This window comes from Anoplophora glabripennis, unplaced genomic scaffold, assembly GCF_000390285.2.
Source record: "Anoplophora glabripennis isolate ALB-LARVAE unplaced genomic scaffold, Agla_2.0 scaffold3, whole genome shotgun sequence".
Lineage (NCBI taxonomy): Eukaryota > Metazoa > Arthropoda > Insecta > Coleoptera > Cerambycidae > Anoplophora > Anoplophora glabripennis.
The window spans coordinates 2,133,476-2,263,719 of record NW_019416486.1 but is presented as its reverse complement, the minus strand read 5'-3'; the positions used below and the strand labels follow the sequence as shown (position 1 = coordinate 2,263,719).

General features: G+C 31.4%; 17 protein-coding genes across 24 annotated transcripts in view; 8 read left to right on the top strand and 9 right to left on the bottom strand.

Moving 5' to 3' along the window:
- Positions 1 to 9,124: 9,124 nt before the first annotated feature.
- On the bottom strand, positions 9,125 to 10,514 carry LOC108917143. Its single transcript, XM_018723614.1, has one exon. The coding sequence runs from the start codon at positions 10,374 to 10,376 to the stop codon at positions 9,978 to 9,980; it is 399 nt and encodes a 132-aa protein (XP_018579130.1). The 5' UTR covers positions 10,377 to 10,514; the 3' UTR covers positions 9,125 to 9,977.
- Positions 10,515 to 11,486: 972 nt separating this feature from the next.
- On the top strand, positions 11,487 to 12,665 carry LOC108917572 (26S proteasome non-ATPase regulatory subunit 8). The gene is made up of 4 exons (XM_018724257.1): positions 11,487 to 11,673; positions 11,725 to 12,093; positions 12,159 to 12,344; positions 12,465 to 12,665. Exons 1-4 carry the CDS (start codon positions 11,566 to 11,568, stop codon positions 12,600 to 12,602), a joined length of 801 nt encoding a protein of 266 aa, XP_018579773.1. The 5' UTR covers positions 11,487 to 11,565; the 3' UTR covers positions 12,603 to 12,665.
- A 97-nt stretch (positions 12,666 to 12,762) lies between these two features.
- LOC108917559 (CWF19-like protein 2 homolog) lies at positions 12,763 to 15,170 on the bottom strand. The gene is made up of 2 exons (XM_018724220.1): positions 15,082 to 15,170; positions 12,763 to 15,023 (listed from the first exon to the last, which is right to left on the bottom strand). The coding sequence occupies exons 1-2, from the start codon at positions 15,082 to 15,084 to the stop codon at positions 13,071 to 13,073; spliced, it is 1,956 nt and encodes a 651-aa protein (XP_018579736.1). The 5' UTR covers positions 15,085 to 15,170; the 3' UTR covers positions 12,763 to 13,070.
- Positions 15,171 to 15,287: 117 nt separating this feature from the next.
- Positions 15,288 to 19,632, top strand: LOC108917566 (Golgi resident protein GCP60). 2 transcript variants are annotated; one of them, XM_018724243.2, is made up of 6 exons: positions 15,288 to 15,453; positions 15,511 to 15,799; positions 15,900 to 16,078; positions 16,158 to 16,288; positions 16,362 to 16,605; positions 17,598 to 19,632. In XM_018724243.2, the coding sequence occupies exons 1-6, from the start codon at positions 15,288 to 15,290 to the stop codon at positions 17,939 to 17,941; spliced, it is 1,353 nt and encodes a 450-aa protein (XP_018579759.1). In that variant the 3' UTR covers positions 17,942 to 19,632. The 2 variants fall into 2 exon arrangements, with proteins under 2 accessions (XP_018579759.1, XP_018579748.1); XM_018724232.2 differs by having other exon boundaries at positions 16,158 to 16,300.
- Positions 19,633 to 25,704: 6,072 nt separating this feature from the next.
- On the bottom strand, positions 25,705 to 27,388 carry LOC108917200 (alpha- and gamma-adaptin-binding protein p34). The gene has a single exon (XM_018723688.1). It carries the CDS (start codon positions 27,295 to 27,297, stop codon positions 26,509 to 26,511), a length of 789 nt encoding a protein of 262 aa, XP_018579204.1. The 5' UTR covers positions 27,298 to 27,388; the 3' UTR covers positions 25,705 to 26,508.
- A 1,410-nt stretch (positions 27,389 to 28,798) lies between these two features.
- On the top strand, positions 28,799 to 41,703 carry LOC108917871 (ras association domain-containing protein 8). The gene is made up of 11 exons (XM_018724662.2): positions 28,799 to 28,971; positions 29,034 to 29,125; positions 29,179 to 29,289; positions 29,344 to 29,531; positions 30,028 to 30,298; positions 31,270 to 31,416; positions 31,470 to 31,586; positions 31,637 to 31,776; positions 35,107 to 35,281; positions 35,709 to 35,939; positions 41,380 to 41,703. The coding sequence occupies exons 2-10, from the start codon at positions 29,054 to 29,056 to the stop codon at positions 35,937 to 35,939; spliced, it is 1,452 nt and encodes a 483-aa protein (XP_018580178.1). The 5' UTR covers positions 28,799 to 28,971; positions 29,034 to 29,053; the 3' UTR covers positions 41,380 to 41,703.
- Positions 41,704 to 42,932: 1,229 nt separating this feature from the next.
- LOC108917455 (fatty acid hydroxylase domain-containing protein 2) lies at positions 42,933 to 56,466 on the top strand. 3 transcript variants are annotated; one of them, XM_018724080.1, is made up of 6 exons: positions 42,933 to 43,020; positions 49,836 to 50,031; positions 50,779 to 51,028; positions 51,140 to 51,321; positions 51,388 to 51,660; positions 55,291 to 56,466. In XM_018724080.1, exons 2-6 carry the CDS (start codon positions 49,844 to 49,846, stop codon positions 55,460 to 55,462), a joined length of 1,065 nt encoding a protein of 354 aa, XP_018579596.1. In that variant the 5' UTR covers positions 42,933 to 43,020; positions 49,836 to 49,843; the 3' UTR covers positions 55,463 to 56,466. The 3 variants fall into 3 exon arrangements, with proteins under 3 accessions (XP_018579596.1, XP_018579577.1, XP_018579587.1); XM_018724061.1 differs by lacking the exon at positions 42,933 to 43,020 and adding an exon at positions 46,598 to 46,804; XM_018724071.1 differs by lacking the exon at positions 42,933 to 43,020 and adding an exon at positions 49,398 to 49,508.
- A 3,904-nt stretch (positions 56,467 to 60,370) lies between these two features.
- On the bottom strand, positions 60,371 to 61,439 carry LOC108917487. Its single transcript, XM_018724117.1, has one exon. The coding sequence runs from the start codon at positions 61,283 to 61,285 to the stop codon at positions 60,515 to 60,517; it is 771 nt and encodes a 256-aa protein (XP_018579633.1). The 5' UTR covers positions 61,286 to 61,439; the 3' UTR covers positions 60,371 to 60,514.
- Positions 61,440 to 61,747: 308 nt separating this feature from the next.
- On the top strand, positions 61,748 to 63,862 carry LOC108917471 (glycerol-3-phosphate phosphatase). The gene is made up of 4 exons (XM_018724092.1): positions 61,748 to 62,244; positions 62,294 to 62,431; positions 62,912 to 63,261; positions 63,321 to 63,862. Exons 1-4 carry the CDS (start codon positions 61,987 to 61,989, stop codon positions 63,499 to 63,501), a joined length of 927 nt encoding a protein of 308 aa, XP_018579608.1. The 5' UTR covers positions 61,748 to 61,986; the 3' UTR covers positions 63,502 to 63,862.
- A 490-nt stretch (positions 63,863 to 64,352) lies between these two features.
- On the bottom strand, positions 64,353 to 68,482 carry LOC108917481 (polyprenol reductase). Its single transcript, XM_018724104.1, has 5 exons — positions 67,712 to 68,482; positions 67,353 to 67,544; positions 66,497 to 66,637; positions 66,253 to 66,416; positions 64,353 to 64,527 (listed from the first exon to the last, which is right to left on the bottom strand). Exons 1-5 carry the CDS (start codon positions 68,031 to 68,033, stop codon positions 64,435 to 64,437), a joined length of 912 nt encoding a protein of 303 aa, XP_018579620.1. The 5' UTR covers positions 68,034 to 68,482; the 3' UTR covers positions 64,353 to 64,434.
- A 1,423-nt stretch (positions 68,483 to 69,905) lies between these two features.
- LOC108917382 (transcription factor IIIA) lies at positions 69,906 to 72,115 on the bottom strand. Its single transcript, XM_018723943.2, has 5 exons — positions 71,945 to 72,115; positions 71,608 to 71,894; positions 71,384 to 71,538; positions 70,310 to 70,551; positions 69,906 to 70,251 (listed from the first exon to the last, which is right to left on the bottom strand). Exons 1-5 carry the CDS (start codon positions 72,056 to 72,058, stop codon positions 70,009 to 70,011), a joined length of 1,041 nt encoding a protein of 346 aa, XP_018579459.1. The 5' UTR covers positions 72,059 to 72,115; the 3' UTR covers positions 69,906 to 70,008.
- Positions 72,116 to 72,273: 158 nt separating this feature from the next.
- On the top strand, positions 72,274 to 74,668 carry LOC108917811 (coiled-coil domain-containing protein 22 homolog). Its single transcript, XM_018724574.1, has 6 exons — positions 72,274 to 72,563; positions 72,618 to 73,120; positions 73,175 to 73,521; positions 73,639 to 74,012; positions 74,078 to 74,243; positions 74,337 to 74,668. Exons 1-6 carry the CDS (start codon positions 72,514 to 72,516, stop codon positions 74,574 to 74,576), a joined length of 1,680 nt encoding a protein of 559 aa, XP_018580090.1. The 5' UTR covers positions 72,274 to 72,513; the 3' UTR covers positions 74,577 to 74,668.
- Positions 74,669 to 74,763: 95 nt separating this feature from the next.
- Positions 74,764 to 76,200, bottom strand: LOC108917821. Its single transcript, XM_018724586.1, has one exon. It carries the CDS (start codon positions 76,106 to 76,108, stop codon positions 74,807 to 74,809), a length of 1,302 nt encoding a protein of 433 aa, XP_018580102.1. The 5' UTR covers positions 76,109 to 76,200; the 3' UTR covers positions 74,764 to 74,806.
- A 101-nt stretch (positions 76,201 to 76,301) lies between these two features.
- LOC108917669 (ral GTPase-activating protein subunit beta) lies at positions 76,302 to 91,773 on the top strand. 4 transcript variants are annotated; one of them, XM_018724398.1, is made up of 25 exons: positions 76,302 to 76,446; positions 76,517 to 76,723; positions 76,780 to 76,999; positions 77,293 to 77,319; positions 77,967 to 78,181; positions 78,280 to 78,463; positions 78,515 to 78,621; positions 78,674 to 78,821; positions 79,124 to 79,276; positions 82,474 to 82,578; positions 82,648 to 82,776; positions 82,896 to 83,118; positions 83,199 to 83,497; positions 83,557 to 83,766; positions 85,177 to 85,275; positions 87,052 to 87,192; positions 88,617 to 88,798; positions 88,853 to 89,200; positions 89,822 to 90,036; positions 90,094 to 90,328; positions 90,380 to 90,623; positions 90,678 to 90,884; positions 91,121 to 91,303; positions 91,358 to 91,607; positions 91,662 to 91,773. In XM_018724398.1, exons 1-25 carry the CDS (start codon positions 76,411 to 76,413, stop codon positions 91,771 to 91,773), a joined length of 4,479 nt encoding a protein of 1,492 aa, XP_018579914.1. In that variant the 5' UTR covers positions 76,302 to 76,410. The 4 variants fall into 4 exon arrangements, with proteins under 4 accessions (XP_018579914.1, XP_018579922.1, XP_018579929.1 ...); XM_018724406.1 differs by lacking the exon at positions 77,293 to 77,319; XM_018724413.1 differs by lacking the exon at positions 79,124 to 79,276.
- A 22-nt stretch (positions 91,774 to 91,795) lies between these two features.
- LOC108917694 (39S ribosomal protein L22, mitochondrial) lies at positions 91,796 to 92,916 on the bottom strand. Its single transcript, XM_018724432.1, has 3 exons — positions 92,624 to 92,916; positions 92,357 to 92,570; positions 91,796 to 92,094 (listed from the first exon to the last, which is right to left on the bottom strand). The coding sequence occupies exons 1-3, from the start codon at positions 92,819 to 92,821 to the stop codon at positions 91,877 to 91,879; spliced, it is 630 nt and encodes a 209-aa protein (XP_018579948.1). The 5' UTR covers positions 92,822 to 92,916; the 3' UTR covers positions 91,796 to 91,876.
- Positions 92,917 to 93,491: 575 nt separating this feature from the next.
- Positions 93,492 to 98,139, bottom strand: LOC108917287 (gamma-aminobutyric acid receptor subunit alpha-2). Of its 2 annotated transcripts, none has more exons than XM_018723804.1 (8): positions 97,683 to 98,139; positions 97,340 to 97,407; positions 97,050 to 97,270; positions 96,913 to 96,995; positions 96,727 to 96,861; positions 95,913 to 96,391; positions 95,446 to 95,653; positions 93,492 to 94,135 (listed from the first exon to the last, which is right to left on the bottom strand). In XM_018723804.1, exons 2-8 carry the CDS (start codon positions 97,364 to 97,366, stop codon positions 93,966 to 93,968), a joined length of 1,323 nt encoding a protein of 440 aa, XP_018579320.1. In that variant the 5' UTR covers positions 97,367 to 97,407; positions 97,683 to 98,139; the 3' UTR covers positions 93,492 to 93,965. The 2 variants fall into 2 exon arrangements, with proteins under 2 accessions (XP_018579320.1, XP_018579329.1); XM_018723813.1 differs by having other exon boundaries at positions 95,452 to 95,653.
- A 28,694-nt stretch (positions 98,140 to 126,833) lies between these two features.
- The window catches only part of LOC108917028 (gamma-aminobutyric acid receptor subunit beta-like), a 44,112-nt gene continuing 40,701 nt past the window's right edge, over positions 126,834 to 130,244 (top strand). Inside the window, exon 1 of the mRNA XM_023454698.1 lies at positions 126,834 to 127,116. Within this exon, the coding sequence (XP_023310466.1) occupies positions 126,834 to 127,116 (283 nt within the window). The remainder of the gene's footprint in view (positions 127,117 to 130,244) is intronic.

Genomic DNA, 130,244 nt, shown 5'->3' with positions numbered 1-130,244 from the left:
AACCGATTCTTACAAAACTTTCCGCACATATTTTAGGTTTCCAAGAAAATATTATATTATCATATTTTATGTTTAACCCCACAGTATCAACCCCTGAGCGAGGGTGAGAGCTGCCCTTAAAAATTTTAAATTAAAAGGAGATCAAGTGATACCTCGTTTTAAAGGTCTTTTTATCATTTAATGTTTCAGTCGTAGAGTAGAGGTAGTTCTAGTCAAGTGAAAAACTAAAAACCAAAAAATAGAAAGTATAGGTAAAAATATTTCTGAGATATCCTGACCTCTGGAACATTTAACAATTAAAAATAAAAACGTGGGGGGCAAGTTCGCTAAAAAAATATTTTAACCTACATCCCACATTTTAAATTAATTGTTAATTTTTAAAGAGGTTAGAATCTTTAGAAAGTCTCATAATGTGTCCTAATAATTATTTTCCCGTTTTTAGTGCACCAGATTTTATTTAAAGTAGTAGTTTAACTTAAAAATATTATTTATGTATATTACATACAAATATTGATAAAATTATTAATTTCATCTCTAAGTGTTTAATAAAACCTTAAGTTAAAACTGTATGAAAATTTAATATGTCGTAGCACCAAAATAAATATTTCATATTTCTTACTTTGGGTCGGGTGAATAAAAACAATGAACTTGGCTTTTACCCGTCAATCCGAAAGTTAATACTTGTTAATCCTTAACAAACTAAATGTGGCCACTAAGTATTTGCTTGAAACTTGACAAGTAAAGGCATTTACTTATTTTTATTCACCCTGCGCATTATTTTTTTTTTAAATTTTTTTTGATATTTTTTTTTCTGGATTTTTAAAAATTCTTTTTTGTCAAACCTTCGGTTTGGCGCCCCTTTGAAGTGGCGCCCGCGTGCGTTGCACAACCGGTTACGGGGGGCCTGCCAAGGAACTCCTTGTACTCGTAGAAGTTTGACAGTCGAATAAGCACTCTGTATAAAAACTTAAACAGCAACTCTACCTTGATCATTGCAGGAGTTGACTATAGCATTTCTCTAACAGCCAGAGTTTTCTGGAGGTTACAGACAATATTCTAGATACATATGAGGATGACGATAATTCACATAATTTTCAAAACAAATTTTCTTTTTATGTACATATTAGTTAGTAGGATATTATTACAAAACTAATTGAACCTTTTAATTAGTATATTGACAATTTTAAGGTCTCGTTATAAATATTGGACAATGAATATGGCACGTTGCAACTATATTTTCCCGATGGACCAATCTTATTCTATAGAAGAAAACGAATGAAAATAAAACTGAATAAATCATAAGTTGGATAAGCCGTGTATATAACTGACAAATATGAGTGGTTGAATCGACACGAATTATTATCCTTGAATTGCTTGACAGGATGTGTGTATTACCGCACCAACTTCGAAACTTCCATTAACTGAAGATGACACTTCAAAGAGATTGGAATTAAATGAGTTCGCATGAAATTGCTCTCGTATGGACAATCCGTAATTTGCTCTGGAAATTGAATAGTCAGTTCATGTTGACTACCTTTGACAAAAAATTGGTACACAGCATCAATTATTGGAGGAAACCAATTAAAATCGAACATCCAGGAAACTAATAAAAGTCCGAAATTTATCGGTAGGTAACAAATTGTTTGTTCGTACACCTACGCTTGAAAGATTTTATCAATATTTTTCTGAAGTACTTAGTTTATCTGTTATTAATATATTCAGATAATCCCTGAACAAATAGTTTACGTACCTTTCTATAAGTTATGGTAATAATAATAACACGTATTAACTTTTTAATGAAAAAATTTTATAAACTATTTACTACTTAATACAACGGTCAGATTCTTGCAAACGATTTCGAAAATTCAGTGCTGTAAAAGGATATATTTTTTTATAATCGGTGACCTTATAGATAAACTTATTGAACTAATTTCGACGATTCAGTGGATAATCCAAGGCTTGTTGCGATTTCTTTTAAACAAATATTTCTGGAAATCTAAAAACTTTTTCCTTAATAGCAAATATTATACGTTTCTATTACAGAATATTTTTATTCTTTTTTTGTTTTATTTTTTCTTAATTTATTAAGTTTCAGTTTAAAAATCTAGCAGATATTGGAAACGCCAGGGAAAGGAAAATCAGCCACAGGCTAATGGAAACATTAGCGAAAATCTTTAGACATTTCCAATGATTCTTATAATTTTAGATTAAAACAGAAACTTAATTATTTATTATTATTATTCTGCTTTTTTAATTGATGAAATTTGTATATAAGAGATGAAATTTGAAATACTAGGATCATCATAATTGGTTCATGAAGTATATCTAGGAAGCCACTGTTTATAAAAAAAATCATTCCAATGATACTGCGAAAAAAAATTTTTTGAGTATCATTGAAATTACTAAGTATCTTAATGCACAGCCTTTACTTTTTCAAATATAAAACATCAATGGAGTGAATGAGAATGAGATCATCTAATGACAGTTTCCAAATAGAATTGACTGCCAAATCTTCAAAAGCGTCGCTGCAGTCATTATTTAAATAAAAAAAAATACTTTAAAAGGCGTCTAAAAAATGTATCCACGTAGATCTTACAGCGTCGCGGCCGTTAAATATAAACGTAAACAGCGGCGCCGTTTTTGCGCAAAATTTTGGCAAGCCGTCAATTATTTTTGGCCGTGCTTATTCTCTGCTAAATTTACTTGTCCCACGGTTGCGTAACGAAAGCGAAAAACAAGAACATTATTATCCTAACATTACAGTCGCTTCAAAACAAATAAAATTTTGACGTGTTTTCACTAAAAAAAATTGTTTATTGTTTCCTAGTTTCAACGAACCCACGTAGAAAAGTTAGAACTCGCATTCGGTATTGAAAAACACAAGCTTCGTAGGAATATTTATTTTCGAAATCTATATTCAGTCATTTTTGTACTCAAAACTTTATAATATTGGCAGGGCCGGCAGAAGGTGAAAAAATGAGGCGACATTATTTTAAGGACCGTAATTTAGCTCGTTATAATTTTTAGGTAGGTGTACGTATTAAAACTTAATTGTTGCTTATTATACAGTGTGTTACAAAATAGTAAACCAAGTTGCTGGATTATTTCAACCAAAATATTGGGACTTTATATAGGTATAATATACAGTGTATTAAAATTGTAATTAAAAAAGATTTATCGATAACTTTGTTATTCTTTAAATACTTTAAAACATTGAATTGAATTTTTGCAGGGACTTTTACCATCACGAACCAAAGGAAGACTGTAGTGCAGGGAGCGGTCCAGTCCAACAGTACACCAGGAAGATAGCCAAGTGATAAGTCCAGCTTGTGAAGACTGCGCAGCCGCCACCGTTCGCCACAGAAGTCTGGCAATTGAGCTGAATTGGGAATTCAGTTTCAGTCCTGAGACTCCTGAGCGACTAGCAGAAAGAGCAGTCCTATCCAGTAACCGTCTAGCCACCGAAGTAAGTAAATTCCGCACATATACAATGCGCGCACGTATCCCTAGTTGGCAGGTGACTTGTCAGGGTTATTCCATTTCAGAAATTCAGAATTCAGAATTAGTTTCGTTCCATCATTTCTGCAGAACAGACGTTCCAAGGAGAGGAAAAGAGTAAAAGCTTTAGTTAGGTTTTCGCTTAATACCGTAATCTCTTGTCATCGTCAAACGCTAGCTTTATAGTTGTTATAGTTTAGGACTGTATGTAAAATAACCATTAATAAATTTAAATATTTATGAAATGTAATTTTGATTCATTAGTTTTGCATTTAAAATTGTGATAATAAATAATACTTTTGAACCACAGGCTACTACTGAAGAACGTTTGAGGGGGGAAATAGGTTCTCTAACCCCCTTCCTCGTTTTTTTTTATTATAAACCCAGAAAAAGTGTGCTGTTATGAGATACAACTCTGTAAAATTTCAATTAGATATCTTAAAAAAATTAAATAGTTATTCATAAAAAAATTTTAATGAATGGACTATTTATATGAGATTTTTAATATACCAGTGCAAAGGTGAGTATACTCTCTGGGATTAGATACCGGTTCGGGTTGAATTGTCGCTCCGACCCGGGCTGTGGCACATCGGGCCTTTCCCGTTCTTCTCTGGATGATGTCGGATGGAACGGACTGGTCTGGGTCCTCTTTTGTCAACGGTGCTGGGAGGTTAATCGCCCGCTTGGCGATAAGAGGGTTCTCAGTAGGCTCGTGCGCATCCTCCGAGAGGTTTTCCAAAGGGGCCGCCAGGGGGTCTGAGGCCTGCGTTCTTCCTCCATGGTTGACGTATTGGTTGGCTGCCAAAGAAGAGTCCACAATATAATTTGTAATCCAAGACACAGATGTTGCACTTCACTTACTGTATAGTTCGAGTAGAGTTTCAACTACAGCTTCAGTTGAACTCGTACAGGAGTAGTAAGTTTTTGAGGGTTTCGACTGTCCGTGTATAATGTTTTGCATTGACTCTGTGAAATCTTAGGATTTTTTAACACTTCGAGTACTAGGACTTTATAGTTTTTTTTGTGTGGTGGCTATAGGCTCTTGTATTTTGGTTCTGAGGTCCCTAGTTGAAACCTAGGCTGTAGGAGCTTGGACACTGCGTCTCGTAGGAAGACAAGTGATTACAGCTAATGAGCTGGGTATTAGGAGTTTTCGTCGTAGACAAGGACTGAGACAGGAAGCTTGAAGAGCTTCGGCAGCTAAAGAGCCGCCCGTGGTGTGATTAGTTATACATACGCACTTTGGGGTCCGACCCTGCTTAAAGAAAATTCTGGAATTTCCAAATTCGGACCTAATTTTCGGTCTCGGCACGCAAATCGTGTTGTTGGGGACGAAGGTTACTGCTTCGGGTAGTTTGGGATGCGTGGAATGGTTTTTGGGCGCGTCGACGGGAGTCTTGGAAAATGAGACTTTTCCATTTCCCATGCCGCATCGTCCTATAGGGAGTTGTTGACGGCAACGGCCCTTATCAACTACTAATTACTAATTATCTTTGTAGAGACTGTTTTGTGGCTGCTTGGAGCGGTTTGGAGCGCGACAGTGAAATTTTCGAAAGTGAGGTGAAAATTCTAATTGCCTGGCCGCTCGCTCGGGATCGTCGCACTGTGGTTGTAGGTCCTTTGAGACGTCATCCTTGACTCCAGTGGAGACGGATTTTGTTTGAAGCAGTTTTTCCGCTTTTTCAATTACGAATGGAAAGTGTGGTGACTTGAAAATAAGACAGTTTTATTAGAATATTTGTTTCATTTTTTATAAAATGATTCTTATAACTTTTATTCATTATTCTCAGCTAGAATATTTTTTAATTTGCTATTTTTGTTTATTGGAATGCCTTTTATTTTTTTATACGTTATTGGTAACAAATTTGTTTAAAAAGTAGTAAGTAAATATTTTTTCTTAGCACAGCAAGCAAATATCCTGGCGCCGGACCGAGGACAAAAAAGGCTTGTAAACAAATACGTACCTGCAACAAAAACCACTGTAGATTTAGACAAGACCCAATTTTTTTATCTGAATCTGAGGATTACATTTTGTTTAAGATTTTCTATTTTATAATTCGTAATTGACAGCTTAGATTAAATAGTTTTATATTGTTTGTCATTAATTTTAATGACGACATCTCAAGGGTAAAGCTGTATTGCGTTTTTCTTAAATAAAGATGTAATCACTGGAAAGATGGAATTTAGGACAAAACAATATTGCGTTTTTTTAAAATGACAATGGAATCACTTGTATTTAGGTAGTTCCAATCAGTCACGTAACCAGATCTCTGAAATTGGATGGGCGCAAAGGAGCCCAAAAGAAATATATTACATTATTGTATTTACTATCCATACTCATTGAATAAGATCATTTATTTTATATTCTATACTTTGAAATAGGTATAAATAGGGTTAAGTAAAGTAATTTACTCGTATATTTAAATACATAATAAAAACCTTCATTAAGTGATTATATTTACCAGACCCTAAGTAAAATTTTTACACCCTACATTTGTCTCCTGTCTTTCTCACTCACTCCCACTGCGGACTCTCTTCTTGCTCCGCGCATCTTGTGAATAAGTGGTCAAGTTAAGTGAATATTTTTAAAAAGTTCTAGGCGTAGAAGTTACAATATATCAAAGAAACTGACCCCCTTATCTACGGCACTTACCTACAATTGAAAATGTAGGTTTACAATTTTGAGAATTAAAAAAAAATAAAGTAAAAATTATTTGTTCTAAAAAATTAGGGCCATATCTCCAAAAGAGTCTGCCATAGCTTCCAATGCGAATAGGTGTCCCAAAATTGACGCTAGAAGTAATTTTGATAGAAACCATAAGGTTTTTAATTAATATTATTTAATTTACATATTTTTAGTCATCTTGTACACACACACAGCTTATAGTGGAAAATATTTACTGAATATAAAATTACCTTTTGAAAACTTCCACTCCGTTATCGCCTTTATTATTCAATTTCATATCTGCACGTAAACGAAGAAAGAGCGGAAATTTCCATCACATAATTCGTTAGTAGACAGCTAGATAACTGCTGAATAATACAAGCTACTTGCGTGCCCACGTAGGTGGTAAAGCTTCCATTATCTGGGAAAAAATACCTATATTGTTAATCGATAATCACGTGCTGGTTATTAGCGCTAATAATAATAAGAAATTAATTAGTACTCTGGAATATGGAGGTTTTCCCATTGCCCTTGAAAGTTCAATAGCTCTACAGTTGTAATGTACGTTTACTTTGTATAAAAAAAACTCATAAGTCATATGTAGTAGTGATAAGTTTTTATTTCACATTATCCCTTACATTTTGATAAAAAACTTCACTTTTTACATATTTATTACTTTTTTTATTTGCAATAAATTTAAGGAGATGCATTTATCATCTGCCACTTAAAACTGAATATTTTATCAGTAAAAATTAAAATCGCATTAAGCTCTATTATCCAATAAATAATAAAAAAATATATAAATTGCATGTTCTATTCTATTGACGTATGCAATACAGTTATTAAAAAAGTTTAAGATTAACCATCTGCGCCAATTTATTTATAACAGGATTATAAATGTATACGGTTTATGGCTCCATTTAATAAATTATTATTGAATTTCACTTCTAAGTATTTTTTTTTTTCATTTATTGATTTAGTGTGTTTTTTATGTCATAATATATGTTTCATATTTCCATTTAAAATATTGTACTTACTTACCTTTTGTTAATTGGTGCTCAAGCTATTTTGAGATCCAAACTATAAAAGTTTTGTGAAAATAACATATTTTCTTATTAATTGAATTTAGTATTTAGTTCCAGGAAATTATATTTGGAAGTCTACTACTAGTATCTTAAATTTTTCCAACTTTTTTATTTTAGATTCTACACAATTTGATAATTAAATTGAATTTTATCTCATATTTATTTCGTATACTGTATAATTTTGTCCCCAGGAACCCTAAATACAGCTAGTCCTACATTGAAGGTAGAGCCGGATTAACCAGGGGGCTAGCGGGGGCTGTAGCCCCGGGCCCCACAGGCTCCGGGGCGCCACAGGCTCCGGGGCCCCACATGCTATTGGAAAAAATTAAAAAAAAACAGATTAATGAACGGTAATAAAAACACTTAATGACAATTTCTAATGCTATTTTTTACCTGAACAAATCATTTTCATTGGAAATGTAGGTATGTTGTATTACATATAAAATGTAATATTAAGAAAATAGCATACTAAATTAATTAATTTAAAAGGACTTTTGCTTCCTCATAAAGAAAGTTTAAGAGGACCCCTTCCCTTCAAGCCCCAGGCCCCACCGAGGCTTAATCCGGCGCTGGTTGAAGGATATCCGAAAGGTTAGAACGCCATTCAACCACAGACTCCTGGGATCAAAATGAAACTTACAAAAATTAACTATCTCTAAATCCTTAGCCACCTATTAACTTTTTTATGCATACGCCAATGACTAATCTAATTTTCATTTTCATTTTTTCATAAACACCCTATCCGAAGATTTCCCTATTTTTCTTGAAATCCACCTCAATATCAAGTTTGGACTAAAGACAAAATTTTTTTAGGAAATAATTTCGTATTAAAATAGTCATATAGGCGTAATCAAAGAGATATTATTAAGTTGGGGGAGATTTTTCCAGCTCAAAGTGAAATACACCGTAGCACGAAAAAGTTTTAGCAGTTTAAATGCGTTCTAATGGTCGCTTGTGGCGCCCTCTAGAAGATATAACGAAATCGTCGATAAATTCGAATTTCTCATCCCAAAAAACCCCCGGATACGAAATTACCTCAAAGTAGTTGAAAGATATTAAAGAAAATTTATTTTTTCAACTTTGACACCTTGTAGCTCCGATATTATCAATTGGTGGTGGTCTATGTCAATTCTTGGATTAGGGCAAATTTAGTTAAATCGACTTATTCGACTCTGTTGGAGTGTTGTACAGACCCTTTAGACACCCTGTAGTATACAGAAAACGTAGCTTCCAAAACATTATAGATTATTTTGAAAATATTTACTCAACCGAACATAGTTATTGTTTTGTAAGTGTCACTAACATACTACACTTATTCATTAAAACACATACAAACAAGATAACATTTTCATTATAAAGGAATAAATAGGTACCTAATACCTTATTGAAATATATTGCTTGTAAATTAGATATAAATAATTCTGTTTTCTTCTCTCTCGGCTATTGTTCTCTAATAATTTAATGAATAATTTATAAAATATTAGCGTACATCATTCGTGACGAATCCTAAGCAAGCAGTAAGGCAGTTGCAATGCGCCGTTCTATTTTTAGATCCAGTAGGTTAGTCGATATATTATCATCATGAACGTACTGATGTAGTGGAAATGGGTTTCTAGCCGGTAATTTTCCACTCAATCCTCCAACCGTCTGCGTATCACAGAGAGGCGGGTCGTGGTGATTCACGAACTCTTGCATTACTTTTAAATCAGAATTGTTAATTGATTTCAATATTAAAATATGACAAAGTGTAAATATTAATGATAAGATTAGCTCTAGTCTCAAAAATGATTTTACCTTGGGGCAGGTCATTGCACCTCGACAAGAAAGTTTACTTACACATCTACAGGCAATGGAAAAGAGCATTGAAACACAAATATTTTTCCAACTTATTTATTCAATCTCAATAAAAACAAATACAATGGTTTCACAATATTTAGCACACTTCCAATACATATTAGACATTGACAATGCAGAAATAAATCGAACAAGGTATATATCATGACCAAACAATTTATTTTGAAATATTATTGTACATGTAGGAAATTCGTTAGATGCGATATACAATATTAAAACTGGAATGTTTATATAAAACCGATGAGGGCAGTGTTTTTTAGTGGTAGATCGGTACATTTGGGCACCAGAATATTGGTCATCCTCACACTAAAAATATCCCCCTCTAGATACCAATTATTACATTTATATACTACAGCCTATCTGATATTAACAAGCAAATATTGTTTATATTATAAACTCCTTAAGTATGCCTCCTCTTTACAGTCTTTCGTTTAAGTCATTTTTAAGCTACCTTTATTAACTTCTAAACAGTCCCTCAACTACAGCAGGATGACAATTGACGATTTCTATTTAAACAACAAATTTTGTGCCTTGATGATCCACAGAATAGTAAATATCTTTCTTAGATTAATTTAGACATTTTGGAGATCAAAAATATTATTTGGTAAACAAAATATCATCCCACCATACAAATCTCACTAAGTCGACCGAGCTAGCCTTTGTAAATAAATTTAAAGCTAGATACAATAAGTATATACATTTTCTAAAATAATCTACATATCACAGGACAACATATCATTTGCTATACCTGAACATACGTAGCGCAGTCCGGTTAGCTTCGGCCGTTAATACAACGTAGTCATTGACCTAAAGTCTTCATTTCACTAGGAGGTGGAGTCCGAGTCCTTCTCTGTGGGAGAAACCTCATCCTTATCTCATGAACTAGTCCTCTCGTTATCCGAGTCTTTGGTTCTCAAAGACCTCTTCAGCTTGTCCAGCAGCCTGGTGTGAAACTTGTTGAGACTTGCTGTTGATCCACTTTTGGGAGGAGATGAGGATACACTTTTCACAGGACTTTGCAGACTGCCCTCGCTGGTTCTAGAACTTGCCCTGGAGTATTGTCTTGAAGACATGTTTGCCGGCACAGAGCGGTGAGTTGGAGACGTAATAAAGTCGGACCCAGGCGATGTTGATAAACTAGGCCCTTCAGATCTGCACTCGGATACTTTTCTTGACCGGCAAGAAGTTGCGTTCGAGCATTCCGAAACTCTTCTGGAACGATTGGATTTGTAAATATCCCAATCGTTTTTTACCACTGGCATCATAAAAGCCATTGTTGTTATCGTAAAAAATCACTAGGAAAAACGAAAACAAATATTGCACACTTATGTTGCGGATAATAATTCAAAATTTTAAACTGACAGGTAGGATCACATTCACACTATAATTCTCTTGCTGTAAATGAGGCTTTCCGTGTGTACAAAGCTGTTTTATGTCACGGAACAACGTACTAGGAGTACTCTGATTGGCTGGATTTTCGTTGGTGGGGAAGATGCATGTGACGGTGCTTTTAATGCGTTTACATATGAAAACAAATTTATTTACCGGAAAACTAAATAATTATTTTACGTATCATTAACAAAATGTAGAAAATATTGATTATGTGACGTATAATACATAAATTATAATATATGATATGGAATTATCAGTCTCATGTCAAGAGAAATTCTAGAACGTAGATTTGAGATTGCGCCGCAAGTCAAAAAATATTGATTATTGAGTCGGTAGATGTCACTACTAAAGGATTTAAATTAAAACTACTTAAATTAATTATCTAAAATATTTTAGATTTGCAAACTGGTGTGTTTGAATAATTAACTGTAGGTATATGATATAACATTCTCCCTTTAAAAATATCAAAAAAGATAATTTTTTAGTCTTCACCAAAGAGAAAATAGCAAATATAATAGCTATATTATAAGTATGTGCGCTAATTATAATATATTTTAAATTTCAGGCAAAGGTTCGTGGAACAACAACTGAACAACGGAACAACGAAAGTAAATAAATTATAGTTTTCTTCTTTCCCAAAATGAAAGCTATTTTAAGCAGTTACCATAATTATTTTCAGATGGCGCTATGTATTAGAGAATTTAGAATATTTTTAAGTTTCGCCAAAAAAATCTACAAAAATTGAGATCGTACTTAGTACTCATCTCTGTAAACATGGTTATTAAATTTGAACTTGATACATCAGATATTAGACTTTGATAAAAATGAACATGCCTAATATTTAGGGATAAATGTAATTGACGCATTGGTACCTCTGCTATTTGTTAGTGTCATTGAGTTTTTTAGTGCGGTACCACTGTTACCAGTGCTGCCACGATACTTGGTGTTACTGCTGCCAAATGTCAACATTGTCAACTTAACACAAACATTTGACCCTAGATTAGAGAAGTATACATTTGACAGTAAAAATAAAGATTCATCCTGGGTTTCAAATTTTTCAAATAAAAAAAAATGTCTAAAGTGAACGAAGTATCGGCTTTGTACAAGCAACTAAAAACGGAATGGAATACCACCAATCCAAATTTAAGCAAATGCGAAAAACTTCTGTCGGACTTAAAGGTAAAACATTTATTATAAAAGTCTAACCTTATTAACAACACTGATTTTTAGCTTGAACTTACAAATTTAATGTTTCTTCCAACATCAAATGCTACAGCTTCCAAACAGGAATTACTGTTAGCTAGAGATGTATTAGAAATTGGAGTACAGTGGAGCATTGCAGCAAATAATATTCCATCATTTGAGAGATACATCGCCCAGTTAAAATGTTACTATTTTGACTACAAAAATCAGTTACCTGAATCGTCGTTTAAATATCAATTGCTTGGTTTGAATTTGCTCTTTTTATTGTCACAAAACCGAGTTGCAGAATTTCACACAGAATTGGAACTTCTACCAGCTGACCATATACAGAATGATGTATACATTAGACATCCGTTATCCATTGAGCAATATTTAATGGAAGGAAGTTACAATAAGGTATAGTCTATTGAAATTGTCGTTTATAATTTCATATTTTTATTTTTGGATGTGATGACTTTTAGATTTTCTTAGCCAAGGGTAATGTACCAGCTAAAAGTTACAATTTCTTTATGGATATTTTGTTAGATACTATAAGAGGAGAAATAGCCGTGTGCTTAGAGAAAGCTTATGAAAAGATTTCACTTAAAGATGTCGCTAGGATGTTATATCTACCTAGTGAAGAGGCTGCCAAATCATTTGCAACAAAGGTAAAAAAATTTATGTTTTTCGTATCAGCCGTTTGTTGGGTATAGTTCAAAGGTTTAAAAGTATAAATATTTTTATTCTTAAATGAATAATTCACACAGTATTCTTAATTTCCCTTCTAGAACAAGAAGTGGAAATTGGGCAAGGACAACTTTTTTCACTTTACTCCGGAAATTAAGAAGACCCATGAACCAATTCCGTCAAATGAACTAGCTGTGCAAGCTATTGAATATGCTAAGGAGTTGGAAATGATTGTGTAAATTTTCCTTATGTTTTAATATTTCTTTTTTCATAAATTTAATAAACATCCTTTTTTACATTTTTTTAATGTTAACTCTTAAATATTTCCTTAAATGATAGTACGATTACCTAATGTAACGAATTTGGAATAAAAAAACTGACTCTATTAAGGAAGATAAGTTCACAGTTGTGACAAAATAATGGTAAAACTAGCTGCTATAACACTGAAAATATTGTTAAAACGGTAAGAATAAATAATTTAAGAGCCCTTTACTATTGATTTATCGAATGCAGCCCAAATTGTTTATGGGAATTTTTTGTTATCAAATGCATTTCATTAAACAAAAAAAAAACAACTATACCAGTAAAAAGAAATTACAAAGTTATTTGTGTACGTTTCACTATATTTTTTTGACACTAAAAAATATATAATTTTTTTTAAACTATGTACATACATTTTGAAATTATGTAATAAAAAACAAAGTTATTTAAGTTTGTTCAAATTCTTTCCAATCTTTTGAGAAGGCCAGAACTCTTTTACTCTGTTCATCGAAACTCTGCCTCTTAGGTTTCCTCCATTTACTGTGGTGAACGTCTAACATTCCGCCAATAATTTCTTGTGCAAAATTTCTAGGGAACATTTGCTCATCTTCAATGACATGTGCAAAACCCTGTTCCATACCAAAAGAAACTGAGAAGTAAGGTAAACCTTTTGGAATTGCTTTCCTAACATCTCTTCCTTTTAAAGAAACAAGCTTCTTATTAAGAGCCCATTCAGTTTCCGACTCATCGATAGCTTTTTTAAAGTAAATAGGGGCCATATCACCATCCTCTTTTGGCATTGGGATACACTCGATAAACATGTGAGGAAATTTATTAAGCGAAATGGCAGTTTCAAAAAATATTATTTCCTCATTTTTAGAATGGAATAATTTCACTAGGTCTCTTCTGATATCAAGGATTTCAGACCATTCATTCTCATCCAATTGAGTAGAGCACGGTACATGTCGAAATGGAATAATGAGGCAATGTCCTTCAGTTAAGGGTTCGTATGATGGAAGAGCCAGGTACGAAGTTTCTCTCATGAATACCATAAGATGCTTTAGCATCGTCTCTGATTGAATACATCTGTTACAATTATCTAAACTTTTAGCAATCCTCTGATGTTCGTTTACTGCCTTGTCCCTTTTTTTGGCGTCAATCTTTGAATCCGATTCTTGTTTACGAATGTTGTCTGCGAATATATCATCTAAATCATCATTTTTACGAATCTTCCCAGCCATTTTCACAAATTCACTGTTTTGGTCCTCCACAGAATTATACTTTTCACTTTCAAACATCTGCTTTAACGAATATTTATCATCATCGGCGAAATATCTAACCCTTTGTCCATCTCTATGTGTCTCGACTTTCTTTTTTCTCTTATGGGAACCTGAAGACTCTCCATATTCCGACTGCTGTTTTAAAGGTTGTGATCTGCCCTGAGAGTCAGTATGAGTTAATAATATTTCCTCTTCCTGTATCTTTGACGATTTAATGTCCTTTTGACAATTTCGTGCCTTATCTAATTTATCTTTTAATTCAGTTACAAGTTTTATGTTGCCCATTAGTTCAGCTTTAACCAGTTTAGCTGCCAGTAAATTTAATTCCTTTTCTGACAAGACGTTATCACTATTTGTACCACTCAGGTTTGCACCTGAATTTTCCAACTTACTTCCTGAATGCAGCTTTATAGAATCAGATAAACCAATTTCTTTTGCATCTTTTTTCTTCCTCCAATTAGAAGTCTCATTGTAGCATTGTGATTTTGTATTATGGTAATTAACGTGCTCATCGTCTATATTTGGTTTTTTAAATTTTGGCAAACCGTCACCACCATCCTTCCAATATGGATTTAATTCTCTTGAACAGAGTCTAGGATCATAATGTTGTTTCTCTCTTTTTAACCTCTTTACTTCATCTCTTTCCTTTTTTCGATCAGAATTCGAAGAAGTTAAAAAACAGGTTGGTAGACCCATCCAATCCTCCCTTTGATTTTTATCACTCTCATTATCAACTACTGAACCACCTAAATCACCAGTATGCTTTGGTTTTTCTTTCTTTTTCTTTGTTTCATCATCGCTTGAAGATGTGTTTCGATTATCTTCTTCAAAACTGTATTTTCTTTTGTGCGAACTAGATTTTTTATTATAATTTTCTTCAGATGACGAACTACTACTATTAACTTTTTTCTCAACCCATTCTTCTTCTGAACTCGAACAGTATTTTTGTTTGCGGGAACATGATTTTTTATTATATTCCTCTTCAGATGATGAACTACTAGTATTAACTTTTTTCTCAACCCATTCCTCTTCTGAACTTGAACTGTATTTCTTTGTTTGCTTTTTGACTATCTTCTTTTTGTTTTTCTTATGTTTCTTTGATTCCTCTTTGTGCTTTCCCTAGAAATTGTAGAACTCAAACATCGGAAAAAATAAACTAATTGAATTAAAAAATTACCATTTTCAGATTTAAAAGTACCTGCTATTAAGATTTTTGAGTAACTTGTTTATGTTTAGGTTAGAAAGTAGCTGTGCTGTTAATTATTTTAGGTTAGTTTAATAAACTACTACCAATCAAAAGTCAAGAAAAACGCTAGAAAATTGACCAAATTCTAGTAACTTTTTCCTCTTAATGTTTTTTATGCCACGAACATCATCATCGCGATGGCCACTGAGTGTGACGTTTCACAAGTTTCCGAAAAATTTGGAAACTTTACAATAGAACAAGGAAACGACAAAAAAGTCAATGAAAATTACGTAGTAAGTGAAAACCTAGAATATGGCTTGCCGCTAACAGAAGTGTATAAATTAGCATTTAATTTTTACAGGGGTAATTTATCACTTGATAGAACTATTTATTTACTTTTTTTATATATGATTTTTATAGAGAAAGAAGGCAAAGCAGTTCACTTTAGTTATGAGGACAAATTACAATTAGTAGCGTTTTCTCAACAAGTTCTTCATGGACCATATACAGAAGCAATACATAAATTACCTCCATTGGGAGCGTTCGATGTTGTAGGAAGAGATAGACGTTTGGCATGGCAAAAATTAGGTCAACTTTCCAGTGATCAGGCTCGAACAGGCTTTGTGGAATTACTTAGTAGACGCTGCCCTTTATTTTCCACCTACATAGAAGCACATAGAAGGGAGAAAAAAGAAAAAGAGAGAAAAGCGTAAGTTGTGAAGTCAGATATGTAATTGCCATATTACTTTATTTATATATAATGTGAAACTCCTTTTTGTTGCAATTGACGAACTGAGATTTTGCTTTAGAAAAGAGGAGGAATCTCGTAAACTTATCGAAGAAGAAGAGAAGTTAAAAAAGAGTGAGGAAGAAAAATTTATACAAGAACAATTATTGAAGGAAGAAGCTATTAAGCGGCAAATTCAACAGGCTTTAAATGAACAAACTTATGATCAGTTTAGGAAATATGCTGAGCAGCAATATCCAGGTAATTAATAATTATATGGGTAAAAAAAATCTTTACTATTATCAATCAGAAATTTATTGCAACTTAATTTTTGTATTAGGTGATCCCGAAAAACAAGGGAATTTAATAAGGCAATTACAAGATCAGCATTATATACAGTACATGCAACAGTTACAAGCTGCACAAAGAGATCCAGAAACCAATAAAAATGCAAATTGTGATAAGGAAAAAGTAAGTGAAGATGTGAGTACACTTAAACTATTTTAATTTAATTAGTAAATATATGTAACTAATTTATTTTTAGTCAAAACCTGCTGATAATTCTAATGATACGAATCAGGAAGCAGAAGAATCGGATGAACCGGGACTGGTGGCTGCTAGCATGTGGACTCGATCGGACATAGATGTTTTTAAACAAAGCGTTTCACAAGGGGAAGGAGATGGGGTGGTCAGGGTTGGCCATGGAGAAACCGTTACGGTCCGAGTTCCGACACATCCTCAGGGCTCACGTCTCTTTTGGGAATTTGCTACAGACCACTACGATATAGGTAACATAATAGTAATATAATTTAAAAAAAAATCAGTGTTGAACAGGGTACACAGAAATATATTTAGGATATTTTTTATTTAAATCAATGTGTTGAACAAAACTGGAATACTGGTAAATAACTGTTTAAATTTGCCATCAGATCTCTCGTCTATTCCGAAATCCGTATAAATGAAACAGTTAAAATTTTATATATTTGAAAAAATACACATATTAAAAAAAACATTTTTTATAAATAAGTGGAATTTAGCACCATTAATTTATTTTGAACGAATTTAGATTTCCATATTTGGCCAACAATGGGAATATTTTTTGAAAGCCTATCGGAGTAACTTCCAGCATCAATACTTCGTACTATTGGATTTAAAAAATTTCCATGAACCTGAGAAATTCCTTCATATTTTCAGATATATAAAATTCCTTGAAAAAGTTTTCCAAATAACAGTACGTCCTACCATGTTGCTCTGGATTGATAAGCATCAGACACCTTAAGATCTTTAAGTAAATTTTCAAAATAATAAGTATTTTTTTAAGTGTTTATTTCCTCATTTTTTCATTTTTTTGCCCCAGAAAAAAGTTATTTTCCAATTTCTTCAGTTTTTCTTTTACTCTTTCAAATTGTTGAATCTACTCGAAGCTTAACAGTTGCCAACAACTTTTGTAACAATTTAGATGTTTTGTTTCGTTTTCTTTTGTACTTCCACTGTTCTTATACATTTTTTGTTTGTATTGTTTCTTTTTTACTGCATTCTTTGATGTTTGTAACCACTAATTAATTAATGATAATTAAGTTAAGCAACAAATAGGTCTGACTCGTAGCAGTTATCTATTCAGCAAAATCTCAGTTTGGTCAAGCATGCAGATTTCAGGGTGATGCCAAAATGATCGGGGATATTTTCTAGAGTGGCAGCATAAAAATAAATTACCCATTTATTAAAGATGTCTAATTGTTTAATTTGAGTAAGTTGTAACACCCCTTTAACCATTTCCTAGGATTTGGAGTTTATTTTGAATTTGGTACTCCCACCAGCGAAGAAGTGTCTGTCCACGTGTCTGAAAGCGATGATGAGGACATGGAGGACTTAGATGAAGACGAAATATTCGATGATGAAACTATCCGCACAAACGACTTAGAGTCTGGATCTATATCGATTAATGGTATTTCCAAACCGTTACTCCATGAAATAGTTCCTGTTTACAGACGAGACTGTCAGAACGAGGTGTATGCCGGTTCGCATCCCTATCCAGGGAAAGGGGTGTATCTGCTTAAATTCGATAACTCTTATTCATTATGGAGGTCAAAGACGCTGTATTACAGGGTATATTACACCCATTAAAGATTGCGTAATTTATTTTTTTTTATGTGTTATGCTGTGCTATAACGGTGCAACTGTTAGCGTACTCTTCCGAATATACAAAAATTATTTATTGCGTCATAAAGAATTTAAAGGTTCATTTTTCGTATTTTTTACCATTGAATTTCTGCTAGATTTATAAACTTTGCCTTGCTTTACTTACATAAATTTTCAAAGAATTTCAAGACTTGTTTATTTAGACTTATGGTTATTATAAATAGCTTAGATCAATCCAATAAAATCAGCTCTTGTGGAGTTGGCAGACTACAGTTCAATCCTTTAATATACGAGGTGTTTTGAAAAAAGGTGCCATAAATTCAGAGACTGATAGAACATCGAAATGCCAGCTGATTTTTTACAGTGAAGCATAGTCATAGAATACCTACCTAACAGTTAAAATAATAATTTAATGTCAAAACTTCTGATTTAAAACTTACAGTTAGTTACAGAATTACTTTTCAATTTCTTAACCTTTGCTAGGAATCTTTGACTTGGCCTTGTTGTTCTCGGGCTAGACTCTGTGGGTGTAGACCCACTATTAGATTTCCTAGGCCTGGCCTTTGTAAATATTGGTTCTTCTAGGGTTTAAAGTCAGGCATAACAGCGCAAAAAGCCATCATACTTTAAATATTAGCAAGGATCTTGAAAGCCTTAAAATCTCTTTATTTTCTATTCCCAAATTGAAGTTATATAATAACTTTCCAGGAAACTTCGAGTTAGGTTTCTAATTTCGTTTGTTAGGAATTTTCAGCCGTGGTTCTATTGTCTTTTGTTTTTAAGATAGAGTTAAGTTTAAGTAAAAGGTGCCATTTTTTAAATTGCATATTTGTCATATCATTTACAAAACATGCCGTACATACATTAAAATTTTGTACATTCAAGGTTTTGAAAATGAAACGTTAATATTGTTAGTTTTCGGTTATCTTGTAGAGGTCGCTAGTTGCGATATTCTCATTGGCGTTTAGTAACTTTTGTTTTGAGGTTAGATCTTCTGGATTTTATTCACTTTCTATTTTTTGTTCTTGTTCAGTCTGTTAGAAAGTTACTGTTTTCTGGAAAACCATTGTCTTTTTCAAAGTCGATCGATTTCTGTCAAGTATGTTCTGTTAGGTATATCTGAAAAAGACTGGTTAACGCAATTGAAAACTAACATTGACATTTTTAGTATCCTGAAAAACATGCTTGTATCAAATTTCAATGCAATATATTGTTTTTCATAAAAGATAAAACCAAAATTTTATTTAAAAAAATGTTTTTTGAAGCTTAATTGTATCTGATCCATAAGAAAAAATTGTTTTATTTTTCGATTTTCTATCTGCACCTGAATTTATGGCACCTTTTATCAAAACATCCTGTTTTTACAAATTTAACCAATAACGAAGTTTAACATTGAATTTTAGTTATTGGCTTTTAGTTCTGGTATAAAATACCAGTGTCTTTTAAAGCGTGTAAGTTGGATGTACTGTACTCTGCTTTCATGGCATGGGGATTTACAGTTGCTGTGAACATTTTAGAGTATTAAAAGGCTTTTCCAAAAGACAGTTTTCACATAAAGTATAATTTGTAAGATTCACAACAATTGTAAACAATCCAAAAGTGTTATGTTACTTTTTTATTTCTTATTATTTGTAACTAAATTTGTAAAATATGTAATAAATTTTATGTTTACAATATTTTTTTTTTTACTTTTCCGAATCACATAAATTTAAATAAAGATAACGTTTAAGTACGTTCCAATAATAAACGGGTGATTTCGTAGGTTATTTAAAAAAATATCGGTTTTAACAATTTTAATAACAATCTTTGTTGCTAATAAATTTTGAATACAAAAAAAACTCATTGGTGTAGAACTTTTGCATATGAAGAATGGAAGAAATGTGCAAATGTAGTTTTTGGAATTTTATTCTTTAATTTGTATTTAAAACTATATTATAAACTTGCAAATGACTCAAAAAGGAGGAGGGCCCCTAAGGCCGGTTTTTGGCTGAAAAAATCTGAAAAAAATTTATTTAGTACCTACTAGCAATACTGAATCGTTTCCACCCTAAACGGACCAACCCCCTCACCCTCCTTTCCCCCTCCAGCCCCTTAAATGATGACACATTTACATTGAATAAAACAAAAAAGAAAAAATCAATAATTATATATACATGTTTGTGTATATTTGATTAGCCACTTTGAATTTCGTGATTCTGAATTCATAATTGTAAGAAAGTTTCTATAAACAAATATTTGAGAATTATGAAGATCTTTTTAATTTTTTTGTCCGGCATATGAAATACGTCAATTTGAATTTCGTAATTCTGCCTTCAGATTCGTAATCAGAGACCCAAAAAACCCCACTACACAAAAATTCATGCATTTTACAGACATTTTAATTATTTGTCCGCCATATTGAATCCACTATTTTGAATTTCGTGATTTAGAGTCCAGATTCGTAATCGCATAGACCCAAAAAACCCCATTACAAAAAAATTCATGCATTTTAAAGACATTTCAATTTTCTTGTCCACCATATTGGATCCGCCATATTGAGTTTCATAATTCTGAGACCAGATTCGTGATCAACGACCCAAAATACTCTTCATATGTAAGATTCATAGGAATTGAATATCTTTTCGCATCTCTAAGCTCTTTAAAGATTCCTCTAATAGGTGATGGTTTCCCCGGCATTTAAGGAGGTGGAGATGAGAGAAAGGAGGGTGAGGGGGTTGGTCTGTTTAGGGTGGAAACGATTTAGTATTGCTAGTAGTAGGTACTATAAAAAAAATTAGGCCAAAAACCGGTCTTAGGGGCTCTCCTCCTTTTTATTTGAAGTATTATGATTCAAATGTCCTGATCAAACATTCAGTGATGCCAAAATGTTGGTCTTAGTTATGGAGTGTCCCCCAGTGCCTCTACCTTTGGTTAACAATTGTATACAAATTCAGTGAATTTCTTTTGCTTAGTCTAAATTTCATTAATCTACATCAAATACGTTTCACGATTTTTATGCATATTTTTTTAAAATGTACTTCACAAATTATACATTGTGTTTCACTTAAAATCGGAACACCTCTGTATTAAAGATGGCATTGGCCAATTTCCAAAATTTTTTTTATGTGGTAGTACACTCAAAGAGGCCTACTTTTTGATAGTATATTTTTTGACATGTGATCTTTTCTACAGCCTACTATAATTAAGAAAAGACCCTCAACATTAATAAACATATTAGGCATTTTTCTAAGAAAGAAATGGATAGCATTTTTTATTTGATCACACCTCAAAACCCTAAAAACAAAGTTTCATTATTATAGCTTTGACAGGGTGTTCACAAAATAGGTGCAAACTTCGAAAAATTTCACTGAAATTGCAGTGTCCTGTGTATTAACAGTGGAAAATATTTTCAAGATATGTTTTCATAATTTTATTAACCGAAGGTATATCCATACAGTTTCATTGATTTCACTCATACAGGGTGCTCACAATAGGACAGCCAAATTATATATATTTTTTTATTATACCTACCAGAAATGAAATAATATTTGAATATTACTATTTTCTATTATTTCACCATCATTTGGCATGTACTGTTCAATTCGTCTCCTCTTAATTCTAATAACTCTCCTCAACTGATGTGTGTGAAGTTATTTGACGACATGCTCGTCTATTACATAAATCTTCTCTGTTCTGGGGCCTTTTTTTATACATTATCTTTTTCACAGTTCCCCTTAAAAAAATCAAGAGGCATCAAGTCTGGAGCTCTTGATGTCCACTCAACTAATGAAATGTTGCGACCCATCCACTTTCTCGGGAAATACTCATTCAACCAATGACGTACTATTTACCGCATTATAAATAGGTGCTCTATATAATTGAAGGTAGGGGTTCTGTCTTACATGAAGAGGAAATGCATGTACTGATTACTGAATCCCAGAAATCATTTAAAAAATTCATAAAAATCTCTACGTTTAGATTAACGTAAAAAAAAGAAAGGTCCGATTATTCGATCACATAAAAACCCACAAAACACAAATTTTTTTAATAAAGATTTATGTAATAGAATTAGACAAGCATGTTGACCAATAACACCACATCAGTTGAGGAGTTATTAAAAATCAGAGGAGACGAATTGAAGAGTGCATACCAAATGATGGTGGAATAATAGAAAATAGTAATATTTAAATATTATTTTGTTGTGAAACTCATTTCTGGTATAATAAAAAACATATTTAATTTGGCCGTCTTATTGTGAGCACCCTGTATGAGTGAAATCAATGAACATACCTTCAAAATATTTTCCAGTGTTAATACAGCACACTCTGCAATGAGTGAATTTTTTCGAAGTTTGCACCTATTTTGCGAACGCCCTGCAGAAGCTAAAATAATGAAACTTTGTATTTAGGGTTTCGAGATATAATCAAATCAAAAATGCTATCCGTTCGTTTCTTAAAAAAATGCTTAATATGTTTTTTAATATTTGGGTGTCTCTTCTTAATGATGGTAGGCCGTAGAAAAGATCATGTCAAAAAATATAATATCAAAAAGTAGGCCTTTTTGAGTACTACCACACATAAAAAAGAATTTTGGAAATCGGCAAACGCCATCCTGTCCCGACTCTAAGTGAAACACTGTATATGCCATTTAAAAATAAGTTCATATTTTACTTCAAATATCTTAAAACCTGCATGGCCAATTTTGATAAAACTTGGTTCGTTTTTAGTAATAAGGGGCCCAATTTGATGTAATTAGGTTTCATACAATTATTTCAGGAGGGGCACCGGTGTATCCCAACTAAATATTTTAAAGAAAAATTTGAGCAATCCTCTGCTTTTTTATGAGTTTGATATTAACGTTTAGATTAAGTGATTAAAAATACAATTTTTTTGTCTTATCTTGCTTACTTATTGAGAAAACAATACAATTTAATTTCATTAAAATGAAGTATTTTAAAACCTTTAAAATTTTGATAATCCCTAGTACACAATTTCATCTAAACAATTCCACAATCACAATGTTTAAAAATAAACAACAAATTTTATATAAGGTTTTTTTAACTTTAAAACTCTGTACTATGAAAACGAGCTTTAAAACATACAATTCATGTAATTTTTTTTTATTTTTGCTAGTTCTAAAAGCCTTATTAAATTTTCCAGATAAAAACCCGAAACATAAGTGTTTATAAAATTAAACGAAATATATATGTATTATTTATTTAGTAAAAAATTCTTAAAAATTTACAAAATAAGGCACATCATTATTAAATAATATTAAGGCAATCTTATTAATTACAATTTTCACAGTCTTCCAATTTCTCATTAAAACAATTTCAGAAGTAAAAGTGCAGTTGTTATTTTTAATTCTTCAAAATATCTAACATTAAACTTTATAGTATAATAGTTTTATTAAAAAATATTTTATTCATTTACCAAATCATAACAGAAATCTGAAGACTCAAGACTAATACATTTTCCAGAAAATTATTACCAACTATTCATAGTTGGCTTCAGCTAACTGCTTAGTTCAAATAGTGATTTTGAGTTTTCTTTGATGAAGAAAAAAAACTTACAAACAATATTAACTAACTGAACACTTCATTTATAATAAGCGTACATGAAAATACAAAATCACTTTCTAATCAAAACTTACAAAAATACCATATGAACTAAATTTTTAAAAGGTATAAATGATACTTGTTAACTTTTCAAAAATATGTTAAATACAATATAATCAGTTGATTTACTGGCCAAAAAACAAATGAAAATATATAAGAAATATATGAACATTAACTCGGAATTTAATGTTTTAATATTTCTCACATTCACTATTTTAACGTTATTTATACATACAGGTACTCTATCAAATAAATATCAAGCAAATAGGTATACTTATTGCTTAAAATTAATATATTACTCTATTACACTGGTATGTATATTTATCTATACATTTTGGTTCTGAAAAAATGGTTAAATATAAATAGTATATCATGTCATTCGAAATTGTATAGAAAAAATACTCTTACTTCTCTTTGGGTTCAAATAAACTATATGTGTGTTAATCAAGCTTAGCATTTTTGACTATTAGTACCATCTTCTGACTACTTGAATTATATTTAAAAAAATCACAATGTGAAATTTGTTGAATACAGTGGTTCTGAATAAAAATAAGGTACAGCTTATAAAGAGACAACTTACATTTACATTATCATAAATAACAAACTTAGAAAAACCTAACCTAGCCATAGACGTTAAGAAAAAAAGCTTAACTAATTTGAACAGCTGCTTCCAGAGCCTTCAATGATCTTAATTTCTTCGCAATAACCATTCCCAAGTCCTGAGAAGGATTTTTCCCTGGACTCATGATAAGCCTCCTCCGTAATTTGGGGTTTATTTCACACTTTTGAGGTACAGGTTCTGGTGTTCTTTCCCTTGGAGGGGCTAAAATTCTTGTTCTGTCGTAATCAACAGGTGACCAAGTTATCGGTTTTCTTCTTGGGCCTCTCTGGATAATAACCATTTCATCAGGGTTTGTTGACTTGTGAGGTGTATTATTTTGTGATCTAGCAATTTCGTTTATTTCAGAAAGGGCTAACCTTAACGACCTCCTTGGTAAATTGTTTTCCTCTTCGTTGGCGTCAACGTCCTCCATGTTCAACAAGGGTGGTTAAAACCGTTGCAACCCCTAGAAACTTTTTGAATGTAGATAAATATTACACAGCACACAACACCAACAGCAATCCTTATACTAAAAATGTCGATACAATCTTCATTCAACACACAAAACACTTTTTAATGCGCGAACTAACACTAATATTACCACCCGGGCACCCGCTTACGCGATTTCCCGCTAACGGAAAATGAGGGCAAAATATTTAAGACCCCCACCACGTCACAGTTTAAAAGTAGTGTTCCTTTCCTTTAACAGCTGATCAACAGGTGTTTCATGTTTATTTATGTTTTCTTGTTGCTTTAAATGTGCCGTCACTGCTGTCTTGTTTACTGTAATATTACTTTCGTATTTCCTTTGTAAATACTAAATATTTCAAAACACTTATTTTCTTGATTGGGCCGCGGCAAGACAATCTTCACAGTTACATACTGTGTATTATACTTCAGCATACCAAAAGTTGCCTTTGTGATCTATATTTATTTTGTAGTAATTTACTAACATTTATAAATCAGAGACCTTTATCAATTCTATCAACTGCATACAGTTGTAATATATACATGGGCGTAGGTAGGATTTTTCCTTGGGGTGAACCTTAATAAGATTCAAGCTGATGACCGGCTAGTCGGACCAGAAAGATTATATTATTGGATTTTTTTTCTGGGGTGGATACAACGATAAACGTTTTTGATTGATACTGTTTTCTTATAATTTTCATAGATCATTACAGACTCCTAACTTTTTAATTTTTTTGGGCAACTTTGTGCTATAATTAGAAACATTATTAATATATCTGTGGAAAAATTGTGTATATTCAAATCAGATTTATTAATTATTCTTACAAAATGATGTATGTTTATTATAACGAGATTGAAAATGACTATCTGAAACTGTGAAAAACTGAAAAATATGTCATCTATATGAAAAGATTATCAGATATCAAAATCGTAAAAGGTTTATAAAAAATCTGTCAGATGCAAGACACTAATTTATGTAATATGTACATAAAATATTTAGTTCAAATATTTAAACAAAAATGTTTACATAAAAATAAAATTATCTCCTTTTATTTGTAAAGTAACTTCATTAAAACAGCAGTCTGTGAAACCAACACACTTTAATCGTAAAAAATATTTTAAGGATGTTAGGTAATATTTTTCCATAAGCTCACAGTACAAAAAATATAAGCTTATAGGTACATCTTTCTAAAAAACACAAACAAAATGATACTTAAATTTAGATATTACATTATCTCTATACATTAAATTAAGAAAACATTAAAATCACACTGTCACTGGCTGCGAACATTCAAGACAAATCAACTTGGGTCAGTAAAATGGAAGAATTAAGATCCTACAAATGCAGAAGGATATAAAAGTGAAGACCTCTTCCTTTTTGATCAGTGTTTTGTGGCTCGCAATACTGCTCCATTTTCTTTTTTCTAATTAACCGTCAATTATTACAAATAGTGCATTTATTTTTAAATAGTGGACAGCAATGTAAATTTATTTTTATTTATATGTGCAATCCCACTAATCAATTACCATTTGCAAAATAAAGGATTGTTTTATACCAACATTACTTAAGTACAACTTTACTATTATTGTGATTTATATCTTTTATGACAACACTACTGAAAATATTTCTTCACTTTTACTGTTCAGAACTACAAAGTATAAAAATTATACAATTCTATTAACAGCTAAAACATGTGTGCTTCATTTTTTGAAGTTGAAGTTACATCATTTACTTTTCATATATTTACATATGTTACGAACATTACTTTTCTGTTCTTGCACCAGAGAAATCACTCCAAATAAATGTCATCGGAATGTAACTGCTATAACAATAATAACTGTCTTTTGAACGCAACCATTGAATTAATTTAAGTTACATATTTTAATTCATAAATCAAGAATTTCTTCCTCTTCTCCTCCAATTGCTTTCCAAAATGCAGTAACCATTTGCTCAGCACATTGAGTTCTTTGGCTCAGAGGCATGCTTTGAAGACTTTCCTTCATCATATGTAGTTGAGAAAATAATTCCGTAAAATCATCTGCAGCATCGGATGTTAGAAAATTATCAACATTTACTCCAATATTACTGCTACTTTGTTCCGTTTTATTGCTTAATTTGATAGGACAATCTCTGCTTCTATTTTTATTTTTCATCACCAAATTTGACCAGGTATGTGTATGTAAAGCTTCAATAATTCGGTCTACTCCAAATTTTTCTTTTATAATTTCCTCTTCTTGCTCGTGACTGTTTATTGTGGGATATAGTTCTACAAATTCAAAACCCCTCTTTAAGCACCATTCAGCAGCTTTACTTTTTGTTACTTTTGTATCTTCAGTACAGTAATTTGATACTAATAACTTTACTTCTAAATTGCAGTCTTTTTCCAAACTCTCCCACTTAATTATGTCATCAAGTCCTGATGATTTATTTGAATCCATGTGAATAATCAAAGCCTCCACATTTTTGTTAAATTCTTCCGTTCTAATATAATCTTTTTCCAATCCAACAATTTGTACTTCTGCAGTGTAATATTTTGTGTCGATTAACCAGGGTTGTAAAATTAAATTTTTATTTTCAGGATTCTCAGTTGTGTTACCTTTGGTTATTAATTTGATAAGTGATTTAGGTTTCGTGCTACTGCAACTAACAACTACTACACTAGGTACATTATTCATTTTAATATAGTTATAGTATTTTCACAACTTTTACTTAATTTTACTCAGATAAATATGTCTATAGACTAAAAATTAGTAAGACGACAAATAATGACAGATGACATGATGATAGAAGATAGACATAAAAAATTGAGAAATACCCTGGAAATACCTTAGAAAAAAAAATTATAGACTCTTGAGGCGTTTTCCCTCCCTCGTGATTAGAGGGAGCTTTCGATTTGGCAAAAATAGTACCTATTAGGCTATTAGCAACTAATATCAGTTCAGAGTAACTCTAATGTTTGCCAAATCGAACGGCCCTTTGTTTCATTATGCGTTGAGTATAAAAAATAAACTAAGGATTAATTTGTTATCTTAGGTTTAAACAAATTATTATACAGAATGACAGAAACTATTACTGGAATAAAAGAGCATGCAGTTTTGAGTGTGTTGAACATTTAACCTTCGAGCAGATACTATTGGAGGTAGCATCATTGCGAAAAGTGTTGCTGNTTGTGTTTTTGTGTTTTTAGCTTTGGGGTACTGAGGGCACCCCATATAGCTGGCGGGGTGTGGCCCGGCGCAATTTGCACACCTGGCGGGCGTGTCTTTGGCCTTTTTGCATACGTGACTATTGGAGGTAGCATCATTGCGAAAAGTGTTGCTGAGTGTGCGAGAGAGACAGTAAATGCTGCCTCATTCTTCGCTTCAACGACGGGAGCCAATGAGCGCGAACATTCATTTCCAACCAATCGCGTGCGTGCTATCTCCCTCGCACACGCAGCCACACTTTTCGCAATGATATGCTACCTCCAGTAGTATATGCTCGAAGGTTTGAACTAATAGCTGTTTTCCAATTCTACTCCAAACTTAAACAATTAGAACGCCTGGGCATTTAACACAAGCATGTAAATATTTTCCATGTACATATTTTTATTATTGTATGCTAAAATTGTCTCTATACAACATATTCAGATATCCTAACCTCACACTTTGAGGGAGCAAACTCTTGTGCGTGAGGAAGCTGGAGAAAACATGTATGAATAGTCTGGTAGTAAAATGTTCTACCTTATTGGAAGGCAAAGGGATAATTTGAGGGAGAGAATATTTCAAGCAACGTTTGAGGTATCTCAAAGTACCTATATGTTTGTCAATTGGAAAACAACTATTTAAAGTTAGCTGCATAAACGACGAGTTTTAAATTCAGCCATAGAAAATAAGCATCCATCAAATTATCCCTTTCCCTTTAGTAGGAGAGGAGTTTAAAATTTTACTGACGCACAATTTCCACTAATAAATTTAAAAACTCGCTTAAAGGCTCAAAGCAACTGATTATACCGAGAGATCCAGAATGATTGAAGCGTTTGGGGAACGCAGCCTGTTTCTAACAACATCTTTAGCACATAAAAATCTGTAGTAGAAGAAGAAGAAGATCTTGGTAAAAGTTCTTAATCTAGGGACTTTAGATTTTGCTATTGGCCACACTGTTGTTACTGTCACAGTTGTCGCTAGGAGGAGAACAACAAATTTTGACGTATGTAAAATAAATACCTTCTTTATTGGAGTTATTTTTATGACATGCAAATAAATTTGTACAATGCATTATTTGAAAGAATTTGAATGCTATTTAAATACTTAAATGCATGCATATTAGTCTATTTCGAAGAGACGTTTTACTCCAAAATGTTTGAAAAGGCAAGTTAAAGAAAGTTTCCTATATACCCAGGTATATTTTGTAATACTTTAATTTGTTTTAGATCTGAAATAAATTGCAACAATGGAATTAAAGGTTTGGGTGGAAGGAATACAACGAATAGTTTGTGGGGTAACAGAGGCAACAACTTGTCAAGTATTATTTTTACCATGTTCTCTTAACATTTTTTTTTATCAATTTCATTTTAGGATGTAGTTTTTGCTTTAGCCCATGCTACTGGGAAATCTGGGAGATTTACCCTTATAGAGCGGTGGAGAAATAACGAAAGACAACTTTCCCCTAATGAAAATCCAATGAAGGTTTGCTGAGGATTTTTATATAATTGATGCAATTACTAATAAATTACTTTTTAGATAATAATGAAATGGGGTGAATATTCCAGTGATGTCCAATTTATATTACAGTGGAATGAAAGTAATAAAGGTGGACAGAACCCAAAACCTAGATCGTCTAATTCTAACACCCCATCACATATGTCAAATAATTTTAATTCTGAATCTCCAGAGAGGCTTCGGGAGCTTCATAAATCATTAACATTTAGGTAAATTTCTATGTTTGATTAGTACTGAACAAGAAATATTTAAAAGGAACAAATATTGACTATAAAATATTGTCAAACAATAATTTTTTGAATGTAGGTCATAGCAAATATTTTATAATGTTAATGCATAACATTTTGAAAATTGATGGCAAATATCTGAATCTTTAAATTTATTAATGTCAAATGTAGGTGATACTAAATATTTTATACGGTTAACATAAGGTTTTGAAAATTGGTAGGAAATACTTAAATCTTAAAATCCATGATCATTATTTTTACCAAGGTAAAAGTAATGTTTAATCAAATTTATCTGATCTATTTTATCAGAAGAATTATCTGTCTTGAACAATGGTTGAACAAAAATTAGATATTTCGATTATTTTAAAAATGAAGATTCACCTTTCAGTAAAAACACTATTTTAAATTAAATATGTAAAATTTAATGAGTTTTAGTCCAAAAACAATGTCTTCGAATTAAAAATTTTGTCGTTTTCAGCGGCAGCCACGTTCCACCCCCTGAGAATATTGGTGTGGTGAAGGGGGTACAACAAATCAAACCCGTATCATTAGAAGTTAGAGAATCATATTCCAACTCACCACACAGTTCTCCCAAAAAGAGCAGTTGCTGTGGTTCAGATTTGTCTGATTCTCCTAGTCAGCGCATCGCTCCGCCATACAAGGATCCCCCTGCACCCCCTCCGTATCGCGATCCACCACCACCTACCTCATCTGTATACCACGACAAATATAAAAAAAATCTACTTCAGGTATATCTTTTACACAGGGCAGCAGTGATTTATTAAAATCCGGCAATATTTTAAAACTTATGTTTATCCAACCTTGTTAATTCTATATCTTCATATTCTATTTCCTGTTAGAATTTTCATGCTATACCTGTAAATTACCGTGGTCGCTGTTTAGGAAGGGCAGTTTCTCCCTCTATTGCCCATAACTTTTACAGTTCTTGGAAAATATCAAAATAACATTTACACATGATATTCTTCATATTCCAATTTTGGATAATTTTTTTTTTGGAAAAAATTGGTTTTTGTAAAAAAATTCATAACAGTTACATATTATATAAAATTATATTGACAAAACCTTTTTTTTTACTTTACCTTTAATCTGCGATTCCTGAATCATACTGTAGGCATTGGCAGCATTTTCTGAAGCGATCCATGAATATCTTCACTTAATTCTCCCTTCAAGGATCACGTTATGAATTTTGACTTCGGTGGCTCGTACGTGTTCCGTATCTTCGATCTCACAACGCTGAATAGCGTTTCTTCCTACTTTGGTGCCTAATGTGTTCTGGTAAATTGCCCATAACTTTCACAATTATTGGAATTTTAATATGAACCAAGGAGCGGCGTCAGTCCTTGCAGTCAGTGCAGTCATGTTATAATTAACGAAGTTCTACAATTAGTAGAAAAAAATCTTTTGTTGAGTATCCAAGAAATTATTCCTTTTTTTACAACGCAGGCTTTTAATAAATCCTTGGGCAGGGCTATACAATAACATTAATAGGATGATATCGTCTACCGTCATTTTATCGACTCTTCAATGTAATCGGCAAACCTTAATTAAACATTTTCTCATCTATTCATTTTATTTTTGCCCTATTTAAATAAATCACCCTGTATATTCAGTTAATAAGAAAATTATAGAAGACATTAAATAGTAGAATATATAAATTACCCTCAGAACTTTTTTTGTACATTATGTAAAATATTTTTAGGAATCTAATAAGGTGCATAAGGACAAAGAAGATAGTAGGAATAAACTACATGAAAGTGTTTTATATAATGCTCAGTACAGAGAACTCATCGCTTTGATCAATTATCAAAGAGAAAAATTGTCAAATCAGCAAACCGATCTTACAAAAGTAAGGAACTCATGAAAGCTCGTCATATTAATAATTAATATAATTTTTTCTAGGTTGACGCAGAAATTGTATTTCTTGAAGGAAAAGAAAGAGAAAAACAGCTGCAGTTAGACTTCATTGCTCAAGAACTTATAACGATTTCAAACGCGAGTAAAAATAACCTGGAACAAGTAAGATCTTTCGCTGCATCTGCCATAAGTTGTTAACTTTTTCATTTCAGATACAGGCGTTAAGCTACGTGGAAGAAGAAAGCGAGATAGTAAAGCAGCAGGAAAAAACCTTGCAGTCCGAAATAACTCTGCTTAGATCAAAATTAGCGAATTGCGAAACTGAACTGTTGCAATGCAAGAATAAGATAAGGTAATTACAACCGCACCACCGTGAAATATTCTTTTTTAATAGTGCTCTTACCGTCAATGTACACTCAACGCAAGATAAAGGTTCCCAACCTAAAAGGCATACTTCTTTTAAAGAGGCGAGCTGGTGCACTATTAATAGGAACATTGGGAGGCATCAATAATAAGAGGCGTGTCATATTTTTTTTTTGTGTACGCACGTGTGTAGCAACACATAACAAAAAATTGCAGGCCTGAAGTATATGCATTATAAAAAGAGAAGAGCATACAGGTTTTGAAAATATTTTGTCTTGCCACATTATTTTTCTTGTCCCTGAGAAAATTAATATTTTGAAAAAAGAATTTGTGTCATATTCTGCAGAAAGTAGTAGGTAGGTCGTGAAGGCAACAAAATAAAAAAATATTGTAAACTACAGTTTTATTATAACTTATACAGTTTCGGGAGAAAAGGGAAATATTTAAGGACGTGTTCTGGAAGTGAAAATAAGTAAATAAGTTCATGACATTATGGGTCCGGAAATGTTTAATTTCCGAAAGAAATTTAAAATCTTTTTTTTCTAAATATCTCGGAAACGATTTAAGATATTATAGTACCACTGTACTATACACCAAAGCTCAGTGTAATATCTTAAATCGCTTTCGTAATATTTAGAAAAACAGGTTTTTTTTAATTTTACATCTATCAGAAAGGAAGCATTTCCGGGCCCATAATGTTATGAACTTATTTACTTATTTTGACATCATTTTATAAACAATGAAAAAACAAAACAGTCTAATAATATGTCCAACCACCGAAATAACGGCCGAATCAATAACGGCTTGTAATCTGTTTGACATAGATGTAACATGGCGTCGTATATAATTCACATTCCAAATATTTTGTATACGTTCCCAGAGCGTATCTCTATTTGGTGGAATATCGTCATACTGTTCGTTCAACTGACGCATTACATAAGCCCATAAATGTTTTTTTTATAAGAAATAATTTCCATTTTGTTTCATTCCAAAATATTGATTAGAACCCGAGGTGTCACGGAAATATTATTTTTGGGGGGTGAACATGAGGGTTAGTTTGCATCCGTTTAAATCCGTTTTAAGAAAAAATATTAGTCCTTATTAATATGTATTTACCTTTTTGAGATTAACAATGGATATTGAGCATATAACAATTTAAAGAAACACACGTTTACTGACGCACGCGCATTGACAATAGTGAACGAAATAATCTATCTTTGTCATAAGCATACGAGTTATCCACAACTTCGGTACCATGAGTGGGACAAAGCGAACGTGATTTTTTTATCTTTGTCCTGGCAGTGTCGTAGGAGCTAAATAAAATTCAAAATATAAAAAGGTAAATAAAGAGTAACCGCAAAAAAAAACATTTTTTCGCCCGTTTTTGCATAGTGTGTAGCAAGAACGGGGAAGGTCGTCCAGAGGTCTCCCTGGGCTTAAATTGGTCATCATGAAAAATCTAGGTGAGCATAATTCGATTTTTCGAATATTTGTCCGACTTACCCCTACTTAAGGGGTGGAAACCACCCCTAAAACAAGAAACGTGAAAAAATGGTCAATCAATTCTTGATAAAAATTGGCGGGAGTTTGAATGGCAAGGAAGAGATCATGGATATTCTTCCAAATATGCTCAAGGTGAAAAACATCCCCCGCGTGGGGGTAAAACCACCCCTATTGCCAAAACCGGCGGCAAATGATGTTCCCTTCATGAATTGCCTTTTTTGTGCCACTCTTCCTTATAAATCCAAATGATATGAAATACATGCCCCCATAATTCGTTCTTCTGTTGGATTCTGATCAGTTACCCCTACTGAAGGGATGGAAACCACCCCTAAAACAAGAAAACAGAAAAAATGGTCACCAAAATCTGGGTAAAAATTGGCGGAATTCCACACGGCAAGGGTACCATCAAGAATGCCCTCCTAAAAATGCTCAAGGTGAAAAACACCCCCCGCGTGGGGGTAAAACCACCCCTATTGCCGATAGCAGACGGGGAATGATATCCACTTCATGAAGTACTTTGTTTCCCCCACTACCCGACAAATGATACGAAAGACGGGCCCCATAATTCGATCTTTTGTTTTACACCCACGCGGGGGGTTGGTTTATCATGAGCATTTTTAGAAGGACATTCTTGATCTTACCCTTGCCATGTGAAATTCCCCCAATTTTACCAAGAATTTATCGACTATTTTCTCATTTTTCTTGTTTTAGGGGTGGTTTCCACCCTTTAAGTAGGGGTAAGTCGGGCAAATATTGGAAAAATCGAATTATGCTCACCAAGATTTTTCATGACGATCAATTTAAGCCCACGGAGACCTCTGTACAACCTTCCCCGTTCTTGCTACACACTACGCAAAAACGGGCGGATTTTCGAATAGTATAGAAAAAAAATTGTTTTAATTTTGTTACATTTTTTTTATATCATTAAAATTAACAATTAAAAATTTGAAATTGTTATAACTTTCTTATTAAATATTAAAAATTATATCTATTTCTCTGAAAAGTTACATTTTTTAGAGTAGATTGAAAAAAAAATACAAAATTCATTAATTTTTCCGCTTGTTATGATTTTTTTAAATTTCTGAAATCTTCCCTTAACCTCCAGCCTCCCTAACTCTGTTAATTTTAATAGTACAAGAAAAAAAACATTTTTATGTAGAATTGTATGCTTTACAACTTTTATAAGAAACTTCAACTGATTTCATTGCAGGCACCTATACAGTGTTCATTAATGGCATACAGAAAAAAACAGAGGCCCATTATGTAGCTAAAATTAAGTAAATTTTGTTACATACACGTAGGCTCTTAAGGCCGCCCCTCGCCGTTTCCGAGCTGCAGGGTTTTCAAAATTAAAAAAAAAATTAAAATTTTTAATTTTCTTAAATCCATTCAATCTAACTATTCGTAAGTAGGTAGTAGACGTTTCGCAAGATTTATTAACTAGGATGAATTGATTTTTCTATTGTAATGTAAATGCAACTCTTTCAATAGAAACAAGATAATAAAAAATGCATACAGGGTCTGCTATAAGAGTTTGCCGATTAGTTCCATTTTGAAAATGCCAATCTACCAAGAAAGCATTTTTGTACAAAACTCGTAAAATGTCAGATGTGACGGTAAAATATTGCCACACGAACACCCCATATAGACAAGCGGTTAAGCCGTCATATTACAAACAAAATACGATTCAGATTGGAAACCTTTATCTTGCGTCGAGTGTACAACTCAAAGTCAAATTACTTGTGTGACCGCTGTAGTGATATCTAATTTCTGATACTACGAAATACCGAACAGTTTTATATTATTATTATTTTAGGTTACTCATGGACGAGTTGCATATAGAGCAAAGATCACAAAGTAGGAGGATGGAGTCCCGAAAACAGCTAGAAAGAAACTTGCTGGCTGAAGTTGAGAGACTTCAGAAAGATATAGAATTAGCTAAGCAAAGTACCGATTTGCATCATCTTACAGCTGAAACGCTTAAACGAGAGGTGCATATTTAAAATTTTATTTATTCATTTCTTTATTATTTGTACAGGGTGTAATTTTTTCCTTTTAGGGTATCTTATTTTTTTTCAGATCATGTTCAATTTCTGTTCTGTTGTTGAATAATGTGTTAAGAAAAAAACGCATTGATCACAGATTCTTTGGGTGAAAATAATACAACTTTCCATTTGCCATTCTTTATTTAGGCGCTGCTTTTCAAGACGCCATCTCTGAAAATTGTAATTAAAAAAAAACTAATTTACAAAATTTTGACTAAACCTTAACAAATCGTACCTATATCTTGATAAAATTGCCTTAATGCAAAAAAAGCATAAGTTCTACTATTTACACCCAAAAGAATTTGTAGTTAACAGCTCGACATACTTTTCTGTAATATCCCGTATAAATCGGTACTGATTTCGACGTTCATAGGTAGCCTCGTTGGAAACAGCCATAATGGAAAAGAAAAAGCAAGTGGAACACCTAGTTGCCGAGATGAAGGAGGCAAATCTTCAAAGTTTGAGCATAGTGCCCCCAGAAGACATAAGGCAAATCATAGAGGGTCCGACAAAAGCGGGAAGCACTAGAAAAATGATAGGGTCTCCGAGACAGCTCGAGAATGCCGTACCAACTAATAAAAACCCGCACGGTGTCTGGGTTTAGGTAATTTAGTCAATATTGCGTATATTTGGATAGACTGCGAACCAATTGCCCATATTTATGACGGTGTGTCGTAGAATACGTTTAACGTGTGACGTTGTTACAGTAGCTGCTAGATCAATATTAATAGTTAAGAATTTTACTCGAGTAAATGAACTTGTATCGTTAATGATGCAATTGTAGTGATGCGTGTGACTTGTAAAGGAGTTCTAAAAGTTCTCGATGCGACAGAAAGCTCAGTAGCTGTATAGAGTGGCCACTTTAATAATGATAAATCAAGTTAAGGGAGTCAAAAATTGATCCAGAGAATTTTAATAAAATAATTACATAATTTTTTAAATTTCTTCCACAGGGTGTCCCAATTTATACACGCCAATTATCAAAATAATGTAATTTTTTTTTCATATAAAAAATATAAAAAATTAAGCAACACTAACACAATTTCTTGAATCTAAAGTAATGAATCAATGACGATGCACTGATAGTGTCAGTTAATTATGTAAAATTTTAACACCGCATGAGGACTATTTAATCTTTACCTCATAAAATTTTTATAATTGCATCATAATCTTAAGTAATATCCAAGACTGATATATTTGGTGAGCAAATTGAATAGTGTACTTTAAAAATATTTTATTGAAATTTTGATGGAAATGTGTTTTTCATTGATGAATTTAAAAATTTGCTTTATATTACGTTCTGTACTATATGTTGGGATACCCTGTATATTGGGGTGGCCCAAAAAGAACGAATATATTTTTTTTCGTGTCTCTTGTGAAAATATGTTAGTTTATCATGTTTTAAGAGCCCCTCAAAAAATTTTTTTTAGAGGTCGCTCAAGATTTTTAAAAATTTCCAAAATCAAAAATTTTTTTTTTTTAATTTTTTTCTCGTTATTTTATCATATTCTAGGTTGAAAAAAATCTCGGTTCTGAAAATTTCAAATCGATATTTTAGTTCTAAATGTCACTCATAATTATTTTAACTTTAAAAGTACTGTACTTAAAATGTTTTCGAGCGACCTCTAAAAATAAATATCAACGAACTAATTATTTTTTTTATTGAATTTGATGAACAAAAGAATAGAAATAAATCAAGATACTTAAAAAATTTCTCGAGGCAAAATTTACTACCGCACTGAGTATCAAATATTTATCATTTTTTAAAATTTAAGTTTTTGAAAGTTAAAATAATTACGAGTGACCTTTAGAAGTTAAAATATCGATTTGAAATTTTCAGAATTGAGATTTTTTCAACCTAGAAAATGAAAAATAACAAGAAAAAAAATTTTAAAAAAATTCTATTTTTGGCAATTTTGGAAATTTTTGAAAATCTTAAACGACCTCTAAAAAAATTTTTTTGAGCTGATTTTTTAAGAGGGAGATCATAAAACATGATAAACTAATATATTTTCACAAGACATGAAAAAAAAGTTTTGGTTTTTTTTGGGCCACCTACTGTATACATTTCCATTTCCATCTGATACAGCGACTCAAAAGTGGCCATTTAAATGTACTCGTGTGATAGTAAATTTTAATAATTGAAAAANCGAGGCAAAATTTACTACCGCACTGAGTATCAAATATTTATCATTTTTTAAAATTTAAGTTTTTGAAAGTTAAAATAATTACAAGTGACCTTTACAAGTTAAAATATCGATTTGAAATTTTCAGAATCGAGATTTTTTCAACCTAGAAAATGAAAAATAACAGGAAAAAAAATTTTAAAAAAATTCAATTTTTGGCGATTTTGGAAATTTTTGAAAATCTTGAACGACTTCTAAAAAAATTTTTTTGAGCTGATTTTTTAAGAGGGCTCATAAAACATGATAAACTAACATATTTTCACAAGACACGAAAAAAAAGTTTTGGTTTTTTTTGGGTCACCCTACTGTATACATTTCCATTTCCATCTGATACAGCGACTCAAAAGTGGCCATTTAAATGTACTCGTGTGATAGTAAATTTCAATAATTGAAAAAGAAGAATAATTGTAGAAAAATATTCCTAACTGACGAATCGTGCTACATAAAACTTTTAATATTGTTTCTAAAATTTATTTGTAATTTGAACAATTATTTCTATTATAAGTTGAAATTAGTAGAATTAGTACATTGGATATGTTCTAAATTATGTACCAATTTACCTTTTATAATTTCAACTTTGCTCATATAATTTGCAGTTTGAATTTATGAGAAAAATAATTAAAATTGAAATATTTGCACTGTCAATTTTGACAATTGAATTACTCGATATCATCAGAAGTTAAAAAGTAGAGCATTGTGTTGAATAATAGTGTTTTTTTTTGTGTGAAAAGTAGGAGCCATAGAAAGTTAAAAACAAGTTATTTAATTGATTAGAAAAAATATTTGGTAAGTGAAAGTTTTATAATGATAATTGACGATAAACTAAAGGTTCTTGCAAAAGAGGGACAAAAAATTTAAATTCAATTGTGTCGCAGAACAAACAATACCATTTTTAGATTGTAGTTTTACTATGGGAAAGGCAAATGAAGATCTATTTTCCTTCTCGTAATTATAAACCTTGTTATAAGCAAGGGCAGAAAGGAATAAGAGAAATATTGACAGGCGTTATCAACGATTTTGTTCAAAATTTTGAGATGTACTGAATTCAATATTTGTTTATTCTATTTATAACAACAGTTATAATTTTACAGACGAGCGGAACATAGATTTTTACATAATTTAAAAATGAATTGATCGCCGCGTTAAGCGCAAATTATAAAAATTAAAACCTCATTAATTTATATTTCCTTTAATTTTTTATCATCATCTCAGATCTTTTTCTCTTCTTTCAATACCTATTTGTGGTTCAAAATTGTTTTCTTCATTTCACACTTTAAACAGTGATTTGACTACTTATTTTTATGAGGGGTCGTCTGCTAGCCAAAAATGTATGCCTGTCATGATTCAAACTCAATTAAATAATTAATAAATTCCAGTAATCTTTAGTTTAGTCCTTTTTTTTATAAAATTAGGGAAATCAAGAGTTTATTAATTACAATCTGTCTATTTATTTCGCTTTTGCTAATGTAGCAGATGTAACGACACTGTTAACATATTTGGCTAAGATTTAGAGTTTACCTTTATGTCCTTTTATTTTCTGATTTCCTGAAATTCTCTAATATCAGAGTTGAATGTTTCAGCTTTAAAATTCAATGATATAAAAAAATTAGGTTTCTGTCATTTAATATTTTCACTTTTTTACTTCGAAATTTGACTTAGTTCACCCTCTAAGCCTAAGGTCACAGTATTCCAAAATAAAAAGTGTTGAAGTTTGTGTTTCATCAGGACTTGAAAATATTGAATGATTTATATAAATTATTTAAAAACTTCGATAAACTCTGAAAAGTGATTTATACAGGGTGATTCACAAATGGTGACCAAAAATAAAACCGTGAATTCTTTGGTGAATTTTAAGGGGAGTCTCCATAAAGTTTTTATCTAGGACGCCTTATTAAAAAGATCTTATGTTTTTCGAAAAACACCTGATTTTCAAGTAAAACTTAAAAAACCTTTAATGATTTTATTAGAGTAAATGTTCAAAACTCCCTCCATTTCCACGAACACTGACCCGATATCTTTTTAATAACGAAAACATAATCTATTTGAAATTTATTATTGCTTGAATCTGATGAAAAGCATTATTTATTCAGAATGTCAAAGTTGCTATCGCAGCCCACTATGTAATTTTAAAAAGCATTATATTCGAATATCGAAGTGTGTTCTCAGTTCATTTTTTAAGTTTTACTCGAAGATCAGGCTTTTTCCGAAAAACATAACAGAGTAGTAATTTGTAGAAAATTGAAAGACGAAACCGAAAATATCATGGTTATTACAGTAAAGGAGTAGCATACTATTTTATTTAGAAAAATGTGCCACCCATATCCTGTATCTCTGCCACTGTAGTATGTAAATTTTAGGAAAAGCCCTCAGATTTTGAACAATGTTTACATAAATACATGTGCCCAATTTCAAATTATTTCACTTACTAGTTTTTAAATTATTTAAAAAAATTAAAAATATTTTTTGAAGTTTAACACCTTGTATCTTTTTAACGAAGCGTCCTAGATAAAAAATTTATAGGAAAGACTCCCCTTAAAGAATACGAGGTTGCATTTTTGGTTACCATTTGTGAATCACCGTGTATAGCGTGTCTGGTTTTTCGTGTCGACACTCCCTTAAATAGAAGTAGGTGGTGGAATCAAGTGGGACTATTTTTTAAAGGTTGGGCCCTGAAAGCTCTTCCTTTACCAACTATTGATTTCTCATTACCACAAATGCACAGCCTTGATTTTTTATGGGTGCATTTTTTCATAATACGTCTGGGATTTTTTTAACGCCGTTGGATTATTCTGCATCCCTCACAACAACGGTGTATCAAATTTGTAGGAAACATATCTATTGGTTATTTTTCTACATGCCGATAAACTTAAAAAAACGCAATATTAAATGTAGGACGCCATGAAATCAAAAACAGTTGACTGAAGTAACGAAAAAGTATTTAACTCAGTAGTTTAAAAGTACAACAAACAAGTTAGATATAAGAACTACAAATAATGATTCACAACATTAACAACATAACGTTTTTTTTTAATGATGTGTAACTATTTTTCATTTAATAACGCCATAGGGGGGACTCTGGTCTAAGGTGTTCTGTTGTTGATTTCAAGATGTGCACCACGAAGCTCTATTTCACTCAGCCCAATTTGGTACAAAACTATTTTAAGCGATATAGAATAGTCCTGTGGAGTTATCATTTTATAAAAATTACTGTCGTGTTTTTCTGAAAAATGTACCAATATAAAAAGCACATCACGCCCGGCATTCGTACAATTGAAATCTAATAGTCAAATGATGATCTTTCAGCGCCTTATCCATAAAAAAATAGTTCCACTTGATTCTGTCAGCCTACTTGTATTTAAGGAGATATTAACCTGAAAGCCAGACACACTGTATATATCTGGTTAGATAAATTCAATTTTATATAATTTATAGATGTGACATTTAACTTCTGAGTGCCAAACCACTGATTACTGACATTGTAAATATTTTATATTGTCATTTAATTCAAGGTAATGCATATTAAATGCAAGGTAGTATAGTATAATGCAAAGTAATGTAGCTCAATGCGATGTAGTGCAGACCGATATGTACCAGTAGTGTATTTAGCGGATGACCCTTTATATTTTCAAATATTTCTCCCTTTGAATATTTTCGTTTGAGTTATAAATATCTTTTGTAGTACAGGGACTTATATTTACCTGCACAATTTTCTCTGTAAACTCCAATATCAAAAAGCATGTTTAATATGTGGTGTTACTTGTTTAAGTGATCTTATTTGATAGTAATAAATATACATGAAAAATTAAAGTATATCTACCCTTAAATATGTTTTTTAAAATTTATTCTTCTTTGTTACAGATTTTTTTAGGAAACAATAATACTTTGCTAATGGTTTTACTAGTGTGTACATATTATATCACTTATCTTTATTTATATCCGTTTTTAAGTCTGATAGTTTATAATTACATATTATATATATATATGCGCCATGTTTCTAGGTTAAGTAAATTATAAAGATGTTATTTATTGTTAGGTGATTGGATGTTTTAATTTAGAATGTTTGTTATCTCTATCGTAAGATTATAATAGAAAAGATTTTATTTTCTTTCTTGATAACCTTATTTATGCACTTCTTTTCTTATTCTTTAAGTACACTGCCATATTTTTTTTGTATGACATATCTTGAAATTGTAAATTATACATCACTAAACCATCACACTTAACTATTGTTTTCTTTGAAACTCGACGAATCATATCGACCACTGGGAATTGGATTTAATTATATTTCCGTCTCCACAGGGTACCCAGTAAGTGTCTACTAATCTCTTGGGAGCATATAGGTGAGGTCAAAATGACACTAGGACGTCTATAATTTTTTTCTTAATATTCCTCCTAACGGAGATATCGGACTCTTTACTTTTTGGGTTCTGACTTTGAAATCACCTTGTATATTTCGATAAAGCTTTGCCCCATGATTTAATGTCAAAATTGGTCTTTTACTATTTTAAAGTGTCCAGAAACGAATACATATATTTTTCTGAAAATTTTGTCGTTATCAAATTGTAAATTCTAACCAGTGTTGCAAGAAACTACACCGTGGCTCATCATCAGTTTAACCCACCAGGCACAGACCGGTTTCGGACTTATTAGTCCTCATCAGTGTGCCATAGGTAGGACAACCGACGAACAATCCAGCTGCTATAATGTCGTATACTCCCGACAAGAGGTACATAGTTCGCGTACTCATATTGTAAATATTTTTAGATATTCTGAAGATTTTTATTTAAAAAACACTTGATTTATTTTGATAAAATAGAGTTTTCAACATAAATCAGTATTTGAAACGGGCGGGAACTAGAATTTATTTTTTTGTAAATCATTTTGAGCGCATAGTTAATTTAACTTTGCCAAGTCTAAAACATTTTGAAAGTGTTGGTTATAGCTTAACTTAACTAGAAATGAAAACTGTTTTATTTGTGAGTGAACAATTATTTGTCCACGAGGTAGGTGTGAAACCAGTTCACAAAGGCATTTATTCCATATCAAGCTGGGAATACTATTTCTTCTACTCGTATATATTTTTATGTTCTATTTAACTCAAAGTCAACTATAATACAACTATCATTTTGTTAGTTATTTCCACATAGTAACACATATATTTCATTCAAAATTGTCGCTGACAACTAGGTGACATTACATAATACTTAAAATGACAGTAATGACATCTGTCGAGTAAAACGTTTTTATTGGTTCAAATCCTTCGCGCTCATATACGAAATTACTGCCCTCTTTGGGCCTACAGCCTAAAGATGTTATATTAGTACAGAAATCTGTAACAGAGAATTGTGCAAGTTCCTCTCTCCTACAGTAGATGACACCGCCAAATTTGCAACATAAACACCTATGTTGAGAAATTGAGAAGTTTAGTATTGATATAATGATTAACTGAAAAATATTTTGCGTATTTAGCAGCAAATTTACTATTTACTTCTATACAAAGTAAGTAATTATTACAACTTGTAGTGTGCATGCTCACGTAAAGTATTAGTTTTTTCCTGAACTCAAAGGGGCCCAAAACAAAACGCAATTCTTTTGTGTTGATTATAAAGAGCAATTGAAATAAACAATGTTGTTTTTTTAAGTAGTACCGTTATATTAATGTTTTGTCGATGAATATGTTTAATTTAGTTGTGTAATATCATTGAATATTAATATGTACACTGAGAAAACATTAATATATTTAGCAGTGGCGTACTCTAAAATTTTCGTGGAATGAAAGGAAGGGAGTCACAACCATTTCTGGGGACCGCTTCTGAATCCTTGAGGTCAGAATTTTAAGGAAACTGTGATAGAGGAGGGTTGTAATATTCAAAACCTCCACCTGCATGCCGATTAAATACAAAAGTATAAACCATTTTGTCTTTCTCCTAAAAATGATACACTATACGTTTATTAATATAGGTAATACAGTTTTTTGTCCCTACAACACACTTTTCATTCAAACCAAAACACTTTCTGGTTTGTTCTAAAAAAAAAAAAATTTGCCAGATCTTGCCGAGGCCTCCCTATCTCGTGAGGCCCGGGGCTACAGCCCTCCTAGATCTGGTCCTGCTCTACGTACCTTTGTATCAATCCTTTTTTTTCAAGATATGTAATTATCTAGTAAGACTTAGTTCATGTTTAGAATATTTAAAAGAAACTGTTCTAATTGTTTATTATAAAGTCATATATCTTTTTTAAAAACATAGTATATACTCTTTTAGAGCACAAGAGGTTTATCACATTATTTTTATATAGAGAATTTGCCTATTTTTTCAACAAAATGAATTTTAAATATCTACCTATTTAATTTCTCTTATCATTGAAAAAAATCGTGTATAACTCTAATGAGTAGGTATTTTATCTAAATTACTGAAGAGTGAAAAAAAAGAGATTATAGTAATTAGTTCTTAACAATAAAAAAATATACATAATATATATTTAAAAGAAAACAAATTTTAATAAAACTTGTTCAAGTTTAAAAAAGTATCTGTCAATAAATCTTTTATCCGAGGATATACTTAATAAAGGTTTCTTAAAAAGGTTGAATTTTTAGTACTAATCTATATATAGGTATTTAAACTTCTATCCAACTCTAAATATTACGTTTCTGACTTTCATCAAGAATTAAATAAATACCTAGTTCCGAAAGTTTCTCCTCTTTTTAACTTATACTATACCTTTAATATTATTGTAAATACATACCTACATACTAAAGTAATAATGAATACAAAGTTGATACGTCAATATGCATGCCACCTGGGGAATATAGGTCAAAATTGTTATTTCAATTATTGCCATCAAAACAAATCAGTACAAACTCAAAGGGCACTGAACCTTTCACCTTTCAGGTAAACGCTCTTATTTGCTATGGCATTTTGGTTTTGTCATAAATTCGAAATCGATGAGATTGTAAATTTGTTCCGAATCTTCAAAACCTAATCCAAAATCTAGTTTTAGTCACGTTAGAATTTGGCAAAAAATAAATTACAGGAGATTGTTCTAGACTTTTTTTCTTCTTCTTAAAACAGAGTATCCTAAATTGTTTTATTTCCTTATGTGTAGAAATAAACGAACTGTCTTGTTTATTATTGTGGTGTAAGTGTCCAAAAATTTCCGAGGAATAATCGTCAACTAAGTATTTGCTGTAAGAAAAAGTAAAATACGTGATGTGCTTACTAAGTTTCAATAATCTCGATAATTTCTAACAAACCAAGTTTAGTTAACGAAGTATGCTTCCTTTTTCCTGAATAACATGATCATTTGATGGTTGTTTTTAAGACTAATTCATCTCTAACTATGTTATTTCGCTTCTACCGTCTATATTATTATAAACTAAACTTATTCTCGTATTAAATCGAAATACAAGACCGTTTACGTTATCGGAAAAACATTACGTTTTTTTGTACTAAAAGTGACTGCTCAATCGAATATAAGGTCGTCAATTTCTCTTCCTTTCTAGTCGCGAAATTTTGTTTTTGTTACGGATTTCGTTTAATTAATTTCAAAAGTTTCTGCGCATTTAAAATAACAAGAAATTCATTAAATTCGAACCAATTAATTATTTTGTTTCCAGTACATATTAATATACATTTTTTACGTTTGTTATTTTTAAGTTTATAATATACAGGGTGTTTCGGGATTAATTGACCATACTTAAAATTTGATTGCTTGTAGTTAATTTGGATAATTATTTATTACTCTCTGACTCTCTGTTTATTTTATTACTGATGTAAATCAGTGCTAGATGGCTGTTAAGTATAGACATTTTTAGTAGTGACGTAACACATGCCAAATAATAGACAACCCTATAGTACACATTGTCATGAAGAATTTCTTAATATTTTTACTAGATCAATTTTCGACCTTACGTATTTTGGACATAAGTGCCAGAAAAATGGCTTCTTTGTCGCGACCTTAAATATCGCGAAATTCTGGCAATATTAGAAATATTTAAGAAGTTTCAAACCCCAAGTGACAAACTAATAGAATTACAGAATTTATATTTTTAAATTTATAGAACAATATTGACTTTTATAGCAATTAATAAATTAAAATTATATCAATGTTAATGAGCATGCGTATTAAAGATAATTTCATGTAAGCGAAGTAGCCTCGCAACAGGATATCATTCAAGAAAAGTTTGGTTGTGGTTAAAGAGTACGTGTATAATAAACCACTTGAAGAAAAAAAAACACTCGATAAACATACTGACACAGTACAACACCAAGAAAAACAATAAAAATACTTCGTAGAACTAGAAAACGGCAAGATTAACATATTAACAAGATCTCACCTGCGTATGAGGCTATTCTTTCCGAGCATGAGCATTAGGAATAAATAACACGACTAATGTTAAATTTTTACTTTATTTAAATTTAAGAATGTTTTATATCGTTTTTTGTAAGATTTAAGCACATTAGTGTATCTATTTTACCGAACACGTGTTGTTTGTTCTTAAATACTTCTAAATCCTTGCAAAAATAAATATTTGAAGCTGTTCATTTTTATAGTATCTATGTAAATAGTGCACAAGAGTCAGATTCGGTCTGTAAAATTTCAACTACGAAAATTTGTTGCGGGTTGCCTAAATATGTGACGTCACACTAAAAGAGTCTTAGGAATTTTGTTTGTGGATCTCTTTGATATCTTTTGCATTTGCTTACCTAAGTAGGTTTTGGTATCAAAGAATATTGTTTGACTTTATTGGATTTTTATTTTTTTTTATAAAAGAATTTTCAATATCTTTAAACTGGTACCTACCTTTACAATACTATTTTAGTTTTTAATAAAAGAAAATATTTTTAGTAGGTACTTTAGTATGTTTTATTTCATTTTTATACTCTACAAATAATGCCATATTTGTATACCGACATGACATTAACGTCTGTATAGGCGTATAAGGCAATTTTGTACAACCAGACCTGGACAAGATCAATTTTCTCATTATAGTTAATTCGTTCGTTATATATTCAAAGCGTAACAATGCTAAATCCTACCTCGGCAATTGTCATGCGTTGTTTATGATTTTGTTATATTTTGCTATTCTCAGTACGCTCGTCGATCGCGCATTTGAAAGTGTACGCAACTTCCCGCTCCCGTATTTTGTAATTGAAACATTTATTGGAAAGTTGTATTATTCAACAAATAAACTTTGTGAAACATTCATTTGTTATCACCAGACAATAATTTAATATGTTAAAGAAGACGCAGAAGAAAATGAAGTTAAGGAAGCGCCTTAAAAGTATGTTGGATTTTTGTATTACCACAGCATGTATACTATTAATGCAGATTTAATTTTTGCTAAGTATGTCTTAATTCTTTGTACGTTCTTTTAATTACAAAATTGCACGTGTTTTTTACACAAAGGAGATACAAGTGATTACTGATTAGATTACTGGAATTGAGCAGCAAGTGAAATTATGTTTCCTTGTTTTCATTAGTACGTAGTATATAGTATACAAGATGATAATTTTACCGTTATTATTTTTTCAAAAAAATAGTAATTTTTAATTAATGCGGAATTAAGATTCGAAATCCGAAAGAAAAAAATTAGATGCCACACTAATAATAATGTAATATATAAGAAGTGGGTAATTTTTTCATCAAACTTATTTTAACTTCAAGGTGCAAGGTCCGCATGTAAATCGTACGTGATATAATAACGGGGGAGAATCCAGTACACTGGGCTAACATACATAAAGTTTGGCCCATTAATAAGATCCAGAACAACCCTCTATTACTTTTTACGAATGATTTTTCTTTACATATAGTATCTTTCTAGACGTTTTTGTTGAAACAACTACTATAATTCTGTTGGTATTTTTTTGTACTTGGATATTTTATTATCCATAAAAAAAATAGTTAAATAAATTCTTTGGCCAGAAAGACCAGTCAAAGGTTATTTTCATGAAAATATTTTGGTCTGACCAAAAATCTTACACTGAAGAAAGCAGGCAAGTAAAAATTCCCATAATTTTATCACGTAGGTACTAATTTAATTAAACGTCTCGAAAATCAAATTATTTTTGCTTTCAAAACTACGAATGGTTTGGTTTTAGAAAAATAAACGTAAAGCACTAGTCATTTTTAATCGATGAAAATTAGTAGCAATTGTTTAGATTTTTAGGGGCTGCTTATCGCTACATAATTTATATATATGAGGAAAATATATTTCTTACGTTTACGTTGTAATAAGAGCATATTGACTGTTTTAAATTACATATTTTTAATTTTCCGTAGCGTACCTGCCGGTGTTTTCTTAAAACAGGCTTAATTCTTTTGCTCGCGACATGTTCGTAATGGCGTTTCCGTAGTCTACGACAATTTACGACAATACGTTACAGCATAATTTCGTAATCAAAATCGAGTTTGGAAAAATAAAAAATTCATGACCCATCTTATTTTCCATTATTTTGTGTTTTGCTCTAGAGAAGCTCTAGATTAGGTTGATATAGGGAGCTGTATGAAAATAAAATACGAACCTGGAATGTACGATTGATTCACGGGTAAGATAAGATGTTTTTTGAAGATGGTCATTTGAAAACGATATAAAAAAATATAAAATTCTTACATGTATTTTTCAGTATATTTGTGACACATTTATTATAGGAAAACATTCAATTTACTAATTTCATAAAGTGTTGTAATTATGAGTACAATCTAAGGATATTTACGTACTAACTTTATGATAATGCAAAACTGATAAGACAGAAACTATGTGCAACTCGTTTTTAAAATTAATTGTAAAGTTGAACCGTGTCACAATAGAAAAAAAATCCATTCTACGCATTTTAACTAATAATATTTCGTTGATAAACAGTTTAGAAATTAAATACACTTGGAATATTTTTTTTACCCGTTCCGAAAAGTTAAAATTGAACGAACTGGATTTGATGGACCCTTTACATTTTTTTATTGTATATTACTGAAATGTCATAAACAAAAAAATGTCTTAAACTTTCCACCTACTACGTATTTATAGTGCTTCCTCTGCATAAGTTGTTTTGTCATTTAAAGTTATGAATATTTATTCGGTAATGAAAATGCTACTGGGTTCTTTAACCTTATATTCATTCAGAGCACAAATAAGAAATAAGACTGCTTATTCAAATAGGTAATTAACATGCTCTGTGAGAAGGCCAGTGTCACTAACAAATTAGCAGTCTAAAAGCTAAGGAAAGAACGAAAAACAAAATAAAAATTATTATTTTGATCTTTGCAATACTAATTAATTTACCTATCGGAAAATTCCATATAATGCAACATTTTTGTATTTTCATAAGGAAAAATAGTTTTTGTAAAAATAGTACCTAATCTATTTTATTTAGTTCTAAATATAAAGTCCATATGGTGAAATCACAAGATAAAATATGATGGTTTATTTCTTAGGATAAGTACCTATGTTTTAGTAAATTTATTGTACTGAACAATTGTTATTGATGATAAGAGTCATCTAAAATGCTTTGTTTACAATTTATAATTTGTTTATAATTTTTGTAATAGATTAGCATTCTTTGTACTTAGTTTATTCGCTTTCCCTCTCATATCATTAAAAAATGTGCAATATACGAGTACAGATATGTAGAAATATTTCGTTTTGATGTACACAGAATAATTTTACTTTAATTACGAAATTGCAGGAGTCGAAAAATAAATGTGGTTTGTTTTTAAACCTTTATCTCACAATCAGAAGGCGTTGTTGTTTCAAGAGGTTTTTAATATTTTGAAAATATGTATCTCGTTATGTCTTTATTATTAAACGAATTTGAACGAAGTTTGATACAACTTATAAATGAAGAGGTGTTTTAATTGATAGAATTTTAGTTTCATTACTTTAGTCAGTGGCGTGTGACTGGCTAAGGGGGGGCAGGGGTGTGCACGGCCCACCCCAGACAACCCGATGCCCACCCTAGAAAAATATCTATCATCTTATCTTTGTCATATCGGTAAGTCGGTGACTGCGCAGCCTTTTTTTTAGAATCACATCAAAACGTGTTAAAATTTGATTGGTAAGTCGCTGATCGCGAGCGGGGACTGTATGCCACTGTCAAAATTTTTTAATTTTAGTAAATAAAAGAACTAATGCCCTATATCTTTTAGAGCTAACCTGCTTAAGACAAATGTTTATTCATTGAAGTAGGTACACTTATTTTTCAATGAGAAATCCAAGTTCATCTATTTTACAAAATAATTATTAGGAAAGTATATAAGATATTGTCTGAACAAAATTATTTAATCGAAGAAATGAAAATTTATGTGAATTTTTCTTCTAGGACTTAGGATGTTAGGAGAATATGAGGATGAGTCTTCTTCATCGGGGGGAGAATTGACACCTACCAGAAAGAACAATTCCTCACATTCGCAGAATGTTCAACAGAATCCTTCGATTTTATCTTCCTTGAGAAGTGTTTTAATTGTACTAAGTACAGCTCTAATCTGTTTTGCTGCTGCCAGAAATTCTATCACATGGTACGTTGTCTGATATATGTATACATACATAGTACATAGGTACACTTTGCCCTTGAAATTGTTTTTCGTGCTCATCATCATTAAATAATTTAGGAAATACTAATGGTACTTATACATAATCTGCCAGGGAAATCATTAATTAAAAATTTGAGTTATTTTATTTTTGATCATAAAATAATATTTTAAATCAAGTTTAATAACTTCAGTTACAAAAGGGCAGGGATATCAGTTGAATATATTTTTAAAAGCAACTACATGTATATATTTAAAAACTTTTATAATAAATTCATTAACCTGTATTGATACATAGTAAAATAATTTTATCGACATTCACTATCTATTTTTTTGTGTCTTAGCGTTACATTCAATTATGTCGACAAATAATTATATGTGTATTGAAGACAACAAAAAAATTAACAATTTGTAAAGTCTAGACTAGTTTTACAAATTTTCTGCTGTTCATAGTGTATATGTGCCCTAACAACTAAATGTTTGGAAAAACAGTTAATATTGTCACACAACCAAATTCATATAAATGTTAATCTTTTTTAAAAATATTATTGGTGATTAAACCACATTCTTGTAAATAATAATTTTGTTTTCACATTTTTTTTTAATTGAATCAGTATTTAAATTTCACAGGTTATTTAAAAGAAATATAAAGTAGCGCAACTTTATTTCTCGTCTCAGAAATTTAAAAAAAACCATAGTTTTAAAATAGAAATCAAATTGCAAATATTTGTTTAGGCATTGTCAACGGTTCTGGGGTGCTTCTGGTGATTTCTGGCAGGCACAGTGGGACAAATTCTTAGATACGGTGGGAGAAGACCCATTTTACTTATGGGTATATGGCACATTTGTCCTTTCATTTGGGGTGTACTGGTTATTTGGTGGTATATACACAATCATGGATATGACTAACAAACCTGCTGCAATTAGGAGGTACAAGATACAACCTGGAACAAATGAACCCGTCGATAATAGAAAACTACTGAAAGTAATTATGATCAATTGATGTTTTTTAATGGAATATTAATTAGTTTGTTGTCGTGATTGTTCCTTTCTGATGTGTGTATTTTTCCATTACTTAATATTTTACTTCATACAGGTTATATGGTATGTACTTTTAAACCAAGTCGTGGTAGGAATACCATCGTCTATGTTAATGTACTGGGCGATGAAATGGAGAGGATTTCCGCTACTACGGGAGCTCCCAACTTTCCACTGGGTATTGTATGAGTTAGCTGTTCATATTTTGACCGAAGAAGCTGCATTCTATTACTCTCACAGGTAAAAAATACCAAGAGGTTACGACTTAAGTCAGAATAAAAAAGAAAAAAACTGTATATTTTTTAGATTTCTGCACAGTCGTTACTTGTATAAGTATATACACAAGCAGCATCACGAATGGACTGCACCAATCGCAGTTACAGCGATTTACTGCAATCCCATCGAACACATCTTTTCTAACCTCCTTCCCCCATTCCTGGGGGTTTTCATAATGGGATCACATGTAGCAACTGCTTGGCTATGGTTCACTCTCGCTATCCTGTCGACGTTGAACGCTCATTCTGGCTATCACCTGCCGTTTTTCCCTTCACCGGAGGCGCACGATTTTCATCATTTGAAGTAAGTGACTATACCATGTCCATATAAGAACGTTGAAAATTGTGTTCAAATTATAGAAAAGTTAAGTTTGTCATTGTCATAATTGAGCTGTATCTTAAACATTTTCAGTACCTCCGTGATATACATACATCCTTATTTTGAATGTATTGCTCACACATGTTTACATAAATGTTTTTAAAGACAAAATGTCAATATTTACTGCATATTTGCATTGTCTGTTTACTTAAAAAGTATAACCATAAACAAATGTAATAAATATTAAGTAAAATATTTGTTCAGTAAATTGACTGAACTACTTATACAAAATTTCGCATGCAGGATGTATTTCCTGCCACAAGTGGTATGGAAAATTTTATATCTGAAAAGTGGATTTGCCAAACCAGCATGTTTTTTTATTACTTTTTCTTGTCCACAATTTGCAATATTACCCTTGTTTCGAGTGGTGAAACTGTTTTCCTAACCATGTCACACTTAATTAGTTTTTCGTTAAATTTTCGTATTGTCTATTTGATATGATAAAAGAAAAAGCTGATTTTGTTGTACATGTACAAAAGGTAACATATTCATGGAGCAAATTATAGAAAATATTAAAATTTTCATGATTTATTTTTGTAAAAATAAATTCTGATGATCAAGCCATTTAAACATTTGGTATTTGGTAAAGAACAGTTTATTCTCAGTCTTCTATCGTCTTGGCTTTAAGTCTGCTTTTTTAATTGTTACCTGTGTTCTTGAACTAACGTTAATTTGTTTTCCATACATATGTAGTAGCTCATTTCTTAGTTACGTATATGTAAATGTGTGATTTTCTGTAGAACTTTTACGCACTTGACCGAGTCTACAGCAGTGGTGGCTCGTCAGGTGACGCAAGTGACGCACCGCTTCACCCAAAATTTTCGTTTGGTTGTGCAATTTAAAATTATTTTTAATTAATTAATTTAAAGTTTTATAATTTAGGTATAATTCTATATTGAAAATGTATTGTTTGTTTGTTTAATATGCAGCAATAAAGAGAATAGTTGTGCGGTGAACACCTTCTAAAAAAACATTACCTTCGTTATTTTATTGGAAATGCCATTTTCCAGATGGAAAATTGAGGACAAAAAGGATTTTTTAGACTTCGAAACACCTTTGCCTTATTCTCTCGATAGGGAAAAAAGGGGAAGTCTGGTTTCTCTGACAGTTCTGTGTGTGTGTGTAAATGGCTGATTCTTACAAACAACGTCCGGCTTATCAAGAACATGCTCTTTGTAAAACTCAAGTGTACAAATGGTTTTCGCTGTTTAGAAAGGGAGAAATGGCCATTGAAGATCAGCCCCATTCCGATCGCCCTTCAACTACTTGAAGCGAGGACAACATCCACAAAATCCGTAATTTGATCAATGAAGATCGACGCAGGACAATCGACCAACTCGAGGAGTTATCCGGGTTGTCCTGGAGCTCAATTCAGCGAATTTTGAATGTTGATTTGGGGATGCGAAGATTGGCAGCAAAGTTCGTGCTGAGACTTCTCACCGAAGAACAAAGGCATCGTCACGTTCAAGTGTGATGAAATGAAATTTTTTCAATAAAATCATCACAGGTGACGAATCATGGTGATATGGGTATGATCCAGAAAGTAAACAACAGTCAAGTCAATGGAAGTCAACTGGCTCACCTCGCCCAAAAAAAAGCTCATCAGGTGAAATCGAATGTGAAGACGATGTTGATCTGTTTTTTTGACATCAAAGGGATCATACACTCAGAATTTGTCCCTCAAAACCAGATAGTAAACCAGCAATTATTTTTGGAGGTTATGAAAAGGCAGTGCGGAGCTTTGGCGCGAAAACGTCTGACTTTGTGGATTTCCGGCAAGGGGTTCCTGCCTCAACGAAGATGACTACATTGACCCACGTACCCTATTCGCCAGATTTAGCACCCTCGGACTTCTTCCTCTTCCTGAGGATGAAAAGGGACTTGAAAGGAAAGCTTTTGCGGTGTCGAACACGTAAAACTCAATATCACAACGGTGCTAGCAGATATCAAAGAGGACGAATTTAAAAGGTGCTTTCAATATTGGAATGAACGTTTGGACAAGTGCATTAATGCTAATGGAGAGTACTATGAAGGAGACTGAGGTTGTATTTGAAAAACTATAAAGTAAATGCTCTCTACAAAGAAATTCCGGTTATTTTTGGGTTCCCCTCGTAAGTGGTTGTGTGGAAGTGTTTATTTAAAAAAACTTTTCTGTATGCCATGTTTAATTGTGGGTGTAAAGTCGGGTGTGTGAAATAAGGAGGGATTTAACAATTTTGGGAACGTCACGCGAGGCTGCTGTAACCACAAAGCTTCTTTGGAACANCAATCATCTACACATAATTTCACTACAAAGTGCCCCTTATGACGTCACAGCTGTTTTGAAATGTTATAAAAAAATCAGTGATAAATAATTATTTTAAAACTGTTCTGACGGATTTCTCAATCTCTAACTGTGCATACACACTAATTAGTACGTGTAGAATTATATTATCTACTTTTTGAAATTTGGTCAACAACCCTATTGTGGGTGTAAAGTCGGGTGTGTGAAATAAGGAGGGATTTAACAATTTTGGGAACGTCACGCGAGGCTGCTGTAACCACAAAGCTTCTTTGGAACATACATGAACAGGGTGCGTTAATGTTCGCAGAAGTTCACAAACCGAACTAATATTTCTATTTTTTATAAAATCTAAATGAAAATCCTTCTCACGAATGTCAGTTTTTCGGTAATATTGCAAATGCAACTAAAAATTTCCAGATTCAGTTAAAGCTTTGACCTTGAAAATTTGAAAATTTTCGCCTGCGTCGCTTTTTTTTTTCGTTTGAGTCAATTAATGAATATGCTTCACCTATTCTCAATATCACGAGCTGCATTGGCCTAAAGACATGTATGTATGTCGGGGGGTGGTGGAAAATTGGCACTTAGGCGTTATTAATAGGCCCCTTGTACACCCCCCTTTCATTACTTGAGTACTTTTCTACAAACCATCCTATTACTACACGGGTGGCTTGGTGGCAAAGTCTCGTACAATTTTTTATGTATGATAGCATAGTCTTGAGATACAGAGATTTATTGCTCTATTCTCATTACCATTTTATCGGGGATCACACGCAGGCGGAACGTGTTGAGCGACCCAGGTCTCTGGTAGGCTGCCACAGCCACATCTCGAGCCTACCTTAGGTCACCCATCCAAGTTCCAGGCTGCATCCGTGATGCTTACCTCGGCCAATCGAAATCCATCGGCCAAGACACCCGGCTAGGCGGTCCCCAGTCTACAAACATAATTTCCAGTCTCTTGAAACCCTTTCAAAGTATTGACTTCTCTTTAGATGTTTTGCAATATTTTTGTTGTTATGTCTAGATAAGTAACAATTTGTGGGACTTCAATCTATTTAATACACTTAAAATTGTTAGAATAATTAGACATTGTCAAAGTGTTATTTGCGAGTGAATACTTTTTTCAACTCTGACCGGTGCAAGCAGTAGCTAAAGAACTAAAATTATACATAATTTATACTAGATTCATTGGAACAAAAGTCAGGTATAACCAAAAATGTAAAAAATGATGCAGTAACACTGCCCTATGTATCTTATTAATGTGTACTTTGTAGGTTTAATAACTGTTTTGGAGTACTGGGTGTGTTAGACCGCCTGCACGGTACCGACACAAGCTTCCGGCAGACCCGAGCTTACGTCAGACATATAATGATGTTGAGTTTCATACCGCCGAGGGAGGCATTCCCAGAACCAAACATCTGCAAGCACAAACTGGGAAAGCAATAATCAAAACAGTTGTTTTTCACACCGATTATTTGTTGGCGCAGGTATTAGAATATAATTTTGAAATATTTTTCAGATACCTCCAAATACAACAATCAAAATTAAAATAGCAAATTTTGCAGATGTAATATATAATAAACCATTTTGGAAAATTGTATTTTGTTGATGGTGAACCAAACTCTAATATAATAAGCACTCACATTACTTCATGAATTTTTATGGTTTGTCTGCATAAAGCACACAAAGAATCAGGAGGTGATAACATACAGTGCCACAGTGGTCTTTAGTAAACTTACTGGGTTTAACGTTGCACAATGTAAAGACATGCTAAATATGTCTTAGTAAAATGCTGCTGTGAAAAAAGATATAGGGTGTCAAAATTGAATTGTTTTTTGTGATAACTCTAGTACCACTTAACCTATTATCACTAAATTTAGTAGAAACATTTTTTAATAAGAAATAATAATTTACGTATTAAATCAGCAGATATTGAAATAAGAGAGGAAGTCATCATCAGGTATTGCTAATGTGGCGTCCTCTCTATGCCCGAACCTGATTTAATATCTTATCCAAAAAAAAATTGCCTAATAAATTTTGTGGCGATGATTTGAGGTACTCTAGATAATTAAAAAAAAGAAAAAACAAAATTTGACAGCCTGTATCTTCTTCCATAATAACATTTTATTAACACAAATTAATGTTCATGTTTCGCCCTGCGTCTTGGTCCATTATTAATGCTCCACCCTGTATACTAATATTAAAAATACCTTTGCTGATATTATTGGTGGTAGTTTTGCTTTAATTTTTCCTTGACAAGAAATTGGATTTTCCTAAATGTACTGTCTCTAAAACCCATCAAAATTTGTCAGTTATTTTTTATAAATTCATGTAAGGACGTACTATTGATTCTTTGTGGTGGACCGTTTTAATCTTTTAAAAGTAATAAACTCATAATTTTTTAAAAGTAGTAGACTTATTATTAGAGAGCGGACAATGTGTGACTTTAACCCGAAGAATAGGTCAAATTTTGGTAGAGATGTGTACGCGTTCAAAAATGTATTGTGTATAAAGTATGCAAAATATAATTATTATGTATAGCAAATATATCGTATTATCCTCGCGAAGATTTGTACCCTTTATTTAAAGTCCATAAATCATGTGAACAGGTTAAATAACGAGAAAATAATTAAGTTAATTTAGTTCTAAAGAAATGAAATGACACTCGCGCCCGTCTCTAGTCCATCCATCGACATCGGTTGCGTTTATCGAATTCCTATTGGTCAGAATTCAAACTGCAGCCCTGTTATGAATGGAGCGTGAGTTGGGTGCGTCGCCTGAGGATATTCGTTACATTGACTCCTAATTTCCAAATAAAAGAACGACACTATTTTTAACCGAACTTTATTTAATAAATATGTAGTATACAATTTCAGATTTTCTAAATATTTTATAACGCCTAAAAATGTATGTACCGTGGAATTTTCGTGAATTATCACGTAAATTTCCGATGCATACCCGACACGCCACTGCGTCATGGGTAATGTATCTAGGTTTATGAATGACATATCTATGTTCAAGGTTAAAGTCACAAATTGTCCGCTCTCTGCTTATTATTAGAATTCAACTTTAGTTTGGCAAGTAATAAGCGAAACTAGACTAGACTGCTCCAGTACAGGGTGTATTACGTCAAATATTAAGAAGCATTTTCCTCATTCCTTAAGAATATTTTCTTTTACAAACATTTGCGCTTGAAGCTTTATTGTTTGAGGGTGTTAAAATTTTCAAAAATAAAATATCTCGTATCTCTAAATATAGATATTGAAACTAAATTTCGTGTACATAATAATAGAATAAAATAACATTCATTGTGAATAATTATATCTTGGCCAAACTAACGGCAGAAAGAAATCCGTTAGAAAAGGAGGATTACATGGATTACATAGTAGAGAAAGTAAACCAATTTTATCATTACAAAAGAAAAAAATAAGACAATGATGATTTTGTTGAATAATTTCTAAGAGTTTTTCAAAAATATCAGTTTCAATAAATAAGTTTATGTCGTTAGTTCAAGAGGGATCGCTCTTGAATTAATTGCAGCTGGTATTAAGCACAGAGGAGTTGGGGTAAAAGAATTATTATTTCTATGTACATTTATGAATAAACGTTAAATGACTATTTTTTATACCAACAATTAATTTCGCTAAATTATTAGCTTCACAGCTGTAATTTGGACAGGAAATTTCATTTTGATATTCAAACACTTGAGATAAGATTTAACAAAACGATTATCTATATCTTATGGAGTATTTTAAATACTTGAATAATTAAATAATTGTAACGTTTAAAAATTTTTGCGAATAAAATTCATATATTCGTTGTGTAGACCGAGCTACACAATATTATAGAGTGGCCTATTAAGAACTGTGGCACCCCTATAAAATTTTTTGGCATGCATAATTCTAATAATTTTTTTTTTCGTATACCTTCTAGATGTACATGTTAAACTAATTACGATAATCTAATCTGTTGCAAGTTTTTTTTCGGAAAATCATTTTAGAGATTTTTTTTAAACATTTTCACAATTTTAGACAAGACTAATATTTTTACAATTTTCGGAACATATGAAGACTCATTTATCAATTATCCGTTATCAATTTCTGACCTCAGTAATTGACTATTTTTTCAACTTCAGCATTTTTAACAGTTCCTAGATTATTAAACTGAACGGAACTTAGTAAATTTCAAATTACTATCCTGTAAAAACAATTTTTTGAAGTGATGCTGATTAAGCTACACAGTCAGATTTTTAAGTAAAATATATGTAGTGATTTTCCAAAATATCACAAAAGAATCACAACACGCTATGGATTATTATAATTTATTCAACAATTACATCTAGAAGGCCACAATATACAATAGATATGTATATACAGGGTGTTTCATTTCCGGTGTGCTAAACGAACACAGATGATAGTAATTTTGAGCAAAAAAAGTTCATATCGACATGTGTCCGAAAACGCCCCCCTGTGTGCTACACCCCTTTAAAGGGGGCCATTAAGACACAATTTTATTACAATATCTTGAAAATGCTTCGAAATAAATTAATAATATTTTATACAGAGGTACCATTTATTACGAGGAATTACTTTATCTAAATCAAATTGACCATTGATTTCAGAAGCGTCCCTACAGGGGCAAGCCAAGGTTCACAATCCGTAACTTTTTTTATTTGTCAAATTTGTAATTCTTTTTTCGAAAATCGAAATCCTTGACCATTTCTACATAAAAAAGATATACTTGTTTCATTTCGATATCTGCAACGGTTTTCCAGAAAAAGCCGATTTTAAATTCTTATGCTTCTACTGAAAATTAAACATTATAAAGAACATAGAATTCTATTTTCTCTACATGAAATAAGTTTACCATTTTTATCTAGAAATCGTCCAAGATTTTGATTTTCGAATTTGACAAATAAATAAGTTACAGATTTTGAACCTTGTTTTGCCCCCCATAGAGACATTTCTGAAAACAATGTGTCAAATAAAATATTTTATCAATTTATTTCGAAGCATTTTCGAGGTATTGTAATAAAATTACGTTTTCGGACATATGTCGATATGAACTGTTTTGCTCAAAATTACTTTCTCTATCATCTGTGTTCGTTTGGCACACTGGAAATGGAACACCCTGTATGCTGGAAATATATTTTTTTAATTTTTTTTGAAATATAAATTTTATTTTGCACGCAAATGGTACCTTGACGTTCTTGCATACTTAGTTTTCTCCGTTTTAGTGCAAATTAGGAATTTGTAATGATAATACGTTTAAATTAGTTTAGATTTAAATAATTTTACAAAAGAATACGCTTCTTCATTTTTGACACCGTTTGTATACATTTGCCCTCTCAGAAGACTAAAAAGTTTGAATTTGAAAGAAGCCTCACAAAATATACATTTAAAAAAAGTCGGAACTTCTCTATATTTCTTTTTTTGTATAAAGTTACAACATATTTTTTCAAGTAATTTTTAAAAATTACACTAAAGTTTTTTGTACTTTGTGGTTGAAAAATATAACGCATAATACATTATTTAGTTGTATTGCACATGCCAGTTGATGTCAAAATTGTTTAAAATACAGTGATTTTTAGTGAAGCATTCAGTTACTATTATGTATTACGCTAACCATACAAGTACATAAACCATTTCAAGAATTTCTGACCTCGTATCAACTTAAGCAACAAATTATTAAGCGAGAAGATAAAATGAGTGGAGAACGACAAATGCGACTCTGTTGTATGGATCACAATTTAGTTAAATGTCACTATATATTTTGTTAATATATTTTAATAGCATTTTATACACTTTCACCCATATTATAGGTATGTATAGTAGTGATGTTCGATTCGCAAACCCTGAATGTGACCAGGAAAAAAATAACTATATAAAACGCTGAAGTCTGTAATTTTTATAATCTTTAAGTATAGTGAAAGAAACATTAATTTATACAGAAATCAAGTCTTCGTTAAGAATTTTTTTTCATTAACTTTATTTTTTGTTGAACCATATTTAAAAATGTTGGGATATATTTAATGATTTTTAAATATATTTTATGTTAACATCTAAAACAATTCTTTCATTATACTATTTATAACTCGGTTATCTAAACTTATCTAGTGATTATTATTGTGATGTTAGATGTTTCTTTATATTTGTATACAAAAATATGTAAATTAAAAAGTTTAAGGTACCTCGATAATGTATTTTTTAGATCTACTATTTATAATTATTTAATATTGTAGCAATAAAATTTTATCATAAGCAATAAAATTTGTTTTATTAATTTCGTTACTTAATTACTTAATTGTTGGTAAATGGCTAATACAGAAATTTACGTTAAAAGTGAGAAAAGTAATCAAATTCCATTAGACAATTTATTGACTGTATAAAAATACATTTTATTATCAAGAATATCACAAATTATTGCATTCTGTATAAGGCACGGTACACTCAATAATATATAAGTAACAATAACGGATTTATAATATTTTAAGCCATTTTAATTGTTATACATCCCTTCAATTAAAAAATCCATCCTCCTGTAATTTCTGTGTTGCCACCAATCCTGCCCTCTTTTATAAAGGACAGACATAATTATTGCCACTAAGGGAACAGACAAAATAACAGCTACTATAGGAATCACATAATTAGCTCTGTTGCTCTTCTTCTCGAGAAGAGTGTCGATATTGGGAATTTTTGGATCTGGTTCTGGATTTTTAGTTTCTGCAGTTTTAGATGCAAGTTCATTGGGTTCAACAAATAGAGGTTTTTTTGGTATTGTGGCCTTTGTGGTTGGTTTTGTTGTGACAGAGACTGGTTTTGTTGTGCTATTCATCGCTGAAGTAGTTTCTTTTGAAGGTACATATTTGGAACTATCAGTATCATTGAAATTTACACCTTCCCCCTTTTTCACATTTTGTTTTACATCAATCTTCTTTGAGACACCTGCATCTAATTCTGGCTTTTCAAATACTGGTTTTCCTACCTCGTTATCCTTAGATCCTGTTTTGTTACTGGTTCCAACAGTAGACTGACCGTTTAAATCTTTCGCTGTTAATGTGTCATTCACTTTAGTTGCTGTAGTTTTCTCCAAGATTGTTACATGTTCTCGTCTTAAATGTGTTTTATCTTCTGAATGTTGTGGAAGCGCACCTCCTTCAGCTATTTGACTTGATGTATTTGAAGTAACATTACTGTGCAAATTCTCACGGGCTGATGAAAATGTTGCTAAGAGTAATATGTAACAAATTAAATTGCTTATATTATACATTTTCAATGTTACCCATTAATTATATTATATTTGAATATTATTTCATTTGTATTGTTTGGCCATTTGACGTACATTCACAAAACGTAACCTACACTTCTACATCAGCCAAAACTCAAAAAGAGTAAAATAAAAATATAAAATGAAGAAACTTTCCCAAAACAAAATTTTTGGTGAAAGACCAGTATGTTGGTAACACTTTATCAACAGATGAGTTCCTTTTACCTTAACTGAACTAAAATAATTCAAATTATAAGGCTACAGCTTTGATTTGAATGATTTGTTTTGCTCGTCAATATACAGTCCAATTTTTTGGAATGTAAATGTTTACAAGAAAGAAATTTTAATTAAAAAAAAAATGTTCTAATTAAAATTAATTAAATTTTTAGTTAACCGATATTTAAACCAACTTCAAACGTACTCGAATTAGTTCCTACTAATCTGAAGGTCAACATAGAACCTTTTGACTTTGACACTTTTGACATTGGACTATAACTAAATCCAAAATCTACTAAAAAGGTTTTTCAATCTTCAATCACTTCAATCAGTTCAATCAAAATCAAATCTAATCTCTGTTCTCCATTCCAATTTGTTTGCATTGCGAAATACCAGTCGATTTTTAAATAGTGGTGATATTTTTATATTGGAAAATTAAACCGTTTACCTTTCTAATAAAATTACTACCTTATAAAATAAATTCCAAAATGTATACTGCATCTCTTACGCATTTATCAAAATTAACCAAGGACGAAGTTACAAAATTTTTGAATTCATTCGATACAGTTTTACTAGATTGTGATGGAGTGTTATGGCTTGAAAATGAAGCAATTCCTGGTTCTGTGGGAGTTGTTAACAGACTTCGAGAAATGGGGAAGAAAATATTATTTGTGACTAATAACTCCACAAAAATTAGAGAAGAATTCGTTACAAAAGCTAAACGTATGGATTACATAGTGGAGAAGGTAAATCTATTTTATCATTACAGGAAAAAACGTAAGACGACTTTTCTAGGATGAAATAATAACAACGTCTTATTTAACAGTGAGTTTTTTGAAAAATATTGGTTTCAATAAAAAAGTTTACGTTGTTGGTTCAAGAGGGATAGCTCAAGAATTAAATGCCGCTGGTATTAAACACAGCGGAGTTGGGGTAAGAAATATATTTTTTTACGTATGTTTTTATGAACAAGCCCCAAGAATTTTTTTACTCAAGAGTTATAAATTTACTATCCTTTGGGCTATACTATTTTTAGATTTATCTAAATAAACAAAAATCAATAATTTTTAGGTAATTTGATGTTAAACATCAAATTATAATATATTTTTATTTTGGTATTAATTGTTTAAACACTTAAACACAATATAAACATATATCAAGTAAAAATCATGATTATGTACGGTTTGTTGTTTGTAATATCAAGGTGAAATTAACAATGAATGTTGACAACGTTAATGTTGTGTACTAATTTTTATCAGTAACATATTTTATTGTTTACTACCTTAAGTTATAGTTTTTTAAAGCAGTTGTTATCAACATTTATAGTAAACTTATTACTGTTAAGATTATTGAATCCCTTTTAACAATAGTAAAACAGAATTTTAAAATTGTAACAATTTAAACTTTTTGCAGCCAGATGTTCTCCAAAACAGTGTTGCACAGACGGTGGAAAATTTCCAACCGGATCCCGATGTGGGCGCAGTAATAGTGGGTTTCGATGAGCATTTCTCTTACAACAAAATGCTTAAGGCGGCTTCCTACCTCAACAAACCTAGCTGCCTGTTTATTGCAACAAACACAGACGAACGTTTTCCCATGAATTCTGATTTAGTAGTTCCGGGGACTGGTGCAATCGTTAAAGCTGTCGAAACATGTGCTCTAAGGGAGCCTCTGGTTGTAGGTAAACCGAATGCCTACATCGCAGAGGCACTCGTGAAGGAACATGGAGTTGATCCGAAAAGGACCATTATGGTTGGAGACAGGTAGTGCAGCAAAAATAAATTAATAAAATCAAGCGACTGCATATTATTTTTAATTTTAGGTGTAACACTGATATTTTATTGGGAACCCGATGTGGCTTCCAGACAATGCTAGTCTTAACTGGCGTGACGAGATTGGAAGAAGTGCTGCAGTGGAAGAAATCCTCTAAAAAGGAAGAGAAGGATCTTGTACCGGACGTATACTTGGAGAGATTAGGTGATCTATTAGAATTTCTTGATTGAGCAAAGTATTGCTCGATTTTAGCCTGATTTATTTATTTTGTATATTTAATACAATAAAACTGCAAGACAGTTAATAGCATGTATTATCTTGATAGGCATTTACGGTGTTCGTGTATGTAATAACTACATATTAAAAAATTTATTATTTTGTCATCATTTAGATCTCAAAATTTAAATTTTACTAAACTAGAAGTTAACTTTAAATCAATTGCAATCATTATTTAATATTTATTGATATATTTCTGTGCCAATTATATGGAATAAGGTTTAAGTTAAGTGACAATTTTTCGCACTAACTCTGTAAACATTATTATCAATTGTACGGTGTGCCAATCTTTATTAAATTCTCAGAATACATTAGTATAATGCATCTTTTTTATGTGGATACATCTATAAAACCGTTTGTGCAGGCAGACGTCATCTTAGAACAATTTCTGAATATATAAAAATATGTAACGTTCTTTGTGCTCATAACTTCTGAATGTATTGTTACGAATCAAGTACTGATTGAGAGCCACAGTGGACTGTTCTAACATTATATGAAAGAACTTGATTCTCCAACCAAGACTGGTGGCTTACATCTAATGAGCCCTCATCAAATTTTTCTCGAAGAGATGAATCAAGTCAAACTACATCACAGGTTTCAAAATAAGTAATATATAACGTATTTGTTATATTTCGGACCAGACTTGAACAGTTTACTCGATAACTAAGTACAAGTGTTGCGAGATGAACTAATCGCAAGTTCGCAAGTATCGAAATGTGCCCATAGTTTGTCCATCTCACAATCAACTGCTTGAAATAACTTTCCCAGTATAACTTGGAGTTGAATTAAAAATAATTTTCAAGTATCTCTTATAAAGAAATTATTTAATAAAAAATAAACATGTAGAAAATGTAACATATAGTTAAACGTAACAATAAATGAGAATTTTAATACACAAAAGGAATTAGTGCCTTTCTATTTTTAGGAAAGTCCTTGAATTCCTCTAGGTACCACCAATGGGTCAGTAAAATTGTCTCAATCTAAAAAAAATCTTGATCAATAATTTAAAATGGCATTAGCACTGTTGTGATGCGGCAGAATTTTATTAAACAAAAAAAAATATATGAAAAAACAAACTAAATTATATCCTCCTGGCCTATTTGTAACCATAAAATTGAAAGAGATAGTGATCGGAGCTGTAATTAGTATTTCCATATTTTTGAAGCCTCATTTAGATTTTTAAGAAAATATGGGGATTTATTGGTCAAATTCTGTATATAGTCGAAGAAATAAAGCATTAAAAACGGCCTTACCTCCGAAATCTGTGCAGTAAGATGAATCGTGATTCGTTAGAGCGTCTAGAAAGTTTGTGTCCCTGTGTGATCAATGAGAAATAAAAATTGCATTGGTGCATAAGAAAAAAGCATTAAAACTGCATCTCAAAGTTAAAATATGAAAAATGTATAACTCAGAAAATATTGACGGAAATTAGTTCAATTTTGCTACTCGGGGGTTTTTGGAGTCGTTCAACACGAATATCGCAACGGTAACATTCTCCGAGGTACCGATGTCATCTTCATAAGCTTTATCGAATATCTAAATAAAAAATTATCCGAAACATTTTTTTTTTAAAATTGGCGCTTTTAATACAGTTGGTAGTATTGATGAAATTTTAGGTAAGGACTACGATCACTGGCCGCTGCTTCCACATTTTACTCTTACATATATGCTAATATATACTCTTACACATACTAGTATATACGGATACGCTCCAAGTTATAGCACACACTCAAATAAGAAAAATTAAAATTGTAAAGATCTAAGTATAATATTTTTTTTTGAAAATATGTATTTTTTGTATTGAATAAATGTATTTTTATAATAAAAATTAATTAAGAATAAAATAGTTGTTACAGAAACAAGCCATCCTGGGTACTAGGTACCTCGAGGACCGTTGCCGTCGTGATATTCGTGTTGAGCGACCTCAAAAATATAATATTTCTTATGCACCAATGCAATTTTCATTTCTCATTGATCACATAGGGTCACAAACTACTTTCTGGACGCTCTAACGAATCGAATGCAAAAATCCGCATCACGATCCATCTTACTGCACAGATTTCGGAGGTTCAGTGTTTCATTTCCTCGACTAATAGAATTAATTAGGGCTATAAGAATTTAACTAAAAATTCCATATTTTTGTAAAACTTTTTTAAAATTTTAGGTGATTAATGTTATTTTCTTTTAAACCAAAAATCTTGTATATCTAGATTGTCCATATTTGGTAATCAGGACACGCAAAAATTATTTAGAAAACTTTTTTTCGAAATCATAAATAGTAAGTTCCCTATTTGCTATAAATTTTAGGGTAGCCACAAAGGTTTGAAATAATCATACATAAGTAAAAGCAATTAGGAAATATTGACAGAACAGATTTCTACTACGTAAATTGAAAAATTTTTGTCAAAATTTAGTATACACCCTGTTACATTTGAAGATGTATTACTAATACTACTGTTATTAAATCACCACAGCATTTTCAAATCTAAAATTTTTTACATGCACCTTAGTACTCACAATATCCACTTTAATGTTAAAATTAAAAATAAGATAAATATGCGTCTTTCGATTATGATTGTGTTTAATCTGAATTATATTCAAATATAATCCTGACGTACAAATTGATACTCTAGATAATGACGATAATGAATCAAATTATCTTTAAAAGAAATAATTGAAGTCAATTTAAGCAAGTAAATTTTTACCTGATTACTGAGAACCCAGATAAATACAAAAAACCATGTAAAATTTTTCCACAATAAAATTGTTAGAGCAAGGTACATCAAAATTTCTGCTGTTTGATGAGGAGCCGTAACGTAATTGAACCAATCACCGTGTGGTACTTTATGAGATTCACTTACTACATTACCTAAAATATAATGATTTGCATTATTAATTGGTTCAAATTTGTGGAATGTTAATGTGTTGTTTAACTGTTGTTTAATTTACCTTTTTTATCTTTTCTCAAATTGGCAAGAATTCTGGTAGCAAGATGTTGATGCCACCAAGCCCACATAAATACAATAATGACAGCAATATCTAATTTAGAAATATCGGCTACGTTGAAAGTTTCTGCCGAGAGAAATAAAACTAAAAAAAAGAAATGTTACATTTTTACATATTTTTTATGTTACTTTATCTTAAAGATATTAAGCAAATCAAATTGATTCTAAAATATTTAAATTAAATGCCCTTGATATGATGATATTTATCAGTTGCCTATTAATTATTAGTTAACAATGGAAAAAGTGACATAACGCATACAAAAATTATGAAGAAAAATCTACAAATTCTAATGTATTCAAAAGAAAAATCTCATCTCAGATGCAAAAACTGTTATGCAAAGACATTTTCAAGGCATCAATAAGAATTCAGCATCTAAAAAAATAAACCAGCAAATGTTTAGGTGCATAATCATTTTAGTAGTTTGTAACATTATTTCTGAATTTGTTCTTTTGGATTTCTTTGATTTTGAATCTAGGTAATTGATAATACTCTTTGATACCAAACATCTAAAGGAGTTTTTGGAAATTCATTGTCATATATGATCCGAGAAACTATTTGTATGAAATAAGAAAACCACCCTTGATACCTACCATTTTTTTTTAACAGATAGCACAATCGAGGTCTAATCAAGTTAAAATTTAACACGTTAAAAAAAATTTAATAACAATTTTTTTCAAGTCAATGAAATTATGCATAATGAACTTTTTAACCTTAACCTCTACCGTATTATCATAAAAAGTCAAAATGTTACTATAATGAAAACAAAGATAAAAGTATATGCAAAGAAAAAATTACTTACTGTTTGCAAATTTTGGAGCTTCACAAAGTATAGCCAGCACACAACCTGGGTAATGGTAAAGGCCCACCAGATAATGCGAAAGGCACATTTCACCATGTTTTCCAAATACAGATACATAATGGGTGTCATAAAATCTTCGAAACACTTGCAGCGTTAGTAAGGTTAATGCTATATATGTTTTTGTAGCGGAAGCTAAAATACAGGTCATAAATTAATATCAGAACTACAAAATATTTGTGTGGATTACTGTGAATGTAGATTGCAAGAGTTTTGATAAATTTTTCCTTTTATTATGCATTAATTATTAAATCGATTTTACCTATTCTTAATTATTTACTAAATAAAAATTAAGTACTTACTAGTTGCCACTCTATCTTCACCACACGTTATATTTAGAAGTTGTATGAACCACTTTGGTACATCACTGTTAAACATATAAGTACTCGTTACCAAATAGAATATGTATGGAAAAAAGTAAATGGCAAACATATAGAAATGTTTGAACCATGATTTAGGAACTTTAACTACGATCTTTGACACTTTGTTTTTCACGCCGAATTTTCCATATCTAAAGTTTTCCACAAAAAAAATGGGCAATTTACTTTCCAATGTATTTAGTAGGCTACTTCCTAGTATGATTGTTGAAGTCAAAAATGAAAAACCCAGTAAAATATAATTCATTGTTTCAAATGTTTGAAAATTAAACCAAATTTTAAACAATCTACGTGAACTCCGGTTTTATTTTTTCAGTACACAAACGCAGCCACATACACTCAAGCCAATTAAATGAACTTTTACCATCTTGACCTACAATTTTATTTTTCATATCGAAATTTTACTGGAGAGGGATTGTCCGTTAATCTACAAACAGATCATCCACAAACAAATCAAAATCATAATGTGACGTGAAGTTAAAAGTAGGGTTAAGATCAAGGATTTTAAGATCACATCACGTCACCCTACCGAAGGATAGAGGCAGATAGAGTGACAAAATATACTGTTAGAGATGTGTAAACTCATGAACGAATTATATGTAATTCAAATGATTATGAACAGGATAAGGATAAGCTAATTATCTTCTTTGCTATAACTATTATTCCGTGGTGAATTCGTTATTCGTTCATCAATTGATGCACATTCAACGTCTAGTCACATATTACTAACAAAATGTGGTCTAGTTCACTGACACTGAACTAAATGATTACCGTTTTACTTCTTGTTGCTGCACATAGAGAAAAGAGTGAATGAAATAGTCAAAGTGGTATCAGACATTTTAATACAATTAGGTAAAATCATAGATTATTTATCTTTTTCTATGGATAAAATACCTACATTATTCCAATCTCTTTTTCATTTATTAAAATGGAATGCTCCTATTTTTCATGCAGTGCCATCTATCGCTCAAAAACTACACGGAACTATTCGAGAATTGCTTAATAACTAGCCAACTGTAATATTTACATATTCGCTGACCCGTTAATTGAGCTACTTACAAATAGATGGCGCGGCATATTATTAAAATTGGAAAATTTTGTTCTGACACAAACATTAAACTAAGAAAAAGTTAGGAAAATTGAAATTCTAAATCAGTTTTTATCAAATTTTTACTAATTTTCTTCAATTTTCAAATAAACAGTTTGATTTCAGAAAAACCAAAGATATGAAGATTACATCGTTATCTGTGTTAAAAAAATTTGAATAATGACCATGTATTCATATCATTTCTTGAATATTTTTTTGACATAAATTTTAACTTAATAAAGATTGATCACTTCTAGGACAAGGTTAACCATATTTCAAGTGTCTAGTATTTTAAACTTATTTAATTTTACTTTGCACTTATAATAACGCATAAGTTATTTTAAATATGTTGCTTATAAATTTGCTGGACAGGATGACTAAATATTTTTAATAGTGATCGATCTATATAACAATGGACAGATATAAAATATTTTTTGTTAAAAGTTTAATGATTCTTATTTCGTTCTTCTATTCTTTAAATACTACAGACTTAAACAATTGGAACACCTATGACAGGAACACATAAGTATTTAACTGTTTTACAAGTCCTTTTTAATGTGAGCCAAATATAAATTTCACTTATTAAAGCGGTGGCACAAATAATGACCATAATGAAATAATCTATGACTGTAAATAATTTTATTTATGGAACATATTAAAAAAACTTAACATCGCATAATGTGGAAATAGTTTGCGAGTATAAAACTCTTCAAAAAAGGCTTATGTGGAACACGGAAAACAAACAAGAACACTTTAAGAAGGACAAAATGGTCCAACTTCCGACTTATATTTTATTGTCAATTGGAAAATAGTTAATTACATAATTGCGTCTTTCGCTATTAAGTGATGTCACCACATACACATAGGAAGACCATACTGATAGTTTTGTTTAACAGATTATAGTGTTTTGTTCCTAGAGCACTCTAAACCAGTTTAACAGTTAGACGCTTGCATATTTCAGTATAATGCTTATACGAGGTTCAAAATACGCTATTTACAAATAAATGCGATTTTTTATTAATAAAACCACTACTGCACAATGGAGATTTATTTTGCGAAATTTTTACAAACTTTTGTTTTAATTTTTCTTGTAGGTATAACTAAATATTGTCCATCAGTTGTACCAAATAAGTTGTTAGATTCTTCTACAGTTTCCATCTGAAACATCATTTGTTGGTATTTTTTCATGGTTATTATGTGAATCACTTGTTAAATTTGATTTATTTAGTATAGCCGAATGTTCTTTCATCGGTAAAGGAACACCTGACAAAATCGAAGCCATACATTTCTTTTTCTTGCCTTTATCTTTCCTTGGTTTGCGATCTTTCTTTTTTGTTGATCTATTATGGATGTTTAATATGTGCCGCCTTAAATATTTCTAAAACAAAAATTTATTATAATACATACTTAGTTTATACTTGAAGTTCTCAAATTACTTTTGACTTGAAAACTACATCACAACCTTCTTCAGTACATTTTATTCTAGGTTCATCATTTTTCTTTTCATGATAAACAGAAATATGAGACTTCAGGTTTTTCTTGTACTTGTAACTCCTATTGCAGTCTAGGTATGGACAACGGTAACTATTTCTCTGACTTTCTTCTATGTGAGACATTGAGTGAAATTTTAAATTTGATTTTGTTGTAAACACTTTATTACATATAACACATTTATGATCTGAAAAAAACTGTTAAATATACAACGTATAGGTATTATTAGTGATGGGACTACTCAAATGAAAATTATCGATTATATCGATTATGAAAATCTCTCGAGATATCTAGAGTGATCATATAAATTCATTCGATTATTCGGAGACGAATGACAGTGGCCACAGGTGGGCCACAGCATTACTTACGTCAATCGTCATTCGTCATCACCGAATAACACAAACGCACTGCTCGAGCGAGAGCGCAGGTATTTCGATTATTCCAGAGCTCTAACGAGCTACAAAATCTCGAGATAAGACGGCCGAGAGGATGGATGGGACAATCGAATATCACCACATAAAAAAGATATGCAGTAATTTTACGAGTGGCACCGCGCGGTTTTGAAGGGCGGTTTAGAAGGGAGCTTTATTTAGCGAGGATAGAAATTCATATGAATGAAAATAATACAAAAATTATGTTTTCTATATAATAATATTTTTTCAAAAACCCAAACAATGGATCTCTTTAGGCGGCGACTACTCATTTTAAACATAAGCTGATAAACCACTCAACTGACAACGAAGAAATGCCGCAATACGAGAAAGTCAATCCATTTACCTATATTATAGCGTCAACATGTTTCGCATATAATTTGGGATAGATCGGAAATTTTCGAAGTAGACTTTCGATTATATATCATTCGAATGATCATTCCATTATAAAATTAATTCGAACGGTAACCTCTCGATTATTTAATTCATTCGATTATTCTCATCACTACGTATTATAGAAAAATGTATATAGTTATTGAAACTATGAACGTCAGATTTGGTGGTAGTAATTAAAATGTACATCCCCACCTATTTTTTTTATGCTGCACGATTTTTTTCTATGTTGACAGAATAATGTCCATCTGTTAAAAACAGATCCACAGTCACATGTATAGGTTTTGTGGTTGCTTTTGTGCTTGTTATACAGATGGACTGTTTCAAAAGTAATATTGCAGATGGAGCACCTATTGAATTGAAAATAAACATCATGAAAACTAAATTATTTTTTGCATGTTAAGATTCCTTCAACTTACTTGAGTGGCTCCTCTCCTCCAGTATGTAAATATAAATGATTTTTCAATTGTCGTTTCTTTTTAAATTCTTGCAAGCAAAGTGCACATTTAAACAAACTGTTACTGATATTATGATGTTGATTTGTATGTTTCTTTAAACTATACTTATTATTAAAAACTAGTCCACAACCACTAACCGTGCACATAACTTCGGATGACTTGTCATGTACAAAAGATTTATGTCGTTTCAAATGAGCAATATTTGTATAAGCCCTTTCACAATTTTCAACGTCACAGAAAAATGGTCTCTAAAAATCTATATCAGATAATTTGTTCATTTTTATTATCGGAAACTTACTTCACCAGTGTGTTTCCTTTTATGTATTTCTAGTCTACTTAGTTTTGTATATTTAGCGTTACAACCATTTTCTGGGCACTTATATATGTTATTTTCACATGAATCCATTTTCATAAAAAAGAAAACTAAATTTGAACACAAAAATTGCACGTTTTAAAAATTTGATTACGTGCCAATAAATTTGAGGTTAATTATTCGTCTTCCTCTTCGGTACAGCGTCTACATGAGTAGTCATAATAGCTACTTACTATATGATAAAACTACTAAACATAGAGCTACTTACTATATGTTTTGTGGCTACCACCAGCCAGATTAGTAGTTGCTTTGCTTATATGTTTTGTGTTTGTGGTTTGGTTTTTACAATCTTTGTAAATGTAATTTGTAGTAATAATATATACATAAACAAACATAGGGGCTCTTAGTGGTAGTGAATTTTTAAGAAGTTAGTTTTAAATTGAAATAAATGATATAATCTGAGCCTGTGGAGAATAATGCATGTTTTTCGATAAATTATAGGATTACTTACCTAATTTTTTTCTTGGACTTGAACATATAGCTGTACCAGCATAATGGATGAAGTAGACAAAATAATAATAGATTCACTGAAGCATTTAGAATGGTACGAGATTTCCTGTTAACCAATATGTAAGGTGTTTAAGTTGTGTGATTTTAGTGATTTCTGCGATGATATTGAACATTTGAAACAATTTGATGCGGATATGGTGGTTTCAGCTATATCAACCTGTTTAGAAGCAGTTACGCCAGACTTACATTTACCAAAAAAACTACCCCCGTCAATGAGTGCCAGACTTAATATTGCGTCTGATTTAGCACAACATATAAAAAACTTAGGTTTTAGAGGTGATATGGGTTATCAGACCATTTTATACTGTAATGAAGTGGAAGTGCGTAGAGTTTTAATGTTTTTAATTGAACGATTACCTAGAGAAACTATCAAAACCATACCCATTGAACAAACTGGTTATGTCCCAAGAATAGTGAAGAAGATTGAAGAGAATGTAAAAAATTCTTTAAAGCAAATGTGGATTCCTTCATCACTTTTACATTTCGGCATAAGGGAATGTGATGGTGGATATTTAGTTAATAGTTTAGGAAACAGCTGTCCGCTTCAAACCACAAATTTAGTTATTCCTGATTCAAAAATTAATGATGAAGGTTAATATCAACCTCTGTTCATTTGATTTACATTATATTTTAAATTATTTTCAGCTTTAAAAGAATATTGGATTCATAACATTCCCGATGTTACTAAGCAATGCCCTGCAAGAAAGTTGATTCCTTCTTTGCTTTTCAAAGATAATGAATTTGTAGGAAATCCTGATTTGTTAATTGCTATTAAAAACCAACGTGAAATTGTCACAGTAGTGGAGGCGCCTACTAATATAAAAATAGATTTATCCTCTGACGAGGTTCAGAAAGAGATTACAGCAGAAATAAACATACAAAAACCATCAGAAAATAAAATGGACGGCCTCTTAAAAGAAGTGGAAGTAATTAAATCACAATTTCTCTCACTACAAGAAGTTATTAAAAGTAACGAACTTCAGCTCTCTCAGGTAATGTATCGACACTATTTTTTGTATAAATGTGTTGTATATAAACATATTTCACTTTGTCCAGCATTATGTAGCTTAAATTGCTATTAGATAAATAGGTATAATATTTCATTTTAGCTTAGAAATATGAAAAGTGAAGAACAAGAAGTTTTAAAGGACACATTGTCAAAGATAAAATTGAAAACGAAAACTTTGGCTGTAATTAACAAAGAAGAAAATATGGCAAAGTTGAAAAATATTGTTCAGAATGCGAGTGACCGCCTTGTAGAACTGGCTAATCAATGGAATGAAGTGCAGACTCCTCTTTTAGATGAGTATAGATCTCTACAGAACACTTTAACGACAGAAGAAATAAAACTGCAAGAAGAACAACTGAAATTGAATAATGCTAAAGAGACTCATCAAAAGCTTATAGAGGATTTAAAAGAAAAATCAATTTTGGAGCAAAGTTTAATGGAAAAATGTCAACAGATGAACAGAAATAACAATAGGTGAGTAATATATCTTAAATGTGTACTTTAAAGTATGATATAATTTTTATATGTATTGTTTATAGGTCAGCATATACGAGGAGGATTCTTGAAATAATCGGCAATATTAGAAAACAGAGTAGTGAAATTCAAAAAGTGTTGAAAGATACGAAAGAGACCCAAAAAGAAATAAATAGTCTAACTGGACAAGTTGATAGATCTTTTACGTTATCTGAAGAACTGATATTTGCAGTAAGTAAATTTACGTTTTCTTGGTGGAAAATGGAAGTAAATTTTAATTCAGTTTATGTTTAATATAAACAATTATATCTAGATTTGTTTTAGGATGCCAAGCACGATGAAACAGCTAGAAGAGCATACAAATTATTAGCTACATTAAGAGATGAATGTAGCAGTATATTAAAGGCCGTTTCTGATTTAGGACTGGCTGAAAGAGAGTCCAGAAATTTGCAAGAGCAAATCGAAACTGAAAAGTCGAAAGAAGTTGCTGCTAAACTCAATCGTGTCTATACCGATTTGGAACAAATCCAAAAAGAAACTCAAATTTTATTAAAGCAGACTTAATTTTATTTATTATTCATTGTTGGTGAAATGTACACCATAACAATACTGTATAACGATATTATCTGAAAAGTAAAATAAACACGTTCTTTATAGACCTTTGCATATTTGCAATATCTTTATTTATACAAAATTCTTTATGAGAGAATGTATTTGTTTTATATACATACTCTCAAAAAAAAAAAATAAATAAAATTTTCAATTAATTTATTTACACCACAATATATAACTCATTAAGCAAGATTTTGTTTTGACTGTACCTCAGGAGGCACATATCCTACATCAATTTTTTTAGGTTTCTTCTTGTTACCAAACCACCTCTTGGGATAAAACACTTTTTTTGCTTCAATATCGAGTTCAATTTGTTCTTCGTTACTGAAGAACCACAGTTTTGTTTCCTTTTCTTTCAGTACTTTCTGTAGATCTTCGATACTTGTTAAACGTTTAGCTGTAAGAATTCGTTTTTTCTGTTCCTCCAAGGCATTTGCTCTGTCGCTCTCCCATTTTAAGAACAGTTTACACTGATTTGCAATGTCATTTTCAGATGTTCTCTGAACAGTTTCCTCAATATTTGCTTTCAGTAAATCTTGCACATTTTTAGATTCTGTATTTAAACTTTGAAGATCTTTTTTAGATTCATTACCTTCTGGTACTAAGTCAATAATTTCTTTATATAAAACAATATTTTTACTTCTGCACTCATGGACAGCTTCTTCAAGTAATTCAGGTTTATTGTATAAAGCTAACCCGAGAACATACAAAGATTTATATAACGGATCAATCTCCCCTTTTGTAAACATAGCTAATGTTTTTCCAACAATTTTATGAGAATCTTTTAAATCAAAATGATTGTCATCATAAGGATTTCTTAAAAATTTAACTCTAATCTTTACTTCCTCTTCGGGTTCTTCGGGTTTTGACTGCACTGGCCAGCCTTCTGGGTGTAAAAGAAAATTGTAGCAGTGCAACAGTGAAAGATTTTTACTTAGTGGATGATTAAATTCTTCTTGAAACATTAACTGACTAGCTACTCTTGCACCTGATGTAAAATCCTTACTTTTCCAGTAGGTATCTAACACTACGTTTGCAGTGTAAAAATTTAAAAATATTCCATAATTCAGTCTATCGTCTAAAGCTTCCAAAAAATCATTCTTATTTCCGTGCTGTATTAAAGTCCTAACTACGGCATGTGGTGTTGACTCTAAAGTATTTCCTGTATCTGAGCTTAATCGTAATTTGTGAACTACATCAAGTATTTCATCATTGTAGGAATCATCCGTCACTGCATTAACAAATATGTCTACATCAACAGCACTAACCTGCCGTGTTTTTTGGAATCTCTGATCTAACTCATAGTATAATTCATCCAAGTTTTGTTTTTGAAGAATTGGATTGTTTAACCTATGATCCCAAACTTCCCGACAGTAATATGCTTGCGACAAAAATGTCCTTTTGTTTACTTTTGAATAGACATTGTTTAAAATAATTTTACCTAATGTACTACGATTTGATAAAGAATTTATTGCTTTAAACATGTTTAAATCAGAATTAAAATTTTCAATATAACCCTACTTTTAGTTTGTTTCCTTTTATTCTGTTCTTCTTCTTCTAAGCAGGGTCAAGTCACACCAACTTTGTGTTGTAATGATGAAATAGCTGTGACCAACTGTGATCACAAAATAACTAACAAAAGATTATTTAATATTTATTTTGTTTGACAGATTGAGTGACAGTGACAGTGACAGAGAGGTTGAGGTTTTTAGTTAAAAGATGCGATGAATTTGTAAATCATCAGTATTCTTTAATCGTATATAAGATTACTAAAAAAGGCTTGCATATGAATTTGGGGTTGTTCAATCGTATGAACTTAAAGGTAATTGTCCTTATCGTAGTTAACTTGCAATACGTGAATTATATGCATTAAAAATTAACATTTATGACAGGAAAGCAGTGAAAGCAAAGGGATGTATTCAGAATGGACATCCCTAAGTTTGGAGGTGCAACAAACGGGCGAGGAGGGTCAAAGTGTTTTGGAAAAATTTGGATTACCCGTTAGCAAAGAAGTTACTTTAGGTTTAGTACGTCAACTTGCCAGTAATCTTGGATTAACACAGCCTCCTGAACCAAGCTCTTTAACTACAGACAGAGATGTAAGTGAAGTTATTTATACTTCCTAATTGTTTTGTTTTATTAAATACACCTTTAGGTTCAATGGTGCATGGAAGTCTTATGCTTCGGTTTATCGTTGCCACTTTCAGAACACGAAGCTATTAAGGATTGTGTAAATGTATATTGTGAGTGGCTTACAGCGCTGCTACCAAATCCCAAAGTTTGTGTTCCACAACCAATAATTGATGATCCCAACATTTACTCCAGGAAAATTATTGCACATTTGCACTATCTCTTCGTGCCCCGCAAAGGAGAAGGTAGTTAGATTTCATTCAAATATAAGTCAACTTTTTATTACTAACAATTATCTGATCTTTTATAACTTCATAAGTAATAATTTAGTAGTTAGTTATCTGTTGTGACTAATATCTCATAAGTATAATCTAATTAGGTGCAAACTGAAATTATTTACAGTTTCCTACGAGTATAATAACAAATTAATATAGTAATAAAAAATTGACAATATAGGTTCCACAATTCTTCACATTATCGTTTGCATGATCTATAGAAGTGTTAAAATAATTAATGCAGCTGTTATATTTTCTCCAAGACTGGCCTTTCTTATATCAGGACCTAGGTAGGCATTTTAAAAATATTTTTAGTAGGTACATGTTTTAGATTATTAGTAGAGCTCGGGACAGGCGGCTCATAACAAAGTTGTACTTGGTTCACTGTCACAGTTTTCATTTCAGTTGTATAGTAGATGTTCATAGCAGTCAGTTGGCTGCATAAACTACTAAGTCGTAGTCGCCATGTGGATTATAATAATTATAAGCTTAATCTGCATTAACTATTAGTGCAACAAAGAAATTGTAATGTCCAGTCAGTATTGCGGTAGAAGAAAAATGCAAAGTGTGTTGGAGAGAATCATAGATATATTTTGGAAGACAGAAAATTCTAGCTGGTACATGCTAGACGTTACCACCAAATATGTAAACAACTTCCCATATTGTCCCTTGCCAATAGTAGATATTGAACAATCAATATTCTTGCACAAGTAACAAGTAACTATTAAGTGAGATGTCAAAATTTCATTCCAAAAAACTTAGAAAAGTAACACTGACTTTGAGCCGCATATCTCTGAACTCTAATGATTAGAATCTGTACTGTGTCATTTCATATCATAACTTTTCTGTATTTGTTTTTATTTTAATAAATTTTCTTATTCTTTTTTTAAATTATATTGGAATATCAAATATCCCTATTTTCACATATGTTTTCTAGGATTTGATACAATAAACAGGCAGGCAGTGCTGTGTCACCGTGTTTTAAGAACGTTACAACAAATTGCACATCACTCAAAAGTACTAGAGAGAGAAACTTGGGAGGCCCTCCTTCTATTTCTTCTCGCAATAAATGATACTCTGCTGTCACCTCCCACAGTAAAAGATGATGTGGCTGATCAGTTATGCGAAAGGGTTTTAAGCGTTCTTTTTGAGGTAAAATATCTAATATTTTTTATTTGTAATAGTTACAGTTAATTTGAAACAGAAAAAATTGTTTTGTCATGTAACTTTTTTTTAACATGTTTTAACAGATCTGGTTGGTGGCTTGTGCTCAATGCTTTCCTTCTCCACCGCTTTGGAAGACTCTAAGAGAGTCCTGCATGAATTGGAGGCATAGAGTTGCCCTTATAGAACAGTGGAATCGAGTAAATTTAGCATTAACCTCCAAAGTCCTAATTTTTATGTATGGACCATCATTCCCGGAACTGAAAATAGGTACATTAAACTGGCCTTTTTTTTAACATGTTCTTTAATTATTTTATTTAGGCGAAGATGACTTAATTCCGCAAGGAATGTCTAATGACTGCATAGCCCAGAGTTGGTACAGGTTTTTGAACACGATCGGTAATCCTGTTAGTCTAACTAAGCCTGAAGTAAGTAAAGCTGTGACGATGTGACATTTTGATTTTCTATTTTCTATTCTAGGTCATCAGTCAAACTCAAAAATTCTTGCAGTTTGCAATAAGTAACGATGAAGTGGTGGATCCGTGTCAACATCCTTGTTTGCAGGCGTTGCCTATAATTTTCTTGAAAGCAATAAAAGGCATTGCGGGACAAGTTGACGCATTCTTGGGTTTGTATAAAATGAATTTGTGTACAGTGAATAACCTTTGTTTTTTAAGGATATGTCACAAACGTATGCATTTTGAAAAATTGGGCCAAACTTTAACGTGAATGTTACTCATCTTTATATCTCTGGAGTTAAAAAAATATATTTGATTTATTTTGTAGTAGTCACATTTTTTAGAACTCAAAAATTTTTTTTGCATTATATGAAGTTTGTGACATATCTGATTATTTCCTGTGCTCATATTGTTTCGTCTGTCCTTCAGCAAGGGTCTTTTGGGTACTGAATATTCTCCTATGTTGGTTCAGGTATTGCACAGCCTATATGGTGGGATACTGTGGTGACAGGTGGCAACACTGATAAGAGCAAAGAGATTCCACCAATTACGCACTCCCCCACTCCTCCAACTCAACGCAGATTAGCGAAAAGTTTTAGTGTAGCACCATCTTCTGTTAATAAGGGTAGTTAGAATTTTACCTTCATAAATTATTCTCTTTCCTAACGTCCTATCAAATTGGTTACAAAAGTGCCGTTAACGTAAATATACCAGTTTACGTCTCTCGTTTCTATTTGTACTTTAAATATCCATTAAATAATAGTTTGTTTCCAAATGGAATAGGTCAAGAAAAGAAATCTTGCAATAGTGCATGTTGTACAGGAATTTTTACTTTCCCTATATTTCACATTTTTGTTATACACTAAATTTTTATCGTATATGATACACTTTTGTAAGAAAAAGAATGCAGATGTAAGTAAAAATTATAAGTTTAAGACGTTATAAGTTGCTTTTGAAAGAGTAAGTATATTCTCATATTTCGACCCCAGAAATTTTTATTTACAGTTTTAATTAGATATTAAATCAATCAATATATTTTTTTAAAGAAAAAATGTTATAGCTATGAAGTAGGTACTTAAAATTATACAGGGTGTAACTTTGCATGGGGGTCATACTTATATACCTTTAACCTTTAGAAGCATACATTTGTTTTTACAAATTGTGTTGTGAAAACTGATTTCTTTTGGTAATTTTCATATTCTGACGCTGAACAGCCTAATGTAACCACCTCAAACTGTGCATGTAAGCCATGAGTGCTTATCCAATTGAGAGCTACATCATCCATTTTCAAATGTAGCAAGTATCACTTTAAATTTTACTATAAAATTCAATTAATAAAACAAAATTGTGCTACACAAACTCTATTCCAACTTCAGTAAAAACTAAAACTTTACACTGAAAGTTGTGAAATTATCTATTTTATTACAAATGACTTCTCGTAAACCGATAAACTGAAAACAAATAAACATAATAAAATGAACCAGTGACATATTTGGGCATTCTTGTTTCACCAAAATAATATATATATTAGAACAAATGCTAACATATTTTTGTGAAAAACAAAGTATTATAGAAAAAGTCTAGCAAATTTGAACCAAATTTTATTCTTTGTATTATCACTATTATCCTGCACATAAATTACTTTAAATGTATTACAGTACAAGTACCATCTTTACATTTTGTTTTCAGTAATTTTTAAAGTTTATTTATCGATCTTAATTTAATTATTTTCTTCTTCAGGGAATGGTATGGCATATAATTCCACAGTTATCTATTTTAAGTTCTGGCACAAATCAACGAAATTCGTAAAAAAGTTGAAATTATTTGAACTTTTTTCAAAAGGAGGAGGGGCCCTAAGGCCGGTTTTTGGCTTAATTTATTTTTGGCGGATAAAATCGAAAAAGAAAATATCAATAATTATACATACATGTTTGTGCATATTTGATTAGCCACTTTGAATTTCGTGATTCTGAATTCATAATTGTAATCACTGATCCAATAAAGTTTCTATAAACAAATATTTGAGGATTATGAAGATCTCTTTAATTTTTTTTGTCCGCCATATGGAATACATCATTTTGAATTTCGTAATTCTGCCTTCAGATTCATAATCAGAGACCCAAAAAACCCAACTACACAAAAATTCATGCATTTTAAGGACATTTAAATTTTCTTGTCCACCATATTGGATCCGCTATTTTGAATTTTCGAATTCTGAGACCAGATTCGTGATCAGCAACCCAAAAAACTCTTCAGATGTAAGATTCATAGGAATTGAATGTCTTTCGCATCTCTAAGCTCTTTAAAGATTTGTCTTATAAGCCAAGGTACTTCGCTACCGCGTCCAATCCGGAATATTGCGGTAAATATCTATTAAGATATTCTCTTATTTTTGGGGTATAATGTACTGTCATTTTATTATGTCGATGCCTACTACTTTGGGAAAACTAATTTTTTAATTTAATTCCCGCCGAATCTCAAAAACATAAAACATATGTATCTCGAAAACGGTTGAGTTTATCGATTTGTAACAAGTATATCTTTTTTTATTTAGAATTGAATTTAGTTCAATCATTTCTAATTAAAAAATTCAAAATTGTAAAATACAAAATGTTAAACATATTTTTACAGTGATAGGACAGTATATCTAGCGCCCTCTAGATGTGACCCCAAACTGTTTGCATATTCGTATTTGCCACCTCAAAAAACGTAAAACTACAAATTTTCAAAACAATCGATCCATACATACTTAAAATATAGCAAGAAATCTAACACCCTGTAGAACGAAATGTAGCAACAATTCATTATGCAAGTTTGGCTCAATCACTATATTTTGACGTTAACAATCTGCCATTATAAATCCTATAATTCTATTAGTCTGTCACTTGTGGTCTGAAACTTCTTAAATATTTCTAATATTGCCAGAATATCGCGATATTTAAGGTCATGACAAAGAAGCCATTTTTTTGGCACTAATGTCCAAAGTACATAAGGTCGAAAATCTATTAGAAATATTGAGAAATTCTTCATGACAATGTGCACTATGGGGTTGCGTATTATTTGGCGTATGTGACGTCACTACTAAAAAGGTCTATTCCTAAGGTGATGTCTTGTAGTTATAATTTGCCGGAAAATTCAAAATATAGAAATATTTCCTGAACAGGATTCTTCCCTTCCCGGAGAGTTCCCATTTTGGAAATTTTCCAATATGGAAACTTATCAGTAGCCCATCTCTACTGAGCCCCCACATAAAGTTACACTCTGTATATTAAAGCTTTCTGTAAATAATATTTTTAACTATATCTGTTATCATGCTAAAAGCAATGTCTCATTACTCTTAATTTTAGTATTTCTACAGATAATGAATAAACTTTATGATTTTTGTAATAAATATTACAAAGCTAGGAAAATTTCATTAGTTATATGAAACGTATTATAACATTGTGTCAAGAATAACAGAGTACATTGCTTGTTTAATTCTAAAATCATTTTTTTATAACGTGATTCAAGCAATGTAAACAAATTCAGAGAAAGATAGTTCTTTAAAAATGTTGCAAGTTTGTCTGATAAATCTGGATTTATATATTACGTTTCACCCTATATGAAGATATTTAGAAATGTAACATTTTCTTTAAAAATTTTAACACCTGTATATCAAAAAGTTGAGTACGTTTAAATATGTATATGACAAAATATCTTTAATATTGGATGTTGAAAGAACTCCTTCATTTTTGACATGTTTTACAATATGTATCGACAAGTAATTTAAAGCTTTGTTTATTTTAAAAATATTATTGACAGTTTATTTCTTGTAAACGTTAGGTATCCCCAAAGCATCTTTAATAGGTCTAACCACTAGCAGAAGCTCAGCAGTTCCACAAACATCAGCTCCCAATTCTGGTCCTTCATCGACATCGAGTATATCATGTAAGTAAAATAAAAAATAAGTTTTTTAAGGTTTGTTAAGATTTGCCCATCCGAATTATAATTTTTTAGCTTTAGCATCGTTTGGTTCAGAACCAAGAACTCCCTTGGCACCTGGTAGAGCAAAATGCAACACGATTTTACATCTATTTGGAGAATGGCTGTTCGAAGCAGCATTTATTGGTTGCGAATTGCCACAAAGTAAGTCTCAATAAAATCAGTTTGTTACACAAGAATTTTAGTTGGAAGTTTTCTCTTCTACTAATTTGTGCTTTCTATATAAATATGAAGTATAAAGTAAGATTTCAATTTATTTTTAGGACAATTGAGCGAACAAAGTAAACGACCCAGTTCCATCGTAATGGATAGTAAGTCCTCCCTAAACTATTCCCAACCAGGATCAATGAGTGACTCAAGTGAGTTGCCACCAGGATTAACTATCGACAAATATGAGAGCGGCAGAGCAGAGGCGTTAGGAACACTATGTAGAATAATGTGTGCGAAGAAAACCGGTGAAGAAATTTTACCAGTGTATCTGGCAAGGTAACTGTAATATCCTGACAAAATTGATATTGACGTCTTTATAATTTATGTTGGGTAGGCAGTAATTAAAAACTTTATAGGTTTTATCTGGCGATTCTGCAAGGTCTGAAAGTGCCCCCGAACAAAGAATGTGGGGAATGTATGGCTGCGATTTTAATAAACTCGGCCGATCTGTTTCATTTAGATTTAGACGGTGTTAGAATACTAGTGCCCGCTTTTATTTCAGCCCTGGAAGTAGTGTTGCCTGATAAAGATTTAAAATTGAGTGGCAATGTAAATAAGGTAGAACTAAGAAAATCATCTATACAACTGTTGTTGTCCATGCTAGTGTTACCGTTACATTTCCAAAATATCATGATTAAGGAGCTTATAAATACCGGTAAGTATTTTATACTTATTTAAGAGTTGCATGTAGTTCATTTGTATTCTGTTCTGTAGGGTCAAATGAAAGGCCGATAACTTTTGGTCAGCTCAAGCCTAAGTTAATGAATCTTCTAATGAATGCGTTGCAAATCGAATCTGATCCACAGAATACTCACATGTTGTTGGGTGGATTGTTTTTGTGCGTGCAAGATTCTGCGATTTATGAAAAAGTGGAGCAAGTTACTCAGCCGTCTACTGAGACTTCCTCTAATTTACTCAGTTCGGGTGAGAGGAGTTTACATAAAATATTTTATATTATCCAGGGTGTTGTGATACTCGCACATATGAACAGTAGTTCATCAATATACATGTAAAAGGGTGCAAAGAGCTCTTATTTACCATTTATTTTATAATTTCTTTGGATTTTACATAATTTTCTTGATACAGTGTGTTGAATTTTAAGAAAATCACCTTTACTAAATCATCTCTAAAGACGTTTGATGCAGAATGATGAAATTTGAATGATTTGAAATTAAAGTAAATGATTGATTTAATTGATATTAATCAATCTACTGAATTTAAATGTAATTAGAGAAGACCAGTAGTCAATTTCCTTAAAAATCCCAGAAATTCAACTTCATTAAATATTTATGAAAAGTTTGATTACTACTTATATTTCCTTTTAGTGTTTGCAGAAAAATTATTTTTGGGGTTTTCAAGAGACTAACTGCCGGTATTTTGCCATAGTACATGTATTTATATCCAAATTCCAATTCCAAAGGAAACACCTTTTTTCTATTTTCTATTTCTAAATTTGTAAAATGCATGGAATGGATTTTTTCATGACTTAGTTCACAGGAAAGTAATATTTCTACAACTTATGACGTCTTGGCTTTAAATGTATTATTAGCCTAAGTTTCATCATTCTGCATCAAACATCTTCAGAAATACTTTTGAAATGGTAATTTTTTTAAAATTCAATATACTATATAACCTTTTTGGCTAAAAATTATTCAAAGAATAGCCCCTTTAAGTTTGTCAACATACGTAATTAATATACTGTCTATATGTGCGAATATAATATCGTGTGTTACTTGTATTAGTGAAATAGAGTCGGCAGCCTAAAGCAGTGTTTAATGAAAAATTTAATTATTTAGTTAATATTAACATAATATCCATAGCTTTTTGCAATTTCTAAAATATTTTAGTGTATCATTAAACATTTTGTTTGCTATTTATTTGCTTTAAAATTTTTAAAAAATGGTTTAATCCTGTGTTAATTAAACCGTTTTAACTAATTTTGGTAATCGATTATACTTGTATAAATAATTTTTGAAGATACAAATTTAATGAAGTTAATTTTAGAATACATTTCTATAAACTTTCTAATTAATTTTAACGGAAATGATCTTTCTTTGACATATTATGTGAATTCTGCTAATGACTCAGAACAGTAATTTCAGATTTGTTTCTATGTATATTTGATTGTAATAAAAGTGGCACTTAAAAAGCATGATATTTTGTGTTGATGTATCACCAAAAAGTAATTTTTGGAATTTCTAGTGGAAGTGATGCACTGACCAAAATTAAAGCACAGTAAATTGACTATTATTTACTCATATTCTTTTTTGTTTTCATGAATTTATTTGTTACTTTTGCAATTTTTTGTATTGCCTTGCATTATGGCTTGTATAGCTTCTGATTCGGCAAGTATGGCCAGCATGGCTAGCAGCGATCGTTCTACTCCTGATCAGTTTGGCCCTTCTGAATATGATCCACTGTTGTCGCCCATAGGTATGTTACACTTGTTTTTTTTTTTGGGCGTTTGCCTTTTAAGAACTTTCTTTTTTTGTAAATCGATCAAACATGTAATATTTTTGACAAAATGCATCCAGGTATACGAGGGGTACTAGCAAAAATATCTACCTAACAATGTTAGAAACAATTGACCAAATATTGCTTAGAATAGTGAATAGACATCACAGTGTCATCGAATTTTTAACAAATTGTTACAATAAGAATATCCTAAAAGTATTCTGTGAATGAAAGATTGGAGAATATGGAGATTAAGCTCTATCATATTTTAAAATAACATTTTTGACGAGGCAGTTTCGATGGTATTGTAATTCCATTGAGAATGATCCGGGAAGAGGAAGGCTTTTCGATATAACCAATCGTGATATTTGCAGGAAACTGAAAACAACGGTTTTGAGATCATCATGTGAAAGTGTTTATAATTGCTAGAGTTTAAATATATCCGAACCAAATGTTTCATATGTTAAACTAAGTGTGAGTAAAATTTCAGCAAGGCAGATTGCGAAATTATTGACGCCAAACAAAACTTCTTCATCTCTGGCTTCAAAAAGCCCAGACACAATTTTTGATTGGGTATTTCCCTGCAGTCTTTTGGAACCAAGCAGAAATTATTATCTTCAGATATATTCGAGGATATATTGCAGAAAGCACTATAACAATAGCAGGTGTATGTTGCAAAACATTAATAAAATTACAATAATGTTCCTCCTTCTTCACGACAACCCATCTTCCAAGACTGTAACTTCTCTGAACTGGTCCAACTACCGTATAGTCTGGATTTGGCTCTGACTTCTTTTTATTGAGAAATTTGCAGAATCACCTTAGGAGACATCATTTTGCAGACAATAACCATTTAAAGGCTTATATTGATGTCTGTTCTGCAGGCCAACAAGAACAATTTTGTTTTCTAATGGAAGAAAGTTTGAACTTATTTCATTCTTAGGGAGAAAACTTTTGTAGTACCTTTCGTAAATGACGAGAAAAAATAAAACCTCTAGTTGAATTTAACATTCAACTGGTGGTTTTAAGGCTTTCACAGCCTGTGCTGATATTTAAAGTACCATAGCTTTTCAGTTGTTATGCCATGTCCTATCTACACGCTGGATACACAAAAAAAGTTGTAATGATTTAAAAAAAATTTTGATTTGAATATAGCATTTCCTAGATAAAGTTGTTTTTTTTTTATGGAACACCTTGTATCTTTAGACAATTGAAAGGAACATCAAAAGATTTTTTTCAAATATATATTTTATATAACGGTTTTCGATTTATTACACATTTAGCCCGAGGAACCATATGGGCAGGTCAAAGATTCTTAGTTGTGGCTAAGGATGTGAAATTCCGTAATTGGCAGTGATCAGGTACATACGCAACAGAATAACAACCCGAGAAACCATGGTACAACTAATGATTCATGCCTTAACTGAAATTATATTGAATGCAATTAAACTTAAAATTATTGTATTTTAATATGCTTTAATTAAATTTTCAGCAAAACATTTAAACCTATTTACCATTTGTCTATTCTTATTTCATTGTAGCATTTATCATATTTTTATTAACGTAAGTATTTTGTATCAGCATTTTTTGCTTGTTCCTCGACAAGGCATCTTCTTTAAATTATAATATCTAAGTATTCTAATTAATTTGCATTTTGTTACATTTTGTGTTTTTTATCCATAGAATCGAACCATATGTTTATTTCGTACCATTTCAATATTTGTTTTTCAAAATACTTATCAAAATTTTTTTTAGATTCTGCTCATGCTCTCTTTGTTAGAGCTACGTACTTGGTGTGTCATCGTTTGATATCATCTTGGAAAACAGATTTAAATGTGTCACTAGCTGCATTAGAATTATTATCTGGGTTGGCTAGGATTCATATTAAGGGATCAGGTAAGCAATCTATTATTATTCTTTTATACATAATTACTTACCAATAACACTTACACACTTAAAAAAAAATAGAATATTGAGGATACCGTTTGTACAACAAAGTCTTCTAGGAAAACAAAATATTTTAAATATGAGAAAACGCTGGCAGATATTTTTAAATCTTGTTTCTTTTTTACAAAATAAATCATTTATTTGATTTCAATGAAATATACTTAAGGACTGAATTGAGGTGACGATCGTATTCATTTTCCTTATTTTTTGTTTTAAATGTGACAAATGAATTGTAGAAATTTAGTGCAATTCCATATAAGCCATTATTTTTCGGGAAGTTAGGTCGTCTATGGCCAGGGGATAGGGAAATGGATCTAAAAATTCACATGGCAAAAAAAAGGTAATTGTCACTTGAACTTATGTTATAATTGGGTAATAGAAGTAATAAATAATAATGATAAATACATAATTTGTCTGATCTAAGGGTGTTGATCACAATTCCCCTGGGATCCTGATGAATTTTGACAAACGTCAAAATTAGTGGGAAAAGTCAGCCCTTACTTATCTGATAGTCTGATAGTATAGCTTATATAACTAATGGTCTACATTAATTATAATAAGCTGTGTGAAAATACCAAGTGTGACGTTTATGTATTGTTGCATGCAGCTAGAAAACTGACAGGTTTGTTTGTAGGAATATAGTATTATGATAAAAAGTGTTTGCTTGATTGTATTTTCCAAATATATTAGAAATTTAACATGTAGTTTGTCATTTTTTGGTTTTTAATTGGTTTTATGCAGTAAAAAGAGATACAAAAATATGACGATGATCTAACTTCGATAGATATAAGTAATTCTAGTATACAATTTGTCAGTAGAGTCATATATTTGCGCTTGATTTCGATAAAATTCAGTAGAATATTGAAGAATAACAATTATATTTTATAAGTATTTCATTGTCCACTTAACTTTTTATATACAGGTTCGGAAAGTCCCCATGGTACATCGGCCGTTACGTGAGAGCGATAAAGTAAGCCATAGAAATCCGTGCGATAGACAAGGATGGTTACATTGAAGACTTTTCATAATCTGAATAGTCACTCCCACTTCTAACCCGAAACTGGCGGTGACTATTCAGATTATGAAATATCTTCACTATAGCCATCCTTGTCTAGTCTATCGCACGGATTTCTTTATTTTGTCACTCTCATGTAAAGGCAGATGGACCATGTGGATTTTCCAGCCCTGTATAGTTGCCCTTATGGAAATGATCCTATATTATATGTATGTTATTATCATTGACATTTTCAAATATGCCTATTTTTTTAAATTTCTAAACACTTATCAAAGTTGCACTTAGTTTGTCTTTGATCTAAGCACTAAACTTTGACATAAGTATAATTGAAAAAATAATAAAAATCTTAAAATTTCAGATGCAATGGAATGTAAACGGGCAGTTAAATGGTTATGTGATTACATTGTATATCAATGTTCAAGACCACCACCCGCCCATTCCAAAGATTTACATTCTACAATCGTAGCAGCTTTCCAGTGTTGCTCTGTGTGGCTACTAGAACATCCGTATTTATTAAGAGACAAAGATTGCCTCACAACGGTAATATCAAACAGATTTTTTCAGTTACTATTTCTAAAACGCAAAAACATTTAGGTTTTAGAAGTTGCAGAACTGGGAGTATCGGGTACTAAATCAGTCGGAAAACCCGGAGAACCCGTGAAGATGAAAGAGGAGAAAGAGCTGAAACCTGCCTCTTTGAGAGTACGTGATGCTGCAGAAAACCTGTTAACATTAATTTTGGAACAAGTCGCTTATTTCCCGAGTGAGTGCGGCCCGGAATCCATTTCTTCGTTATTAGATGAGGTGTCGCTTCTGAAGCATTGCAATTCTTGGCTGACTGGCCGCAATGATCAGTCGGCAGCTGTTGAAAGGTTTAGGTATTTTGTTACCGAGGGTTCTGTTATGTTGGCACTATTGGAAGAACCTCTAGGAAATGATCAGGTAAGTACTTGATAAAAAAAGAAAGTTCGTTTTGATGTAGGTACATGTTTTATTGAAAAAAATGGAATAATGTTCATTACATCCTCTTATTGGTAATTAATTCAGTCACACTAATCATTTTTTAAATTACTGATTGCTTATAGAAGGTAGTTTCTCATTATAAATTATACTGCAACCAGAATAATGAAAACATGTCGTTTGTTATATCTCGGACTCACATCGTTGTGGAATATACATATTTTTCGTAATCTTAATTTATGTAATTTACTACAATTGTTTTATCTAACGGAAATATAAAACTGGGGAAGATATTCTAAAATGTATGAATTAAATTCCTGAGTTTGGAGTAACATTGGAATGAAATATTCAAGTAAATCATGTAGAAGAGTTTTATGTTTTTTACGACCATTGTGGGGAGCATTCACATGTAACAATTTGTCTGTGTAAACCCTCACAATTTGTATTCCTCTGCCCAGTCTTTTAACTGTCTTTTGTCTTGTACAGTTCGAAAATTTGTTCAAACTTTGTATCTATATGTAATGTTTTATCTGCAGTGTTTTGTTGACAAATCCTGTAGTAAGCCCTAACATGTCGATGCTGCTTTAAGCCTATAAATTTTAGGACCCACAGCCTACAGTTACTCTGCTAATTCGGGGACCGTTTGGCAGGCATGCGTGGACTATGCAACTCAGGCATTTGCCGAGACACAGATCGGGTACAAAATACCACGCACATAACGCCTGTCGGCCAGTGGTTATGCAGGATACCCCCGTTCGATCCCAGGTCAAGCAAAAATACTTCCCAGATAGTGTCGATAGAGTGATACAATGTAAAGTGTAAGTACGATTTCTTTTTTGTTGCGAGTGCGAGGTTATTTTCGAATAACTTTTTAGAGATCAGTCCATTCCATCTCTAGAATCAGTATTATCCCAAGACGAGACCATCAGTAAAGAAACGGAGATGTTATCTCAGTTGATGGGAAGACAAACAGCAGTCGAATTGAATATTGCTCAACTGCAGTCGTCTACGGTTTTAGAAGAATGTACTCCGCCCCCAGCTTGTCATGATTTTCAAACTGCTAGGCTGTTTTTGTCGCATTTTGGTTTATTGTCACTCGATGACTCAGAGGTAAAGAAGCACTACTTTTTTTATTGAATAAAAATAATGCTTCAGTTTTAGGAGGAGAATGGATCTACTTTATCGGCCATCGACAGCAGTGCTACAGAATTTTGCAGAGATTTAAGTCTTCTCGATAATATGAGTCCAAGGACTTGCGATACGGTGCATATATTTTACGTAAGATCTCAGCAAACTCAGGCGCAAGACATTGTAAGCAACATTCTCAATCAGGGTAGTATTTCTTCTTATTTTTGGGAATTTATACACAGCTTAGGGTGGCCTGTTGAAGTTAACAAGCATCCAGGTAAAACAATGAAATTACTTCATATTCGGTTTACATTTTTGCTTTTTCTTTCAGGATGGACTGGCCACACATCAACTAGTTGGAAAGTTGTAACGGGTGCGGAACAGAGTACAACACCAAAACAAAAATTGTACGATGGATCATCTCATGTTCTTTACTGGGCAGATGCTTGCTCGGAAATAGCATTTGTTGTACCCTCTCAGATAAAATCTTCTGAATCTCAAATGGATCAACCTAGTTTCAATACAAGCAGTTTGTCTTGTAAGTAGTTTAACCTTGATTAAAATAATGCTATTTTCTCCTAAATCAAAATATTGGTACATTGATAAGTTTTTCGTTTGGACCAAATTTTTTTGTGGTTATTGTATTATTTTCGAAATAATACTTCGTTAAAAATTTATGCTGGAGATGAAAATATTAGGAACAAATTTTGTAAATTGAAAATACCTTAAAAATATTAATATTTAAATAAATCAGGATTTTTTTGGTATACATAGCTTGGAACGATAAAAGTTGGGGCGACTCCAACAGAGACAAGAGAACCTTAAGCCTCGATTTGGAAAAGCAACCCGTTCCTCCAAAAAGAGCTGGGCATCGGTCTAACATACACCCTCACACCAATACAAAAATAATGGTTGTCTGGTTGGAAAGTTTTGAGGACCATTTAAATCTTCCAATAGGTAACATGAAAGTAATAAACGAAGTATAATGAAATAACATTGATTTTGAATTAGGCGATCTTTTAAATTGTATGAACACGGGCCTTGAAAGAGGAGCAGTTCCTAAAACAAGCGACGTTCTGGTGATCTATTTGCATTTATTATCTACCGGGCTTTTAAGGATTCATTTGCAAGGACCTACAGGGCGTGTAGGATTAGCTTCGCCATTGGTGGATGGAATGGTCGTTAGTAGAAGAGCTCTAGGTCCTCTTGTACGTTACACTGCCTTGAATATGGCTCGTAGAAGGCGACTAGATTCAGACAGGTAAATATTGAATTTAATAAGATAGCCGAGAGAATTAAAAATACGATTTTGCAGTTATCAGCCTCCACATGTCCGCAGAAGACTAAAAATCCAGGAAATCGTCCAGAAATATAAAAGGGAGATGAGTAAACCGGAATTATTAACGTACTTATTTAGTAGCACTTAAGTAATAAAAAATCCTATTTATATTTAATAATTTATTATTAACGTTGATGTTGCTCTTATTTGTTAAGTTATTTTATTATTAAAAATAAAAATTTGAAGGTAATTTATGAGTTTGTGATTTTCCTCTTTCTCATGTTTGCGAGCCAGTCTTGTAATTGCTCGTGAGGCTGCTGAGGGGCCGGCAAATAATAATGTTTGGGAGGTTTTCCTTCTTCCAATCTTACAAAGTAATGGCAATGGAAGTATTCAACGACTCCAAATCTAGCTCGGGCGTGCCTTCGTATGCCTTTTACAACATGCCCTTTACTAACAAATGACTCGGCTGAAATAACATTTGATTAAAGAATATTTCTAATGCATTTTTATAAATTCAATATCGTTAATTTTTAGCAACACTAAAATTCATGTTCTTAAAACCTAGTGTCATGGTTAAGAACAAAATTACGGGAGTTCGCACATAATAAGTATCTTTTACATTCATCGATAAAATTGATTGTTAGAATTTGTGACAATGAACCATAATACTGCTGGTTTATTAGTTTTACATGTAAAACACAATTCTCAATATATGTCTGTTCACTTACCAACCCACATATTGCTAGGGAATTCGACATTATGCTCCTTAACAGCCAGTTCCTTTGCCTCCTCTATAGTTTCTCTTACGTCTTTGGCTCCTTTTTTTGTAACAAACTTAAGTTGTTTAATTGCTTCATCAACCGGCATTCCTCTTATAAAAGAGGCTATGTACCACATCTTCCATGGACTGTACTTGATGTTTGTTCGTTGATGACATACAAACTGAAATAAAAGTGTAAGGTAACTATTGTTCTAAATTTTTGTTAATATCTTACAGCTGGTCTCGGTTCTTCTTCAGGAGACTGAGGGGGATAAACCTCTTTATTATATTTTAAAAACTTTTTAGGTTTACTATCATTGTGCCAAGCTGAGTTTGATGGGGAAGTATGTAGTTTTTCAGCTTGAATTATTAATAAGGGGTTACAATGCTTTATTCCTAATCTTAATGTGGTCTGAATATTTATCAGTACCATAATTTTGGGTTAATATTAAAAAAATGGATTACTTTCGTATTTTACACAAATTCTAATTCGTAACCTAACATTTCCTTGAATATAGGTTAGGTTAATTTTCTTCTTCATCTTCTCATATAATAACAGTTACCAAATATAACTATTAACTTTGTTAAAAAGTTTACGTACCAAGTACGTACCTCCTGTGAAATTTATTTTACATATAAATTGTTTAATTCTTTTTACCATCCAATATTTAATATAATTTTCCATGCCTTTTATCTATTTATTTTCAAGATGATCTTTATCCTATGTTACTATTGATTCCACTGATACCTATTTAATTAGGGAAAATAAATAGTAATTGTGCTATATAAGGAAATCTTTATTTATTATTTTACAATATGGTTGCTTGGTTTATAAAAAATATATTTCACAAATTAGCTATAACTTTAATGGTTGGTTTATAAAAAAGTATTAGTCCTAACTTCGCCTTAACTTAACCTTAATCTTAGTCCTAAAAATTTAAATGTACAAAATGTAGTGTATAGAACTAGGGCAAGGTTAAGATTTTTATAAACCGATACATTACATTCTGTACATTTAACTTTTTAGGACTAAGATTAAGGTTAAGTTACGGCTAAGTTAGGACTAATACTTTTTTATAAACCAACCATAATTTGTACCGATTACGTTATTAGAATATTACAAAAAAAATGATTTTAAATAAAATGTACTAATATCCTCTTACATATGATACTATATTGGCAAGGTTTTTTAAGGGTGGGTGAGATACGTAACCCACAGTGTTATTTATCTTAAATGTCACTACTACTCAGTGCCTTCTGGCATAAAGTATTATTTGTATCAACTAGTACTGCAATTCACAACTACTAGGTTCAAATCTTGTCTGACTGGTGGTTCTACTGATGGTGAATAATCGAATAATCGCTTTACTAGATATTGCAGATAACACTAAACATACATTTATTTAATTTTCCATTTATTTTATGTTTATGAAAGTAACTTATTATCAGTTAATTAGTTTTTAGTAATGTAAACATATAAATAAGCATTATCTCCTTAAGATTATAGTTGATTAGCATTTTCCTTAGATTTTCATAAATAAATATTATTTAAGTATTTTAATAAAAGACTTGTTAACTTATACTGGATTGAGTTTAGAATCGCCCCATTTGAAGTCTTCTTGTGTCATGAAATACACCATCCAATAGCACAGATTGAAGAAACCAAACGATGCGGGAAACAGTATCCTCGCTGCCCTGTCGATCAAAGAAACGCTATTTACGTGCCTAGTGTGCCCATGTTGAGAACCTAAAAGTTGTGAGCATTAAAACACAATAATTATTCTTTACCAAATTAAAGAAGGATAAGTAAAATTTCGTTGTATAAAAAACCGAAAAGAAATTTTCAGACAATCAAATAAATAAAACAAAAATTGAAAGTATTTTGTAATGACTAAAGGCACATACAATCGGCAATTGACAAATTTTTGGATATATAAGAACCATTTTCGTTGATGTGTAAAATTTTATTCACGTTAAAGTAAATTCCGGTAGAACAAGGAGGAAAACTATTGTTACCATCGTTTTCAGTTTGTCAATGTTTTTATTTTGATTTAGGTAGATACAGCTCGACCAAATTCATTTTATCCGCAAGTTTCAGATGCGCAGTGACAACGTTACCACACTAGCACCGGAGCTCATTTTCTGTCTAAACGTTGAACAGTACAACACCGGTACAGTCTGAGAAAAAAAGTTTATTTGGACTATGGAATTCAAATCACTTGTGAATCGTAAAGTGTAAATTAGTGAAAATGAACACATTATCCAATATTTAAACTTATGGCCGAAGAAGTACAAAATGGCGATATATAAATTTTTTTTAGGAACTGCATGAAATAGTTGCACGGCCAGAAGCAAATTTAGATGTCTTAGATCGTGTAATGCTACGAAGGACCTTTTAAAATTGGTACATTTAAGAAAAAACGGCACCTTTATATAGACGTATCCACACTAGCGGCAGGGAAAATTTGCGCAAGCTTTGCATACTATTAGGTATACAGTGTAGGAAAGTATCGATGGTCTATCAGAAGTTACGTGAGAGCGATAAAGTAAGCCATAGAAATCCATGTGATAGACAAGGATGGCTAAAATGAAGGCCCTTCCACAAATAAGATCCACTTCTTATTTGTGGAAGAGCGAAATGGGCGTTGACTATTAGATACCTTCATTATAGACATCCTTGTCTATCACATGCATTTCTATGGCTTACTTTATCGCTCTCACGTAACTTCTGATAGATCATCCGTACTTTCCTACACTGTAGTATTCCAGTGGCGCAAGACAAAAACCAACCGACAATTATGAATCATGAGATTCGAGTTTGAGGTTAAATCGAACAAGACGGGTTTGATCAAGCTGTACTTGAATCCTTTTTGTTTATAGAAATGTAGAACTAAGCATTTGATCTTCAATGCGTTGTCTGTTTTTCATATTTATCCGTATTGTTTGAAAATTCAAGAAATACTTATTCCATATTTAGAATATGTAAAAAAAGTTTTTTTAACAGAAAAGAAAACAGTTAAATGCGATTTTAACTAAATGAAATTATGTGAATTGTACCTGGACCTTTAGAGGCTGCTTCTCTTTGCCGCTGTTTCCTAAATTTATCGTCTCCCTTCAAACAGTATAAGAATTGCTTCCATTTAGGCAATTTATTCTCAGTTTGAGTAGTCCTTTCCATGGTCAAGCGAATTGGCGGCGGCGGTGGGGTAATTTGAGTGTTGGAAGTGAGAGAGGTTTTCCGGCTTTCATAATGCAGAGAAGAATTCTGAAGTTGCAACATAATTAGGAGTTAGAACACATCTAATAATTCGTTGTAATCAAGAATTGTAGTGCGGATATAGATTAATATTTATACAGTGCGTATAAATCCGACATGTAATTTCTATTAATGACATTTACTTCTCATCTAGACACATTATATGAAATTATTAAAATCGAGCATTTAAAAAGAAATAATTACTCTTACATTACATTGTATTGAATTTATTCTGCACTTTTCGGACGCACTGGATGTAAGTACTCACATTATAAATAGGGCAAATAAGCGAACTCCTTCGCCTTCTACTACCATCAGTGTTACTGTTCGCAAGATGGACTAAATCAGTAGCCGTGCCACCAATGAACTCCTCCTCTGAATCCACACAATCTTCCCAGTCGTCTTCATCCACTGGTATTTCTCCACTGCCCACCTTCGTGAAGTAGTGCACACCCGCGAACTCTAGCAGCGTGGCGATGCAGTAGAAGAAGCTCATGAAAAGGAACCAATCTAAGGCGGTGGCATACCGAACTTTGGGGAGATCCGTGCGGGAGTCCAGACTTATGGTGGAGAGGGTTAGAACCGTTGTTATGCCAAGACCTACGCGATCGCTAGTGGCTTCCCTGTGGATCCAAAAGGACACCCACGAGAGAACGACTATGAGGATACATGGGACGTAGACTTGGATAAGGAAATAACCTGTGTGTCTCTGGAGGTTGAAGGACACTTGCAATACAGAGAACTGGCCTAAAAATATATATTTTTTTACGTTTTTTACGTTCATTACCAAATTCACAAGATATGAAATAGTTACAATTTTGAGTAATTATTTGGTAGTCTATTTCCCTATATTTTCGGGGGTGATGATGAACGCAAAGTTATTTCTGTAGAGTTAATGAAGGGTTTTTGAGATAAATTGGCTTTTGAAAGTATAGTAAAAACAGTTAGTACAAGAGAAGCAATGAATAGAGTTTAATTACGTCTTCAGATACGCATTTAGCACTACTGAAAGGGGACGCAAGCAAAATTTTGTGAGGATTTGATAGTCTTACGCTGTAGTTTTTAATGTGATTTGATCTTACCTTCTTTCCTCTTTATTGTAAAGTTTCTATATGGAGAACTAATTAAATCGAACTGTGACAGGGTCATACCTGGCACAAAATTAACGCTTTCGTCATTTTGCCAATGATAAATTAGATCCTTTGTTGTATAAGCAACTAGAATTAAAATATATTTACATCACATCACAGGAACCAACAAATACTCACAACTTCCCAAAATTAGCGGACATGATTGACGGTCCATAGGAAAGCTTTTTAATTCCATTGGACATTTAGCTTTGATGGTCAATCTGTTTAAAAAAAACATTACGAAGTATATAATAGAAGTTGGAGTAAAATTTTACCTCATAGAGTACAAAATATCTCCTTCTTGACTAATCCTCAACAGCTTATTTGGAACAGTGATAGTATGAACATAAGAATTCTTCCCATTATAAAAATAAGTGTCTGGCCTCCATATACGCTCCAGCATTTTGATGGACAAAGACAACGACTTGATGGGTCCTAGAAAGGACAATCTTTGGTCCCTCCAGTATTGCCTGAAATAGCAATCCATGGAATACTCCTGAAACAATCGGTGAACGTAGAAATTGTGTAGCAGATGTTTATGCTATGGTATATTGATTTGCATTACCATATCCAATTCCGATACAGGTCCCATGCTGCGTATTAATATGTTTGTTTCAACAATTGTTGGAACATCTAAAATAAAAACGTTAGTATATTTTACAGGGTGTATAACACATACAAAGTATAGCAAAATTTTTAGGAGCCTTTATATTAAGTACCTATATAATTCACTTTTTTTTTATTTTGAAAATTGTGCTTCATTTTCTTTTATGTATTTTATAACTCCTCTGTAAGGCATTCACAAATGATTACCTTGTAATTCTAAACCTCATTTAGGATATTTGAAAAATAAACAAAGCCAATTACAAAGAATCACATCATTAGAGTATAGTATTATAATAGCTTACCGATGTGTGTCAGAGGAATATACGGTACTAAATTGAGTTAATTTTGTTTTGTTAAAGCTTAATGGGACAGAATTTAAAACAGTTCGGTTATTGGAGCTGTAAAAAGGTTTAGAATTTGAGCTGCTCGCAATAAACGTATATAATATCATTTTTGTTCAAGAGGGAAACGATGCTTTCACAATTTTGTTATCAAAATACGTGTGGAGTTCATTATGTTTTTAAACTTTAACTGAAAACAGTAAAATAGGTGTTATTTTAGAACGCACCAATTATATTAACCATAGGTAAAGAGTAAATTAAATAAAATTTCAGTTGCTAGACTTTATGATGTTTGGCAAACATTAAATTAAAAAAGTTTAGTGCAACAAAAATTACATATTACATTAGATTTTACAATTAAAATTATATTTATTATACAGTTATCCTTTGCAACAATTGATAAATGTGTTTAATTAAAAAAAAAAAAAAAACCCCAAAATTTCAAAAAAAATCTTCACAGTTGATGATGTTAAATCACTATTCCGACTATATTTTGCACGAAAATCGCAAACTGTAGCTGACAAAATATTGCTCAGCAATGTAAATGCTTTGTTCTTTCGTGAAGTGCTTTATTTTTAATAACCTTGAACTGTCAGCTGTCAACTGTCTTTTTTTTCGTTGACAACCCTTTATCGCACAAATTCAAATCTTGCGTGAATTATGGGACACCTGATACAAATAATAGTAAAAATAGAAAGTATCAAGAAGTTGTAAGTATTAAGTGTATTTAAAAACATGAATACATATTTTATATGGAAATATTTCGTTTAATTTCCATCATTCATCATAGTACTTTAAATATCAGCAAGGCAGTGAAAGCCCTAAAACCACCTTTTTCATCATTTTTATTAGTTTAATTTAAATAGTTGATTTAATGCAAAACTAAATTCGTTAAATTGTAAAAACAGTTAACGAATAAAACTAGGTGAAGCTATGAGGCAAACGCCGTTTTCTAGGAAATTTCGGCGAAATATGCGGCGCTTCGTTGGGAATTCGCATTTTAATGGAGTAAAGAATTTACGGTTTCCGATGTGCCGGGTGAACTATGTGTATTACGAGATCAAAGACTGCCTCAAGATGACAACCTTTTGTAAAGGTATATCAGAGCCTGGGCATATTAAAAACTGCTCGATAAAGATTCGTCGTATTGCGAGAATCGAGTTTATGTATAAATGACATTTTTCTTCTGCGCCAGCAAAAGAGGATTTAAATTGAACTTGTAGCATATTAATCGTCAACTGAGATTTGAGATTTTGACAAGCTAAATTTGTTAGATTTGAGCAATAACTCTATATGAGGCACAAAGTATATTAATTTCAATTTCAAGTATAAAGGATGTCACTAAAATCATTGATCTTCTTTAATAGTGAATTCTACGTCACAAATAAATTTTGTTACCCGAACTTGTAATATTTCTACATATTTAAAAAAGACATCTGTAGAATAGTCTGAAAAATATATATTTAGGAGAAAATGACACTTGCAGATCAGAATGCAAGACTTTTACAGTAACAAACAAAAACTGTAGATCATATGGAAAAAATGGTTATTAAATTTGAATAAATAGCATTATAAGCAACTATTTTTGAATAGTTAAAAACTCCAAAGACACTAAAAAGTACTAAGTTCAAGTTTTTAATTTTATAATTTTTTTAAATATCCCATTTAAAGTTTCTAGCAACGTAAACCCCTTATTTATTTTTATTAAAATACAATAATAAAAGTACTTAGCCTAGGACCTGTACCTTGGTTATTGCCAGATATTTTTCAGTGAGCTAAAATATTGTAGATCCGAAGAAAAGTAATATTGGAAATTTGAGAGACGTTGCTGTATCAGCTCACTTTCAAGTTACGTGTCATATCGACAGTTTTATTAATTTTAACTAGCAGGTATTGTTACTAATATCGCAACATACAATTAAAACTGACACGAAAATATCAGTATCATATTTTAAGGGAGGTCTACAACAATGAAACCTCTTTCTCAGCGTCAGACAATTTCAGTTAAAACTTCAATTTCTCTTAAATTGCAGTTTGTGTACTGGATATTGGATATCAATCCAGAAGAATGCGAGTTCCTAAATAAAATTCAAGGCAAGGAGAAATGTTTTTCTGGATCTGCAACTACGATTGTCTATATCATAATTTAAGCTGAATTTTTACTTTTACTTTGTGGTCCTTATCACAAGACGTAAAGAACCTCTTATCTTTGTACTTGAATTTGTTACAAAAATAAGCTGAGCGAGTCCTTGTGACAAAAGGCCCAGATAGGAGTCTTCCTTTCAAATTAAGGCTCATTTTTATGGTCACGGAATTTACGAAGCTTTAGCGAAATTATACAGAAACCAAATTTAGAAAAAAATGTGAGGATAGATAACATTCTTGCTTTTTATACAGGGCGTTTTCAAACAAATTTGAAATTAAAATATCAATCTATAACATGAGGAAATATTTTTGTTTAAAATTTTTCAGATATTTTCAAAAGTGATTTTTCTTAAGTTAAATTGCGGAAATAGAAAAATGATTTGAGCAACAATTAGAACAGGAAGAAATCATTTTGTTATGTATACCTCATGTCCAATTAGACTATGATTCATTAGTTTTGCAGTTAGAAAAATATATTTCATTTTAATTTCAATTACAATCTGTAACTCCAAAATTAAGTGATTTTGGAACAAAGTTTATCAGAACCAATTATCATATTTTGGTCTCGAAATTATCTGGTAGAATTTGCGTTTCATTTAACTAAATCCAGTCTATACACTTTAGTAGGTATGAAATGTTTTAATTTTAATTTACTTAATTTAGATTTATTTCTATCTACATATAAATTGTGGATATAAGAACTTTCCTGCCTGTAATTGGATATTCTGTAGGGAACGATAATGAATGAGTGAGTGAGTGAGTGAGTGAGTGAGTGAGTGAGTGAGTGAGTGAGTGAGTGAGTGAGTGAGTGAATGAATGAATGAATGAATGAATGAATGAATGAATGAATGAATGAATGAATGAATGAATGAATGAATGAATGAATGAATAAATGAATGAATATAATTTTAATACCTTTTCCATGCGTTGGCAACTGAGAACTCTCGTAATTTTTTAACAAATTTTCCAGAACCAAGGTGATATTTTTGCTAACAACGTCGTTCACTGGAGATCTGGACGTCCGAGTATGATTCGTTTTTATTTCTTCCTTACTACGAGAAAAACTAACCACGGTATACTTAAACGGTGCATTATGTTTGAACAAATTGTGATCCAAACCTACTCCATGCCTCAAGGATGTCTTCTCTAGACACAAAACTGTCAGTCTGTAAGCAAATTATTAAATTATTGGGTTGCATTAATTTCTTTGACGGGGTGAAATTGTCGTTTTACTATTCCTATCAGAATATTAAATTTCACAGCGAATTAACACCTACATATGTAAATTAACTACTAAAATGAATATATCTCCATTAACATTATTTTTTTTCAGTATCGGTGTATGAGTAAATGTCAGGGTAAGAATAATGGCTTCAAAAAATTGTAATATGTGTCAAAAGAGAAGGTTTATAAAAAATATAGTGGGAAACGAATTTCTTTGCCACCTGTTTTCTTTTTGTCTATCCCGTATGGAACATCATGAAAAGAAATGTTATTTCCAGAGACTTGTCGTATACAAAATTTATAAAATTGATCTGGGGTGGTAATGAAATTGACGGCCTCTGTTGCTAAGCTTCCAAGTCGATATCATGTAGGGAACTATCAATCAATTCAATTTGTACTTTCCATGGAACAATTTAGGTACAATCTGAATAATATATTGTATAAATATCACAGGGTGACGTTTAATTTAATTGAATGCCCATATAACGGTACGAGAACTGTTAGTTTTGGGTTATAGCTTAATAGAGGTACTAGTTTTTGAATGCTTGATATTACATGAGAGTTTTACTATGGGATGTTTGCATAAAAAATTGTGTAATATTTTGTCACTGGATACTGTTCTACAATGAGAGTAAATGCAAATTATACAAACAATTTCGCTAATAACGACATTTTTATCAACTTATGACGTGTTAGACTATAGACATATCATTACAGAAAACTTCTTCTAGTAACTCTTTTCTGTATATATTATGAATAAAAGAAGGACGGTGGTATGAGATTTTAATTGAGCTTCCTATTAACAGAGGGCGTAATTAACGAATAGTTTAGTTCGTCACAGTTGTCCGCCAAATTGGTTCCCCTTTTACATTACATTACATTACCACACAAAAATAAAAAAGTACTGGTCTTTTGCCATATTATTTTATTTTATGGCAATATCTGTAAAGGTGTAAAGCACCCCATTGAACATTTTTTTAATATTTATTCATTGTATATAAACACATAAAACAATCCAAAATAGGAAAAAAACATTGCCGGAAAAAATAACATTTTGCATCAGCTTTATTCTTTGACCAAAATGTATTACAAGGTATTAATATGTTTCGAATAGGTTGCGTCAAATGAATTTCTTTATATTCTAATATTATTTTGCATTATTATAGATGGTGTTTCATATCTTCAGAAATGTACCTAATTTTTATTTATCGTTGAATACAGGACGTAAGAAGTTTGACTGTCATTACTTCAGTATGAGATAGAGTAAATCATAAATGAACAAAAAAGTAAGATTAACAGTTTTCAAAATACAGCGAGTATTAATAATGGGGAGTTTCATCACAACCTGACAACATCGTTTAACCTAACCCTACATAGCTGATGCATATCACGTATGCACGCGGCAGTCTTGTCCTACGGAAAAAATGTAAACAACTATTATTGCGAAACATTTAGTAAATTTCAAGACAATTGTTTTCCAGTTTTTAAATAAATAAAATAAAATGTATCGAATTGTAGTAGGTACGAAGATGTGTTGTGCTTAAATTTTAGCTCGAATTTTAGTAATTATGGATCTTTTAAAACAGGAACTGAACTTTAAAAATATGTAATTAAAGTACCCAAAGATTCAGGTCGTCTAAAATCATTCGTATTAAAAACAATTTAGGTACTTACCAAAAAGCAAAATTCAGTAATTTTTAAACGCACAAGTACAAAATAAACTATAACATATGCTCAAAATGTCCACCACCATTTTCGATGCACGCACGACACTTTCGAATCCAATTTTCGCGCACTAGGTGGAAAACGCCTCAAGAAAAGGAAATTGTGGTACCAAAAAAACACTCAGACACTGTCCAATTCCAGATACCAACTGAATTGCGTATTGCTGGCTGGACAGCTTAGTCACATTGCTCGATATGAATTTTATCGAATTTTAAATTTATTACACCGCTAATTATTTTTTAGAATTAAGCATAAACAGGTTAAAAAAAGTGATAAACATTGTATTTTATGGTATTCTGTGGACACAGTTATGTCAATAATCCTTAATTAATCGAATTTTTGTACAACTTGAAGATTGAAGATTTTGATAATTTATTTCCCGGAAATGGTTGAGTTAGGACCCATGTCATATAAGGCTTTTTTGTTTATTTTAATGTATTTTATCGTTTGTTAAGATTATGGCAGTCAAACTTCTAACACCCCATATAAGGACATGTTAAATTTTTAATACTGTTTCGATTTTATTGAGGTTACCATAGTAAAGTCTATGTTTTATAGTTTGTCATATATTACAGGTTTTTTTGTATGTTTAAAAACAGTAAAATTGTAACATAATAATACGTCTCTGTGGTGATTTTTGCAGCCCTAGGATCAGCGATATTTTATCTGAACGGGCGTTTTGTATTCGAGCATGGCATTACGGCAAAAAGAAGACTTATCAATACGTAGCAAGCAAAAATTTTATCAACTCCGCAGCCCCGGCCGATACAACAGATACGTATATTTTTATATTATATTCCGCCCGTACAGATTATTCCTATTGCCCGTACCGATAAAAATGTGTAGTAAAGCGAAATATGAATTTCCATTGATCTCGAGGACTTAAAATATCGTACTTGAGTCCGCCGCTGTCTCTTTAAGCGCCGGGGCTGAACAAAACAAGAGCGACATCAGCGATTTTACCACTTCATTGTCAACTCGTTCGGAAAATGAAAAATTAGAATAGCAAACAGTCTTCGGGCCAACACGCTGTTTAAATGGCTTCAATCTGTTCATGTTTTCTTTCTGACGATGTTAAGATTTACGCTTCACAGTTCTCTGAATTTTTATTTGCGCTGCACTTTTAGTTTGCACAGGCAGGTTTTATTTACATTGAACTGGATAAATAAGTAAAATGGTACACAATGGAACTTGACGTCTTTGTCCCAATTAACAATTTAATTTTCTTAATAACCTACAGAATTGGACACGTCATAGGACCCTATTTTATAAAGGAAAATTTAACCTCTGAACGATATTTATTACTTTTGCAAGACCGTATTATTCCAAAGCTTATACGATTATTCCCGAACAATAACAATCCCAATTTACAGGCAGAACAAATAATTTCAACATGATGGGGCTCCTCCACATTTTGGATGTTTGGTACGGACATATCTAGATGAAACTCTTCCTGATAAATGGATTGGAAGCGGAGGGATAATTGAATGGCCAGCTAGGTCTCTCGATATGACTCCGCTTGACTTTTTTCTGTGGGGTCACATAAAAAATTCAATCTACAAAAATAGGTCGCAAGATATCAAAGAGTTGCAGGAAAGGATAAAGCATGAAATATCCACTATTCAACACCCTTTTAGATTCACTACAAAACTTTGTTCGGCGAATTCATTACCTGCCAGGAGGTAAATGGTTTGTGCACCTTCTAAAATAGAATTCCAAAGAAAATATTTGTTGTTTATCAAAACTTATTCTGGCATAGTATACTTTTTTATTCTCTGTAAAAAACAATAAAATTAAATCAAAAAGCTACTTTCAAAGTTTGATATCTCGAAAACGGTTAATTTTGGTATGATGGTACATGATGAGTTTTGTTTAGAATTTTGAGAAGAATTGAAAAATGGAATAATATGCAGGGTGTTCCATTAAAGAAAAAGCAACTTTGTTTCGATATGACTCTTTGACTGATCCTGTATATTTAATTTCTCTTTATAATAGATTTTAAAAAACCCTAAGACGTTTGTGTATTATAATTTTTCGATAGCTATTAGGAGATAATCTACCGTTTCGAAACAAATCACGACAATGTAGATTATGAATTTGAAATGGGGAAAAACAAATTAATTGTTTTTCTAACTCTATATTTCTACAGTTTCAGGATAAATATTTAAACTATTGTTTACGCTATGCTTAAACACTACACAACTCTTCATCGGCTTCCAATTTAGGCAGCGTGTAATTTGAAATGCAAAAATGTCTGAAACAGACACTTTTTTGGGAATTGTGTTAAGTCCACAACAGGGGATTGGGTGTAATTCATCACTTTTTCTCTTCATCTCCTATCAATTTACATGTGATATTATTGTCATCGGGGCGTATCATGCGAACATATTTTTATTATAGTGTCCTATCCTTCGTCAAATGTCTGTCACGGTTGTTGTATAAGTAACATTCAAAACAGCGTGAAGAATAACGTTTTAATTTGCTAGAGACAAAGTATTTCTTTGTCTCCAAAATCCTTAGCATTAGAGCTTTTATTTTACCATAATGAAAAAGGAAAAACATATTTAAATACAGGGCGACTTGTCAGGATTTATTCAGGAAAATGGGTTCCTTTCTAGAGTGTCGAAAATATTTTTTTCGAAACAATATAAAATGTTGACATTCTAACTCATGTTATAGTTTTAAAAAGCAATATGAGAAGATTAGAATTAAAAAAAATAAAAGATTAAAAATAGTTACCATAAAATTAAAAATCTTTTGTTAAATAAGACATTGAAGTAATAAATATAATTTCACTGCTATTTACAACCGAAGGCATATGTTTATTATATTTGTTAATACCCATCCTTTGACACCCTCCTCGCTAACAAGGATTCAATAGGATTCCATCTTCTACCCCGTTTTCTGTTTTTGTGTGGGATAATTTCCATTTCCATCGTTTTACATCCCGAGATTTGAATTTCCCCATCAATGGAAACGAATTTTCTTCGGAATTAAGTGTGCTTAGAAATAAAAATCAATCCAACTGATTAAAGCGAGTAAGCTTTATTTGTTTCTGCATATCTCAGCACGGAAACAAGAATAAATGCGATCTGTTTACAAATAATACGGCGGAGTAAAAGTTTTAACGTTTTTTAATGTGAAACAGTTCGACATCAAAATAAAGTACCATTATGTGGGATGGTTTGCTGCTACTATTTAGCGAGATTTACAAGTTTCTTTAGTTTAGTTTAGCTTAGTGGTTTCTTTATTTTACATATATAGAGGTTTTCAAATGTAAGTTCGGTATACTCGTAATGAAAGAAATCTAAAAGAAGTTCCACATAGAAATAAAATAATGAAATATTTAAAATTCATGTACATTTTATTTTCGATGTTATGATAAGGTATCTCGGTTATTATTTGTTACAAGATTTTCAGTTTTTGATACGTAATGTCTACATGACAGTTTGTCATGTAGACATTACGACTTTAATAGTTTTCGATTTATATTCGAAAATTTAATTTTTTTAATGGTCGAATTTAAAAAAATGCAATTCTACGTATTCTAAAAATATATAGCTTGTTATGTTTATATCAAAAGGTTAGGTACATCCGTTTCTTTTTTCTTAATAAAAGAAGGATGAAGATGGCTATGACTAATAACAAATGTACTACTAATATTGCAATTGTTTATGTAGCTGCCTATGAAGAAAAACAAATTCATATAGTAGATAGTGTAAATAGAAAAATTTTTTTTTGTGTTTTGAAAATGCAAAGTTCAAAACAACCCCTTCTTATCTAGGTCATTGCCAATAGGAATTCTATTTAGGTAAACATGTATCTTTGGTCCATAAGGCCAAAAAAAATCTACAGGATTCTAAGCAAAAAATTTATCTAAACAAAATAACCGCAGCATTTTATTTTAAATAATGTCCGAGATATCCTTACACGAGATCGAAAATGAATGCACAGTACAAAATCTCTGATGTTGACAAAAATTCATCCTATTTAAGTATCTAATTACGGAATTAATTTTTGTTTTTCATACTATTATATAAATATAACTTTTTTCTATAGTAAACCATAAAATTCAAAAGTACTTTCAGAGTTTCATAATTTAAAAGGGACTAAACGACAGATTTATATATTTTTTTCCGTAATGTAACGTTTACTTTATCAGTGTGTTAAAGAAATGCACGCTAATCAAAATTAGGGAAAATAACAGCTTTTAGAAAGTGCTTTCCCGGTTTGTCCACGTCCATAAATTTTCATTTGTGTCCGTAATGAATAAATAGTACTTTAACTCTTATTTAGTACTTTTTCTTATTACGTTAGCTTTTGCTTTGCAACTCCTAGGAAATATTTATGAATATTGAGAATTCCTATCAAAACAATATGATTAATGTTAGCGAATATGTGAAACGTATTAAAAATTCTAGTAGTTTCATGAATACAAAAGTAGTAATACATGGTTTTGTAATACATATTTTACATTATACAGGTGATTCTCTAAGAAAAAAATAAAAGCCTCGTACGATCGTAAGTCCACCAACGCGTTGTTTTTAACAATGTTTTTAGTCCAGCAAAATTAGATACATTAGAATACACTTTTATTTTTATTTTGTTGCTACGAAACTGAAAATTCTTTTAAGAATTGATTCTGTTTTATCCTCCGACATTATGGAATTTCTGTAAATTTTAAGTGAAATTATAGCAATTTGTTTTTTAAGTTGGATGCCTGTATCTAAGCATGCGTGTAAAATAATGAAATAAGTAAAAAATAAAACTTTATCATACTTTTATTTTGATTGGAAGACTATATCTACCATTTTGTCGATAGAATATTGCAACACCCTGTATATGAAGTTGCTTTTATTTATATGTATTATTTGTAATTCTGTATTAGTCGAGAATATAATGAAACAAATAGTTAATAATGAAAATAATATGCATACCTTATGCAAAAAATTGTAATTAGTAAAATATCACTTTATATTAAGAAAGTTTTAATAACGTTTTATTTTGTTTCACTGTCTAAACTGATTATTTATTAAAAATATTGCTAGTAATTTCAAAAACTATACGAAGTTTTATGTAAGTTCAGTTTGTAAATTTAATAACACAAGAAAGGAAAAATGCTCAGAAAAATGGTACAGATGAGGTAATTTTTCATAACCTACTCCATGCAGAAGTTATAATTTAATTCTTAAAGGCATATTAGTTATAAAAATGGCAGTAATTAATTTTAGTATCATCTTCTGTAATTAAATTTGTTCGAGTATCTCATTGCGAGTTTCTCAAAAAATTTATTATACAAATTAAGGGGTACGATGAATCTGATAAATATTATTTTTCTGGAGAGGTTTGAGATAAAAAATATTTGAAAGTAGCATGCGAGAAATCAGTAATCATAACTAAGATTACATATACAAGAGCAAATTAGTTTACTTTTCTGAATTTATGGAAAGAGTACGATATAAAAATAGCTTTCTGCAGGAAGGTGGCAGCGAAAAAAAGATTTCAAAAGAAATGTAGGTATGTGATGTTTAACAACAACAATTGGAAATTTTAGGGGTTAAAATGTCTTAATCAAATATTGTCCTCTTTCAATTTACAGATTGTCAAATTTATAAAAAATCGAACTCTGAAAATATATGTAAAACTATCGCACCAATCAAGTTGAAAATACCAGTAAGTGTGACTTTTAGTATAAAAAATAATATTGATTTTGGATAGAGGACACCAGCTACACCTTACAGATGGTGCAAATATGACCCAAACCTTTTCATCAAATCAAGATGAAAACGATTTTCCTCATCTCACTATATGTTAAACTAGATCACAGACTTGTTAAGCAAGATTTAAGACGATGAAAATTAATTTAGGAATAAGAATTCGAAAGCTTAATATCAAGTCAAGAGATAAAATACTCAAACCTATTGTTTTGTTGTTTAAATACTGCTGGTAGGTACGTATGGTGAATTTTTGCTTAAATCGAATTTCCGCTTAGTGGAAAATAAACTATTTCATTCAATTTGTGTACAAGGTACGGGCGCCGTTAATCAAGGATGCAAAGGGATTCAAATTCAAAATATCAGAATACAGAATTTCCATTTAGGTAATAACAAAACACACTATTTAGATTTAGGTACGGACCGACAAAATAAGTTTACGTTTCTGACTCAAGCAGAGCTTCGCGAGATTGAGAAAGAAAGCGGCTAGAAAGAATAAGACGTAGGCGCAACAGCGCAGTGTCCAGAGCGCGTATGTAGGTGGAGTTATATTAGGCGCAAACTTATTTGTGTTGATAAACCATTGAACAATTACTACGTGTTACAATAGGCATCAGTGATTTCTTCTACCTCTATTTATATTATCAAACTGTTCCCACAAACGGTGGCCATGGTACAATGTTACCACTTTTTAAATAGTTTGACTATAGTGAATTGTTTTTTACCGAACCAATATTTGCCATCTTCACTAAATTTCTTTTATTTTTTATTATTAACTCTCGCATTTTTTCATAAAAGTATTAATGTAATTTAAATAAATTATTTTTTTTAAGAAAACGTGAAGAAATAAGTGCCCATACCAATTTTACTAGAACAAGAATCCAAATCATATGCATAGAAAGATTACAAATACCGTTTTAAAATTCTCCGCTTGATCTAGTGATCAGTTACTATTTTATAATAGTAGTAAATATATCGTTTCAATAGTAAAAGTACGTTATTGGTCCTTCGGTTAGAATATTAGTTATAAAAACTCAATCTTTCTAGCTTCAAAAATATTTGCACATACCTTTCTGAACGCGAATTGTTTTAAAACCATGATAAGCTTGATTTAAACTGTATCGAATATTTAATTGTCATTACATATTCACCAAACGATTTTGTTCGTGAAGAAACAATTTACTCCAAGGCACAATAATTAGTCATAAGGGACAATAATTACTTACAGGAGCTGCCTCCGCACTGCTGGGTTTGCAGAAAAGAGCCCTGGCGACGAGATAATTTAAGGAATGGTGTATTTCAAGTCCTTCGGGACTCCAATTTGGTGACGTCGATAAATATCTACTTTACTCTGCAACGGCATGCGTCTTGCGAGAGCTGTCTATTTCAGAAACCTTTAAAACGAGATGTAGAAAACACAATATATTTTTTTATTACAAAATGTGAAATTATAAAATTATACCAACGTATCTAGTCGTTTACATTGAATAATAAACCCTTGGCAAACACTCTGATAATTTTAGGTAGGACCATAGACCTAAAACTATGGACTGGCCCTGGAAAGAAAGATTAGTCGCCCTGATGTGTGCAAGAGAGATGACGCTAGTAAGGGCGAAACCGGTAAAATCTTTCTGAAAATTACAAGCATAGATTTGGTTTTAGTTTTCAAAACAAGAAAATATTAACTACTTGAAAAAGCTATTCCAGATGAGCTTGCCGTAATTTTAACTGATACAGCTTTTGATATTACTAAAGTAAATGGGGAAGTAAATGAAAAGGGGGCTTTATAAAGACTATGTGGAATATAATAACTAAAACAATTAAATAATTGTGCAAGTTAAATAATTTCGATAAGCAAGACGATTTAATTTAATAATTTTTTGCATTCTGTGATTAATCAAATCATAATAATAATAATAATAATAATAATAATAATAATAATAATAATAATAATAATTATTATTATTATTTCAGGGAAGGTACATATTTAAAAAGAAATAACGTCAAACAAAACATTACATCAAAAAACATATTGTTGTCTGTGACATTTAAACATACTAATTTAAACCGAAATGTAATTTGCTTCATCTTAAAAGGTATTGCTAGTGATCCATCACTACTTCTCATCCAACTTTCGCAACCTATCTACCTTTTCGTTCTTTGCCAATTCTGTAATTCAAAAGAAGAGTTCTGTATGCCATTTCTTTACGACTATGTAGAAAATGGGGTACTAAAGTCATAACTTTGTATTCCAATGTCCTTTTCACCCAGTCTATTCTGCCTTACGACGTTGTACAATTAAATCATATGCTGGAAAAGAAAGTTCCGATAAAAGTTTATAACGCTACCAAAACGTGTCACAAAGCGTCATAAAATAGTGGCCCCATTTTAATTCCACTTCGGCTCGACACTGATGATTAAGTGAATTAAGAGAGAGTATATTACAATGGCTTGACGTCTTTCGTCCGGCCACACTTAGCGGCTTCATTGAGAAGATATTCATCAAGTTTAGTCAATAATTCTTTCATTTTACGAGGCATAAACCCTGGCGGTTAAAATATCCATAAAATAAATACTAATCTCTACCCTAAATTCAACGCCTTATCTGCGACCTGTTTAGATTAGGACAGAGACGAGATTTAATTTTATTTTTTTTACGATCAACAGACTGTGTTGCGAATTTGGAATATTTTAGATTGTTCTGAAGTAGATGAATGTTCTACGTGGAATGTGACGCTAAAATGTCCGATGGAATCTGAGAATGCAAAATCATGCACGTGCTTAAAACCGAGGATTATGTTCCACGTGGAGTGCTCCTCTGTTTCATAGTTGCTTGTCGCCACCGGACTTTAAGCTATGCAGTCAGCATATCCGATATGACATTTCGTAATATTTAATTAAAAGCAGCTAAATAAAAAATATTAGTTTTGAGCTAACACGGCGAATTATTTTTCTACTATGTGAGTAAAATACTAATGGGCGATATGGAGGATGGGTTACCTTTTCAAAACAAACTACGCATTTTTTTCTTCGTTTATTTTGGTATTTTGCCGGCTGCGTAGAAATGAAAAAATTGACTAATTCTTTTGAAACAACACTTTGTTGGGGTGTCAAAAATATTAAGCGTTTTTTTTAGTCGGTTTAACAAATATTTATTGAAAAATGACATTAAAGTACATACCTATTTCGAGGTAAGTACAAATTATTCCAATAAAAATTGGAGAAAATATAGCTTTTATTGCTTTTTGGCATCACTTGTGGTGGACTATAACAATTTTTAAAAAAGTTCGTATTATAAATGAAAAACTGGCTATAGAAAAATACCACTATACAACTGAATTTAAAAAACTACATAAAAACCGCTATAAACAAAAACAAAGTAATCAAATACTTTCACAAACAAAAACATTTAAATTTTTAAAATCATGGAAGTAGTATTTATATCTCACCTACACTTACCCAATGTCTGTAGTTATGACATCAAAAATAGCTGTTCCGTCTATGTCATACTGATGAGAGCTAATAATCTCGAAAATAATATGTCTGGTGGGTTGTGCTGAAGAATGATTCTAGCTGTTAATTACATAATGCTGGTCTCGGCATTAATTAGCAGAGTAGTTGTGCCCCAAAATATTAACAATTTAACAAAAAAAAAACATCACAGAAAAGAGATAAAAAATAAGTTGTTGTGGATCTCTCAAACAAATAAAGATATCGAGGTGAAGTTTTAGCGACTGAATTTTTCTTGAAAACTTATCTATCTCTTCGGGGAATATAAAAAATCTACCAAAAGTGCCACCTTGTGCAGAATGGCCCCTTTTTGCTGGCATAGCATGGTAAAGGCAAATAGTTACAGACAGAAAAAATTTAGACGGTAGTCACTGTTTTTTTTTTAATCTTAATTTGACGGTACAAACAAATCCTTGACAATTTGATTCATTTCTAATATGCAGAGGATTTTCTAAAGCCCATGTATCTTCGTTATTATGAGACATAAAAAAATATTTAAACGTTTTTTATATCGTATTTTTGCAAATTGTTACTGAAGCTTGTTATTTCCAATTGAACATTCTTGTCATTGTCATTGTTACGGCATCTATTTTTTTTGTTATCATTTTTCCCAACAATATATTATAGCCTATACAACAACTAATTTTTTTATGGCTTTGAATATCTAAAATTACCACAATGCTCTAATTCAGTTTTAATTTCAAATTCCCCTTTAAACTTTTTAGATTAATATAATAAAATTAATTATATCATACATTTCTTAGATATAGGTATATACTTCACTATAAAAGTAAGTATTAATAGGAATATAATGTCAAATTTAAAGATTTCTCACACAAACAAAATTTCTAAAGCCTCCTATAGGTAAATGTTCCAATGTCTACAAATTATAAGGAGCAAAATAAAAAGAAATGCTGCAATATCTCAATGTAAATATAGAGTGACTAATAACAAACATCAGTGATATTTCCCTGAAAATCTGAAACTGAGTCGTCACTGTGTTCTATGAAAAATAAAAACATTTAAACATTTTCTTGGTATCTCTCATAAGAAGAATACCTACAGGGTGTCCCACATAAGAACCGACACAGGGCAGGTGCATGTAGGGGTGACCAAAATATTGTAATTTAACCAAACATACCTCTATAGGAGTTATTGGCCCCCAAAGTGGGGCCTCAAATTTCGAAAAAAATTAATATCTCTGCGACACTTTACCGTAGAAGAACCAAATTTGGTACATGATTTAGGTTTATTACTGATTGGGGATGACACCCCTAAAATTGTACCGAACTTTTTTTTCATTGACCGAATTAAAAAATAGTAATATTAATTCACGGCAGAATTTAATTTTAAACATTTTTTTTACTCTTGTTAAATGTTAAAAAGCTTTATGATTTTCAAGAAAAATCGTATTAACTGACACAAGATTTTAACAGTAACTACTGACTTTTCGATTATTTTCTAATAAACACTGTTAAAATCTTGTTTCAGTTAATACGGTTTTTCTTGAAAACCATAAAGTTTTTTAAAATCTAACAAGAGTAAAAAAATTTATAAAATTAAATTCTGCTGTGAATTAATATTATTATTTTTCAATTTGGTCAATGAAAAAAAGTTCGGTACAATTTTAGGGGTGAGTCATAGTCAAAGAAGTAAACCAGTAATAAACCTAAATCATGTACCAAATTTGGTTTTTCTACTGTAAAGTGTAGAAATATTATTTTTTTTCAAAAAGGGCCCAACTTTGGGGGCTAATAAATCCTCAGGGGTGCAACTTCCTATACAGGTACGTTTGGTTAAATTACAATATTTTGGACATCCCTGCATGTACCTGCCCCGTGTCGGTTCTTATGCGTGACACCCTGTATATCTATCATCGTTTAGCCAGGACTTTTTACTTAAATAAATATTTTAAATATTACCCTTAACTAAATTTTGGAAATATAATATTTACAATAAATAAATATTTTGTAATGAAATTTGGTGCATGTACGTTTGTTTTCAGATATACCGAAAACAGTGGCGTAACACTTCTTTTCATAAAATTTATTTATGTAAACGGAACCTATATTATAGTCGTGGGTTAATTTTGGTGGATTTGAATTTTAGCAAAAATTTATGTCGGTTGAGGGCACCGAATCCGTGTTATCACTGATTAAACCTCTCCGATGTAGATGCTGTTTTCCGCTTTCCGGTGGACTTCCTCAAGGAAAGGTCGGAGCATTTTTAATTTCCGGTTGCTAACTAACACAACTTCATAAAATGGATTATGTTCTTGTGGTAGAATGGTCATTTTCATACAGCGATCTGAATTTTCATACTTGGACTGTCTTGCGTTCAAATAGTGTAGATTCATTCATGCACTGGATGTGTCTCCAAGACGTCCATTCTTTATTGAAGCTTTCCATATTAAAAAAATAATTAATTCAATAATGTATAATGATAATTTAGTACTTAGCTTAACTTGTATCTAGACGTTTTCTTCAATGTCTATATTTTGTTTGTAAATATGTTAACGTACAAAAATTGCTTTTGAAAAATTTACACTTGAATTTCAGAATAAATTGCATACTCATGATGAATCAAATGCTACCAACATACTTCTTTGCTTCAAAAGTTTAATTAATATGTCAGTAGTAAAAACAATATGAAACTGTATATATAATTATATATGAATAATTAGGTATAACTTAAAATAAATTGTCATATTAATAATTAAAACAAAAATAGAGAACTTGATGTCTAAGTTTAACAAAGTTGCAAGTAAAATTAGAAATAATAATTCTCAAATACTAAGAAGTATAATTTCTATAAGACAAAGTTTTGAATATGTTTCTAATCTGACGGTCTACATATTGAAAACTAAGGAATATCTACACAGTTTTCTTAGTTTATAAAAATTTAGAAAAACCAAAATGAATAATAATGGAACTCTTTTATTTGTCATAAGACATTTTTAAAATTTCATATATTTCTATATTATGGCGGATGCGCCACGATAAACATCGTACTTGGCTTTATGATGCTGTAACTCTAGTTCCCGTTGGTCTCTTCACAGCAGGACATATTTGTGGTCTATTTATGAAAGCGTCGAAAGGAAATCAAATAGTTTTGTAGTATTACCACGGGATTTGAGTCAATTTTGGCTCAGATGATTTGGTAGACTAATTATTTAGTTGTAATGCTGCATTGCTTAAAACTTATATGTTATACTCTTTCAGTAACTTAAAACATTCTTTAATTTGGGAAACTCGAATTAGGTGAAAATATAGTTTCTTTCTTGCCTTTTTTTTAGTAAGCATTTTGTTACAAATAACTAATAAATTAAAATAAAGAATGCTTAATCTGATCAATGAGTACTATAATCTACAACAAAGGATGACATGTTTGAGAGAACAAGCGAAAATCCTTAACAAGAAAAAATGAAAATATCTCTTTTATTCATAAACAATTTGTCCTGAAGCCAGCAATATTTGACCCTGATTGTTGCTTTTCCTCAAATTTCAATCAATCAGTCAGTCAATCAATTCATCAATTTCAGTCAATTTCTAAACTTTAGTCACAGATGTCAGAAAATGGAAGTGAGAGAGACACATTTGAGTCAAATTTTGCTAATTTCTTTATATGTAAAATTTCCCTCTGTTTGGTCGAAAAATTAGGAATTTTGAAAAGAAAATTACAGTAAAAGGCGTTTTTGTATCACTCCGATAAAAATTATATTGCAAGCCACAAGAATCATTAGACAGATTTATTTAAAGTAATCGTAAATTATGGAAAACAACAATATTTAAAAATTTTTTTTGAAGATTTGGAGATAACTATATTGTACAAAATTAGGTATTACTGTAATTATAGCGAAAAAGAGAAAATATGGAAAAACAACAATATTAAAAATACTTGGAAAAACTATTTACTACTTACAACGTTATGAAAAACTAATAAAATTAGAGTACATAGCCGATGATATTAAATTCAATACCAACTAGAACGTTCAAAAGTTTTGTTACTCGCTTTTCGAACTGATACTTGGTGGTTAACTCATAAATCTAAGTATGGCCGTCATGAATCAAATGCTACTTTAATATTTATCGTTTTTTTTAAGTTAAAAGGGTCGATAGATACATTTTTTACTTACATTACACTGATCGAAAGTCTGTTGCATCTAAGTAAATCGTTCATTTCTTTAGGAACTACATCTTATAGCATGCATAGCATTATTTATAACTGTTATTTTTAACAATGATTTGAAAATTTATTCGTCAAGTGATTAATTATTTTTAAGAGATATTGAGTATTGATATGCATGTAACAATTTTTGAATTAATTTAACTCCCAAACGAGAGCAATTTTTTTTACATGTAAAAGGAGGACATTGTAAAATAATTGAAGTTTTATAATTTTTAACTCAAAGAGTTGGAAGGTCTCCATACAAAATATTGGAGCAAAATTTATAAACAACAGCCCCAATCTGGAACGCTCCAGACTAATTCTCTTTTACCGTTAGATTCATAACATAATAGTGTCACTATGTTTCAAATTTCATTTCATTATATTGAACGGAAAAAAAACAATTTTCAATGGCTTATTTCTAAAGACATATAGTCGCCACAATGTCGTCTATGTTTATACAAACTTTTTCTTTTTTCGAGTCCAATGCTTTGATAAAATATTGTATATTAATTTCGCGACACCCTGCGTACTTTTATGGCCAATTTAACTCAAAATGAACTTACGTAACCAATTATTTATTTATTAGCTTTATCATTTTCCTTATTGATGTCACATAACACAAATTTTTTAAATACGTTTAGGCATGTACAAAACTTATTCCATTGGATTCATAGATAGCACACACAAAATTGATATAGTGTAAATTCAGTGTCATTAATGGGAGTTATTTTGGTGCTGAATTTTGAGCGAATTTATTATTTTAAGAAAGAAATGACAGGTTAGAAGAACTAGTATATATGAAAATGAGAATAAACTGTGTAAAAATCATTCCATTCATTATTAATAGTACGTATTGCTGAGTAGGGGGGACACATATTTATGTATAAACAGATACCGACGCGCAGCTTGGACTCTGTTGTCAGATAGCAAATATGTTTACTTAGTTGTAATCAAGAATTGACTTTAGTTTATTAGGTGTAGTATGCCAGTATAACACACATAACTTAGCAAGCTAAATAAAAAATTATTCAATGCTACCACTAGAATTATTTATCTAACACATAGTTGAGTGAATAATACTCAACGAATAAAGTTATTATTTTAGTACAATTTTTAACAAAAAGTTGTGTTAATTTTGAGAAAAAGTTTACTCAATTTTTTTTACGGTATAATACAGGTTAATTGATTTATTTTTATATGCACTAATTCAATTTTCAGACTACATATATGTACAGTTTAGTTCGTAGTATTATTATAAATGTATTATATTTATTTCGATGTTTTTCATTATTTCTACTATAAATAAAGAAGGAATATAAGAAACATTTGACAGTAGACTGGAGTGAATGATGAAACCAACTGTCCACTTGTACTGAGAAGCAGAAAAATGTTTTAGTTGTCAGGTCACAAAAGTGAAAATCGTGTTCTAGAGAGAAACTTAAAATATTCAATTTATATTGAATCATATTATTTTTTTATGACAGGTAGCTATCATCCTGTTTTTTCCAATAAAACTTAAGGATAAAGTTTGTCGCTCTTTAGTATTAAATTCAACGTTACCCTGCATCTGGTAAATTAAGCTTATCTGGGTAAAAACAAACAAACAACTTTGGAAATAGGTATTTTTGCAAAGTTTCTGCATTACTGTTCGCTTCACCTATAACACTTCTAACGAAAATTCGTCGTAAAATCTCCAGTAATACCTACTGAATATCAGACTCCGCAATTTTACCAAAATAAATACTGGAAAGTAATAACCTTTTCCATGATCAAAATAGAAATGCCTTAGAAACATGTGGAAAATGGAAAGTAAAGAATCTATTCTGACATAAAATTTGCTTACCTATATATTTTTCAACGCTAATCTCAGCTGAAGCGTTTACAATATTTGTTTGTGTAAACTTTCTCCGACTGAAAACTTTGGCTTGAGAAACGAACAAATAGTCGAAAATGAACAAACACAGTTTCCAGCTTCGTTTGGAGTTACGTAATTCTACACTATTAATGGGCTGATATTTGTATAAGACTCGTCGCTTTGATTCATGCTTTAAATTCGTTTTGTCTCGAGCAACGATACATTTTATCACTTAGGCATGCCATCTACAAACATGTATAGTTTTCCCTGAACGAGTTTAATATAGATTTGTTTTATATTTGCTTAAGAAGGTAAGTAAATTAATTCATCTACAGAAAATTTCATAATTTTGGGCAACAAAATTTTTTCAAGGCCTAAATTTTCTTTAGTATTAAATATAATTACCTAATATCAACTCACTGAAAGCGATTTTTGTTCGACTACTTAAGAGCTTCATTTAATAACAAAAAATTCCAATGTGTTGAGATATTCTAAACAAGTTTCTCATAGTGTTCATGGAATTTAATGAAAGTTGATTTTTAATTTAAAAGAAAATATTTTATAATGCGAAATAGGAGGAGGATCCTTTCCTTATTATGCGAACAAATAAAATATATTAAAAAAATTGTTGCACCATTACTTCAAATCAAACACTGGGATTTCTTGGTAACTTTTTAACTGAAACTACAACTTAAATTTTAACATCAATCCAAATAACCAAATGCACTTCACAAATGGAAATTAATCTGGAGATTAATTATGTATATTGTTAACAGGTGTTTATATTGATGTTAAAATTAAAAATTAAATTAAATATAAAAGAATAAATGTTGATAAAATTCTTCATCAAGAGCGAAAATATTGCAGTTGATTTATTTATAACGAACCAAATTCCCAAGAAATCCAAGTCTTTGACAAAAAAAATGTATGTAGTAGCTAATTTAGATTTGTGGGTGAAAATGTACCTTAAACGCGGTTTCGTTGTTTGAAAAACTTGATTTCTTGAAACAAATGCGTGAGTATCTGTAGTAAGCAACCAAATTATACAATTAAGTGAGGAAATACACGAAAATAAATGCATTTTACTTACTTGTTTTCCAAACACATGAAATAAAGTAGGGACGTGACCAACTTGAGGCACATATTTTATTATACAGCGGGTTGTACCACAAGACCTGTGGAGTCGGTGATTAATAAAGACAAATACTTGTATATAAATTAGATGTGTAACACGGGTTTATCTGTTCGGAGTGTTGAAAGCTTACGGCATCGCTCTGCGCGCGCGGGTTTCACGCGAAAACTTTTCAAAGTGTTCTCGAAGCCACGAACATGCGCCACAAATTTCATTTTATCTTTATAATTACAAAATGAAATTCGCTCCTTCGCCGTGTTATTAATATTTTCGGCGGTATCCGCGTTTATTTGCATTCTTCTACTCCTCCATGCCTGCATACTTATGAATATTATTCATTATTGATAGGCAGAAATGCAGCAACCGGACTTATTGTTTTCAAATATTTTATACCAAAATGCTCGTAACATGCTTGCGTTTAACTTTTAGGAATATTTTTTTGTATAGAATCTGCAAATGAACAAAATAGGAATAAGTGCTTCGTTCCTAGAGGTCTATATCAATTAAAAATAAGTTCTAGTTTAAGTACAGGGTGTTTTAGGATTAAGTCGACAAACTTTAAGAAGATATTCCTCATATAAAATAAGAAAAAAATCAAGTATAAATTTTTTTCCAGAGACGCTTCATTTTCTAAATATAGGACGTTAAAAATTTTTTAAAAAATTCGAATTTTTTAAATAACTTCTAAATGAAGAAGGCTATTCTTCTTGTAAGATACCATTTTCCATAGAAGTAGAAGTCCCGTAAGCAACCAGTGGCGGAGTTATGGGGACTCAGACTCATTAAATTATAAAAAAATTAATACGGCCCTACTGAAAATAAAAAATGATGCTGTTTTTAGATAGAACAGTTTGTTATTGACAAAAAGTATACATTCACTTTTTTTCCTAACTCTTATAGTTTCATGGCAAAATTGATTTTTCAGAAGGGTGCTTCTGGATTCTGTCCATAAACTTTAAAATGAACCTCAACAAAAATTTTCGTGTAGGCCGCTGTCAAGCAATGTTTAAATGTTATTTTGTGAATTGTTGCATAAAATATCCAATAGATAAAGCGTTCAAACTAATAATAAAAATAAGTTTAATAATGCCGTCCATATTTTCGAACAATGAATATGCTGATATGGTCTTTGTATATGGTTTTTGTGATGTCCGGAGGCGCCCATTTTGAACAAAATATTTTTTAAATCATTTCATTTTTGATTCACTTTTCGCTTTGTCTAGGTATAATATTAATTGGTAATTATTTGGTTGTTTCAATTTACAAATAAATTTTCATGTATTGTTTGCCATCTTATTTTATTTAAAAGTACACAAACACAAGTAAATGAAGTGACTACACACCGCCTGAAAAAATGATGGAGTATTGCAAAGGTCGTTACGTTGTCGCATTACGACATAGTCACATTAGATGTTAGGTACTTAAATATTTCTATTGTTTTCATCAACATCATTTTTTTTTCTAAAAAAACCACCCTATATCTCAAAAACGAAGTAACTCCTAAATAATTTTAATACTATTGGTTAAACCCTAGGGAAGGGGAGACAAAAAGGCTTGTTTGACTCACACACACTCGAGATTAAGACCAATTTTAATAGGTCTATATTTTTTTAGGTTTTATGAGGAACGTCTTCCTAAAGTTTATCGACAGAATCCAGAAGCACCCTTCCGAAAACTCAATTTTGACATGAAACTATAAGAGTTAGGAAAAAAGTGAATGTACAATTTTTGTCAATAATAAACTGTTCTATCTAAAAACAGCATAATTTTTTATTTTCAGTAGGGCCGTATTAAGTTTTTTTTATAATTTAATGAGTCTGAGTCCCCATAACTCCGCCACTGGTTGCTTGCGGGACTTCTACTTCTATGGAAAAATGGTATCTTATTGTGTGCTAGATGTGTCATGCCAAATTTGGTTTAAATAGCCTTCTTCATTTAGAAGTTATTTAAAAAATTCGAATTTATTTAAAAATCTGTAACTTCCTATATTTCGAAAATGAAGCGTCTCTGGAAAACAATTTATACTTGATTTTTTTCTTATTTTTTATGAGGAATATCTCCTTAAAGTTTGTCGACTTAATCTTGAAACACCCTGTATATGAGAATAATTTTGGTGAAGACTGCTCTGTATTGGAATTTTTTAATTCACATTGGAATTTAACCCCACTTTTAAATAAATTTTGGGCAAAGTTTTCTCGTTCAAATGTTAAAGGAAAACTCAGTCCTACAAAAAAAGAAAAGTGGTCTGTTCCAAAGATTAGACCCATGTATCCTTATGTATTTTGACACACTGAATCCGAATCCAGAACAGAATTGCTCCATCACACTCAATTTTTTTTAAATCGCGAAAAACCGCCCTTAAATACTGAAAATCTCGCTTTGGAGGAATCAGCATTAGGTATAATTAATTGTAGAAATGACTTCATTTTGATAATTGCTTCATCATCCCCCAGTTTTTTAAATCGCCGAAAAATCACCCTTAAATGTGGAAAATCCCACTCTAAGGAGTATAGCATATGGACCAATTGTAAAAAGAGGATGAAGTTACAGGTACACATCTACATATATGTATTTTGATGTGCTGAAACCGAGTTTTAAGTTGAAATTAGTCCAGTATTTTTTTATGTAGCGTGCAAAATAACCCTAAAATCTGGGAAATTCCTTCCTAGAGGTAGATAGAACTTTAGTCATTTGATGCTCGCAAATAAAGATGAGGGTATTCGAAGATGCGAACATTGTTTCCAGATAAAAAATGATGTTTCTTTTCCTCCTTTTTCTTTTCGTAAAGCTTTATCTTTAAACGATCTATGCATTTGTCTCTTTTCTGTGTTTTTAGCATCAACAGAAATATTAACATCTCACTTTCCTAGATACCTCCATTTCCTTGATATCATGGTAAACCGTTCTCCCTGTTCTTCGATGTAGTTTTTCAGAAAGTAGTCAAGATGAGTGTTTTCATTATTTCTTAATTTTTGTAATACTTAAGCAGGTTAATTCGTAGAAAATTAGTTGCATTCAAATATAAACGGCCGTTTCTTTTTATTTTTTGCATGGTTTCTTGTAGTAAATTTTTTGCGCGTGATAGGCTTGTGACTAGTAGACACATAGACTCAATCTCGCCTCCGAGAGATAAACGTCCTTTTCGCTGTGCGTTTGTGCTTGTACCAATGCAACTTTGCCTGCCCTGTTCCATTTAGCTGGAGCTGAGGAGAATTCATTTATTGCGTTTTTTTCAAGTTTTTTGAAGTTTTCTAACAATTCCTCAACTAATTTCTGCTAATCCTCACTCTTCTGATTCCCCAAGAAATTCTGAGTGGCTTTCTTGAAACTTAGTCATGCTGCACTTTCAGTATCAATCATTTTTGTGATAAATTTTTCATCTTTGAACACGGTACGGATCTGAGGACCTTCTTTCAGTTTAACATCACTTATTTCCGGAAACTTCTCTCCTAAATATCGCCATCTTTGTCCAAAACTTTAACGAACTTTTTCATGAGACCAAGTTTAATATGGAGAGGTGGAAGCAGAATATTTGAAGGATCAACTAACGGCTCGTGGATGATGTTTTTCAATCCTGGACGGAAATCTGTTCTTTTTGGCCATACGTACTATTCATAACGATTCTTTCTGTCACTATAGTTCATATGCTATGAAAAACGTACCTACTGTATACTGTAATTTACTTTCTGGAACAATTTTAAGAAACGAGAGCGCCATAAAAATATGTAATAAGTTTCGTATGAAAGATAAAATAAAATGTACCTACACATTTAGTTTTTTTTAACTAATTCAAATACTGATTAACCATGACATTATTGATGTATTATCATTTAGTAATATCTTTTCTATTGATCTTGAAGAAGTATTCTCCCTCAACACGGTTTAATAATATTTTCAGTTTGTGTTCCTTTATTTGCATTCCTTGCCGAGATCCTCGAGAATATATTTTATTCTCTCGAAGCAATTCGCAGTAAACGAATTGGGACACTATTTCCGTAATTCTAGTATTCTCGAATGTCTAGATCTATTTATTTCCAAACCCTGTTGTTGTATCGGTGATAGGCAAATCAAACACTATCTGAATACAAAATATATTTATTTGTTCCAAAAATTAAATACATTTATTTCAAATCAAAAAATAAATACTGTCAAATATTTACTTGAGATATTATTCCCTTATTCTTTTTATACAGGGTGTTTTAGCATAAATGCTACAGGTAGAACAAACAATTTTTTTGGAAAACGTATATTTATTGATATTTGCATTTTGGCAAGAGTACCTACATTTTTTTATGTAGAAATAAAAAGAGCATAAAAAAATCGCGACCTAAAATTTTTTTGGTTTTCAGTAACAAACCTGTATAACTAATAGGTATAGGATTTTTCAAAATATACGCCTATTAACATTCAATACATATTTGTCGATTATTTATGGAGATATTGGTATAATTCATTATAAAAAGAATTCACGCAAGAAGTAGAAGTCGTGGGTATGTTAGCATAAACCTTAAGACTTCAAAAAACCTCAAAGAAAAAAGTCCAACGGCGTTAAATCGCATCATCGGTCAATTCTGATCACCAAAACGAGGAAATCACATGACCGGGAAATGACTCATGCAGTAATTGAATTGTTTCTCGAGCTGTATGGTATGTGGCACCGTCTTGTTGAAACCACATGTCGTCTATATCCATATCCTGTTATTGCCTTATCAGCCGCAATTTTGAAGAAAAATGTGACACGTTGTGGATGAATTTGTTTCTCAATAATCACTCGCAGATTTTTTGAACCCCAAATGCGACAATTTTATCGAATAATGCAGCCATCAAGATGAAAATGAGCCTCATCACTGAAGAGGATTTTGTTCGAACAATCAGCATCCATTTGTTGTTCCATAATCCAGTCAAGAAACTCTCTTCGTTCGTTGTGGTTAGTTAGTTTTTGAGTCATTTAGACTTTGTAAGCCTGAAGATGTAAATCTCGTGAGAACACGCTATAGAGAGCTTCTCGAAGTGCCCAATTCTTAACCACGGCATAGAATTGATGTTCCTAGACTCTCAGCAACACTCTCACGAACTGCTTCGATGTTTTGTACTGAACGATTTGTTGAAGGATGGCTAGAGTGTTTAAGGTCACTATCCAGTGCAATATCCAGTCTACTATCTACTATCCAGTCCAATATCCAGTGTCCCTGAATTTTTCAATTAATCTCTTCCCAGTTGATAAAATTAAATCTCTATTCCGACCATATTTTGTACAAAAATTGCGAACTGTAGCTGCTAAAACTTCATTATTTTAAAAATATTGCTCAGCAATTAAACCGCGTTGTTCTTTCGTGTAGCGCTTCATTTTTAATAAAACTTGAATTGTCAGGTCAGCTGTCACGCCGTATTTTTTTTCGTTGGCATTACTTTACAGCACAAATGGCGCAAAATTTAAATCTTTCGTAAATCTTGGGACATCCGATTATTTGTTGTCTGTTATCCTATTTATTGTTAGGAGTTGTCGTATGTTATCATGAAACACAAAAGAAAAATATTAAATATTTTCAATTTTGCTTCATTGTGATGAAATTTTTAGGTACACAGAAACTTTATTAGTCGGATTATCTTTAATTTAAAGTTTATAATTAACCATAAATAATTTTAATTTACTTGCACTTAAATTTGCTGAAGTGGTTGTGCTGATACTGATATGTGTTCTACCTAAAATAAAAAAGTGTCACATTTTTACTAATGTTTTAAATTGTCAGATAATGAAACGAGCACAGATGAATAAAATTGCAAGGGACACCATTATGAATTGTAATAGCTGGGTCACTAGCTCATTTTTATTAGACAGTTGAAAATGCAACGATATCTGTTTAATTGACTGCAGCAACTACGATATCCTGTATTAGAGCGAAGTTGCTAGAAAGGGTAATTAAAAAAATGTGGGTATTAGTCATTTAGACATAATAGTGAAAAACCTGGCGAAATATTCTAGAAAATAGAAAATGGCTTTTGTTGAAGATAGTAATATATTATATTATTTCCTATAAAAAAACTGTTAGTATTAAAAGGCTATTTGGCATATAGAATATAGAAATAACAAGATTTATAGATTTCTATAGAGAAAAGTTCACTGTGTAGGTAAATATTGAATACCATGCAACGAATGCAAAAAGGCAGTTGCAATAACAATAATTTGCAAATATAAACTATTTCCATTATTAACTTTCCCTGTACGTGGGTGTTGAAGCTATATTGTTCTAAAAATAATAAATCTTTTATAACACTACACCTTCGAATGCCCCATCAAATATTTTTTTTATTTAAAGGTCTATGAGTAACAAAAAGTAAACTATGTGCATACCTGTACATACTTAGGTTCACTTTTTGGGTGTTTACTTTGAAAACCGAACTTTAAACAAATGTAATGGCCTGGAAATCTGGAAAATTAATAGTGTAATTAATTTTGGCAACGAAAGTAGTAAGTCAATACTTGAACAAAAAACCTGACTGGCAATTAAAGTTAATGCAGGTTTCTGATCTCTCCTCAAGCAATTTGTGAAAACCGAACTAAAGCTTACACTGAAAAATCTGTTTACAAAGTTTCTATTAAAAACAGTTTAAATATCGTGTACTCCTGCTCAAAGTATTTTTTAAACATAATTTAGTAGGTAGTAGCATAACACAAGTAGGCGGTGTGAAGATTATGAAAACTAGTTGTTTCAGTTCATATGAATAATGTAAGTTACAAAAGATCGCGAAAAATTACACACAAGTGCTATTACTGTGCTAAAATGAGGTATGAATGGAGTGACTTTCACATGATCTTTGCGAAGGTTGCTTGATTAAACAAAAGAATTTTAAGATCGATAATGCCGGGCTTACAAAAGACTTACTGCTGTCTATATTATATCAAGGTATCTGGATAAATTCAGACGAAAGGTGATCTAAACATAGTATGAAAAAGAAACGTTTACGATTCTGGATAAATTGGAGTCAATGTACGCAAATTATTATGCTCATTATTTCAGGTTGTGATAATGATGAAAATGTCACAGGCCTTGTAAATTCCTTAGTTTAATTTTTCTTTTGCTTTACCCGTGGTATTATTGTTACGTACTGCTATAAATTATATTATTAAGTATAAAAAAGGCTTTTCTGGGCCCTCAAGACGCGTTATTTAGTTCCGTTCACTAAACGCAGAACAGAAATATCTCAATGAAACCGCCCCTATTTCTTTTTTACGCTTTTCCCAGTAGTGCACAGGAAACATTAGAGTTTCATAGCTTCTGAAAGTTTTATACGTACTAGATTAGAATATCCCTTTCTTACCCGTTCCGGTTAAGATACTTTTGGTGTAGTCGCAATGCAATAAATTGTGCTTTAGTAGTGCCTAAATTCCGTGTTAGCACCGGTGCAATGTGAATAATACCTATGTGGGTGGATGGGTTGTTGGGGGGTGACTGTGAAAATAGATCTATGTATCAGTGTGTCGGTGTGTCGGTATGTTTACAAATACGGAAACAAAAAGTGAAGTGATTTTTGTTCAAACCTTTTCATTGACTTGCGTAAAATAATATCTTTACAGATAAAATACATACATACATTTTTATATTATACCATCTCAGCAGTACCTAAACCACTCAAGCATGGAAAGAAACGACAATTACAAAATATACTGCTACAAATTTGACAAACAAAGATCTGCCGAAGATTATCTTCAAAAGAAAATCAAAATTGAGAACAAAATTTTGAACGAGAACTATGATGATGCTACCTCTGTCTCTACTACTACTACTTCTTTTAGAGTTATTGCAGACGATATCTCTTCTACGGCTTCTAAAGGAGCCATATCATCCGTACAAACCACAGCGCAAGTGAGCTACATTTTCAAGAAGTATTGGAAGTACCTACCTCTTCGAGAAAGAGTATGTATTTTCATTCAAAATTGTTGTTGACGAATTTCGGTTAAGGCATGTGGACTTCCTTCTGTCGATACGTCTATAAACAAGATCTATACGAAATAGTTAAGATCCTGCACGTTTTCCAGAAATCAATGAGAAAGAGCAAGATATTACAGAAAATGTAGATGTAAAAGAATCTGAACTCATGTACGTAAAAAGAATATTACAGATTGCTCTTTTAAAATTGTTCATAATGTGATGTGGTTGATATTTATTGGCATTTTTTTCTAGTGATTTCTAGATCAGGAGGTGCATCATAACATAATTTAGTTTTTTTGTTCAAAAACAATTACGTCACATAAGAGACCAAATTGGTATCAAATATATAGAGCTATCTAAAACATATATTTAATTAACCATATTGGCTGTAAAAAAGTTATTTTTAACCTCTATTCCGAAGAGGAAGATCAGTCGATTGCAGAGAAAGTAGTATTTTCATTTTTGGAAGTTTCTGAATAGTTAAGGGTAAAAATAAAAACTAAAATTTCACTTTAAAGGGCCTTAAATCCGCAAGGAGGGGGAGGAGATATTTCTTTTACATGAAAGACCCTCTTAATTTTCAATATTAATTTGTTCGTACTTATATATTGACACCCTGTATATATTTTATTAATTAAATAAACTAAAATATAAAACTGTAACTATTATCTGTTTGTAATTGGTTGTACTATAACAGTCAAACCACTATTTCATGTCAACTGAAATTGAACATCATATTTCCATTATTACATTGTTTTGGCAAAGGTTTGCGGTTTATAAATTTTGCAATGGCGTTCAGCCAGACGCAACTAAAAAATAATTGCTTTAGGTACTGAAAGCATTACAGGCACGTAGAAATGAAATAAATACATTTTTCTACAGTTAGAAAATCATATTTCAGAAGATACTGTTAAAATTAAATCCTAAATCAGCACAGGCACAATGTATGTATTAAAACACACAATTAATTCCAGTACATTTTATTAGACTTAGATTTTATGAAGTTATGCATTGTCTGTTAAAAATCAAAAATTAATCCAGCCAGAATGTTTGCAGTTACACCAGCGCCTTCACCAAAAATAACAATACCTTAATACAAAGTCTTTACAAACATGAAGAGGATGTTTTAATAGTAGGTAAAATATATTAGTGATAAGCATTTTCAATAATCAAAATCGCTGAAATTGCAAAACGGTGCTTAAAACCAATAATAATCATAATTTTTTAAAACATATTGAGAACTTCTGTAAGCGCCTCCGACTTATATACTGCATAAAAAGAGGAGAATAGTTGTGGAAGTAAATGGTGTGTAGTCCAATTTTTGTATTAAACAGGAAAATTTGACACTTCAAGAAAACAAAAGAAGGTTCAAGAGAACGACCAGTTTTTAAATAACATTATATGGACTGACTATGGATATTATTTGTAATTTTTGTTAATTTCGCATCAGTTTTTGTTAAATAAATATTACTTTATCTTGATCGAAAAGACTATGATTTGCGTAAACAAGATTAAATGAAGTAATTTCCTGTGATATCTATTAGATAAATAAAATTAATTCATCACTGTTTTATTCAAAGCAATCTAATATTACGAAAATCTGCAGTAGTTATGCCTGAAAATTTAACTTTAAAAAATCTTCCTTCTGGAAAAAAATTACCTCAAATCCAAGTATCTCGGAAACTAGTGGCTTTTCGAAAATTGCACAAAAGTTGCTTATAATTTAGATATCTTTCAAAACTGCTGTCAACAAAATATGTTTTCGGATTGCAGCGACATCTATACCTGCATTGAGAGGAACGGGATTTGTACTCACAAGTAAAGGCATTTATTGAAACTGTACAGTGGATTTTTCAGAAATCATTTATCTTTTTTTATTTTCGAGATATCCAGCTGGGAGTTTTAAACGGGACACCCTGTATACATATACTATGTATGTGAAACACCTATTTAACAAAACAACCAATTTTGTTTCAGAAAAAAAATCTTATAAAAAAAATTAAATTATTGGTTCGTCAATATGCCTAAGGAAGCATTGACCTGAGGGATTTTCGTCCATATTTTTTTTTAAAGGTACCTGTGTTTCACTTATATATCTCTCCAGAGCGTATATCATTTGAATTGTCCTTTTTCGTGGACTCAGCCGAAGTGATTTTTATATAAGAATGGATTAGATCAAGGCACTTGGCGCCAAAAGAAAAATAAGACACCTGATACACTGCCGCATTCGTCTCACAAATATTGGAAGGGTATTAAATAAAACATCAGCGATTTATAAGACAAAAGCGAACACAGTGGGTATACGGGATGTCTCATTTAAGCGTGCCTTCGTAAATGACGTTCAATAAAATAGTTGAATGAAAAATAAAGAAATTATTACACATAATTTTTTGCTTTCGTTTTCAAAACAGTTAGTATAATAATTGAGCTTTTTTGGTTTGCTACTCATTACTATGATTTTGAGAAAAACATCAGGAAAATTTATTTCTACTGTCATTTTATATTAACCTGAGAATATGATGAAGGGTTCTCAAGACTTTATTATTAGATTTATAGTCTTGTAAACTTAAATTATTTCCCATATTTGAAGATCTTAGAGTTTTGACTAGGTCAAAACTTAACATATCTTAGGTATTTTATGTGCTACAAATAAAAAAACTATTAATCATTCTTTTAGAAATAAAATCTTGGGTCCAAAAAAATAAAAAATTCTAAAATATCGTTAAGGCGATTTTAAATATGGAGTGCAGTATAGTCAAGTAGTTTAAAATAGATTTGGGAGATGTTCTTCATTATATGTTATAGGGTGCCTTCATAAATGCCCGAGCCCCACGTGACCGCGACTGTAAGTCAAGCAAACTTACAATGGAGTCAATATTTTTGTAGTACCTAATGTTCATTCCGCTATAAAATAATTAATTTTTTAATGAAAAAATAAAGAAGAATAAATAAGAAAATTATCTTGTTAACAGGAGCAACAGAAATTGAAATTCATAAATAATTATGTCTAACTAATTTAATTAATCTCCATCAAAATGATTTCTTTGTTCAAAAAACTTATATGTACATTTTATTTTATAAACTATTGTAACTATTTTATAAAAAATGGTAACTGTA

Bases quoted from the DNA above. Each gene is read 5' to 3' on its own strand.
- LOC108917143 (XM_018723614.1), bottom strand. From the start codon at position 10,376: ATGGCTTTTATGATGCCAGTGGTAAAAAACGATTGGGATATTTACAAA.
- LOC108917572 (XM_018724257.1), top strand. From the start codon at position 11,566: ATGTCTAAAGTGAACGAAGTATCGGCTTTGTACAAGCAACTAAAAACG. The intron at 11,674-11,724 runs GTAAAACATTTA...ACTGATTTTTAG, and splicing joins AACTTCTGTCGGACTTAAAG to CTTGAACTTACAAATTTAAT. The intron at 12,345-12,464 runs GTAAAAAAATTT...TTTCCCTTCTAG, and splicing joins CCAAATCATTTGCAACAAAG to AACAAGAAGTGGAAATTGGG.
- LOC108917566 (XM_018724232.2), top strand. From the start codon at position 15,288: ATGGCCACTGAGTGTGACGTTTCACAAGTTTCCGAAAAATTTGGAAAC. The intron at 16,079-16,157 runs GTAATTAATAAT...TTTTTGTATTAG, and splicing joins TGCTGAGCAGCAATATCCAG to GTGATCCCGAAAAACAAGGG. The intron at 16,606-17,597 runs GTAACATAATAG...ACCATTTCCTAG, and splicing joins TACAGACCACTACGATATAG to GATTTGGAGTTTATTTTGAA.
- LOC108917200 (XM_018723688.1), bottom strand. From the start codon at position 27,297: ATGAATAATGTACCTAGTGTAGTAGTTGTTAGTTGCAGTAGCACGAAA.
- LOC108917871 (XM_018724662.2), top strand. From the start codon at position 29,054: ATGGAATTAAAGGTTTGGGTGGAAGGAATACAACGAATAGTTTGTGGG. The intron at 29,126-29,178 runs GTATTATTTTTA...ATTTCATTTTAG, and splicing joins CAGAGGCAACAACTTGTCAA to GATGTAGTTTTTGCTTTAGC. The intron at 35,282-35,708 runs GTGCATATTTAA...CGACGTTCATAG, and splicing joins CTGAAACGCTTAAACGAGAG to GTAGCCTCGTTGGAAACAGC.
- LOC108917455 (XM_018724061.1), top strand. From the start codon at position 46,756: ATGTTAAAGAAGACGCAGAAGAAAATGAAGTTAAGGAAGCGCCTTAAA. The intron at 50,032-50,778 runs GTACGTTGTCTG...ATATTTGTTTAG, and splicing joins GCCAGAAATTCTATCACATG to GCATTGTCAACGGTTCTGGG. The intron at 51,029-51,139 runs GTAATTATGATC...TACTTCATACAG, and splicing joins ATAATAGAAAACTACTGAAA to GTTATATGGTATGTACTTTT.
- LOC108917487 (XM_018724117.1), bottom strand. From the start codon at position 61,285: ATGTATAATATAAGCAATTTAATTTGTTACATATTACTCTTAGCAACA.
- LOC108917471 (XM_018724092.1), top strand. From the start codon at position 61,987: ATGTATACTGCATCTCTTACGCATTTATCAAAATTAACCAAGGACGAA. The intron at 62,245-62,293 runs GTAAATCTATTT...CGACTTTTCTAG, and splicing joins TGGATTACATAGTGGAGAAG to GATGAAATAATAACAACGTC. The intron at 62,432-62,911 runs GTAAGAAATATA...AACTTTTTGCAG, and splicing joins TTAAACACAGCGGAGTTGGG to CCAGATGTTCTCCAAAACAG.
- LOC108917481 (XM_018724104.1), bottom strand. From the start codon at position 68,033: ATGAATTATATTTTACTGGGTTTTTCATTTTTGACTTCAACAATCATA. The intron at 66,638-67,352 runs GTAAGTAATTTT...TCTTTTTTTTAG, and splicing joins AGCTCCAAAATTTGCAAACA to TTTTATTTCTCTCGGCAGAA. The intron at 64,528-66,252 runs GTAAAAATTTAC...GATTTTTTTTAG, and splicing joins TCTGGGTTCTCAGTAATCAG to ATTGAGACAATTTTACTGAC.
- LOC108917382 (XM_018723943.2), bottom strand. From the start codon at position 72,058: ATGAAAATGGATTCATGTGAAAATAACATATATAAGTGCCCAGAAAAT. The intron at 71,895-71,944 runs GTAAGTTTCCGA...ATAGATTTTTAG, and splicing joins AAAGGAAACACACTGGTGAA to AGACCATTTTTCTGTGACGT. The intron at 70,252-70,309 runs GTAATTTGAGAA...TTTTTGTTTTAG, and splicing joins ATGTAGTTTTCAAGTCAAAA to AAATATTTAAGGCGGCACAT.
- LOC108917811 (XM_018724574.1), top strand. From the start codon at position 72,514: ATGGATGAAGTAGACAAAATAATAATAGATTCACTGAAGCATTTAGAA. The intron at 73,121-73,174 runs GTTAATATCAAC...AATTATTTTCAG, and splicing joins TTCAAAAATTAATGATGAAG to CTTTAAAAGAATATTGGATT. The intron at 73,522-73,638 runs GTAATGTATCGA...ATTTCATTTTAG, and splicing joins ACGAACTTCAGCTCTCTCAG to CTTAGAAATATGAAAAGTGA.
- LOC108917821 (XM_018724586.1), bottom strand. From the start codon at position 76,108: ATGTTTAAAGCAATAAATTCTTTATCAAATCGTAGTACATTAGGTAAA.
- LOC108917669 (XM_018724398.1), top strand. From the start codon at position 76,411: ATGAATTTGGGGTTGTTCAATCGTATGAACTTAAAG. The intron at 82,777-82,895 runs GTAAGTCTCAAT...ATTTATTTTTAG, and splicing joins TGGTTGCGAATTGCCACAAA to GACAATTGAGCGAACAAAGT. The intron at 85,276-87,051 runs GTATGTTACACT...AATTTTTTTTAG, and splicing joins TCCACTGTTGTCGCCCATAG to ATTCTGCTCATGCTCTCTTT.
- LOC108917694 (XM_018724432.1), bottom strand. From the start codon at position 92,821: ATGGTACTGATAAATATTCAGACCACATTAAGATTAGGAATAAAGCAT. The intron at 92,571-92,623 runs GTAAGATATTAA...CTTTTATTTCAG, and splicing joins AAGAAGAACCGAGACCAGCT to TTTGTATGTCATCAACGAAC. The intron at 92,095-92,356 runs GTAAGTGAACAG...ATGTTATTTCAG, and splicing joins CCCTAGCAATATGTGGGTTG to CCGAGTCATTTGTTAGTAAA.
- LOC108917287 (XM_018723804.1), bottom strand. From the start codon at position 97,366: ATGGGACCTGTATCGGAATTGGATATG. The intron at 96,392-96,726 runs GTAAGATCAAAT...ATATATTTTTAG, and splicing joins TACAATAAAGAGGAAAGAAG to GCCAGTTCTCTGTATTGCAA. The intron at 94,136-95,445 runs GTACAATTCACA...CACAACTTTTAG, and splicing joins AGCAGCCTCTAAAGGTCCAG to GTTCTCAACATGGGCACACT.